This window comes from Gouania willdenowi, chromosome 4 (genome assembly GCF_900634775.1).
Source record: "Gouania willdenowi chromosome 4, fGouWil2.1, whole genome shotgun sequence".
Classification (NCBI taxonomy): domain Eukaryota; kingdom Metazoa; phylum Chordata; class Actinopteri; order Blenniiformes; family Gobiesocidae; genus Gouania; species Gouania willdenowi.
The window spans coordinates 7,995,635-8,139,813 of NC_041047.1; the positions used below are offsets into that span (position 1 = coordinate 7,995,635).

At 37.0% G+C, this 144,179-nt stretch overlaps 4 protein-coding genes across 6 annotated transcripts; 1 reads left to right on the plus strand and 3 right to left on the minus strand.

The window, feature by feature from the left end:
* Positions 1 to 7,420: 7,420 nt before the first annotated feature.
* Positions 7,421 to 37,805, minus strand: dnai3 (dynein axonemal intermediate chain 3). Of its 3 annotated transcripts, none has more exons than XM_028444841.1 (23): positions 37,731 to 37,805; positions 36,451 to 36,513; positions 36,342 to 36,380; positions 32,907 to 33,103; positions 31,931 to 32,035; positions 30,673 to 30,801; positions 30,381 to 30,577; positions 29,346 to 29,462; positions 29,021 to 29,217; positions 28,698 to 28,816; positions 27,422 to 27,511; positions 27,247 to 27,330; positions 25,360 to 25,479; positions 24,288 to 24,361; positions 21,475 to 21,628; positions 21,159 to 21,258; positions 11,714 to 11,853; positions 11,056 to 11,116; positions 10,104 to 10,234; positions 9,690 to 9,897; positions 8,677 to 8,768; positions 8,318 to 8,434; positions 7,421 to 7,732 (listed from the first exon to the last, which is right to left on the minus strand). In XM_028444841.1, exons 2-23 carry the CDS (start codon positions 36,509 to 36,511, stop codon positions 7,610 to 7,612), a joined length of 2,655 nt encoding a protein of 884 aa, XP_028300642.1. In that variant the 5' UTR covers positions 36,512 to 36,513; positions 37,731 to 37,805; the 3' UTR covers positions 7,421 to 7,609. The 3 variants fall into 3 exon arrangements, with proteins under 3 accessions (XP_028300642.1, XP_028300640.1, XP_028300641.1); XM_028444839.1 differs by having other exon boundaries at positions 11,714 to 11,868; XM_028444840.1 differs by having other exon boundaries at positions 11,714 to 11,868; positions 36,451 to 36,516; positions 37,731 to 37,775.
* A 117-nt stretch (positions 37,806 to 37,922) lies between these two features.
* Positions 37,923 to 51,137, plus strand: mcoln3b (mucolipin TRP cation channel 3b). The gene is made up of 14 exons (XM_028445205.1): positions 37,923 to 38,118; positions 39,135 to 39,376; positions 39,460 to 39,627; positions 40,923 to 41,079; positions 42,019 to 42,082; positions 42,187 to 42,283; positions 43,024 to 43,123; positions 43,211 to 43,323; positions 44,461 to 44,610; positions 44,687 to 44,788; positions 47,215 to 47,337; positions 47,422 to 47,628; positions 48,732 to 48,862; positions 50,087 to 51,137. The coding sequence occupies exons 1-14, from the start codon at positions 38,094 to 38,096 to the stop codon at positions 50,124 to 50,126; spliced, it is 1,719 nt and encodes a 572-aa protein (XP_028301006.1). The 5' UTR covers positions 37,923 to 38,093; the 3' UTR covers positions 50,127 to 51,137.
* A 153-nt stretch (positions 51,138 to 51,290) lies between these two features.
* Positions 51,291 to 77,166, minus strand: LOC114462520 (G-protein-signaling modulator 2-like). The gene is made up of 15 exons (XM_028445420.1): positions 77,050 to 77,166; positions 65,130 to 65,351; positions 64,836 to 64,971; positions 63,675 to 63,814; positions 62,330 to 62,453; positions 62,100 to 62,215; positions 59,051 to 59,206; positions 58,349 to 58,457; positions 57,467 to 57,620; positions 57,272 to 57,369; positions 56,242 to 56,427; positions 55,916 to 56,075; positions 54,255 to 54,440; positions 54,048 to 54,163; positions 51,291 to 52,050 (listed from the first exon to the last, which is right to left on the minus strand). The coding sequence occupies exons 1-15, from the start codon at positions 77,055 to 77,057 to the stop codon at positions 51,886 to 51,888; spliced, it is 2,076 nt and encodes a 691-aa protein (XP_028301221.1). The 5' UTR covers positions 77,058 to 77,166; the 3' UTR covers positions 51,291 to 51,885.
* Positions 77,167 to 79,602: 2,436 nt separating this feature from the next.
* LOC114461660 (uncharacterized) lies at positions 79,603 to 117,188 on the minus strand. Its single transcript, XM_028443906.1, has 11 exons — positions 117,089 to 117,188; positions 116,607 to 116,787; positions 92,757 to 92,908; positions 91,007 to 91,061; positions 90,385 to 90,622; positions 88,009 to 88,119; positions 86,393 to 86,480; positions 84,340 to 84,506; positions 82,968 to 83,075; positions 82,458 to 82,544; positions 79,603 to 80,097 (listed from the first exon to the last, which is right to left on the minus strand). The coding sequence occupies exons 1-11, from the start codon at positions 117,186 to 117,188 to the stop codon at positions 79,603 to 79,605; spliced, it is 1,782 nt and encodes a 593-aa protein (XP_028299707.1).
* Positions 117,189 to 144,179: the final 26,991 nt, after the last annotated feature.

Consider the following 144,179-nt stretch of genomic DNA (forward strand, 5'->3'; position numbering starts at 1 on the left):
TTGGATTCAAAAGTAAGAGAAAGTTTGAGAACCACATGAGACTATGTTCATACACACTGTGTCGACCTTGGGAGGGGCCGATAAAATGACAGGAATCCAAACTGTTGAGAGCTTTGAAATTAGAAAACGAGAAGGAGTCAAGAGGGAACATTCCATAGCAGTGCCCTGGTCACCTGATCCCTGATGAGGTCAAGGTTCAACTAATGAAACCTACGACCAGCCTCTCACAGGTTGAAAGCCAAACAGCTTCATGGTTTCCAGCAATGAAACCAAGACCAGTGAATGACCAAGAGATCATTTTGATAACTCTGTAGCTGCTCTGGAGGATTATTGAAAAGCTCAGCGTGTCTCGATCTGATGTTGATTTAGGAAATTGGTTCGATATCAGCAAATAGATAAATAACTAAATCTGATCAGACGGCTAAAAAAAAACTATAGTCTGGTAGACTCGGTGCAGTTCAGGCAGTGAATCTGCAACTTCTTTTACAAGAAGAAGAAGAAGAAGAAGAAGAAGAAGAAGAAGAAGAAGAAGAAGAAGAAGAAGAAGAAGTCCGTCTATGTCTGTCCTAGTTACTGTACACGCTCATTCCTGCACACGTCCAGTTTTGTTTGTGTTTCCTTGTCCCCATGATGTTTGCGTTTCAATGTCACGTCCTGTTTTTGGTCCGGGTTTGATTTCTCACATCATAAAACTGCACCAGGTTTCACTTGAGGCAAACCGAGACCAATTCATCACAGCAGACCAGACTTGTTTGTTTGGTCCACACCAGACTTCGAGTGTGGACCAGTGTGGTATGTGTGAAAGCACCCTAAAATGGAAAATTAGCTCTATCTTTAGGTAAGGCTGCGTGATAAATCAATATCAAAATCAAAATTGTATTATCTATTCAAGGCAATTTTGGAAACTTGATTTTCCAATTTACGAGGGTAATCACGGCTTGAGTCTCTCCCCCCGGGGCTGTCTTTGGGACCTTTATAAACTGGTGAAAAAACCTGTTTCAAACACATGTTTAATGTGATAGCCCCCCCCCCCCCGCTACAACCTCTCCTTTTTTTTAAATGTGGTTCTTTAATTTGGTTCTCTTAAAAATACCAAGAGATTCATTTTCAGTCGGGCAGGTTGTTATTCTATTAAACCCACAGTGGATTTAACAGTGTTTGTTAAAGCTTTATTCCCAATACAAACATTTGTTTTCACCTTTTCAATTGAAAGAAAATACTTGAAAAAATTAAAACTCATGGTCTAATTTTAAATAGAAAAATAAAAAATTAACGCCTATCTTCAGGACTTACTTGCTTTATATTGACCCAGCATTTGATTGAACACTCTTGGTGGTCTGGATCTGACCTTATTTGCCCCCGTTAAGTTTTTTTTTGCTATGGTCACATCAAAAAGCTTCTCGTCCTACACCTCTGTCCCTCTGCAGCTGGCGTCCAGCTTGGATGACCAAGTGTGAAATGTGTGCTGTGCCCCCATGTTGGGAGATTTGTGGAAGCAGCCCATCGTTCCACCCCCTTCCACTAAACACCCTCCCCAGCAGGAGCAGCAAAGAGGCCAGCCAGAACAATAGCACGGCAATGGCTTAATACGCCAGGCCAGATTTACGGCCCCTCCTGCGCAGCACCTGCCCCACATTGTTTCCCTGGATTTGGTTGAAAAACTTTGAAGAACTGGTGATAAAAATCAAACTGCAGGCGACCTATTCTGTGAAGACACTGTGTAAGTTCAAGATCTCCTTTTCTATAGGGCAAATCCCTCCAGTTTGAATGAAGAAGTCAACTGAAGAAAATCTGACATCATGAATAGCCTGCATACTTGTTGGGGTTCACCAGGTTTTTGTAGTGAAAAACATTGGAGTCTAACCCTTGGGCACAACAAATGCCACTGGTGGTCATAATTGCAGAGTCTTCTATGCTGAAAAGGTGGAAAATAACTAGTCAGAAAGTGTGAGAACTTGCTGGTCAGTTATTTTGGTTTGCAGGAACACATTCCAGCGTCAGCCTGGGTGAGAGGAACGGCAAAGCAGAATTCCTAGAAAGGTCTGAGAGGGACACCAGTGGCCACAGTTACATTAGATTTTTTAATTCAGAATTAATTATGCCAAATTAAATTATTTGGAATGTGTTCTGCTTCGTGTTTACGTGGAAATAGTCATTCCGAAAAAGCACACAACAAATCTTTTCTTTTTCCGCTACAACATAGAAGATCACATAATAACAACAATTTTCACTTTTATTTTGATTGTAGTTTTGAAGCAGCAGTTTGACAAAAACATACGGTTTCACTTTCTTTCACGGAGCAGGAGAAGGAGATACAGAAGATAGAGCAACGGAGAAGGGAGAGCCAGCGATTAATGTAACAGCTGCTTTATTTCTACTATACAGGACGATGAGTGAAAAATGAACTTCACATAGATGCACACGTCATTAGTGAAGCTCTGGTGCTTCATGCCCTGATGAATCCTGTTCCGTTTGCCCACGTCCATGTGTGTAATATGTCTATGTGTGTAATAAGTCTATGTGAATGTAAATGTCCACCTGTTTATGCTTCCGTCCATCTACTCTTTTCATCATATCCATGTGTTTTATTAAATAAATAGTCTCTGTGTAAGTACCATATGTGAACGGGCCCTGGGCTGCCGGACAGATTGATGTTCTGGAACAGTATCTGTAACAGTATTTTAGGGATTATTTTGCATCTCTTTTGATTGATTTTAACAGGTCTTGTGTGATTGTCACACCAAGATATTTAAAGCTGTCCACTCATGTGTGTTTTACCATGCTGAATGACTTTTATTGTTCTGAATCTGTTTTATTGTTTTGAACGTGTTGCTGTTGTGGCCGCGTAAAAAGAAACATTTCTGTCACTGTTTTAGGATAGACAATAAAGTCTATCTATCTATCTATCTATCTATCTACTGTATCTATCTATCTATCTACTGTATCTATCTATCTATCTACTGTATCTATCTATCTATCGATCTATCTATCTACTGTATCTATCTATCTATCTATCTATCTATCTATCTATCTATCTATCTACTGTATCTATCTATCTATCTATCTATCTATCTATCTATCTACTGTATCTATCTACTGTATCTATCTATCTATCGATCTACTGTATCTATCTATCTACTGTATCTATCTACTGTATCTATCTATCTACTGTATCTATCTATCTATCGATCTATCTATTTATCTATCTATCGATCTATCTACTGTATCTATCTACTGTATCTATCTACTGTATCTATCTATCTATCTATCTACTGTATCTATCTATCTATCTACTGTATCTATCTATCTATCGATCTATCTATCTATCTATCTATCTAGCTACTGTATCTATCTATCTATCTATCTATCTATCTATCTATCTATCTAGCTACTGTATCTATCTATCTATCTATCTATCTATCTATCTATCTAGCTACTGTATCTATCGATCTAGCTACTGTATCTATCGATCTATCTACTGTATCTATCGATCTATCTATCTACTGTATCTATCTATCTATCTACTGTATCTATCTATCTATCTACTGTATCTATCTATCTATCTATCTATCTAGCTACTGTATCTATCTATCTATCTATCTATCTATCTATCTATCTATCTATCTATCTAGCTACTGTATCTATCTATCTATCTATCTATCTATCTATCTATCTATCTATCTATCTAGCTACTGTATCTATCGATCTATCTACTGTATCTATCTATCTATCGATCTATCTATCTATCTATCTATCTAGCTACTGTATCTATCTATCTATCTATCTATCTATCTATCTATCTATCTAGCTACTGTATCTATCGATCTAGCTACTGTATCTATCGATCTATCTACTGTATCTATCGATCTATCTATCTACTGTATCTATCTATCTATCTATCTACGTATCGTCTATCTATCGTAGCTATATCTATCTATCTATCTACTGTATCTATCTATCTACTTATCTACTGTATCTATCCTATCTACTGTATCTATCTATCTATCTACTGTATCATATCTATCTATCTACTACTGTATCTATCTATCTATCTACTGTATCTATCTAGTCTATCTACTGTATCTATCTATCTATCTATCTATCTATCTACTGTATCTATCTATCTATCTATCTATCTATCTATCGTATCTACTGTATCTATCTATCTATCTATCTATCTATCTACTGTATCTATCTATCTATCTATCTATCTACTGTATCTATCTATCTATCTACTGTATCTATCTATCTATCTACTGTATCTATCTATCTATCTACTGTATCTATCTATCTATCTATCTATCTACTGTATCTATCTATCTATCTACTGTATCTATCTATCTATCTAACTGTATCTATCTATCTATCACTGTATTCTATCTATCTATATCTACTACTGTATCTATCTATCTATCTACTGTATCTATCTATCTATCTACGTGGTATCTATCTATCTATCTACTGTATCTATCTATCTATCTATCTACTGTATCTATCTATCTATCTACTGTATCTATCTATCTATCTATCTATCTACTGTATCTATCTATCTACTCTATCTATCTATCTACTGTATCTATCTATCTACTGTATCTATCTATCTATCTATCTATCTATCTATCTATCTACTCTATCTATCTATCTATCTACTGTATCTATCTATCTATCTACTGTATCTATCTATCTATCTACTGTATCTATCTATCTATCTATCTATCTATCTATCTATCTATTCCTGCTGAAATCCACAATCAGTTATTTAATTAGATTAAAAATATAACTAAATAAGGAACAATCTATCTTTCAAGACAAATAAATAATCATAACAAAAATAATATTTTGGCCACGATACGGTTTGTCCATGTGGAGTTGCCATTGTTGGTTTGGGCTGAGCTGCTACATCATCGGCAGTCGCAACAACTAGCCCGGACACATTTGATACTTACATCGGCTCCAATCCGGGCGGCTATCTTGGATTATGTCATCACCAGTGGCTAGTCGCACATATGCAGAACAACCGGAATGAACTTAAAGCGGAATTTAGTGTTTACAAGATCAAGGAATTATTTAAATTAGGAGTTAAAATAATAAACCAACCACCGAATTTGGATTTAAGTTTAATTTGGAATTACATCTGCATTAGGAATGAAGTGTTTACAAGTTGATTTTAAAGAGGAATGAACATTTATTCTGAATTAAAGAGGAATTAACGCTCCCATGTAAACTTGGCCACTGAGGAGCAGAGGCCTCTTTTGTCCCTGGGACCTCGTTGGTGCCTCAGGGGCCAAGTGGACGCCTGTCACCCTCACACCAGCCCATTCTTCACCCTCCTCTTCCTCTACCCTCTTCACACCATGACAGGACTGTCCATGCCAATGAGTCATGGCCGATAGTGATTTCACCTTGACTCGCTTCCACATCTGGCTGTCTTGTGTTTCTCCCTTCCCTCAAACATTTGTTAGTTTTCCTTGTGTTCCCTCTGCATTCAGGATTCTTTTTTCCTTTTCACAGATCTTGGACACAGTGTGAAAAGTTGGCAACAGACAGCTGCCCATATTATTATGCAGGACCCCACCCCCTGCCGTCTTTCTCTGGTCCTCCATTCACTTTTCTGGAAGGATACTGGCTGTCACTCCAGACTATAGGTTTGTTACTCTGCTCTTGACCCGAGGTGGACCAAGCGCTCCCAGGCGTCCTCATTTTATCCCCAAGATAGAGTGAAACGAATGACTGCAAAAAGCTGTCTCTCTCCTCGTTATTTTGTCCTTCAGATTAACAACATTTACATACGTGTTCAAACCAATGCAGGAAAATGAACCAACCAAAACTTTTTATCACATGTAGACATAGTGTAAGCCTCATAGCTCAATAAATCAAGGTTCATTTGCTTGAAAACAAAGGATGTGAAAGGTTGAAATTGCTGCTTGATGATCTTTTTTGATCTACTTTCTATTATTTTCAACCTTGTTTCTGTTTTATCTTAATGGGACATGTGACAGGGAAGGATATGAGTAGAGGTTTAATTGTTTGTCTGTATATTTGTGTTTATCTTGTTTATGTTGTTAAAAAAATTTATTTTTAAAAAAGAACATTTATTCTGTACGGAGTTTCTAAATGGAAATGCTATTAATATGTAAAAACAATAAATAAAGTTTTTTTGTTTTTTTTTTATGCTGTTCAAATAGTCTGTTTTAAACAATGTTGGAAAATGTTTGTTAATTGTACTGTGGGATGTTGAGTCCTGTAAATGGATTTGTTCACCAGACAAGGAGGACAGAGATTTGCTTGAATTCCATTTTTCTTCTAGTTTGTTCCCGGTATTTACCGTGATATTTCCGTGTAACCCCCAAAATAAACATCCCCCATTTGTTTACCGTAACTTTTATTCTGTGAAATCACCAGAAATGTATTGAGAAGTCACTTCGACCGAGGGTTAGGATGTGAGTTATAGATTACAGGGAAGAAAAAACCAGGAAGCAGGTCTTTGTGACTCATTGGTGTCCAAATATCGGCCTGAATAGATCCGATTGAATGATATATGAATCATCTTGCTAGCACTTAGCATCCCGAAGCTAGCTTAGTATAAGTGGCCATGTAGTGGGCAAAAAACAGCATGTCAAAATGTTCTCATTTTTCGCACTTAAAAACTTCAAAGTGCTGTAACTTTATACAGGAATGTCAAACGCAAGGCCCAGGGGCCAAATACGGCCCTTTGGAGCATCCAATTTGGCCCGCAGGAGAAAGTAAAAGTGACAGAGAAATGATGAATCATTGTGTAAATGAAAATCAACAATATCTGCAGGGGTTCATGGTTTCCTGCCGCTTATATCTCATGATTACAGTCATTTTTTATGTTAAAATGTTAAGAAAAAAACCTCAAAATTCTTACAAAATCTTTCCATTTTCCTCAAATGATTACACAACATTTACCTAAAAAAGAAATTGGTCACAAATCTAGGAAATGTAAAGTGAAGACCCTGTTGGGACTGATATCCATCACTTATTGCTTGGATATCATCAGTTTCTTACATATAATGTTGCATTTTATGTTTACGTACAAGTGCAAAATAGGGCACAATAATGTCGAAATTACCGGTACTCGTTTTCCCGCATAAAATATGTCCCTCTTGAGAACAAACTGCGTATTTGGCCCCTCAATTAAAATGAGTTTGACACCCCTGAACGACGAAACAAGTCTATGTACACACGGCCAGTATAGTGAAATTGCGAATGACTATATAAACTACTAGCTTTCCAACGTTCCCTCTCAATGATATGATGCATTCCCTATCTATGATATGAGGTGGCCTACACTATGTCTTTATCTGGTAAGAAATATATATTATATATATATAGTCATGAAGCATGAACCTAAAACTCAGTTTACCCAGAGATTAAAATATTTTAGTCAGGTTTAATGCAACAATAACTCCTACAGAATTCAAATAAAGAACATAAAAGAGGAGAACGCTTTAATTTAATAATGACGCAGTTGTACCATCTGGCTGTGATTTAAATAACTAAGATAAGGAAGAAAGGATAAAATAAAGAACATACATTTGCTCAGAATGAGATAACATTTGAGTGATATTATCTATTTATTGGGCAGTCAGGCTCTGACCGCAGACCCCAAACGTTTTAGGACATTTTCCTCCAACATCAGGTGATCGCTGTATTCCTTCATGTCTGCTTCCTCTTTGTTCTCTAGGAATTTCATCGGCTTGTCTGGCTCCTGCAGATAAAACACTGTTATATCAACAAATAGTAGCTTTTCACAGGATACTCTGATGTTAAATACAATGGTGGGGGGAAAAAAGAGCTCAAGTGGATTTTTTGAATCTACTTTGTATTTTGTTGTTTACATTGTCAGGGACTGCAGATGTAAATTAGCTATTTGCTAATTCTGGTGCAATTGACAATTGCACAATGTCCCTGTTAGATAAAGAAATAAATGAAATGAAAAAAAAAAAATAAGATTAAGAAGGAAGAAACTACAGAATGTACAATTTCTGTTATCCAATGAATCGTTAAAATTATTTTATAAAATAACTGATTTCTAAAATATGTTTTTACTGCAGCCCTATAGATACACTATGTCCTGTGTGCAGAATCAAAAAGCATTGAATGAAATAAAGATGAGGACAAATGGCTATTAATAAACAGCCTGGTCTAGATTCTAAGATAAATAAGATAGAATAACAAAATTATTTCATTGTGTATTGTTTTACCAACTAAAACAACAACTGAAATGTGTTAAGCACATATAAATTGAAGAACTATAGAGTAATTTTATGCATTAATGCCACTGTATCCAAACCTTTGTCATGTGACGATCTTCCATCTCCTTTTTCTCCTTCGCCCAACATTCCTTCTTCTTCAGACAATCCAGCAGCCTCTGTTTCTCCAGCTCAAAGCATTTCTCCACCTTCGATATCTTCATACAAAACAAATGTGTGTTTGCAGCCACAGTGTGGGAATGCAGTGTCAGCATTTGTAATCGCTAGTGATGGAATTACATTTTAGCTCTTGTGTAACAGAGGAAACAACAGAAGAATCAAGCTATTGTTTTATATAAAATACAACCTTGAATTTTTTTTTTTCTTTCTCTTCTTCTGCAGAAATACATTGTAAATAGATGATTAATTAGAGTTGTGAGTAAAAAATAGGTTATTTGACCTCTTTCCTGGAGGGAGTGTGGAGGGACTTTGGTATTTCGAAAACACGAAGCAGTCCAAGGTTGTCGGTCACGGACAGAAAGTGCTGCTTGGCTAAAACAACAAAACAGTAGAAGAGAAAAAAAAAAACAACTTATCTTTCAAGGGCAAAAAACATTCTTATCACCAAGGCTGTGGGAAAAACTGAGAAAAACACAGGCTTGTGTTTTGGTGGGATGAAAGTCAACAAAAACAGGTTATTTAGAGGTTTCCAGTTGAAAATGCAGACTTTGTGTCACAGACATGGGCACAAAATGTACAAAATGACAGGAAACTACACAAAACAAAGTGAGAATACATTCAAAATACAAAGAATTACAACATTGCAGAAAAATACAGTAAAAGCCAAGAAAAACACTGAAAATACTCCAAAAACACAGAAAAATACTAGAAAAAGAAACAAAATAAAATGCAAAATGACAACATAAATATGATATGACTCCAAAAAACATACAATTTACAGGAAAAATAGCTACATGGAGAGGCATAAGCAGAGAGAGCGGTCAGCAGGACCCCCTGGAACAGAAGCACAGACGTTAGATCCCAACAGAAGACTGTTTATTTAGACAGAAGAGGAGGAGCTGAGGTGGGGGTGGGTTGTGTACAAAGCGTGCGGAAGTAGGCATGTTGCCTGGATTTCAATGCAGTGAACCAATGGGAAACATGGAACGTGATCAGCTGGATGATTAACTGAATCAGGGGTTGGATGCTGTCAGTTGTTAACAGCTACTGACAGATGAAGGGGCTGCACTAGCTTGACTTCTGTGTCTGCCTGAACTAACGCGATGCTCATTTTCTCTCTCGATATGTGCATTTTTGTTGTCGTTTTGAGTGGTTTTAGAGTCATTTTGTGTGTTTTTGTTGTTGTTTCTGTTTTTTGTTGTTTTGTACATTTTTCTCATCATCTTGTGTATTTTTGTAGTATTTTTGGAGTCATTTTGTTCATGTTTTGCAAAACAAAGGTGAAGAACTCACAAGATCCCGTCCAGGGTTTGATGCATGTAATCCTGTCATTGGTCACATGAGCATTGACTCTCACTGGCTCGGTGGTGTTTTCCAGCAGGTTCCACACCTCAATGCTACCGTCCTCCTTTCCAATGAAGAACACGGCTGGCCTGGACAGTGACCAGCATCCTACTGTGCACTCCAGCTCAGAACTGGGCGACATGATGATGGGTCCATCCTGAATGGACACATGGAGGCTCAGACAGTTCTCTCACCTGAACATGAATCTGAAGACTAACGTCAAACCACTCTCATAATTATGGAATAAATTCAGCAGTGGAAACGTTTTTCAAGTTTGAATCAAGAAATCTTTACAGGAAACAGTGTGTGTGTGTGTATAAATGTTGCGTGCATGCATGTGTGTGTGTGTGAGACAGATGTTACCATCAATCCTTCCCTCCAGATGGCAAAGTGCCGACCTCCCGTGGTCAAAATAATATCTTTGAAGAAGGGCGATCGCTGTATGGTGTTCACCAACCAGTGATGGACGTTGATACAAAATAGAGGCTTGCTACCTGTGCAAGAAAATAAATAAGGTTTTCAGTAAATACTTTCCAATGAACACTTTGGGCCTGTACTATGAAGCTGATTTCCTCTTATGGTGCTAACTTCCGGGATTTATTCAGTGTGTCCTGTACTACGACGCTGGCTAACATTTTACCTGGCTAAATCACCATGGTAACTAAGGCTTAACAGCTAACCTGGTCAGGAGTAGGTTGTGTTCTGGCTAGGATATGAGCGAGTTCTAAAGTCTTGTCTCCTGACTGTCAGTTCTCTTGGAAAATGCCATTGTTAACAGATCCTGATTGTTCCAGATCTGACAGCTGCATTCAGGAAATAAAGAATATGGATAAATCTCACACTGCTTCCTGCCTGCATTCATTCATTTCTTCCTGCTTTTTTTGCAGCAACAGTGTTGTTTTTGGTCTGAATTATGGATTTTAATTCTTCATATTTTTAAAGAATTATTCCTCAGTTGGAACGTAAGTTGGTCTGATGCTGCAATATCCACCCATTTCACGAGAACGCGCACATAGCCAGACTGAAATCACCTGGCTTAAGTGAACATGCTGATATCCTGCTTCGTAGTACAGCTGCTCTGTGACAGAGAATGTTTGGTTAGATGCAACCTGCTAACAGAGAGATATCCAGGATATACTTATCCAGCTTTGTAGTACAGGCCCTTTGTGCGAGTTGTGCTGAATTTGTAGTAAAAGTGAGGCACAGCCTTATTTACTGAAGTAATATTTAAGCTGTTTGACGTGTGCTCTGACATCAGGATTCTTAAGATTTGTTGAAAATAATTTTCGAGGTTTGATCTCAGCAAGACACTCACTGTGCAATCGTCCAGAGTCGTCTTTCACCATTTTCCAGTCAGTGTAGACGATCTCACCATCCTTAGGGTTGGGGTTAAACAATGTGAAACATGAGGAGATCCACAACAAACAAACAACTTTATTTTTAGAAAAAAAAAAAAAAAAAAAACAAGAAATAGAGAAGTGTCCTGATACAGATTTATGATACCGATATCGCAGCCTTCCGTAATTGCACCATTGATCCGATACCAGCATAAATCATACATACACATCATTAGTTGTTTTGTAGTGTGTAATGTTAAAAAAAGGTTTGATCACGTAATATTATTTAAAGAGTGAACAATAGTCAGAGAAACTGATCCATTTATTAATAACCAATGGGTTACTGACATTTCAACCGTAAACATAAGAATATTCTACAATTTAAAAATAAATACATTTGAACACCCTGAAAAATAATATGAATGAATCCAATTTTAAAAAAAAGAAGGAAAAAAATGTATGCAGGCCAATAAAATCCAATGTACAATATATATGTTTGCTGATATCGGACCAATATCCCATATCAATATCACATCAGGACACTCGTATTAATAAAGATACAGAGCTATAATGAAAAATCCAATTCTATTGATCTGTGGCCTCATGTATTTGTTGCAAAGCTTGGTAAATGATCACCTCTGTTCCAATGAAGAGCTTGGTATTGAGATCTTCCAGAGCTCTGTGCGTTCTTGCTGAGGGAGCTCTGAGCTGGCTGTAGTCTGAGATCACCTCCACACTATTGTTTTCATTTGGTGCTTGACCTGGAGCATGGTCCTCTGTTGGGACCAAAACTTTGCAATATATAGTTATACAATCACTTGAAATATTTTAAATACAATTGTAGCAAGAGCAAAAAAAAAAACATAACGAACCATTAGTTCCATTTATGATTTAATAAAGAAAAGAGGTAAAATGGGCTACTAAGAGTATAGTAATGCATAGAAATGGAAAAACTTTGTAGTCGTAGTGAGGCATGAAAAATTGTAAAAAAAAAAAAAAAATGACAAGCACCCATAATCAGAGGTTACAAAGGCATAAAAATGGAAAGAACTTTTGAATTTTTTTTTCTGATATAAAGCTATCACAAGACCCTAAAAAAATAGTACAAATAAAATGTACAAACTTAAACTGGAATGAAAATGCAGTAATGCATGAAAAATGAGTAAAAACACCCATAATCAGAGGTAAGGCTATAATAAGGCATAAAAATTGAAAACATTTTTTTTCTGAGATAAGGCTATTGAAGGAACCTTAAAACCAGTGCAAGTATGCCAAACACATTAAATATGTTTGCATACAGCAGAGTTTAGCTCACCCTGTGATAACTACTCCTCTAACTAACGAAGTATGGGTTCAATAATCACTATTGGTAACATTTTTCAACTCAAATACCCTAAAAGTAAAAGTAAAATATGCCATGAGAAGTGTTCTCAGTAAGAAGAGCTTTAGTGTAATACATAAAGCTCTGTCTCTTCATCAGGAGTTCAAAGTTTGTCATTAAAAAGTACATTTGTCAAAACAGTAAATCTGTAACATTTTTAAACTCAAATGACGTAAAAGTCAAATATGCTACGAGCACTATTCTCAATATGTAGATAACAAATGGTGTAGAGGATAAGTCTGTGGTAACATGTAGCATTGGGTCAATGTCCACAGATGAGCAGTGTTCAAATCCTCCAGTTACCAAAAACATAAGGACGAGAAGTTAGAAGAAGAAATAAATGACAAACACCACACATTGTTTGTATGATAAATATTGGCAAATTATGGATTTTTTTTCTGAAATAAGGCTATCATAAAAGTCTAAAAACTAGTGCAAATATGATGTACACACTTAAACTACTATAAAAACGCATTAAGACATGAAATATTTGAAAAAGTGAAAAACACCTTAAATCAGAGGTGAGGCATGAAAATGGAAAATCTTTGGAATTTTTTTTTCTGAGATAAGGCTACCACAAGGCCCTAAAAATGAGTGCAAATATGATGTACACACTTATATTGGGATAAAAACAGACTAAGACATGAAACTTTTGAAGTGAAAAACACCTTTAATCAGAGGTAAGGCTATATATAGTAAAGCATAAACTTCTGAATTTTTTTTTTTTCTTTTCTGAGATAAGGCTACCACAAGACTCTAAAAACTAGTGCAAATATGATGTACACATTTAAACTGGGATGAAAATTCAGTATAGCATTAAAAATGAGAAAAAAGTGGAAAGTTAGAACAAAAATGAAAAACACCTTAAATCAGAGGTATGGCTATAGGAAGGCATGAAAATTGAAAACATTTGGATTTTTTTTTTTTTTTTTTTGAGATATGGTTATTACAAGACTCTAAAAAGAAGTGCTAATATGACTTACACACTTAAACCGGGATAAAAACGCATTAAGACATGAAACATTTGAAAAAGTGACAAAAACCTTAAATCAGAGGGAAGGCTATAGTAAGACATAAAAACGGAAAAACTTTGGATTTTTTTTTCTGAGATAAGGCTACCACAAGACCCTAAAAACTAGTGCAAATATTATGTACACATTTAAACTGGTATAAAAACGTATTAAGATATGACATTTTTGAAAAAGTGAAAAACACCTTAAATCAGAGGTAAGGCTATAGTAAGGCATAAAAATGGAAAAACTTCAAAGTTTGTATACAGCAGAGTTCAGCTCACCCTGTGATAACTGCTCCTCTATAACAAAGTGGTTCAATACTCACTATTGGTAACATTTTTCAACTCAAATACCCTAAAAGTAAAAGTCAAATACGCCATGAGAAGTCTTCTCAGTAAGAAGAGTTTTAGTGTAATACATAAAGCTCTGTCTATTCATCAGGAGTTCAAAGTTTGTCATTAAAAAGTACATTTGTCAAAACAGTAAATCTGTAACATTTTTAAACTCAAATGACGTAAAAGTCAAATATACTACGAGCACTATTCTCAATATGTAGATAACAAATGGTGTAGAGGATAAGTCTGTGGTAACATGTAGCATTGGGTCAATGTCCACAGATGAGCAGTGTTCAAATCCTCCAGTTACCAAAAACATAAGGACGAGAAGTTAGAAGAAGAAATAAATGACAAACACCACACATTGTTTGTATGATAAATACTATAGATTTTTTTCTGAAATAAGGCTATCATATAAGTCTAAAAACTAGTGCAAATATGATGTACACACTTATATTGGGATAAAAACGGACTAAGACATGAAACATTTGAAGTGAAAAACACCTTAAATCAGAGGTAAGGCTATATATACAGTAGTAAGGCATAAACTTCTGAATTTTTTTATTTATTTTTTTGAGATATGTTTATTACAAAACCCTAAAAACTAGTGCAAATATGATGTACGCACTTAAACTGGGATAAAAACGGACTAAGACATGAAACTTTTGAAGTGAAAAAACACCTTAAATCAGAGGTAAGGCTATAGTAAGGCATAAAAATTGAAAAACTTCGGAATTTTTTTTTTTTTAATCTGAGATAATGCTACCACAAGACCCTAAAAACTAGTGCAAGTATGCCAAACACATTAAATATGTTTGCATACAGCAGAGTTTAGCTCACCCTGTGATAACTGCTCCTCTAACTAACAAAGTATGGGTTCAATACTCACTATTGGTAACATTTTTCAACTCAAATACCCTAAAAGTAAAAGTCAAATACACCATTGTTATGGTCTCCTCAAGGAAAGTACAAAAAGAACAAATGGCTTGAAATAAGAAGACCAGAACATAATTGAGGACATCACACAAAGATTAATTTAAGTGTTTTTAATTAATTAAATGAAAACTCACCAAAAGTGAAAAACTAAAAGGGCCTGGAAGCTCCAGCTGAAACCAACAATATGCAGGGGGAGGCAGGCCAACCCCTAAAGGGCCGTTGAAGCTGCTCCCCCTCCCTAAATTAGAAAACTGGGATTAAACTACATATATAAATGAAAACATTGACTACCGGTCACTCCCAGGCCAAGCTAAAATAATAAACTAAATAAATACAACAAAATGAAGCATGTGCCCAGCCCTGCATCCTCTCCAGTCTGTCCCAGCTCCCCTCACAGAATGAAGTGCAGGCCTTAAATAACCTGCAGACTCCCTCCTGCAGCCAATCAAGCAGGTGCTCTTGATGAGGTACCTGCTCAAAGAGAAAAGATTTAGGGGAGAATGTCATGACCCCACGCAACACCCCCACCCCAAGATGGTGAATACCGGGAGCGCCACGTGAGGCTGTTCACCCGTCTGACAAACAGCGTGACAATGTGTCAGCCAGGACATTATCCCTGCCACGGATATGCCTGACCTCCAGATTGACCCCCTGCAAAAATATGGACCACCTCATCAACCTGCGGTTTGTGTTCCGCATCTGCCGCAGGAAAACAAGGGGATTGTGGTCAGTATACACGATGGTTGGTTTACTAGAGGAACTCACATAAACCTCAAAATGCTTAAGGGCCAGAACAAGCGCCAACGCCTCCTTCTCCACTGTCGAATAAGCCAGTTGGTGCCGATTGAGTTTCTTCGAGTAATATGAGACTGGGTGCTCAATCCCATCATCCCCATCCTGCATCAGGGCAGCACCCGCCCCTACATCACTCGCATCCACAGAAAGCTTAAACGGCCGCTTAAATACCGGTGCAGCGAGCACTGGTGCATTCGTCAACAATGCTTTAATACTATCAAAAGAGTGTTGACAGCTCGGAGACCATTTGTAGGGCACATTTGGGCTCAACAGGTCAGTTAGGGGGGGCTGCGACAGCAGAAAAGTTCCTACAAAAACTCCGGTAATAACCTGCCATTCCCAAAAATCGCATTAAGCCACGGCGAGTGGAAGGCTGAGGAAACAAAAGGACTGCTTCCACTTTAGCGTGCACAGGCTTAACTTGACCTCGACCCACAACTTTGCCAAGGTATACAATTATAGCCTGCCCAAACTCGCATTTGGCAAGGTTTAACGTGAGATTAGCCTCACTCAACCGGCCAAACACTGCTCGGAGTTGCTGAATGTGTTCGTCCCATGTGGTTGAATAAATGACGATATCATCCAGTTAAGCGTCGCAGCCCAATAAACCTAACAAAATCATATTGACCAAACGCTGAAATGTAGCCGGCGCATTTCTGACTCCAAATGGCATTACAGTGTACTCAAGAAAAGAGTCAGGGGTCACAAAGGCAGATATTACTTGGGCCCTCGGTGTTAACGGTACCTGCCAGTAGCCTTTTAGCAGATCAAGTTTAGTGACATACTTGGCACAGCCAACTTTGTCCACACAGTCATCCACTCTGGGCAAAGGCTAACAGTCCGGTTTAGTGACTCCATTTACTCGTCGATAATCAGTACAAAACCGATCTGAGCCATCGCACTTGGCAGCTAAGAGACAAGGTGAACTCCAAGCACTTGTGCTAGGTACAGCTATGCAGTTTTCAAGCATGTAATTCACCTGTTTTTGGAGACGAAGCCGTTTTTCAGGGTTAACACGATAAGCATGCTGTTTTATCGGTGGGGAATCACCAACATCAATATCATGTTGCAACAAATGTGTTCTGGTAGGCACGTCTGAAAAGAGCGCTGTATTAGAGCCAATCAAATTGATAACATCCTCCCGCTGGGATTGAACCAAATTTAGAAGGTAACCGTCAAGATTATCAAGCACTTCGGAGTTTTTAAGTCGCCCATGAGCAACATCAGGGGAGATGCCAACCACGTCGTCGTCATCATCCTGAGATTCAGGAGAGATGTCAGTGGTGTTCGAAAGTGTCAGAGTTACCTTGTTCAGATCACCACTCCCACTAGACAACTCCAATGTTACACTGCTCTCTGTGCTCTCAGAAGAATTGGTAACGAATGGGGAGTCTCTGTCAAAATAAGGTTTTAACATGTTAATATGACAGAGCCTACTCCGTCGTCGTCGGTCAGGGGTGTCAATGATGTAATCTCGATCACCAACCTTCTTTTTAACCAAATATGGTCCACTGTAACGTGCCTGCAAAGCAGAGCCAAGAATGGGCAGCAAAACCAGTACTTTCTCACCAGGAGAAAAACTCCTGCTTTTGGCATCTTTATCAAACCATGACTTCATTTTCTTCTGTGCAACAGTCATGTTCTCTTTAGCTAGTTCACAAGCACGGTGAAGTTTGAAATGGAACTTAGACACAGTCAAGCAAATTTTGAGGCTTGCTATCACCTAGCCACTTCTCTTGCACAAGCTTTAGGGGCCCTCTGACCGTGTGTGCAAACACCAGTTCAGCAGGACTAAAGCCGAGGGATTCCTGTACTACCTCACGAACAGCAAAGAGGAGGAGATGGACACCTTCATCCCAGTCCTTTTCAAACGCGAGGCAGTAAGTGCGCAACATAGACTAAAGTTCTATGAAAACGTTCAATTGCCCCCTGACTTTCTGGGTGATACGCGCTTGAGCACAGATGTCTAATGTTAAGCTGTTTCATTGCTTGGGAAAACACGCGTGACAAAGTTAGTACCCTGGTCAGACTGAGCTACCCTAGGTATGCCAAAAACAGATAAAACTTCACCATTTATTGCATTTATTAATAGCAAAACCGGAATCTTCACGACCGCCATTAAAAGTATCTTGTTTAAGCTCTAGTTCTTTCAAACGTATTTCCCGTTTAGTCTCCTCTTCTAACTGTTTTATTTGGATATTAGCTTTTAACTCTTGGTCTTTAAGTCTGGCTGCTCTTTCATCTGCCTTGTCTTGTAACTCTATGCGGCACAACTCCAGCTCCAACTCTAACTTCTTAATATTAGAATCAGAACCATCTGATTGAACTGGTGACATGGCCACACAAGGGTCAGGCAACACACCCTTTTCAAACCATTCAGCCCACAACTCGAGTTTTATTCTCTTCTTTGCTTTTATATTTGAGACTTTAATATGGTACCAATCAGCAATATTAATCAGGTTATCCTTCGTGCATTTATTAATAACCTCAAGGGTAGGCTGCTTAACAAAATCTTCTAGATTAAATTCCATTTTTACAAGAATTTAACCACCTACCTTAAACTTTAATCGCAAACTGCAAAACAAGTTAGCGCAATTAATTCTGCTATCAAATTGTATAAGGCAGAAAGTGGTTGCACGGGCAATTCATCGCAAAGCGACAAGAGTGCAAAAAAATAAATTGCAAAAGCAATTTAGGCTGAAAGCTACAAAATGCTCGTATGTAAAACTAACTGATGAGAGACTGAAGAGCAAATGCAAAAATAACTGCTCAAAGTGATGTCCTAAATAGGGGTGTACACAAATTTAAGCTTACCAATAGAAATAACCAACTTGAAAACTACATTCAAGTTAAATTACTCTATACTGCTCCATTAATTTTGAATACAGTTTCACAAGTAGCCTATCAAAAAAAAAAAAAAAAAAAAAAAAAAAAATCAATTGAGGTGGACACAATAAGTCTAAACCCCAAAACTCTACTGTGCACACCAAAAAATGTCCAATTCATTTCCAATTCAGGAAAGAAAAAATAATCTACAATTTTAATATATATTATCAATTTATTTTTGGACAAGCCCCCATTATGTTATGGTCTCCTCAAGGAAAGTACAAAAAGAACAAATGGCTTGAAATAAGAAGACCAGAACATAATTGAGGACATCACACAAAGATTCATTGAAGTGTTTTTAATTAATTAAATCAAAACTCACCAAAAGTGAAAAACTAAAAGGGCCTGGAAGCTCCAGCTGAAACCAACAATATGCAGGGGGAGGCAGGCCAACCCCTAAAGGGCCGTTGAAGCTGCTCCCCCTCCCTAAATTAGAAAACTGGGATTAAGCTACATATATAAATGAAAACATTGACTACCGGTCACTCCCAGGCCAAGCTAAAATAAACTAAATAAATACAACAAAATGAAGCATGTGCCCAGCCCTGCATCATCTCCAGTCTGTCCCAGCTCCTCTAACAGAATGAAGTGCAGGCCTTAAATAACCTGCAGACTCCCTCCTGCAGCCAATCAAGCAGGTGCTCTTGATGAGGTACCTGCTCAAAGAGAAAAGATTTAGGGGAGAATGTCATGACCCCACGCAACACCATGAGAAGTGTTCTCAGTAAGAAGAGCTTTAGTGTAATACATAAAGCTCTGTCTATTCATCAGGAGTTCAAAGTTTGTCATTAAAAAGTACATTTGTCAAAACAGTAAATCTGTAACATTTTTAAACTCAAATTACGTAAAAGTCAAATATGCTACGAGCACTATTCTCAATATGTAGATAACAAATGGTGTAGAGGATAAGTCTGTGGTAACATGTACCATTGGGTCAATGTCCACAGATGAGCAGTGTTCAAATCCTCCAGTTACCAAAAACATAAGGATGAGAAGTTAGAAGAAGAAATAAATGACAAACATGAAACATTATTTGTATGATAAATATTAGCAAATTATGGATTTTTTTTCTGAAATAAGGCTATCATAAAAGTCTAAAAACTAGTGCAAATATGATGTACACACTTAAACTGGTATAAAAACGCATTAAGACATGAAACATTTGAAAAAGTGAAAAAAACCTTAAATCAGAGGTAAGGCTATATATAGTAAGGCATAAAAATTAAAAAACTTCGGAATTTTTTTTTTTTTTTTTTTTGAGATATGTTTATTATAACACCATAAAAACTAGTGCAAATATGATGTACACACTTAAACTGGGATAAAAATTCAGTATCGCATTAAAAATGAGAAAAAAAGTGGAAAGTTAGAAAAAAATGAAAAACATCTTAAATCAGAGGTAAGGCATAAAAATGGAAAAACTTTGGAATTTTTTTTTCAGAGATAAGGCTACCACAAGACTCTAAAAACTAGTGCAAATATGATGTACACACTTAAACTGGGATAAAAATGTAGGAAGACATGAAAAATTTTAAAAAGTGAAAAACACCCATAATCAGAGGTAAAACAATAGATATTTTTTTTTTATTAAGGCTATCACAAAACCCTAAAAACTTGTGCATACATGGTGCACACAGTTAAAATGGTAGAAAAACGTGAAAAATTTGAAAAAGTGACAAACACCCCAAATTGGAGGTAAGACTATAGTAAGGCATATAGTAAGGCATAAAAATGTAAAAACTTAAGATTTTTATTCATTTTTTTTAGATAAGGCTATCATTAGAGTCTAAAAACTAGTGCAAATATGATGTACACACTTAAACTGGGATGAAAATGCAGTAAAACATGAAACATTTGAAAAAGTGAAAAACACCTTAAATCAGAGGTAAGGCTATAGTAAGGCATGAAAATGGACAAACTTTAGATTTTTTTTTTTTTTTCTGAGATAAGGCTACCACAAGACTCTAAAAACTAGTGCAAATTTGATGTACACACTTAAACTGGGATGAAAATGCAGTATGGCATTAAAAATAAAACAATACAATATTCAAATATCTGAGGAGATTTATCACAAAGAATCATCAGGCTTCCATTTCACTGGAGTTTGTACACACCATGCCAAGGAAAGCTGAAACTGCAGCAGATTATTTGTTAATTAATTTTACAGCTACCAAACACCAAAGCTGTGTTATTAGAAGGACAAAGACAGGTCTCTTCTTTACAAACTTGATCATCCTCTGGCCCTAAGGAGCCCAAGCACTATATTACAAAGAGCTGACAGTCAGTGAGGACAACACCGTGCCACTAGAACAGCTTTGTATTGGAAGTATCAGGGAATAAAATGTCATGAAACCAAAGTAGAGCAAGGGGACACAGGGAGGAAGAGAAAGGAAGCATTTGAGGACTTATATTAACTTTTCTCCATGGATCGTTGCGTTAGACCATCAAACTTTAATTCTCCCTACCTTTCCGAAAATGATCTAATGTTCATAGATCTATGATAACTATCAGAGAGGAAATAGTGTATCATGTTAAAGTTTCTAATCCCATTCATCTTTCCCTTTGAAAATGAGGAAACACAACTCAAACTGCTGTAGGGGAAGCTTGGAAACACACAGCCCATCTAGAGGACAGAAAGGCAAAATCACATTGGATTTGCAAATTATTAATACATCTGCAAACACGAGTCATCCAAACTCTGACCCATAAGAAAAGCCTTGAGAATAACATTTTACCTTTATCGTCTTCACCTGCGCTTTCATTACAGGTGTAATTCTGTAGGCTGAATTTCAAAGGAGCGTAATCGCCCTTGGTGTCGATCTTGGGCAGTGAAACCTGAAAAGTGACAGAAAAGTAAAATGTGTCTGCTTGAAATTAATTAAATGAAACAAGCTGGAATCAGCAGTTTTTTCTGGTTATTTTATTTATTTTTTCCAAAAAAAATCTCTGCACATCTTATTGCATAGTTTCAAGAACTCAAACCTAACTTCAGTTATTCATATGACATAGAATTGCATGATACTGACTTTGCATCTGCAACCCCTGCTGTACCTTGAACAGAGGTTTCCATGTCCGGTCAAGGTGTTTGAAGGTTTCTGGGACAGCGTGAGGGTTAATGAGGGGCTTCTGCTCCATGTGCTGCTTCCTGTCTGGCTCTGCCTGGTTCAATAGTTTTGGCAATCTCACATCCCAGAATAATACAGTGCTTAAATAAAGTGAGGAAGAGGGATTTAAATAAAGACTAAAAAAAAAGACAAAAATAAAGAATATCAACTGCACCATCCCATAAATGCACTTTAGTTGATAGTACTGAACCTGAATATTATAACTTTGTGAGTAATTTGTTGGACAAATCAACTTTTAGCCTTAAAATACACAAAAAATTGCCATTTTGGAGATTACAGCCAATCAGTATTCACATATCATGCTGTTGTCAGGCGAGGACCGCTCTTAGTATTTCCAGAAGGTCTTTGGAGAGATAGTATTTGATTCCAATGATTTAGCACTTAGTTACGTGTCATCCAGCTCATTGGACGTTATGAAGTTTTCCCCAAAAGATCAGGAACACTATGGTGGATGGATTTTGACGTTGCACTTACCATGAAAGAGAAACATATTTGAAGGATATTGGTGAGTGCAGACACCTTAAAACGGGGAAGACTAGGCTACCATGGCAACCATCGGTTGCCTTTAACCTCATAAAACCAGTTGTCACAAGTCACAGCTGGATTTGTCATTTGGGTTGAGCTGTTCTTTAAAGGTGTTAGTTGTGATCTGTGTTTAGACAAGCTGTACCTAACGACCAACTACCCATTGTTATGGCAATTATTATATTAATCATCATATCATCAAATGTGTGTTCATGTGTACAATTTGTCATGTGTTAATACACGATGACTGCATTACTCTTTGTACTTTTGAACAGCTGAGTCATGTTAACACACGGATAAGACATCAGCCTCACCTTCAAGGCCAAAGACGAGCACACATGCAGACACACACACACACACACACACACACACACACACACACACCAACTGACGCACACATACTATCAAAGACAGATATCAGTGGCGCCAGTCTTCCTCAATACATCCAGCTCTTCATCATTCTCCAATGTCTCCACTGTTGGGGGCATGTGACTCCCTCCTTTCCTCTCATCAGGGTGGGACTTTTCTCTATCTCTATAAAGTTTAAGCTGTGGAACTTTCCCAGTTAGTTGCTGGCTGCTTGCCTTTCCTACAGGATGGGACACTCTTTTTGTACTCTTTTCCATTTAGTTAATAATAAATCCTTTTTTTTATAAAATCATCATGCTGTGACTGGACTTCATCATTCAACCAGGGCACAAATCATGTCTCCAAATGAGGTCAACTGGAAATTTGCCGTGACACCATCTTAGAACATGCTGAATTGTGATGTGGAAGCAATGGCATTCAGACGTATGGAAGCGGATTAGGAAAAATTTTGATGGAGAAAATACTTTTGGGCATGTCAAGAATAATGTCAAAATGTAAGCAATAAACTTGAGATGTTAAGAATAAAGTCAAAAGTTCGAGATTAAAGTCGAAATTTTGAAAATGAACTCAAAATACAATACCTTGATAAAAGTCGAAGCTTCGCTGATAAAGTCAAATTTACGGAAGTTGACGAGGGCCAATTTACCAGATGACAACAAACATCAGATTTTGGAAGTCTACAAAATGCTGTGTATTAATGAATGCGTTAAACTATTTTTCAAAGTTGGGTTTAATAAGAAAGAGATGCTTTCCTTTTTAATTCATAAACACGATGTTGTAATCTCCTTAAGGACTTTGTAGAGATATTGCCAAAAACTTACTCTGTTCAGAAGGAAAAACCTCTCAAGTTTAGAAGAGGTGGAGCATTCAGTCCATCTGTGGCTATTGAGAAGCTACGGAAACAGAATAGGGACAGTTTTGATGGAGGCTGTTGTTGTATATGGTGAATTGGCCCTAGTCAGCTTCCGTAGACTTGACTTTAATAGCAAACTTTCGACTTTTATCACAATATTGTATTTTGAGTTTATTTTTGATTTTCACTCTTTTTTTTTTAACTTTAATCTAGACATTTCAACTTTATTTTTGATTTGTCCCAAATTATTTTCTCCATCAAAATTGGCCCTAATCCACTTCGGAATGAATCAAACATGAACACCAAAAATGCACTTAAAAAGCTGATATCCGGAGTTTCTGAGATACATCTCGATGTCCCGCTCTCAACAGCTCCACTTCCCCCTCTGCCTCTGCCAATCTACCAGAAGCCACGCCTCTACTTTTCTACAAGCGCATCGCAGAACATAACAAGGGTGCATCGGGTCGCATCGATATAGGTCTATGGGTCAGGAAAGAGCCAAAATCATATTTACCTGTTTGCTGGTGTGACGCGTGGCCTTGTTTCCGCGCACAGTTCTGCATTCACTTTGATTGACAGTCTCAAAAACAGGAAGTCAAAGCCTATTGGCTGGGCGCACTATGCGATCGTTTCCATTTGTATAGGGGTCTATAGGATGAAGGAAATACTTATATACATTAATGTATATGAATGACCACTGGCACTAGACCATAGTAAAAGACTAGTTTAGTATTTTTTCACATTTCAAAAGAATCATAAATAAACATAGATTTCTCAGAAACTCCGGATATCACCTTTAAGTATGTCAGGTCCTGTTGATTTACAGCTGAAACGTATTTTTAATGATTGTCGTCTGATCCTCTACAAATCCAATTCATAAAAGCATTTAGTCCAAATGGTTGAATATGACTTGGCTTTTTTAAGGATGATTTATGCTGATGTCATGTTTTTTGACACAGCATTAAGGCTGAGCCGTTCTGAAGGAGACCTACCAGTCTGGGGAGCAGCTGACAATCTGAACTGAAAGGTGGTGCTTGTTCTCCACTGGTAATCCCGACCTGGTCACCTTGAGAGAATGAGAATAACTAATTCAGCAAAAGCCTTCATCTGAAGAAGTGATGCAGAGAGCTTCGCCCTGGGAGCACTTTGATTATTGCCTTATGCTTATCTGGATGAGAGCAAGCTGCTGTGGTAATTTATTACCACTGGTTAAATAAAAAGAGAGGAGGCAGGAACTGAGTGTAAGCAACCTTTGTTCAGTGTGCTGTAATGATAATGCACACTGATAGTTTTTCTGTGCAGGCTCATTACTCAGTTTCAAAACAAAAGTGATGATTTTTAAACGCCTAAAATATGTGAAAATGATTAAGAATTTGTAAGTTAAAAAAAATATATATATATATATTTTTGTGTTTGTAGGTGTGTATGTATGCATTTTTGTTGTTTAGTTTTTTTGTACATGCTATAATCACTTGTATTTCCAGTATGTGTTTTAAAAAGAGGCTCAAAATTCACAAAAATAAAAGTGACCCTTATAGTTTCTATACTTTTATTGTTCTCTAATGTTTTTAGATTTTACTAATATTCTCCTATGATAAGATATATGGTAATATATGACACAGAGCATCATGACACGCAAGAGAAATTCATTAAACATGCAATGTGATGTTGTCTTGTTTTTTGTGCTAAAAAATGGTAGTAACATGATATTTACTATTTGAGAGTGGTGTGGAGGCTGTGTCTAAAGATAAGGGAAACATTTAAATATTGGGATTATCAGTAGTGTTCCTTAGAATCAGGGGGTGTTTTAGCTGTTTTAACACTAGACACCCTCATCAACGGTGGCCAGCCACAGGGTGGTCAGGCCAGAGCTCGAGTCCGACAACAGTTTCCCACTTTCTTCTATCTACTTTACACTCATTCTGTGCCTTATGTTATTTTTCTCCCTAGAAAGTGTCAACTCTTTATAATTCTAATGTAAACCCTTATTAACAATTCCGCTTTAGTTTCTGGCCTGGATTTCGTAATTAAATTATCTTCTCTACGTCTCAGTCTCACACGTACCTCAAAAGTTGGTGGTAGCCACTGGATGTCAGTAATCGGGGCCTTGTGGCTGCTCTCTAAAGCAGACATTGCACAGTAGCGCACAACAGGAGTTTTATTTTCTTTGTTGTCGTTGTGGTCCTGGTGAGGGGACGAACATAAAAAAGCACTGTTCAGTAAGTTTTGACAACTTCCTTTGAATACAAGGTGTCAAATACAGCAGTAATTCTCAAACTTTTTTGGCTCAAGTACCCCCTTTCTCTTACTTTTGTATGTAAGTACCCCCTTATGTCAGACTACAACATTTTGCTCAGAATTCTATGAAAAAAACAACTATAGAGCTCAATGATGGAATGAATGAGATAAAACACAGTTTGTAGAATCTCATTTTGTAAATAAGTGGAATGAAACAGTATTTAGTGGCTCCTGGATGAATTTATTTCAATGGTTTTTATCATTTTTGGTCATTTTGTGTGTTTTTATTGTCGTTTTTGTGTGTTTCAATTATTCTCTCACAGTGTGTGTGTTTTTGGTGTCGGTTGGTTGTTTCTTATGTTGTTTTGTATTTTTCTTTGTTATTCTCTCTCTCTCTCTCTCTCTCTCTCTCTCTCTCTCTCTCTCTCTCTCTCTCTCTCTCTCTTTCAAGTACCCCCTGTAGTGCCATCTCATACCCCCATTTGAGAAACACTGAAATACAGGAATACAGGTGAGTGCATTGAGTCTGAAACAAGAAGCACAACTATCCTGATTCACAGCACTGGAAATATACGTAGGGTCATTTAGTTTGATTATGTGGTGCACCTGCAGCTGAAAACTAAACACAAGCAACACCAATCTATTGGCAACTTGAATTATTCAGTTATCAGATAAGGCGGCAGCAGCAGCAGCAGGTGCTTTTACAGCATTCAGCTATCAAACAAAGCTTTTCAGCTGATACAAGCGACGCTGTTGACACTGCAAACAGCAGAGAGGGCAGTGATCTGATTTGCTGCAGTGTTATCTCTGATGTAAAAACAAACTGGATGTGGATGAGGGCTTTTGTAACAGCTGGCGTATGCCGGCGGATGCTGATGCAGAGCAAACAAGAAGTAAGAGAATAGAAGGAGAAGCAGAGTGTGGGAGGGGAGAGAAGAGATGGATGTTCCAACGTAGAGGCAATATAAAGATACAAAGGAAATGTCAGCAAGATTGATGGCAAAGATGGGATTCTTATTTATACCTGGAAACCTGTTGATGAAGTTTTACCATATTTTGTTAAAAGCTTGCAACGTTGTGGTTTGGGTTATACTTCGTATTGGATGAAGTTTATAATTTGACAAAATCGCAAAACTCACATCAAATCCTTATAATAGAGACTGAAGTGAAAAATATGTCTGTTTCCACCAATAACAATTAAGTCACCACAGCAAACCATTAATAATAGTTAGTAAAGTCATAATTATTTATGAGTTAAAAAGTCATGGTTATGAGAAAGAAAGTCATATTTATGAGTTAATAAGTCATATTTATGAGTTAATAAGTCATAAATATGAGATAAGTCATGATTATGAGAAATAATGTCATAATTATGAGTTAGTAAAGTATGAGACAAAACTTTTTATCTCTTAATTATGGCTTTTTATTTTTTTCAAAAAGTCCTAATTATTAGTTTGAAAGCCATAATTATGAGAAAGAAAGTCATAATTATGAGAAAGAAAACCATAATTATGACATAAAAAGTCATAATTATGAGATAAAACGTCATTATGACTTGATAAAGTGCATTTTTATGAGTTCTAACCCCTCCCCTACATTTTCTACATTCTATGATTTACAAATAAATGACAGGTAATAAAATTATCACTTCAAACAATAACACTTTAAAAACAATGTGTTCACAAGGTGTGCAAACACTACACGCGTACTTACACATTTGCTAGTAGTGGAAGTCTTGCTATTACTTGGCATTCCCAGCAAGTGTGTCACATGGGCCGAAATGTCCCATAATATGACCTAAATCACCAAAAACAAAAGCAATGTTTAGGGCGTGTCATGAAAGTGATGAACAAGGTTAAACAGACATGGTAGTGATAGCAGGCAGCACCTGGCCATTCAAACAACCGCCGACAATAATGTTTGGATCCGAGGGGCAGAAGTCAAAGACACAAACGTCAACTGGACTCTCCAGAAGTAACTGCAGCAGAAGAAAGCACAGAAAATAAAACATGTCTATGCTATTCTCCTATAATACACAAAGTTTAAGTTTTATTCCACAACAATATGCAACGGCAGACATGTTTCATCAAGGGGAAGTAGAGAAAAACAGAGCGCTACTCATTACAGCCTGATGTTTGATGACATATTGATCCATGACATCACGGAAATCTTGAGTTACTTTGAAATGATCTATTATATTGATTGTGCTTCTCAGAGAGATCATTATACGTTTTCAGAATTTCCTGGACTTCATTATGATGCTACAATAATTGAAAGATATCCTTTACACAAGGGAATCTTGTTCTTTTTTCACTTAAAGCTGCAGTGTGTAGCATTCCACGCTCCCCAATCCCTTCCTGAACGACGTCTTGTGCACGTGCACACTGTTAAACTCTTTGCGACTGTTTTCTCCATCGAGACTAGAAACAAATGTAGGGACTTTATCTTGTGTTATTGGAGAGTTTTCCAATGTTTTAGAGACATGCAAGCATGTATCACTCACTGCTGTGAGGACAATAACAGCCTCACAGTCAGAGCTGCTCCTCAAACACAAGCAGCTGCAGCCGATCCCAGCTGAACAGCGCAGACACACTCCGTCCACACTGCAGATGAATTGGGTCTGTTCTTTCCACCTTAGATAAGGTTTATCAATCTATTTATTCCGTTTGTTAGCTCTCTCTCTCTCTGACTCGGGGTGTGCAGTCTGCCGCACACAATGACTCCGCAGAGTCCGTTCCTCCTGAACATGTTTGTGCCTTTATTCTGTTGCTTCTCCACCTTGGTCTTCTTTTTTCCTCTTGATTTGCCGTGTAATCGCTGTGCCAAAAGCTCACATTAGAGACTTCAGTTTGAATATAATGCCGTGGGACTGTCCCTACTCTCAGAACGAGAACGTGCATTGACTTTTGACGAGCAGCTCGCGCAGCCAATAGTAATGCTTAAAACAGCTCATGGGATCGCCCTGTTGGTAGAAACATCTCTGATTGGCTTAAGTCCAGCGTTGAGCTCCTGTATTTCTAAAGCTCATTTACAGGGCCAGGAGAAGGAGCCAAGATTCACTGTTCACTCATAACACCTTGGATTACAATGTGCACTATCAGAAGATGATTATGGATTTTTGACCAAATAAAACCAAAATCTTACAAACTGCAGCTTTAACTTACCTGAGCATTGGAAGGGTCTGAGAAACTATAAAACACAATGTAACCTGAGCGGGTGCCAAAAATAGGGAGTTCATCCAACTGTTCTGCATTCTTCTCTCTCAAAGCCACAGCTATCACCCCTGCAAACACACCACAAAATAAATACAATTAAAATGTTTATTAACATGTTAACAACTTCATGTTTTAAAAACGAAAAAAAAAATCTTTAACATCAATATAGCTTTTATGTTTAATTTGATTATTGCCAAGATTAGTGTCCTCCATAAAGTTAAGATGAAGTTATTTTTCATCTGATTTCACTAGAATACATTTAAACACATTACCGTAAATACTTGGGTGCCAGTGAGTGCAGCTGACTTTTTTGTCCTTGGTGTACTTTGTATGTGTGAAGGCCTGATGAAGGACCAAATCTTCAGAAATATTCCTGGACCAATCGGTAGTTTCATCTCCTGCTGCCAGAGCCTTCCAGTCATCCAGGAACACATTCATGATCTCTTCCTGTTGAAGAGCATGAAGAACTCTGCAAAACACAGGCCGAAAAATGTGCATTTCTTTAAAAACTCTGTCATTACATACTGTATCGCTATATTGGCAAAAAGTTTTTATGCTTTCATGAGGAGGTTTTTCCGACGTTTCGATATTGTTTACCTGGGGAGGATGGAATTACAGAAGTTTTTCAGACTCTCGCTCTTAAGGAGGCTTTCAGCGTCCTCTTTACTTAACTCTCTCGGCTGGTACTGAGTGTAATTATTTCTCTGAAACTTCCTGTAAAACATAATAAAGCACATTTTCCACAGGTTTTACTCATAATAAATCACATGGTGTTTAAAAGATGTATATGCTTATACCTAATGCACAATTACTACATACTGTATAATACCCTCTTATTATCCTTGGGGTCAATTTGACCCAATTCAATGTTTATCAATCAAAAAGAGTTGACGATTTTTTATTTATTTTTCTTGACTACAATTGATTGAGCATAAAATTATCATGATGATATTTTTTCAATGTGCTGAACACATACAGACCCTTTCCAAAAAAAATGACAATATCATGGATAAGTTGTTTAATTACCATAATTCCATTCAAAAAGTTAAACTTTCATCGATTTTAGATTCAGGACCCACAGTTTAAATGATTTCAAGTATTTATTTGTTTATTTTGACATAATTTGGGCTTCCAGCTCATAAAACCCACAAAAACAGGATTTCAAAAAATTAGAATACTGTGAAGAAATCACCATTTACTTCTCAGTCTTTGCAGAAAAAAAAAGAGGAGAAGAAGGACTGGACTGTTGGCCAGTGGTCCAAGGTCCTCGTTTCTGATGAAAGTAAAGTGTGCCTTTCATTCGGGAATCAAGGTCCAAGGGTTTGGAGGAAGACGGGTGAGGAACAAAACCCAAGCTGCTTGAGGACATTGCACCCCAAATCATGACTGACTGTAGATATGTCACACTGGACCTCAAGCAGCTTGGGTTTTGTTCCTCACCCGTCTTCCTTCATACTTAGTAAATTTGATAAGATTCGGATAAAAACTATTCAAGATAAATACATTCTGAATTAAAAGTTTGGTCTGATGGTGGCGCTAGAGAACAGATCAAGGTTTCATTATAGTAGTAATACTTGAGGATAATAGGAAGATCAAGAAAGTCACTGACAGGGTTGGACTTTCAGGGCCTACCACTGCGTCTGAGCACTGCTGCTCTGCAGGCTGGGAACCGCCTGCACTCCACAGTCCCTCTGCATCAGCTTAATGCTGAACCTGCTGTCTTCATTAGAAACAAACTCCACAAAATTATCCTTTGCATATGCAGTGTGGTCAGAAAAAATGGCTGATGAACCGAACTTCTTCCGAGCTCTGGAAAGCCGAAACTGTAGCTGCAGAGATGCCAAAAGGAAAAGTAAACGAAATAGATTAAATTAACCTGCAATGTGATCTGATATGAATATTTAATGCATGTGGAGTGCATTGCCTTTTCTCTGCTCTCCTTGACAGATTCTTCTTCTATTTCTTTCTCACTTCCAAGTGATATCCATTGCATTGGCTCGGGCGTTTTACTGACTATGTTTTCATCCTCCTCTGGTGTTTTGGACTCTGGGGGCTACAGAACATACTCAGAATTTAGAAAATAGTATGTCCTTGACAACATTCACATACAAAAACTGTAGTGTTAAAGCTGCTGGTGATGATAAATGTTTTTTTCTCAGATAAAGATAAGCCTCATAAACCAATAAATCAAAGACCATTTGTTAAAAAATAGGTTTAAATTGCCTCTTGAAAGTTTGTTTTTGTCTTCACTGTAAACTCTCTCTTATTGACAATGACATTCCCGAAACATTTCACGCATTGCATTGTGGGATGTGGAGTCCCTTAGACGAATACATAGAAGTGTTTTTACTTTATTCTTACTGTGATTTCTTGTGTTTGCCCCCCTAAAAAGTGACCTCCCAACACATTTCTGGTGTTTTCACCACGGAAAGTTGCAGCAAAACAATGGCAGATGTTTATTTAGGGGCTTACACACAAATATCTGAATCTGACTAAATCTGAACATTTAACGGATTGTGGTGACAACACGGGGATACCGGGAACATACTAGAGCAAAAATAGTGTCAAGCAAGTCACTGCCCTCCTTCTCTGGTGAAGAAACACAAGTTTATCACATTTATGATCTTTGAGTTATTTATCTATCAGATTTTCTGCAAATAAAGCAAGTTATAAACCTTTGTCTGTGCTGCAATCATAAATTCTGTGATGAAAAATAAATAAAATGTATGCATGCAAAAACAAGAACATTCTGGTGTCTGGATCAAAATCATTAAACACTTGTGCCAAAAGATGTCACATGAGGTTTATTATTTGAGAGTGGCATGGGAGCTGTGTCTCAGATATAGGGAAGGACGTAAATTTGGGATGCATCATCATCAGTAGTGTACCTTTGAATTAGGGGGTGTTTTGGCCTTTTTAACACTAGACACCATCATCAAAGGTGGTCAGCTACAGGGTGAACAAGCCTGAGCTTTCCCACTTTCTATTATCTGTAGCTTTGGGCCACCTCACACTTGGTATGTGCCCTTTGTTCTTATTTCTCCCTAGAAAGTGTCTGCTCTTTGATCTCTTCCTTTGAGAAAAAAAATAAATAAATAATAATAAAAAAAAATATATATATATATATATATATATGACCAAATTGGTAGAGAAAGCAATGTCAATAAACGGACTATACTTACACTGAATATTTTTTCTTTGGCTTCTGGCGTCAGAATCAAGAAGAAACACTGACCATAAAGAAAATCTCTGTCAAAAACTAGTAAGACTTCTTCTTCTGGGTAATCCTGTCAGAAAAAAACAAACAAAAAACCTTTAAATAATGATTAAATATGTATCGAAGCATTTAATAGTTTTTACAAAGAAGTTTATCTAGATCAGGGGTGTCAAACTCATTTTAGTTCACGGGCCAAATAAGGACCAGTTCGATCACAAATGGGCTGCAGCTTTTTGGCTGGAGAACAAACAATTTCAACATTAATGTGCCCATAAGTTTGCACTTCCAGTTATAAATTAGACATAAAGTATGGAAGGCATCAACAATATTTTATTTATTTATTTTTTGACCAATTTTTATTTGATTTGGGGAGATTTTGTGGAATAATTTGAGAAAATTTGCAGGATTTTGGAGAAATTTACTGTTCTTTCAACAACAATTTACATTGAATTATTTGATAATTTACACAATGATACTTGTTTTCTCTGTTATTTTTACTTCCTCCTGTGGGCCGAATCGGATGTCCTGAGGGCCAGATTTGGCCCCCGGGTCTTGAGTTTGACACATGTGCTCTAGATAGAAAACAACCCAGTACTGTGATTGTATATGTCAATGTGATGTGGTTTAGAAGCACTAATATGGAAGCAGACACACAAATATCACTAAAAGCAATGGACTGTGCTTAGCTGAATAACAAAAGATGGGATTTGTGAACAATGAACACTGGTGAAGTTGATCTGTGTTGCTAACTCGTTACGGTAATGTGTCACTGTTGAAGGCAAGAATGCATTGAGTAAGATGGTGGTCACTGACAAAAGGGAAATTAGGTTGAAGCGGCTCTCGTGTGTTTTCCCACAGCCTTTTTCCACATGGTCTGCACATCATCACAGTGTCTCTGGTGTATTGTATGTGAGATCTGTGCAACAATGGAGAAGCCATACCAGAACAATCTGCTTCACAGGGCTGAAATCAGACACTGCGCCTTTCGCCTTTATGTCTTCTATGATGTCTTGTTTTTTCAGAAGCTTGTACGGGTTCTCCTGTGTGACGTCCTCATCAGCGCGGCACCCAAACAGCTCCTGAGTGGCTGATGTCAGGACCAACGGGAAGATGTCTTCAGGGTGATCGGGTTGGGAAACTGTTCAGAAGCAATTAGAATGAAATACATTGAATAAAAGTCTGAAAGTGCCAATATAAAAACCAAATAAACCAGGACTCATCTTTCTTTCTGTGGTTTAACGTTGAACCAAAAAGAGTCCCCATGTGTTGGTAAGTAATAAAGTAGAGTTGGGACGATATGATGACGATAATGGGTTCACGAAGACGAAACCATACGATAATTTTTGATAAAAATAAAATAAAATGCCATAAACATGCTTTTATTTCACTTTAACTCTGGAAATACTTACACATTTACTCTGGATATGGCATTTTCAACTCAATAGGCCCTCTGATTTTCTGAGATTTCATAAAATGGACAAAATGGAATGACAGAAAAAATCATATCTGGCTCAGGAATGTTTTGGGACAATGTCACGTATTTATATCCTATTTTCCCGGTGATTCAATTCCTACAAAGTGTGACAAACTAACAAATTATGTTTAATTCTGCCGATAATTTTGCTAGGTGTAATGGATTGAGTAGCGAACCATGTTATCCTGTGATTAGAAAGGAATGCAGAGTGTTTTTAATGTGTTGTAAGGAACAAGCGGTTCAAATGATCAGAAGCCGATTAGGGCCATTTTTCATGGGGAAAATCATTTTGGGCAAATCAAGAATAAAGTGAGATAAAGTGAAAATGGAAAACGAGATTAAAGTTGACATTTTGAAAATAAACTCAAAATACAATATTGTGATAAAAGTTGAAGGTTTGCTATTAAAGTCAAATCTACAGAAGCTGACTAGGGCCAATTCACCATATGACAACAGTCTCCATCCAAACTGGCCCTAATCTCTTCCCGTAGCTCCTCAATAGCCACAGACGGGCTGAAAGCTCCACCTCTTCTAAACTTCACTGGTTTTTCCTTCTGAATATATTTGGCAATAACTCTTCAAAGTCCTTAAAGACATTACAACACTGTGTTTATGAGCTAAAAAAAGAAAGAATCTCTTTGTTATTAAACTCAACTATGAAGTATAGTTTAACGCATTCGTTGATACACGACATTTTGTAGATTTTCTCCTTCAAAATTGGCCCTAATCCGCTTCTGTAATTAATCCTATTTTTGCATGTTTGGTATAATTTCAGCAAATGTATAAGTTAGTAAAATCATCTAAACAACGAAACGGAAATTAATCGGAAAAGGTGACGTGGAAATGGATAAACCCTAAAATGGTTTTTGGGAATTTTTTTAAACAAAAAAATTGAATGCCAACAACAAACAAACTATGACAATTTGGTGTGTAGTAGATTGTGTAGATTTTTTAAAACGTTTTAATCTGACACCTGCTCCTTTCTCGCGATCCGACTCGTACCCTGAACGATACATTTTGTGACATTTGAATATCACAATATCTTGTCACACGATATATCGTCATAATAAAACCATCCACTACAGCTGTGTCTCCATTGTAGAGAAACATGACGCAGGTTGTTGCTCCTTCTTTTCTGATCAAACACGAAACAGAGCCTCTGATCCTCCACCGGCCCCTCCCGTGGGGGGGATGGGACCATCCTACAATATCACAGTATGAAACACTATCCGTGTCCAAAGTGCTTGAAAGAATACACTTCAGGTTCACTCAAACCAATGAGGAAGATCAATACTACTGCATCAGTCATTATTGCTCCAAAATCTCCTATTACTGCCTGAAGAAGAACTGCTGCTCCATCACCACATGCACAACCCTTTGAACATGCAGACAATCAGAGCAACAAATAGAAATCCTTAATCCAGGATATGCTACATTATAAAAGGCGCTGGGTGTAATGATAGCTCAGGTCCTAGTGTGTACTGTAGTCTTTCGCTTTAAAGTGGTTGCTGAGGGGATGTTGGGAATGCTGCTGCACAGCTTCAGTGTAAGCACCCCCCAGCTGGGTGTGTCAACCTTTCCACTCACACCAAATCATTGTAGTGGAAACTTATAAAACTCTCATTTCACTGAGCTGTATGTCAATTATATATATATAAATTTCACCAAAGAGACAAAGAGTGTTTGATTTGCTCCTTGTTCTGCAGAAATGGTTCTCAACCTTTTCCAAAATAAAGCTTCCAGAGACAGGGGACCCCCACTGTACCTGAAGGTGGTTGAACACAGACATGAACAGTCATGTGGAGACAGGACCATCGATAAGGGGGAATAAAGCGGAGAGCTTTTTGGGGTCCATCCATAAAGTCAGCAAAATGATGGTCCTTTGTTCTATGAATCTGTGATAACCACATTTATTTATTAACTGAATAATATCCACTGTTATCCAGGAATTGTATTATTATTTGCACCATAGTATATAGTCATCTTAAAGATGCAAATCCTTGTTTTAATCAGAAAACAATTGGGTTTAAAGTGACAAAAAATAGTGTAAAAGGTGGTGAAATGGGGTTCTAAAATCCACAGACATGGGTTAAGAGTAGCAAAAAACGGACAGAAAAAGTGGTAGAAAAGGTTCAAAATGTTAATATTGGAACAATTGATAGAAAAAAATAGTTTAAACTGGAAAATAACGGGCATCACAAATAGTGAATGTGGTTAAGTTGGCAAAAATAAGCATGGACTATGGTAAAAAGAGGTTAAAAGTGACAATAATAGGTCAACATATGCGACATTAGGTGGAAAAAGTGGTGGAAAAGGTTTATAAGTTCCAAAAATGTCTTGAAAGTGGATAAAATGTGCAGAAAAGGCATTGGAATTTGATGGAGAAGTGGCAGAAATGGGAGTAATGTAGCAAAAATGCGTTAAAAGGAGCAAAAATATGGCAATAAAAGGTGATGAAAATAGGTTAAAATATGGCAAGTTTGGTGTAGTTGCAGAAAATTGTAAAAATGAGCAAAAATGGGCTCAAATATAGGAAGTCAAATATTCTTATTCTTTATGAAAATCTTTTAAATGGTTGGTTTGAAAAATGTTTAAAGACAGAAACCTTCATCAGCCACCAAAACCAAATCAATATTGTTCAAATGTATTATAGATTTTCTGAATAGGGTTTGTTTAAAAGTTGCATTAAATACAAAGAATGCATTAGAATTCAAAAGTAATTACTTTCTTTCTTGGGATAAGTGTCAATGTTTGCCATCTTCCAATTTATTGTATCATTTTTTGCTCTTTTTTAAAAAATATATTCAGCAAAGCTGCTTAAGATTTATGTTAGTATACTATATAGTGTATAAATGAAACCGTACACATGTAAAAGCCTATTTATGTATGTTAATTGTTATACCTTTTTTTTCCAGAGATGTAGGTGGTTGTGTCTTCTTTCCTGAAATAAATAAGTAATATTATCAATATTTCATTGAGCATTTTATTGACAGTGATAGTGAGTGATATACCTTTTCCTTTCTTCTTACTGTCTGCGCTGCTTGTTCCACTCTTTGGCCTGATGGATGTCATTCCTGCTTTTTGCATCAAAAACAAAAAGCAACACACCTATCATCACATTTCACATCAACAGCTTTTTACTGAACCACCACATTGTCATTTAGCTTCTGAGTCATAGAGGAGCTGCAGTTACTGTTAATACATTATGTGGTGACATCTGGTGGAGAGCAGGGGAATCAAACTCTCCTCAATAATTTACTTAAACTCATGAATATAACAATATTATTATTATTTTCTGTATTTTATTTGTCATTTTGTATAATTTTTTGTAGTCATGTTTTGTTTAGTTTTGTTATTTTATGCATTTCTGTAATTTTTCAGAGTAATTCTGTGTATTTTTGCTGTTGTTTTGTTTATTTTTTGTCATTTTGTACCTTTAAATTGGAGGGCCCCATGAAATTCATCAATTGGCCGCATGTGGACCCCGGGCCACCAGTTGCCAATAGTAATGGTTACATATCTGCCTCACAGCAAGAACGTCATGGGTTCAAGCTCTGAAGAGGACATTTACATTTAACATTTAAATTAGATTTAATATTAGAAATTTAGATTTAGATTTAACGTTGAAATTATATTTAATATTTAACATGTAAATTTAACATTTAGATTTAGATTTAAGATTTCAGCTTTTAGATTTAGATTTAGATTTAACATTTAGTATTTATGTTTAGATATAACGTTTACGGTTAAATGCAACACTTAGATTTAGATTGAATATTTAAATTAGATGTCATATTTAACATTTAATATTTAGATTTAACATTTATATTTAAACGTAACATTTACATTTAAACGTGACATTTACATTAAACATTTAAATTTAATTTAATATTTAACATATAGATATATATTTTAAGATTTACATTTAACATTCAGATTTAGGTTGGATATTTAAATTAGATCTCATATTTAACATTTAGATTCAACATTTAGATTTCACATTTACATTAAACAATTAGATTTTTCATTTAGCATTCACATTCAGAGTTAAGATTTATATTTAAATGTAACTTTTAGATTTACCATTGACATTACATCACACATTTTACAAATATTGCTGTAAATCTGGTTAATTTTAAAAATAAAATAAATCCACCTACGTTTTTTTAAACATGGTTTGTTGTATGCAAAAAAAAAAATTGGTGTTTATTTGCGCATGCGCAACTTTACAATCCGTGCCCCATCAACACCTCCAATAGTTTCATATTTTCAAAGTTAAATAAATGTTTACCGTCAGTTTTAATCACTTTAGTTGAATCGTCTGCAGTCTGCTCGCTCCTCGTGAGGACTGTTTGGTTGCTATAAGCAACAAGGGAGCGCGTGTTGTCAGTAAAGTGACTGACAGGCTATTCAGCCAATCAGTGGATGAAAATTATTGACGTCACTGGTCGTACCTGAGCCAATCAAATCGGCGTAAGAGTGTCTCGCGCTGACGCCTCTCAGGTGGATTCTCAGGAAGTTGTGTCGGGTTTATTATTTTTATTTGTTTATTATTATGTGACGCTCGCCGAACAATCGCAGATTTAAACATGATTTGTGACCATCACGAGGACTAAAACTAAAGAGATTTTATCACAAGGAATCTGTTTATCTAATGTCGGACTCTGGTAGTTCTTCAGGTAAGCTTCAATTATAATGTTAGAAAAAAGGACATTTTAAATGTTTGATTATTCACGAAAACTGTGTTGATTGACATGTTGAGTCCAACCACTGTGTATTATTCACTGCAATGTTTGGATAAAAATAAATGACATTTATTTCCGTATTCAATCAGGTGACTTTAGGTTGATTATAGCAACCTTATAGCTCAGTGGTGGCAAACATGAAGTGAAAACTTACAACATTGAATTGTGTGGGTTTTTTTTTTAATTTTTTTTAAACTTTTTGTGATTTTTGAGTTACATTTTTGTGCTAATGTTGTTCCAAATTTTTGCTGTTTTTAATTTTAATTTTCTGTATTTTTAATTTTTAAAATATTTTTTTGTGGGTTTTTCTTCTAGTTTTGTATGTTTTACTCTCATTTTGTTATCATTTATTTTTTCTCATATTTAGTACGTTTTTTTTTTTTTTGTTGTTTTTTTTCTTTAGATCGTTTTATGTTTTTATTGTCATTTTGTAATTTCTGTGTAATATTTATCTGTCATTATATTGTCCCATATTTTTTGTTGTAGTCATTTTTGTGTGTTTTTCTTATTGTTTTGTATATTCCACTCAATTTGTTTATTTTTGTTGTCAATTTATTTATTTATTGTTCGTATTTTGTAAATTTTTGTTGTTTTTCTGTGTGGTTTTAGAGTCAATTTGGGAGCCGCAGAAAATTAGGCTGAGTTGCAATGCAATGTTTGGATAAAAATGTCAGCAAAAAACATTTATTTCCGTATTAAATCAGGTGACTTTAGCCTTTTTAGCAATAACCTTCTAGCTCAGTGGTGGCAAACATGAGGTCCGTGGGCTGAAGTGAAATCTAAATTACCGGTCGATTACGCTAGAAATTTGGTTGACGGTTGTTTAAAATCTGCTCATTTAAGCCTGTAGAGACTGAGTCTGAATTTTGGTCCAACATTTTCTATAAACGTTGTGATTTGTAGAGCTCTGGAAGTAAAATCATTGGTCATGTCTATGTGTAAACCTTTAGAAATGGAGGATGTTAGCAGCATCTATGATCCGTTCAGCACATGTGACCACCCTGCCCATGCTAGTGACCATCAGCAAGAAAAGGAAGAAGATGAAGAAGAAGATGATCAGAACAAGGTGGAGTTCCTCCGAAGGAAGATCAAATACTTCTTCATGAACCCCTGTGAGAAATACCACGCACGAGGCCGAAAACCATGGAAACTCATTCTGCAGATTGTTAAAATTGGAATAATCACCATCCAGGCAAGTTAAACATGACATTAAACGTCTCCAATTTCATCCAGTCATATTTATATTTATCTTTAAATGGGTTTTTCCTTTTGTAGTTGGTGTTGTTTGGACTCAGCAACCAGATGGTTGTTACGTTTAAGGAGCAAAGTCTGACAACGTTCCGTCACCTGTTTCTGAAAGACTACGTAGACGGAGGCATGGATACATACGCCGTCTACAGACAGGCAGATGTTTACGACCACATATATTACATTATAGAACAGGTGAGCTTAATTCACACTAATATCTATATAAGAGATTAAAGGTGGGACGATACCTGTTTTTATTTAGTTTTGTGTATTTTACTCTCATTTTGTCGTTACTGTATATATTTATTTTATTTTTTACATTTTTTAGATTGTTTTGTGTGTTTTTGTTGTCACTTTGGAGTAATATTTTTGTGTTAAAGTTGTCCCATATTTTTTCTTTTTTTTTTATTTTCATTTTGTGTGTTATCTTAATAATTTTTGTGTGCTTTTCTTATAGCTTTGTATGTTTTTTCTCTCATTTTGTCATCACTGTATATTTTTCTCTTATTTTGTGTGTGTGTGTGTGTTTTTTTAGATGGTTTTGTGTATTTTTGTTGTAGATAGTGAGTAATACTTGTGTGTTATTGTTGTCCCATATTTTTGCAGGGTTTTTTTTTAATTGTTTTTTGAGTTTTTTCTTATAGTTTTTTATATTTTACTCTGATTTTCTCGTCACAGTTAATTTTTCGCTTATTTTGTAAATTTTTTAGATCGTTTTGTGTGTTATTGCTGTCCCATATTTTTTCAGTTTTTTTAATTTTCATTTTGTGTATTTTATTAATAATTTTTCTGTGCTTTTTTTTATAGTTTTGTATGTTTTTCTCTCATTTTGTCATCACTGTATATTTTTCTCTTATTTTGTAAATTTTTTAGATTGTTTTGTGTGTTTTTGTTGTAATTCTGGAGTAATATTTGTGTGTTATTGTTGTCCCATATTTTTGCAGTTTTTTATTGTCATTTTGTGTTTTTTGCACTAATTTGTGTGTTTTTCTTATAGTTTTGCATATACTTTCATTTTGTCATCACTGTACATTTTTTCGATTGTTTTGTGTGTTTTTGAGATTTTGGAGTAATATTTGTGTTTTTTTATTGTTTTGTATATTCCACTTTCATTTTGTTTATTTTAGTCGGCAATTCATTTTTAATTTTTGTGTGTTTTGTTGTCATTTTGCGTGTATTTCGAGTCATTTTGTGTTTTTACTTTGGGGACTGCACACAATGATTTGCCCATGTTTGGTCAACCCAGTAATGCATTAGCATTAGCATTTAGCCTTTGTGTTTCTGCAGTTTCTGTAAATGATTGCCTGAATTTTACAAGAACTGCCTGACAGGATACAGTCATCCATGCTGTTGGACTCTGTTTGTGTGTGTGTTATATTTATATTTATGTTTTTTATGACTGGATGACATCACCCACTTCATCTGTTTTTGGTTTGACAGTTAACATTTCCCCCACCAACATTCATCTGTGTGTCATTGTTCACGTGCAGTTTGAACTTTTGCACAACATCACCGTGGGTAACCATGCATATGACAAAGACGACGCCGGCATCTCCACTCCTCTGATGTTATGTCAGGAGTTCTACAGGAACGGGACCATCTACCCTGGAAATGAAACCTTTGATATTGATATTCATGTAGAAAATAGTGAGTAGGTTGTATTTTATTTTCAATCAAAGGTTGTTGCTGTATTTTTTAAAATCATAGATGTGAAGCAAAACTTATGGAGGTACATTTGTGTTTTTATTATTCAATATTAATAAAAACATTTCAATAAAGAATACATATTTTTAAAGAAAAAAAGTGTTAAAGTGCAAAAAAAATATATATATATATATACTGCATATATGTGTGTGTGTTACCCAAATAATTGCTTTTGAACATATTTTTCTTCGATTGAAAAGTTTTTTTTTGACTGAATAATAAATGTACAAAAAAAATACAAAAAAAACGATCTAAAAAATTTACAAAATAAGAGAAAAATATACTTTGATGTCAAAATAAGAGTAAAATATACAAAACTGTAAGAAAAACACAATTGCTAAAAAAAAAAAAAAACACTAAACACAAATTGACTCAAAAACTGCTAAAATATGGGACAACAATGCCACACAAATATTACTCCAATATTACTCCAAAATAACACACAAAACAATCTGAAAAATATACAAAATAACAGAAAATTATAGTGACTACAAAATGAGAGTAAAATGTACAAAACTATAAGAAAAACACATAACATTTATTTTTTTTAAAATTGACAATAAAAAACTGCAAATATATGGGACAATAACACACAGATATTACAATCTAAAAAATGCACAAAATAGGAGTAAATTATCATGACAAAAACTGTACAAAACTATAAGAAAAAAAAAACACTAAATGACATGCATTTGCAAATAATTGCATTAAAACACTTTTTCTTTGAATAAAAACATTTATTTTTGATTGCAACGTTTTTTTTTTTTGATTGAAAATATTCCTTTTAATTGAATAATAAAGACACAAATCTACCTCCATAAAAACTCATATTAAGTTTAAATACCAATAGAATTGTTTTAATCCTTGTGTTGCTTCTACCAGAATGCCTGGAGGTTTTTCCCATGGTGAACTCAGAAGCTCCACTTTTAGAACTCTATTTCAAAAGGTTTGCTGAAAATGAAAGTTCTTCTTCAAACGGTTTCAGTTTTTGTGCTGCTCTTCTGCGTCTGACATTTTTCTCTTCTGCGTCTGACATTTTTCTCCTTTCAGAATGTTGTCTGTCAAGATCACCTTCGTTCTTAAATCCATTAACTTGCAGACGGTGAGACACAGAGAGCTGCCAGACTGCTACGACTTCTTCATTGCCGTACGTTTTGTTTTAAACATTCATTCCTAAGTTGCTGACTTGAATTCTGAAACAGATTTGAAAGAATGTACAACCTTGAACTATTGGCACACCGATAATTTTTATACAAAGTACACCATTTCTCCCAGAAATAGCTGCAATTACAAATGTTTTTGGTATACATGTATTCATTTCCTTTATGTGTATTGAAAAAAAACAACAAAAAGGACAACATTTATGTAATTTTACACAAAATTTCAAAAATGGACTGGACAAAATTTTACTTTTTTTTAGATTGTTTTTTGTTTTTTTGTGATTTCGGAGTAATTTTTGTGTGTTATTGTTGTCTTGTATATTAGCTGGTTTTTATTGTCATTTTGTGTATTTTTGCTGTCATTTTGTGTATTTTTGGAGCCAAAATGTACATAATTTTACACAAAATTAAAAAAACGAAGCAGACAAAATTGTTGGCACTCTTTTAAAACTGTGAATAAATCCTTTTTTACCCAAGCGTTGTGTAAAATTATGAAAATTTTTGCGTTTTTTCAACACACGTAAAAGAAAAAATACATGTGTTTATCCAAAACAGTTGTAATTGCAACTATTTCTGGCAGAAATGGTGTAAATTTGTGGAAAAATTCTAGAGGTACTAATACTTTAGTCCATGACTGTACATGCAACAATGTCTGCTCAGCCTTTTACAAACCGGGGTTAAGATGTTCAATGATACATTCAGTAAGCGACGTCTCTTTGCCAAATAGATCACTTTCAACAACGAAGCGCACAGCGGTAGAATAAAAGTGGATTTGGAAAATGATGTTGACATAAACGAATGCAAAGAATGGAAGGTATCAGGTGTCAGTAAGTACTGTATTTACAGATACAGATCAATGATACAGATGTAGTATAAAAGGCCTCAGACTCTTTTTTTTCTACCTGCTTCTCTAGTTGCTAAAAACATTAACCTGACTGTGTTGTTCGACTGCGTCATCATCATAACGTGCCTCACCTCCTTCACGCTGTGCGTCCGCTCGGTCATCAAAGGGCTTCAGCTGCTGAACGTGAGTATCATTGACCCTCATTTATCAACTGTTCGTACGTTCAGATACCGAGCGTACGACGTGCGTTTGACCATATTCCCGCAAAGCTTCGGAATTTGATCAATTCTGACGTGATCGTACGCTACGATCAAATCTCACGTCTGGTCTGACTTCGTGTACACAAATCTGAGTGTGTGGATTTGTGGTTCAGTACAGGAAAATGTGAGACGGAAAATAAAGTATTAAACAAACCTCAGTTGTCATTTAAGCATAAGCAGACAATTAAATTCAATTCCACTTCATTTATATAGTGCAAATTACAACAATAGTTATCTCGAAGTGCTATCAAAAGATGAAATTCTTAATAAAAAATGAAAAACCCAACAAATCCACATGAACGTGTATCAGCTACAGTGGGGAGAAAAAACTCCCTTTTAACAAGAAGAAATCTTCAGCACACATTCAGAACAGATCTAAACAGATTATTTAATTATACAAAATGAAATTAATTTTAAATATTAAAAAATGCTCTGTCTGGGTGGATAAGGTCCTATAAAATAGGACCTCATTCATGCTTTTAAATGTAAATAGTTCCTTAAACTTTTACAAATGCGCTGCAGTATTTAATCAGTAATGTGATAAAGGCATAACAAACACAGATAAGGGACAACATTTAAGTAATTTTTAAGGCTTTTTTTAAAGTGTTTTGATTGTTCATTTCCTTTATTGTGACATTTATTGCCTAAAGCGTGCAAACTGAGGTCGATATAAACGTCATATATCAGTGTGTGTCTCCAGGATCTCTCAGCGCACACAGGGGGGCAGACGTCACCTGCTCAGTAGCTGATCCTCTTCAACAGAGCGTTTAATGCACTTCTTTGATTCCAGTTTTCACACTGTTAAAAAGCACAACTTAGTTTTACTTCCACTTAGATGTGAAGATGCCGATTTTCATCTTGGAAAAGTTACTTTTCTTGTTTGGCCTCAGTGGGCGGGGCCTCCAAAACAGGATGGTTAATGACGGTTGAATTCAGCCGTTGTATTTATCAACTCCCGATCATTTGTACGCTGGGATTGGACAAATACGAATGTTTCATAAATCACACGTTGGTCCTGTAGAAGTTTAAATGTATTTGTTCGCCCACTTTCCACAAACAGGAGTACACTGAATACCGCAGCAAGCACTGTAGTCAAGACATGTCCTGGTCAGAACAGTCGGAGTTCATCAACAGTTGGTACATCCTCATCATCATCAGTGACACCCTCACCATCATCGGCTCCATCCTCAAGATTGAGATCCAGACTAAGGTTGAGCAGAGTCAGTCACTCACTGAGTTGGTTTTAAGGAAAGTCCTCAGCATCTTTGGAAACTGATCTTTTTCAGGCTCTCACAAGCTACGACGTGTGCAGCATCTTCCTCGGCACGGGAACCATGTTCGTGTGGATTGGAGTGCTCCGCTACATGAGCTTCTTCAGGAAGTACAATGTAAAAAGAAAGACTATGACGGCGTATTAGGGCCACGCTAAAATATAAAGAAATCAGAGGACTACAAGATAAAAGTCGTAATATTTCAAGAATAAAGTCGCAATTTTATGAGAATAGTCAGAATTTTATTATATTATAGTCGTAATATTTCAAGATTAAAGTCATAATATTTTGAGAATAGAGTTGTCGTTTTATGAGAATAAAGTCAGAATTGTATTATATTAAAGTAGTAACTTTTTGAGATTAAAATTGTAATATTTCGAGATTAAAGTTGTAATACTTCAAGAATAAAGAGGGAATTTTATTACATTAAAGTCCTAATATTTCGAGAATAATCGTAATTGAATGAGAAGAAAGTCATAATTTTATTAGATGAAAGTTGAAATATTTTGAGATTAACGTCACAATTTTATGAGAATACAGTTGTAATTTTATTAAATTAAAGTCGTAATGTTTTGAGATTAAAGTTGTAATATTTCAAGAATTAAGTCGTAATTTTATGAGAATAGTCAATTTTATTAGATTGAGGTCGTAATAATTCAAGATTAAAGTTGTGATATTATGAGAATAGTTCTGTAACTTTATTAAATTAAGGTTGTAATGTTTCGAGATTAAAGCTGTAATATTTGCAAAACAAATTCGTAATTTTGTGAAATTCATAATTGTATTAAAGTTGTAATATTTCAAGATTAAAATTCTCAATATTTTGAGAATTGAGTCTTAAATTTATCCTCGAAAAATTACAACTTTAATCTCGTCGAGCCCAGATTTCTATTTTATTTCAATGTGGCCCTAATACGACTTCCCCTCTGTCTAATAATCTGACACATTTGCTGAGCAAAGCTAGAAGTGCTACAATGTAGGAAAACTCACATCACCTTTCACATTATTTTGGCAGAGGTTTAGCGCCAGTATATTTGTCCAACAAATTCATTTATTAAAGACAAATATTAAAAAAATCTCTGTTTATTTATGCACGGAAAATTCTCAAAAACCTGTTTTTTGTTTAGTCGCTCCAAGGTCTTCACTTTATTTGGTGCTTGGCGGAGGTTTACGTTCTTGTTTTGAAATGTGTTCACTAGGGGTGTGCATTGCCATGAATGACGATACGATTAGCATGTCAAAATATGATATATTACGATATATCCCTTTATCAATAGATGCAAATTTCTTCTTTACAAGTACAAAATGATGTGAAACACAATCCTTTTTTTTTTTTTTTTTTTACTTGTGAGAACAAGTAAACTAACAAGTTGTTTTATGTTTATCAAGCTGTCAAATTACATTTTTCAAAAAAGTAAAATTTTTGCTTCTACAACAGATTGTGATGCTGTTAAGTTCTTAAATTCTTTTTTAAAAAAGTAACCACATACATCTATAAAACTAAAAGTGCCCAGTATGTTTTATGAAAATAAACAACTTCCAGCTAAAATGCATTGAGGAGTGAGGTAGTTTAACAAGGTCTAATGTGGTTCACTGACACCTAGTGACTGGGCGTTTACGTGCTATGCATATGTTAGCACAATTAAATGCTTTTCGTTAAAAAAACATGATTAAAAAAAAAAAACGATTTGGACATTTTTTGATCGATACGATAATCCAGCTGTGAAATACCGCGATATATCGCCAAATTTTCTCTTACACCCCTATGATGCGTTCACACCAGACGCGCCACAAAATGTTTGCGCGACCAGATTACATACAAAGTCAATGGGATAGATGCGGTAAGAGGCAAATTCTTCTGCTGTTGGGCGGCGCGGTCTGATCTGCGCTGCAAGAGCGTTGGCCACGGCATGCGCACTCCCGATTTTCCGTGACATTTGTCATTTGCCTGAGTGGAAAATATTGAACTCCAGCGAATGTTTCGTGTGACGCGCAGGTGCTAAAGTCAATTAGCCGTCAACACGGACACCGGTCTAGTCACCCATTTCAGCATGTAGGAGAAAATAATCGTAGCTGTGCGTTACCACCTGGAGCTCTAAGACACGGCCAGTTTTTTTACCGGGACCAGGAAGGATTTGGTGCAGCTCCTGAAGAAATCAGTTTCACTGATTTCTTCAGGAGCCGAATCGGCCGAATGCGTCGCTGGTTAACCTGATGAATCCAGGTACGCCAGCGTCAAGTATATTGACGGCACTTCAGTCTCCATAGAAGGTAAAGAGCATTCATTTTACTGAGGTCCTCCATAGTTGATGGTGAAAAGAAAGAGAGTCTGGTTTGCCGCGCTTTTATATTTGCTTCAAACGCACATATGAAGCGAATATGAGGAAAATGATTTTTGATCCTGGGGAAGCTTTCGCGCGGCACACACGTCACAAAAATAGGCGCCACGTCCGGTGTGAACGCAGCATCAGTGTTCACCCAAGTTGAGCGTTAAATGAACGCTAAACACCTCCTTCACTTTATGTGTTCTCTGCTATTCCCAGATTCTCATCCTGACCCTGAGGGCAGCGTTCCCAAATGTTATCCGCTTCATCTGCTGTGCTGGGATCATCTATGTGAGCTACTGCTTCTGCGGCTGGATCGTTATCGGCCCGTATCACGAGAAGGTAACAACAGAAGAAAAGATGACGCCATTCAAAGGTAACTGAGCCGAGGGGAAAGAAAGCTGATGCTCTGCTCTTTTGTTGTAGTTTCGCACCTTGAACACGGTGTCGGAGTGCCTCTTCTCACTGATCAACGGAGACGACATGTACCCCACTTTTAAAAACATTAAGCAGAAAAGCAGCCTGGTGTGGTACTTCAGCAGGGTTTACCTTTACAGCTTCGTCTCACTCTTCATCTACATGATCCTCAGCCTCTTCATCACAATCATCACGGACACCTATGACACCATTAAGGTGATCCTCCTCTTTATAGCAAAGCTTTTTAAATAGGGGTGTCCCAATACGACTTTCTCACTTTCAATACAATACCGATATCAGTCCGATATATCAGCATGAATCGCAAAGGCTGTGTTCAAAATGGCACACTCTGTACTATACACTAAAACTCAATGAGTATATACTGTCTCCTATATACTATTAGTAGGATTAGGATGATGACCGTTCCCACTGAAGTATACTTCCAAGTTTCCCAAGATGCATTTCGAACCTACGACAAAAACCTGAATCACACTGAGGCTAAATATCGCCATTAATTCTCTATCTTTGAATGTTCTGAAAACATTTTAAGCGAGAAAGTGACCAAGTAGAATATCAACATGTGCTCATTTGATCCATAAATCTTGCAGAAACATATTTCAGAGATTTTTGGAGACCCTCCATTGTGCTACTGACAAAACTTTTGGTTAACTTCAAAAACAAGAGCCCTATTTACAAAAGTGTTAAAAAACTAAAGGAAGACAAGAAAAGATGCTTTTATTTTGAAAAGGGGATGTTTGATTTTTAGCTTGAAGCCGGTCCCTGGACTCGCAATGCATCATGGGGTGGTACAGTATGACTAGTGTGCCCACCGTGCATACTTATAAAATATCCCGATATAGTATACATTCAGGTATTTCACACTACATACTCATTTTGATGTCAGATTTAGTATGAGTAGTACGTTATTATGCCATTTTCAACACAGCCAAATACTTTTATTTCTTATTTTTTTATTGTGGAACACTACAAAGGCTTGATTAAGTGATATTACTCAAACAGGAAACAATAGTTATTTATTAAAATGTAGTAATTAATGAGCTACATACATTTCAACCTTAAACATAAGCATATTCTACAATTAAAAGATTAAATTGGAAAACTGTAAAAAATTACCTAAAAAAATCCAATAAAATCAATGTATGTTAGATTTTAGATGCAGGCAGATACTGTATAATCTCATACCCGTCTGCTATGCTATCAGTATGGATTGGGACACCCTTACATTGTAATGTTTAACATCATAATGTCAGGTTTGCTTACTGACTATTCATTTTTGCCTTGCAACTTGAATAATGCAGCAACAGCGACAGAGTGGACTCCCGACAACTGAGCTCGTGAAGTTCCTGTCGGCTTGTAACGACCTGCCAAACTCTGGACTTTACAGACTTGACGAGAGCAGCGACTGCTTTTCTGACTGTTGGTCCAACAGGTAACTACTGTACATGTCTGAGCAAACATGGACTGGAATGACACGTTACTGCAATCACTGTCATTGAGTTTTATTGTCCTTAAACAAGCAGAAAATGTGAAAAATAGCTATTGCTAGGTTAGTTTTAGAGTTAGTGCTAGGCTAATGTTAATGCTATTGCTGGGTTAATGCTAATGCTAGGTTAGATTTAGTGTTAATGCTAGGCTAATGTTAATGCTATTGCTAGGTTATTTTTAGTTTTAATGCTAGGCTAATGTTAATGCTAATGCTAGGTTAGTTTTAGTGTTAATGCTAGGCTAATGTTCATGTTATTGCTAGATTAATGCTAATGCTAGGCTAATATTGGTTAGCACCACTAATGGTAGACCTATACTATTGCTAGGCTAATGTTAATGCTAGGCTAACGCTATTGTTAGGTTATTGCTATTGCTAGGTAAATGTTAATGCTAGGCTCATGTTATTGCTAGGATAATGCTAATGCTAGGCCAATGCCAATGTTAGGTTAAAGTTAATGCTAGGCTAATGCTGTTAAGTTAATGATAATGCCAGGCTTATTCTACGTTAAAGCGAATGCTAGGTCATGGTAATAGAAGGCTAATGCTATGCTAGGTTAATACTAAGTTAAGGCACATGCTGATGTTATTGTTAGGTTAATGTTAATGCTATTGCTAGGTTAATGCTAATGCTAGGTTAGTGTTCATGCTAAGTACGTGTTAATGCTAGGTCAATGTTAGATTAATGCTATTGTTCGGTTATTGCTACTGTTATGCTAATGCTAAATTAATGCTAGGTTAATGATAGGCTAATGCTGATGTTTGGTTAATGCTATTGCTAGGTTATTGCTAATACAAGTTTAGTGTTCATGTTAAGCTAATGTGATTGCTAGGTTAATGTTAATGCTAGGTTTATGTTAATGCTAGGCTAATTTTAACTTAAAGCTAATGCTAGGACATCATTAATGGTCGGCTAATGCTATTGCTAGGTTAATGCGAGGCTAATGCTATTGTTAGGTTATTGCTATCATTATGCTAATGCTAAATTGATGCTAGGATAATGCTTAGTTAATGATAGGCTAAGGCTAATGCTAATGCAGTGTCCAACGATGCGACACAGGCCAGCACCTGCATCGTCACTCTGATTTTCTTCAGTAAATGCAAATATTCTAGTTAAAATTGTAATAACATTGTTAATACAAACTGAGTAAAACTGTTTTTCGTGTTTCAGATGCAGAAGGCATGGAGAAAGGTTAACGTCTGAGGCATAGCATGTCTGTGATGCATGTTTGGAATGTATTTGCACTTTATTGCCTCGTCTTCACTGTTAATTATTTTACATCCATTTTAATATTACTATATCTGGAATTTAATTTCTGTTTAAACTTTTACATCTCTAATAACAATATCTAAATCTATTAGTTTTGATGAAATAAGGACACACGAGAGCTAAATATGAGGTTGAGAAAGGCTTTGTATACACTTTTATAACCATGCTGTAAATCAGAAGTGTCCAAACTGGGTCCTCAAGGTCCGACATATTTTAGAGATTCTACCCTGATCCAGACAACATTAATCTCCTGTCTGCACTCGGATGTTTTAAATCTAAGGAAGTGCAGGGCCAGAGTTTGACACTCCTGCTGTAAATATACACATGAACAATAAATAAAATATAATAAATTAGATGAAACATCATGTTGTTTTGGAGATTTTATTTCCCCTGGTTTTTTTTGGGGTTTTTTTAGGAGAAACTATTAGTATAAAAAGTTGAAACATTTACAAACTAGTTATTCTCTGAAAAATATTCTTAAAACGTAAAAGAAGTTCCCACGTTGCGAGAATGAGATGCACATTGTTAAAAACAGGAAAAATATTCAAATCAAATAGCTCCATGAGTCTCTGATAGATATAAAAAAAAAAAAAAATTTAAATCATACCCGAGAGATTAATTAGTGCTCCGCTTTAAAAGTCTCCATTGCGATAGTATTTTCTGTTCTGTATGGAAGAGGATTAGGGCCAAAAAAAAATTAAAAAGAAAAAAACAGATCCAGCAGTGGAATAATTATAATAATAATTGTAGAAAACGTATGGTTATCTTTTTTTTTTTTGGTCTTAACTTTTTTCCCAGTCCTGTTTTATCTCAAAAAAACGCTGCCTAACTAAACCTGTGATGTGTGTAAGAGGAGTTTACAGGCGCTCTGAAAGAGTTACAGATGAAAACGACCAAAAAAATAAAATAATAAAATAAACTACTGGAAAAAAAAAATTAAAAGACCAAAATATTTTAAAATCTTAATCAAAAATCTATCTAAAAAAAAAAAAAAAAAAAAAAAATCAAGACAAAATAAAGAATAAAAATAAAAAAAAAAAAAAAGAAAATCAAGACTAAGAAAGATTCATTAAATAATAATAATCTAGCCAAAAAAAAACCCCATAAAAAAAAAAAATCAAGAGAAAAAAAAGATTGACTAAAAAATAACAGACAAAAAATAACTAACCACATGATTTTAAAAGTGTTCTACAACTGTGATTTTATTTTTTTTCCGGATCCTGGATAGTTATTTTTTCTTCTACTGGATCTGTTTTTGTTTTTTTAATCCAATGGCCCTAATCCTAGTAATAATGTTCCGTCTCAGATGTAACGTGGTGCATTCTTACGTGAAACCAAAATGTCTTCATACTTTGCGAGCGTTGGTCCAACAGGGGAATGAGACACAATTCCACTCTTCTTCATTTCTAAACTTTTGGCTCATAATGTCTTTTTTTCCCTCCCCACCACCAAAAAAAAAGGAGAATTCCCCCATGGACTTACAGCTGATGTAGGGATCAGGAATCCTTCCCGTCCAACAAACATCATCAACCAAACCCTGATAATAAAGATGCGTTCAGCATTGAGATCAAATATGTCCAGAGATGATGCACCTCCCAACCGTACACAGTTTGTATTCATTAAAAAAAAAAACAACAACATTGTCGAGTCTTGTTTACTTCATTGGGTGTGAGATGAGATGAGATTGCTCTCGCTGCTCCTCAGTCTGGTTTGGACTGGGCCAGAACAGGCGGAGGCGGGACTCTCTGCTCCTCCATCCTGTTCGACTGGGAACGCAGGATGAGGCTGAAGAAGTCCTCGTCTGGAACAGTGGGTCCCTTTGTGGACGACGGAGCTGCACATCTTTGGTCGTTGAGTCTGGAACCCTGAAACAGTTCACATGGTGGAACTATGAAGCACTGGGAGCAAACGCATTCTTTCAAATATTCAAAATGGTGGAATGGGGGAAATGTTCAGCATAAAAAGGTTCTGTAAAACAACAAAAACTGACACGAAAAACAAGTTTAATTAATAATTCAAAATTAAATATATTCGAAAAGAGGTAACTCGAACAAATTCTACAATAAATGGCAACTGTTAACAGATTTATTTGCAACAATGTAACTGGGGTGTAACGATTCGTATTAGCAACGATTCGATTCAAATCACGATTCGTTGTTGCCGATTCAATTCAGATTCAATTTGAAATCGATTCAGTGACTTGAAATCGATTCAGTAATTTTTTTGCAAAAATAATAATTCAACCACTTCGACTGTGATTTAAAGACCTCAAATCCTGGGACAGCTAGGGATGTCCCAATTTTTTTTCACTTCCGATATGATACCGATATTGCAGCCTTGAGTACTGGCCGATATTGATATCGATTAGATACAATATCGGCACAAATCATACATACTTATATTACTTATTTTGTATTGTGTGGAATGTTAGAAAAGGCTTGATCAAGTGATGTTACTTAAACAGAGAACATTAGTCTTCAATTCAAGTTCACTTCAGTTATTTTTTACTACAAACAACTGAGGGCGGGGACAAAAACAACAAAAACCTATCGGAGCGCTTATATCAGAGATTTTAGAGGCAGTCCGATAAAATCCAATATTCCTTTTCTGGCTGATATCGAACCAATATCCGATATCAATAATGAATCGGGACACCTCATAAACAACATTTACTGGAAAATGTATTCACATGTTATTTGAATAAAGTTCAACCAACACCTCAGTTTAAATAAACAGGATGTTAATTTCTGCTCTCATTTTCAATAAAAATACATATTAAGTTTACCTGACTCCTCTGCTTTGTTGTTTCAAAAAGAAAATAATACAATATTAATATAAAAAATGAAGTCTAACCAAGATCTGTTTAAGTTAAATGACCAGTGGTTGAATCTGATACTTTTTCTTTTAAACTCGATAGTCATGATGAGGCTTCACCAGAGCTAATGCTAACGAGCTAACGCTACATGTGATGCTGCACATTCTTAAACAATTTTAGATCGATTAATGTCATCTGGAAGGCCAACTAGCCGAGCACAGAACGATGTAGTTGGATCGTAGAAATATAAATCGATTCATCGATCTAATGGAGGAATCGTAACACCCTTAAATGGAACCCTTTCGCTCTTGCTTTTCTCCAAATATTCACATCTAAATGAATAAGGGGTGTGAAAAAAAATCAATTTTCACGATATATCGCGATTTTTTTGGGTGTCGATTTTATATTGTTTTTTTCTTTAAAAAATAGATTTTCTTTTTTGATAAAAAATAAATAAATATATATATATATTTTTTTTTATCAATATTTTTGTGTATTTCTGCAATATTTCAGTGGTTGCAATGCTTTCAATGTGTTGCGATGGTTACGTGATGCACTTGATTTTTTTTTTTTTTTTTTTGATTTTATGATGGCAGTGTGTAACACTGGAATTTTTTTTTTTTTCAGTGAAAATGTGCAAAAACACTAATAATAAATAATAAATAGGATGTTTTGAAGCAAATAGTTTTGACTCAATTTGCCCTGTGAATGATCAATATCTTCTGATGAACATATGCAGCAACTTGATTTTTCATCTCTACGTTTATTTTTGATATAAACTGGGTAGAATCGTATCGTATCGCGACCCAAGTATCATGATACGTATTGTATTGTAACATCCTTGCCAATACTTACCCCTAAAATGAATAGTGTCTTGTTTCTTCTTATTTACACGTCAATGAAAATATTAAACCCAAGTTTCAGTATTCAAACAAACATGCTACACGTTGCTTTATCGCTAGCACAGATGTGTAAAAGTCCAATGGCTTGACACAAGGTCAATAATTGTAAGTATTGAAAACATTTCCTGCCCTGCTGCTCTCTCACCTGGCACTTCACCAGCATGTCAAAGAACACATCGTCCCCCTCAGGCTGCTCAGTGCTGGCCTCGAGGCACGCGTACAGGGAGGGTGTGTGAGGCACATCGGTGCTGGAGGTGGGGGCTGTAAAAAAAAAAAAAACTAAACTTTGTCAAAACTTTGAGTAGAGAACATAAAAAGCCCTGAGTGTGTGCAGTGTGGTAGGACTTCTCACCTTGTGACGGGGCTTGATCTGTGCTTGAGGTGGAGGGTGTAAGCGGCGGGTTGGAGGTGCTGAGACGTAAGCCAGGAAAATGGCTGAGGCTGACTCGCTGGTCGTCCAGACGTCGGGCCTGGGAGCTGGCCAGTAGCTCCAGGAAATGACCAGGATCCTGTAATGGAGTTTCTGGTTCCAAAAATGCTGAGGACGGGAAACGAGGACAAAGTTAGACAAGGAGGACAGAGGATGGAACCGTGTGTTGTAGCTTTGACTCCTACATCATTTATCTATTCATTTATTTATTTAAAGTAACGTTTTAAAGTGTGATTTAAATATGTGATAAATGGTTGTTAAGAAATGTCAGATACACAGTGGAGAGGAAATATAAAGTTACCACCAAAATACAAACTTAAATAACAAGCACATGTTTGCTTTCTTTCTGAAACTCCCAAAACTAAGAAATAAGAAGCAACTCATGTGATCACTTTAAATCAGAAAAGATGTGTTAATTGTTCCTTTGCCGTCACAGAAACTATAGGCTGTTCTTCATTCTGCCAGTTCCATTCAAACTAAAGCTTCTGGGATCAGGACTGAAATCAGGGTTTGGGCTCATCTTTATCAACACAGGAGATAATATGGTGCTTTTTATTCATTTATTTATTATCTTCATACCTTCATTCTTTTTGCCTTATTATTTCTCTTTTTACAATTGGGTGAACGTGAAGCATTTAAACTCAGAGACTGAATCTTAGCACCAAAATGTTGTCCAATTTCTAATCTACATATCTATGTACATTGTACATAGATCAAACTCTGACAAAATACATTTAAATTAATTTTCAAATTGACCCCCGTTATGCTGCATGAAAATCTTAACCGAGTTACACCATTCAAAGTTTCAAATGTTAAAATGACAATGATGATTATTTAACTTGTAAAATGCTAACTCTCTTACTTTTAATGTAATTTAAGGGTTTAATTAGGCTCCTTTTGCAAGCCTTAGAGTGCTTGATGAGGTCTTTTAGAGTGTAACAGCTGCTGCTCATGAACTTCGAGGGAAAACTGCTGTTAAAGCTTTAATCCTGCAGCTACAGCTACAGTTTGTATATTAAAATGTTGCTACAATCTTCCTTTTTCTTAAAATGATCATTTTAGTGGGAATGCTTAGCATCAACGTAATGCTATTCATTCTCTGTGAGAACTGCCTACAAATATCTAAGCTTTTGGTAATGTGTGCAAACTTGTGTTCATTGCTAATTAACAACACACATTGTTTTTCGCATTTCTACTTACATTGTTGTGGCTTTGCAATTTTTTCTAGTTACCTTTTTTTGCAACAATTGAATGCAATATAATTTTGTTTCTGGGAGTGTAGAAAGTACGGTAGTGGAAAAGCTTGATTTACTAAAAAAAAAGGGGTGGGATTAAATAAGCTTAATTTTTTTAATAACAAAAACATCATTTGTGCCTCTATAATAAATGCAATTCCTGTAATTTTTCATTACATATTGGAAAATAAACTGAAAAACTGAACCAAACGGGGAAACATTTACCGACATGCAGCATTCACACCATATCTGGGTTAAACAAAGCCGACTTCACCGTCTACACAAAGTTAATTTGGAGCAAATGGTGTGAATGCTGATGTTGATCTTGATGCTAACGCTAACACTCACATTGACTTTCAGCTACAGGTGAGGATGAGGAGGGGGAGGGGAGGGTGGGGAAATGGCCGTGGCCATCCAGTGTACACCTTTGGTCGTCCATCCTGTTGCCCTGGAAACGAGACAGGAGGTCGAAAAAGCCGTCCTCCCCAATTGTGTCTCGGGATCCTGTCTGTGGTTTGGAGAAACGGAGACGAGCCGGAAATTACACAAAAAGAACATTTTAGGAAAAAAAGGGAAACAAAGTAGGAATGAAACTTTCACGTGGAGGACTCGTTCAGTGAGTGTCACATGGTTTATTTTTTATATTTTACTGCTGATATTTTTTGTCGTCGTACCTTTGGAGAAGCCGGAACATCCAGCTCAGGATCTGTGTTTTCTGTGGAGTCTTCGTGCTCTTCTTTAGCAGATGACTTGTTGTTTTTAGACTTTCTGCTTTTCAGCCGATGGAAGAGGAAAAGTTTGGTCGAGGCCTTTAATGTGTTGCTTTTGGAAGATCCAGGAAAAACCTCCTCCTCCCAGTCCTTGTACGGGAAAGGCCGTTTAAATACAGTAAATACATGCAGACAGTCAAACAATCAGGCACGTGCACAGTGGCATCACTTAAAAGAATTTGTCACATGAAAAACACTTATAAATACAAATAATTAAGTATAATAGCATCACTTTAACAATTTTCTTGATATAATTCAGCATTTTTTTTTCCTCATTTTGTGTTTTTGTTCTCATTTTGTGTGTTTTTCTAGTCGTTTTGTGTTCTTGTTATCATTTAGTAAATATTTCTGTCATTCTGTGTATTTTTGTTGTCGTTTTGTGTGTTTCTGATGTTAGTTTAAATGCTTTTATCTTATTTTGTGTGTTTTTCCTGTCGTTTAGTAAATTATTCTGTCATTCTGTGTATTTTTGTAGTTTTTTGTGTGATTCTGGTGTTATTTTGAATACTTGTATCTTACTTTTTAAATGTGTTTCTGTCTTATGTGTATGCATTCTTGTTATCATTTCATAAATTATGTTGTGCTTTTGTGAGTTGCTGGTGTTATTTTGTGTATTTTTGTTGTTTATCGTGTGTGCTTGGTATCATTGAGTCAGTTATTTCTCTCATGTTGTGTCCCTACGACATTGAAAAGGAGCCAGCGGGTCGGTAAATAGATGGATGTGTGTTTATGTTGTTTTGTGTGTTCATTTTTCCTTCATTTAATATGTTTCCAGTCTCTTTTTGGTCGTTGTTGTCATTTTGTACATTTTCCAACTCGTTTTTTTTGTATTTGTATGGCCATCTTGTGTATTTTTCTGTCATTTTGTATGTTTTTGGGAGTCTTTTTGTGCATCCACTTTTTGGGGGCCCGGGCAGTGAGGTTTTGTACGTACTGGATGTGCAGGAGAACCTTCACTTTGGCTTTTTTCCGAACTTGAATTCCTCTCCAGGTTCTCTGCACTCCTTCTGTTTGCAGATGGAGACGACGCCCCTGAAATAACAAACAAATTCCAGTTTGCGGCATTTAAACCTCACTGACGATGAAGCAAAAATGATCAGGACATCTATTAGTGAAGTGTGCAGCAGACCTGACAGGTTGGGGAAGCCCTGGTATGTTACACCCAGAGCGGAGCTGTTGGGGTTGATGTTGCGGAAAAAGCTGGAGTTGGACTTTAAACCAACAACGAGACGCAGGTCAGATAGATTCATCCTGGCAGTGACTTCTCCACTTTTATCTCCAGTCTGCAAAAACAACACTAAAGTTTAAACAATGTATAACAATGTAATTACCAATAATAAACATATGTTTACTTTTGAAAAAATAAAAAACACACTTTTTAGAACAATTTTATACCTTTGGGCATAAACTCTGTAGAGCTGAGTTAAAAAAAAAATCGATTTAATCAATCTTGAATCGATTTCATTGAAATTTTACAAAATCGATTGACCGATTTTTTTTTTTCTTTTCTTCTAACCACAGTAGTCTGGCACTATCGTCTGGTGTTAGCAACGTCGACTAATGCGCAAACAGCAGACAAAGCTCCGCTTGGTGAGACACCCCAACTTAAGTTAGAAGTTTGGAACCATCTAATTAATATCCATGTAAAATTAGAAAAATCAACACTGAATCGAAATTGAATCGTAATTAATCAATTCAAGACCTTAGTAATAAAAATCTAATCGATTCAGGAAATTGGCCATGATATTCAGGTCTAAAACTATGGTATAAAATTGTTCTAAAAATACCTTTTAATTTAAAAAAGTTGCACATATTGTGTTTATTGGTAATACATTAAACACATTTGTTGTTATATACTGTACATTTCCACTACAGGTACTCTTTAATGTGAGAATCAAGGTGTGTGTCCTTATCCAGCCAGCAGAGGACAGTGTTTGACCTACTAATCAAGCTTGGAGGAATAGGGCAGTTTACACACGCTGCACACACACACACACATGCACACACACACCTCTTTGGCTATTTCCAGATGTTTCTCCGCAAAGTACATGGCCTGCTCATGACTCCCCAGGGCAGTGTGGGCATTTCCTAGACTCCAGTACGCTCTTCCTTCACCGACGCTGCAGGGCGGACACAAAGTGAAACAGGCTGAGCAACTTTACCGTCACAACAGCCTGATCCAGAATTGAGCCTAAACTACATCTTTAATCTACAGTTTTTCATTTGTGGTGTTTGTTTGTAGCTCTTATTCCAACACAGATGTTTCTGATGATCACAGGATTCAGAGAACAATCTCACTGATTATTTTTATAGCTTTTATATGCGTTTTCCAAAGACAATAAAACAGAGCTAAGCCATAACACAGTGAATTGAAAGATGAGCGAATAGATGGCACTTATTGAATTTCTCCTTTAAAGCTTAAAAGCAATCACACACACTGTAACTTTGCTCGAGTTAAGGGCGTGTTTGTGTGTGTGTGAGTTTGCACATCTACACTCATCCATTAAATCCTGTAATTGCTACTTCCCAGAGAGTTTCTCTGCCTTTTGTGCACGATAAGCACTGGTAACACTGACACTATTCAGCTAATCCCCCCCACCACTGTTTAAAGCCCCGCCCCTCCCCACATTGAACGAGCCAACGCTGCCGCGTGCATTTTAAACACAGTTTGGCCAGAGAGCGGTGAGTGAGGAAATGTGCTGCCACAGCATACCGGTCGTTGAGGTCCTGGGCGATGACCAAATGTTTGAGGTGATAATCAATGGCTCTCTCAAAGTCCTGCAGGAGCGTGTAGGTGTTGCCCAGACTGTAACAGGCCTGAGCCTCCACTGCTCGGTCCTTTAACAGCCTGGCCAGCTGCAGAGTCCTCCTGAGGGCACAACACACGAAAGGAAACACTTTAAAGAATGTGGCGATGAGAGATAGCGGCTGCTTTCTTTTCCCTTTGTTCTCTCTTTCTTTCCTTTTAAACTAATGCTTCGAGTGCTTTTAATTTGAATTGGTTCCACTTCATTGGTTTGCTACCAAAAAGTGACAATAAGATGTTGGAAAGTGGGAATCAGTTAATTTATTCTTGGTGTTAATAAATAAGAATGTGTTCGCACCAAGGTTGGGGTCAATTACATTTTTAAATTACAATTCCACCTTTAATTGTGACCGTACCGTCATTGCCCGATCTCGTTAGATCTCTGAAGCTAAGCAGGTCTGGGCCTGGATAGTAGTTGGATGGAGACCACTGGGAATTCCAGGTGCCACAGTGGGGGACAGTCGCTCCACTGTTATCTGTCATTGTGTCCTTGGGCAAGGCACTTCATGTCGAGTGAGAGTGAGTGGTGGTGGTCGGAAGGGCCGATGGTGCACTATGGCATTATTCGCCTAGCATTAACCTAACAATAATAATAACAATAGAATTAGCCTAGCATTAGCCTAGCATTAATATTCGCCTAGCATTAACCTAACAATAATAATAACAATAGAATTAGCCTAGCATTAGCCTAGCATTAGTATTCGCCTAGCATTAACCTAACAATAATAATAACAATAGAATTAGCCTAGAATTAGCCTAGCATTTGCCTAGCATTAACCTAACAATAACAGCTAGAATTAGCCTAACATTATCATTAACCTAGCATTAGTATTCGTCTAGCATTAACCTAATTAGCCTAGCATTATCATTAGCCTAGCATTAGTCACCAGACAGCTGAATATTTTAAATTTTGAATGGTTGAACTGCGTTGAAGAACGGCTGAACAGCTGAAGTTAAAAGTTGAAGCCGTTAAATCTCAAAACGCTGCAATTCCCAATCAAAATGAATGGGGAATTTTTTCAACACAAACAATTTTATAAAAAAAAAAAATTGCGAAAACTTACAAATCACATAAGTACAAGAACCCCTGTGTTGAATTTTTGACATGTTTTGATATCTTAAATGTCCAAATTGGTCAAACGTTGAAAGAGTTGAAATTGTAATTAACTATCAATCACAAAATTACAATTATAATGTAATTAATTAGCAATTACAAGTATAATTGACCCAAACCCTGGTTCACACTTCAAGCATTGCTTTCCACAAGTATTCCTATAACTGTACTGTATTCACCCTCATTCTGTGTCCAAATAAGTGTCTAAAGGGACGGATTCACTAAGATCTGAAATAAAGGGTAATAAACCAGGAGCTTCCCTAAATCCTTTGGTGATGTTGTTTCTTCACCTGCTGTGGAGAATTCACTAACATTGCGACACTTATTGGTGCACGTATAGACGTGGTTGAGACCGCTCTTTTTAAATGAACATTTTGCTCATTTAACGTGGAGAGGTGAGTGCTCAGAAGCACAAAATTACATTTGAAGAAGTGAAATTGGACACAGGTGGACTTCTCTGTCTGCTGCACAAACATCTAATAATGTAGAAAACAAAATAAACAAAACAAAATGTTGTTTAATAAACTTTAAAACCTAATGTTATTTTCCCCCCCTAATTTAAGGTGGCTGCTCCGTCAGTTCCTGTAACTTTGCACTTATCAGTCCATGGGAAACATCATCCAGCTGGTCTGAACTCCTGAGCAGCGCTGTGTCACCACCATAGACTGTAAAAAGAATGGACACACTCCCCCTGCGGACTGGCTGCAGTATAGGTCATAAACCTTTGCTGTGATCATTAGTTATTATCATATACATTGTGTTCAAGTGCTCATTTTTCTGTGAAGTTTGTTCTAAATAAGTTATTTGAGGTTGGAAAATGGGAATTGACGTCATATATTACAATGATTGACAGCCTCGGGTCTTGCGTAGCAGTCGTTGTGAATAGCATAAGCAGTTACGTCGTGAAGGAAAGGTGAGACGCCATCAAACTTTTTCGTTCAGTTTTTTCATCTTTTTTGAGCTACTAGTACTAGTAGTAACTTCTATGATCTGATCATCTGAACAAGATGGTAGAATTTCCAGTGCGCTGAATGGGCGGGACGTGTTACCAGGGCTCCTCCCACCGGACCGTACTGCGCAGACTCTGGCTCCAAATTACATCAAATTTGCAAGATGGAAGCACCCCTAGCACTGTATTTTGGCTTCAAGAACGTTGAATGGGAACAGCTACAGTGCACGCCCACTGATCACCACACACTCAGATGTGAACATTGTTCCATCGCTGCATAAATTACGCAGCTGTTCAGCTGATTCGGGCCTGACTCTCCTTGCATCAACGCAACACGAGAGTTTGACGGTCAAAACATGGAGACAAAGACACAGGAGCTCACTGGAGCGTCTCTTCCTCACAAACACTCTACTCTGCATTTTCTTTCAGTGGCTGTTAATATTGACTATCGTTTTATTTAAAATATTGTCTTACACAAGAAAGGTTAAATGGAGCATTTTTTTGCCATCTCCACTGTGTTTTGCATCAACATTGCAGTGATGATCTCTGTGTGTGAGTTTGCACCTGAATGTGGGTCGTACTATTTAAGGCGCAGAAAACAGTCAAGGAAAACAGTTCCAGATTTGATGAATTACATTGCGCCCACTGCATTAATTTATTTACATTTCCTCCTCCCATGTTTCAGAGGGAAACACACTAAATGAATTGTGGGCACATTGTGACGCGCAGTCTTGATTCCCTGGGGTTTGTACCCCTTATCAGTACGTGGAGTGACGTTTGCACACATTTTAATACCTAAACTAATACTAATACACTAAACCTTCAGTGAATCCACCCCTAAAAGTGTTGATGAGAGAATGTAAAACGTCCTCCTCCACCTCAGAATGACTCACTTATAATGACCAGCTGCTACTTCAAATTGGCCCAGGAAGATGTGTGCGTTGCCAAGGTTGCAGTGGGCCCGTCTTTCAGCCGACCGATCTCCGAATTCTTTGGCAATGAGAAGCCGCTGCCAAACAAGTGAAACAATATGGTCCGTTTTGGAGTTTTTCAAAGCAGTATTAGGATGAAGGACAGTCTAAATATGAAAGTACTGAAGCGAGGCTGTTTTTTTGTCTCCTACCTGTTCGTGTGCAACGACTGCGGCTTCAAAATCCCCCAGAAGATAATAGGTGTTCCCCAAGTTTCCATAGGTTCGACCCAGGCCTGCGTGATCCCCGATCTCCTTTACCAGGGCCAGGTTAGCTCTGTTTAAAGGAAATAAGGGTGTTTAATTACACGTTGCATAAGTATTGGCACAAAAGCTTATTTTCATTCACTTCTGTTACTTCAACTTAAACACTTTTTCATAGAATGTCGATTATCAAACTGATGCTTTTAAGACTGATTTTTTTCTTCACAACAGTTGGGAAAAGTTTTTAAATATGACAAAGGAAACTAAATGGGTATGAACCCATATAGTACAGTTATATGTACGGTTATATAATGCAAAATTGGGCAACTTTGATCACAAGGGGGGGCCGCAAAAATAGAATTGTTTGATTTGAGGGCCACATTATGAGAGATCAAGTCAGCATTTAGAATAATGACCAATCTGAACATTATTATTGTAATTTATGTATATTTTTCTTGTCGTGTGTGTGATGTTACTGTCATTTTGGGTATTTTTGGTGTTGGTTGTGTGTTCTGGATATCGTGTTTCTCATTTTGTGTGTTTTGTTGTCGTCATGTGTTTTTCCAGTGTTATTTTTCTTTCCTTTTGTGTTGTTAATGTATTTTAGCTTTTTTTCCCCTCATTTTGTGTGCTTTTGTTTATTTTTCTTGTTGTTTTTGTGCTTTTGTTATAATTTAGTACATTTTTCTGTCATTCTGTGTATTTTTGTTGTTGTTTATGTGTTTCTGGTGTTATTTTATGTATTTTAGTTGTCTGTTCTTGGTAACATTAACTAAATTTGTCTCTTATTCTGTGTGTTTCTATTCTTATTTTGTGTGTCTTTCTTGTTATTTTGTGTATTTGTGTCTCTGCAACCCTGAAAAGGAGCTTGCGGCTCAGTAAATGGATGGATGCGTGTTTGTGCTGTTTTGTGTGTTCATTTTTCTCTCATTTTATGTCTTTTCGGTCTCTGTTTTTGTTGTTGTTTTTGGAGTCTGTTTGTGCATCGGGAGCCCCCCGGGCCATCTATTGCCCATGTTTGCAGTAATGGATCAACAGTTGAACCTTATTTTGAAAAGTCCAACAGTGAATGATTGAAACGTCTTCAGAAACTTTACAGGATGTATTGAAAACAAATAACAGTTTGAACAATGAATATGTCAGTTTTAATTTAAATCTTTAAGTCCAGCACACACGATCATTCATCTTGAGCACGTGAGAGATTGACTAGAATAATCTTTTAAACAAAAAAACCCATCTCCTGTAGTTTTCCAACAACAGAACACTTTGGGATGAACTGACTCACTCAACTCACTCGTAGTAGTGTGCCGCCTTCCTCAGGGCGATCCGTGCCTCCTCTGGAAAATCTCCTGGCTCCACTCCACTCCAACAGATGCCCTTCGCCTTGGCGTGGTAAACATTTCCAAAATTATACAGCGCTCGAGCCTGCCCAACCTACAGCACACACACAGCAGACGGAAACCAACGTGACCAGAGCTGTTATTACATACTCCAAAATACACCAACTTCGTGCTTCCTTGTTAGCGTGCAGACTGACAAAACATCCCACGGGGAATGAAGTAAAACTGAATATTACATGATTTTAGCCTATGTTCTCTAAACCAGTTGTTCTCAAACTTTTTAGCCTGCAACTGCCAAAATAAAGGTGCCATAGACCATAAAGTCAGCACAAATAATGGTCCATTGTTCTATGAATTTATGATAACCACATTTATTTGTTGATCTGTATAATATCCACTGTTATCCATTAAGTTTATTATTATTTGCACCATAGTATATATTCATCTTAAAGATGTAAATCCATGTTTTAATCAGAAATAAAAGTAGTTAAAAGTGATTAAAAAAAAAAATGTGGGAAAAGGTGGTGAAAAGGGGTTTTAAAATCCACAGAAATTGGTTTGAAAGTAATAAAGGTTTAAAGTGTCAATATTGGCTGAAAAGTGGCAGAAATGGTGGGGGTGAGGGTGGATTTGTGTAATGTAATTTAAAAAGTAGGAACAATTAGTTTAAACTTGTGAATGTGGTTAAATTGGCAAAAACAAGCATGAAATATGGTTAAAAGAGGTTAAAAGTGACAATAATGGGTCAACATATGGGATATAGGTGGGAAAAGTGGTGGAAAGATTTTTTATAAGTAGGGAATGTCTCAAAAGTGGAAAAATGTGCAGAAAAAATGTTGAAATTTGATGGAGAAGTGGCAGAAATGGGAGTAATGAAGCAAAAAAGCATTAATAGAAGCAAAAATACGGAAAGAAAAAGTGATGAAAATACATTAAAATATGGTAAGTTTGGTGTAGTTGTAGAAAAAGGGTCAAATTAAGCAAAAATTGGCTCAAATTGTTCAAAACATATTCTTAGTTTCTTGAACAAATCTGGCGACACTCCACTTTTTAATTTGCTGGACTTTTATTTTTCCTCCTGTAAAAGAAAGTAAAAGAGGAACAGCAAATCTAACCTTGTCGTATATGGCTCTGGTGATTTCCAAATGTCTTTGGCAGCAAACCACAGCTTCACTGTATCGACCCAGCAGCTTTAATGTGTTTCCCAGGTTTCCACTGGCTTTGGCCTCACCAACCTCATCACCGATAGTTCTGAGACAACAATAGGGGAACGAGCATTAAAGAACCTCCAGAGCAGACAATTGGGGGTTCAAGACTCATTAAGTTTATTAGTCTTAAAGCCCAGAAGGGAGAAAGCCTGTTTACAGCAGAGCTTTAGATGTTTAATTACGGTGAATGAAAATATTCACCTGGTGAGTGTGAGGTCATGCCGATGATACTCCAAGGCTTTGTTGTAGTCTTGCAGGTGAAAATAAGCGTTTCCCAGCTGGCTGTAGATGGCACTGAGGATCTGGAGGTCCTCCGTTCCTACCTGGATGGCCGACTCGAAGAAAGATACACCCGCGCGATAGTTTCCCGCCTTGCAGAGCCGCTCGCCCTCCAGAGCCAGGTCCAAACACGACGACTCCATCCTGTGGACGAAGCAGCAAATCATCAAACAAATGACACATTTAGGACCCCTGATTTTCTGATTCAAAATGTTCAACATTCTTTTCTAGGATTTAACAATTTCCGTGTCATGTTATACATTTCCATTTTCTTTCCAGCAAAGGAAAAAGATTCAATTCCGTTCTTTGGACCATTTTCAAAATCACAGAAAAATCAGAGGCCTTACATATTGTACCATGATTTGTATTAGTTTTTCCAACCTGACCTCATTTATGCAATGACACACACAGGGAAACTGTGGATATTTCTTTTCTCACAAAACTTTTAGGTCAGTTCAGGTTTAAGCACTGGACAGCGAACAAAGACAATTCCTTGAGTCCTGTTGTTCTTAACGGAGCAGATTTTGGTCTAATGTGCATCATTTTCAAACAGGCGGTAGGACGATATACCGAAGAATGCAGCCATTTATCATAGTAATAACGGTAATTTTACTCACACGTGATGGAATCATTAAAGTTGCTGCTTTGTTTTGACGAAATCGTTACACACGAGGAAAAGAGAAGAGCGACTAAAGTCCAAGATGGATTGAAAGAGACCAAATACCGGTGGATTTATTGAAAAAGAAAATTAGCAAGGAGATTCACCTAGATGATAAAACCTCCATGGAGGTTCAGAAAGGGAAAACACAGGAGACATTTGGAAAAACTTAGAATGTAGGAAGTTATGGTACATTTTTATTGCTAGGAGATGTTTCTCATTGTTTCAATGATTGAGAGATTTTAAGGTTTATATGAGATTTTTCCAGGACAGATTGTTCTAATGCATAATAAAAGTGATTGACTTAAGTCATTTTTTTTTAAGTTTTTGTTAAATAAGGGAGAAATGAACTTTAAACCTTATGGACAATAACAACTTACTGTTAGAAGGTAGATTAAAGAAAACAACGAGTACTTTGAGTATGCCGAGGTCGGCTCAAGTGTCCTCTTTTTTGAAAGTCAAATGTGGTCACCCTATATTCTTGTTGAATAGTTTTGAGACAAATTATTTTTATTAGAGTCTATTTATAAGCCCAGGTTTTTCAAATATGTTTATATGTCCAAAATGTATGTCTGTTGGCCTGAAGTTTCCTTAATTTACAGTTTCTTTTACACACTTGTGTGACTACATAATAACATCTTAGTGTAAAGGACAGAAAAAAAAACATTCCAAGCTTGACATCTGAAAGCTTTCTTCAGGATGAAGTGCAATAAGAATGCTAAGTCCTTTGACCAGCTAATATATCCTTAAGCTAAACATTACACTAGCTTTGGACTAAGGACTATGCCCCACAACATGCCACATTTCCTTCCTGTGTCTAGATTAGCATGTTTTAGATCTACTTTGTCCGTTTGAAGCTCACATACCTGTTGTCTGGTCTCGTTTTTATGCATTCAAGGCAGTTTGTCAGGATGGACATTTTAAGCTTCTTGATCACTTTCTGGAGCAAACGCACCTCGCCTTTCTTCATGTACATACACATAACGCGTGAAGCCACAAGGTCCAAAAGAAAGCCCTCTAGATCTACCTGTTAGCTTGTAGCACTAACAGCAAATCAAACAGGGTTTAATCCCATCAGCTTTAACAGGGACCAGTGCGCTCATGAACCAAGAGTGAGAAAGCCGTTGTTTACAGTAAACTGAATTAACATTAAGTTGTCACAAAGCGGAAATAATAGTGATTGTGATCAGCTATGCTGCTAGGTTTCCGTTATTGTTGTGGCTCTCAGTCACTTAGCCACGAGAAGGCTGTAGATCTAAGCCTCCTGATGGTGTGTGTCACTTTCAATTAGTCCAGATACCGTGAACCTTAAGGCTATTTGCTCAACTCTCCTCATTGGGTGCCATGTAGCTTGGATGGGCAGAGGTACCACCGCTGGCCTCTAGGAAATATGACCTTTTTTTTTTTCTAAAGGCTAAAATAAAAAAGTTAAAAAGGCAGGAATCCATTTAATAGCACATTCAATCCTATTTTCAGGAACTCAGCTACCAAGTCCCCCAGCCTGATAAAGAATTCATAACAGTGCACCCTCGAGGGAGAAGAAGACACTACCAACGTAAGGTTTTTGAGTAAGAAATGTGCAGTTATAGCAGTTGTGATCAATAAAACCACCACAGTAATAACAAAGTGACTGTAAGCAAATTGGAAACACTTGTTTTAAACCAAAACACTGTACGAGCTCTACATAGGCTTACTGGATATGAATAGGGATGGTTAACGTTCACATTTGAACCGATACTTGGGACATGTGAATCGGTATCGGTACTCACTGGTTACAATTTTCGGTACTTTTGTGTGTTAACAAATGGCAAATAAAAAAATCTCAAAATATTCCAATTTACCATATCTATTTTGTGCAATAATAATGATAAACTTTTTTTATTTTTTTTAAATAATGCACAAATTAAAAAGCAGTTCTATTTGACAGGGCTCTAAATTGTGAGTATTTCACATAGGTTGAAAACAGAGGTGTCTACGGCTCTAGAAGAGGAGTCAGCGTCTCTCGGTTACCACTTTTTGATTCAAAGAACCAAGTTTCTTCTACTCCTTACAGTCACAAGGATGCGTTTAGGTACTGAAACATGGTACCGTTTGATTTTATGTGAATAGGTAACAGGTGGATACGGTACCCATCCCTAGATATGAAACTTCCTGAAATCATACCAAACATGCTAAATAGGGTTAATAGAGTCAACTACTGTTATCAATTTGACATTTTATATGCTTCAGATGATTTACAAATTAGGTCGCAAGAGTGACGTTAGCCACTCTGCTACACTCTCAGCCACCAGTTTAACAGCAAAAATCCCATTGAAATGTGTGATGTGGTCCCAAAAAAATCTCTCCTTTGTGCAGGACAAGCCACTATGCATCTATTTGTGATGCTTTGTTCAATGTAAATATATTTTGGTAAATATCAACATTCAAGTGGGGTCCATAACACCAGTCTTGTTTCCATAATAGCACAGTTGTTATGCATATGCAGGAATATATTTATGCATGTGGGTCACTCTGTTAGTGTTTTTGTATGCACTTCATTTATTTCCTCACTTAAAATAAAACTATTTTCTACAACAAAAAAAGCCCATAAAAAGCAAAAATAACTCCAAAAGTGTTTTTACTGTTGCTGAATTCTTTATTTTACATCTGATAATGAGTTACATAAAGTTAGGGTTGATAAATATCTCTATCTATAAATAAACCAGATCAAGCTGACGATTTAATCATTCAGGATATTTTAATGTAATAATCACAGTAATTACATTACTGTCTAATGGGGCCAGCTTTGTCTTGTGAACACGTGAAATATAATTACAAAATATTGTGATGTTGTGATGGATAAATAGTGCTATTCGTTTTATGCTAACATTTATTTCACATGACGTGTGATATGTTAGCTTTTATCCTTATATTATTATATTATCCATACAAGTGTTGAATCTTACATAAACAAATCAGTGGCTTTTTTTATTTGGTCTATTCCTTTTAATGAAGAGGTTAGCGTTAGCGCTTAGCCCAGTCTTCTGTGTCGGTGGGTTAGCTTAGCTTAGTTAGCTTTAGTTGAGTTTCCAGTTCCAGTTCCAAAGCCTTCCAATCATCCATTTCTGCACGTCCCACTTTGTCATAGAAATAGACCAGGTCATCCAGTGATTTGAAATTAATTTGATTTTTGGCCCAGTTCTGAGCTTCTATTCTATGCATAATTGAGTATTCTTTTTGTGTCAGCAGCCTCCATCTTAAGCTACATATATACATCTCCTCGCTGAACCAATGTTTCCGGAGCTGGTGATCTGATGGCATGCCCAGGATCTCCACCATGCACCTCAAAATTGGATGTTTACAATGATCAGGAAAGAGGGGAAACCTGAGATAGAGAAATGCCAGCAAACAGCCTAATCCCCACATATCAATGGCCTCATTGTAAGGAGGTCCAAGTATAGCCTCTGGGGCCCAGTACCCAATGGCTGATGCATGCCCCCGAGTCTGGCGTTATAGCAGTGTAAAGTCCTTCCAAAGTCTATCAGTTTAACTTGGTAAGGAAGGTCATCCATGTTGACCAGCATGACATTGTCAGGCTTGATATCAGTATGCATGATTCCAAGATATTGTAGAGCCTATAATTTCTCCTACAGCTGTTTTGCAATGAAGCGGATAGAATTTACATCCAGTGAACCTTCCTTCAGACATTGTTGAGATAATTCAATGTCCAGCATCTCAAAAACCAAACAGGTGTGGCCACAGTGCTGACATCTCTAATACAATTTGACCACATGTACTTGGTCTGCATTCAGTCGGCCGATGGCCTCCAATGGACAGCTCTTGTTTTACGTCCTGCTCAGTCTCTTGCTTCGGGATCTTCACAGCCACTCATTTGTTGCTGCCATATACCTGGCACTTAGCCAATCTTCCAAAACGACCTTCACCAATAAACTCCAGAATGGTATAGGCATTAGAGCTGCTCTGCAGAAGCTGCCCTGGCACAAGTTGAAAATCTTCAGCGATCATTCTTCACTACTTTCTAAATTCACAAAAAATTTTCCTTTATAAGTTCATACTCACAAATGAGTGTTTTACTATATGTTAAAAGCCAGACCGACTCCAACTCTAAAAGTAATACGATGAGCAGATTACGGAGTTCAGCTACTTTTCATGTTGCAGCCCCATTCAACCTTGATGTGTGACTATATGCATCCGTGTTCTATGAATGATATCATCTAGATGTTTCCTGAATTATACATGCACACATTACACTTCAATAAAGAGCATGTGAAGTTAGTCACTCAGACCAGCACTCAGACAGAAATCAGGATCAGCAGCTTTAATCGTCTGAAATGCAGCGAGAGAGACACACGTGACGTATCACACACAGGCACCAACAGGCAGAGATGAAAATAATGGACTACAAGTAGGCACATAACTGTAATTGAGTTGCTTTTATGGGTACTTGTACTTTTTTTGAGTGTATTTCTAAATCAGTAATTTTACTTGTACTTGAGTTCGTTTTAAAAGAAGTAATTTGTTACATTTCTACACCCAACTGTTAGTGAGTAGATTCTTTTTTTGTTTTAAAATGATCAACAGACAATGTGAAACTACAAAAAATTAAATTACCAGAGAACAATAATCATATCGGAGCCGACCAACCAGATTAAACGTAATGCATGGTGCCAAAACAGCATTGAATGTTGGTTATTTTACCACTTTCTAGGGTTCAGGCTGAGGTTTCTGTTACCCACATGGCACATTTGGCAATGCACTGTTTTAGAGTTCATAAATGTAGCTATACTTAGAGGCTGAGAATGTGTTTTTTTATTTTATTTTAAAAAGAATTGTACATTTTGACAAACCTTTTATTTTATACATTGAAAATGTTATTTGTTCGCTTCCTCCTTCAACATGCCAAAAGGATTATCCAAAACAATTTTATGTTGACTTAAAATGTTGCTTTTTTTGAATGACGGCCATTGGCCACTTTAAATTTGGTTCAGCCGTTTTACATTTATTCCAAAATGAAGAAATAAGACTTTATGAAAAGTTGAAATGGTTTGAAAAAGTTCTGGAAAAAAAGTGAAATGGGTTGCAAAAAGTTAAAAAGTTGAAATGGGTTGAAAGTAGTAGATTGGTCAAAATTGGTTGAGAACAAAAAAATAAAAAAAAAGGTGAATTTACTCAAAAAGTTTAAAACTTACAAATTATACGAGTACAAGCATAAATCTCGGAAACTTTGTGAACAGTTTGATATCTTAACTGTTAAAATCGGTCAAACGGTGTAGGAGGGTTAACGCAGACAGAAAAAGAATTAAAGATTAATAGAATATTTGCATTTCATGAAGAAAATGCAAGAGAGGATGCAGGTGCTGGCCCGTGTCGCACTGCATTAGCTTAGCATTAGTTAGCATTAGCTAACATTTGCATTAACATTGACATTAACTAGCATTAACATTAGCATTGGTTAGCATTAACATTGCCTAGCATTAGCATAAGCCTAACATTAAGCTAACGTTAGCATTAACCTAGTGTTAGCATCTTTGGTAAAGCTTTTAGTTAGGAACCAGCTCATAGCTCATAGTTAAGATGCAATGGGCATAGACTGCCGGTGGGGGGGGTCTGGCATGCTCGGTTGGAGAGAGGTTGGAGAGGGCATTAAGAGAGAGGTCATTTAGGTTACAGAGGGACCGGAGAGGGTCCCATTCCTCTCTCGAACACTCCCTCTATGTCTGCTTCTTCCCTTGTGTGTTTGCTCCTGTACTCCTTCTGGCTTTTGTCTTGCAGGTCCGTGGGATCCTTAGTGTGGAGTGACAGAGTCTCAGCGGCTCTGTCTCCACCCTTTCCTCTGCACACACCCAACACAGCATAACGTGGATGGCTGTTCATCATAGGAATGGGATCCACACAAGGTTCCTGCTGCTTAGCAGAAGGTTTTCCTTGCCGCCATGATGAATTCATGTTGGGTGTGGGATACATATGTATGTGCATACACGTATATATGCATATGTGTGTATCCATAAAATGAAGAGTCCGTCCTTAAGACTGCTCTACTGTAAAGTGTCTTGATATACCATTGGTTATGATTTGGCACTATACAAATAAAAGATTGATTGATTGATTGATTGATGCTGATATTTCAAGGCTATTGAGGAGCAGACATAAGAGAATTGCTGAAGCATGGTGTGTGTGTGTTTTTTTTGTGTTTTTATAGCTTTTAGACAAGATGCTACAGCTTCCTGAGGTTTAAAAAAAAAAAACTGTTGCTTGAAAAAGAAACCTGTTTAGCAACTACGTTTAAATAAGTCTGAGTGACATGATTGTATAGTGAGCTAAGAGTCAGGAATTTATTCCAGAGAAATATGCAAATAGCTCGCCGACTTGCGTGGGCTTGCTTGTTGTGTTTAAAATGACAAAAGAATGATGCAACGACTGCCTCAAAAACACCTTTAAAAAAGCCTATGTATATATATATATATATATATATATATATATAATACATTATATTTACAGTATATATATATATATATATACTGTAAATATAATGCATATTCACGCTTAGAAAGTGAAATGACACTCAAAAGAAGTAGTAACATATTTGAGAAGTGCACATCCGTTGCAGTCCCACCATGAAATATTTACATTGTGTTTAATGAGAGTGAGGACCCCCTGCAGCCAATACTCATCAGTTTGCCAATAAGGCATCATGTGACAGAAAAGCTATGTTTGAAAACACTATTACAACCCCAGAGGTTAGCGTTATGCAAAATTTTAAATACAGGTTCATCTTTTCATAATTTACACCATAACATAGAATTGTTTCTAAATATTGTACTGTAACATCCTACCTTTGACGCACATGAAATAAAAGCTCCAGGTCAAGCTCACATTGCAGTGAAATGCTGCCATACATGACTGTCAGGTGAGCAACAAAAGCATGAACCACATTATAGCAGCAACTCTTAGCTGCTAAACTCAAGCCTGATTTTAAAAAAATCAATTAAATTGAAAAAAATAAATCCACCCTCAGCACGTGAACTTCATCACGTAAAGACTACAGACTGCTTAGTCACACTACCCTTAACCTTACCCACCTCTCTACCTGAAACCCGAGCTGAGCAGTGAAAGTAAACATCCGCCGTCGTGAGCTCAGAACCATAAACTTCATTAGCAAAAACAAACGTATTCAGTCATGTACAGTATACATTTCAGAGCAGACAGATGGGAATGCACTTGAATCAGCAACGCTTTATAGCTTAATTACACTGATTTCATCACACACATTAATTCTGCAGCAGCAGCTGGGGACTTCATTGTTTGTTAAAAGGAACTGCACATTTCAAGCTGCGTGGGATGATCATTTAGGATTAGTTCCATAAATCACTGGTTCCCAACCGCTTTTGGATCGTGACCCCATTTTTATATCACAAACTTCTGTTGACCCAAAATAGCTTGTTTCCCTGAATTAGTTTTTGATCATGTTTGATATACTGTGTGTGTAAGAAATACAGCGTAAGCAGGATAAGTGCACAAAGTGAAAAGATGTGCCAGGTCAGATAATACAACACTTCTCCCAGAAAATTGTTGAAGTTATAAATGCATTGGTATTCACATGTTTATTTATTTTGTTTGCATTGGAACAACACAAAAAAGCAGAGAAAAAAAAAGCTAAATTTGATATGATTCTACACGGGAAAAAAAATGGACTGGACAAAATTATTGGCACCCTCAACTTAATATTTGGTAGCACACCCTTTGGAAAAAATAACTGAAATCAATCACTTTCTGTAACCATCAATGAGTTTCTTACACCTCTACTGGAATTTTGGACCACTCTTCTCTTGCTAACTGCTCCAGGTCCCTTAGATTTGAAGGGTGCCTTGTCCCAACTGCTGTTTTGAGATCTCTCCACAGGTGTTCCATGGGATTTGGATCTGGACTCATTGCTGGTCACTTCAGAACTCTACAGAGCTTTGTCTTAACATTGTAATTTCAACAATTTTCTGGGAGAAGTGATGCATTATTTGACAGAGGTGACAATATCTTTGGCCATGACTGTATATATTTTTATTTCTAGGCCTCATAGATCAATGAATTAAAGATCATTTGCTTGAAAAGAAAGATGTAAAAAACTGAAACTGCCACTCAATCCCCACTGTAAGCACTCCGTTTCATTGACATTGTCGAAGAAGTTTTTTGCACAGATACATGAAAGTATATTTCCTTCATTCTTACTATGATTTATTGTGTTTGCCCACAAAAAATCTCTACAACAGTGACTTCCCAACACATTTCTAGCATTTTCACTGAAAGTTGTGACAGATGCTTATTTTGGGGCTAAACAGAAAGGTCCAAATCTCAAATTAAATGTCCTGAAAAGTGAAGTAATATCACAGGGAATAACAGGAACAAACTAGAAGAAAATGGATAGGGAGGGAGATTTTTAATCATATTATTGTTAATTTTATGTTTTTACTGATGATTTTAATGTTCCTGTTGATTTTTAAACAGTTTTCTATTGCACTTTTTAATCATGTAAAGCACATTGAAATAGCCTTGTGTATGAAAAGTGCAATACAAATAAATTTGCTGTGCTTAACAGGACTCCAGTGAAACTTTTCAGACAATGGCTGTGTTGGAAATTGCATACTAACGTATTACTCATCTCATACTAAGTCTGACGTCAAAATGAGTATTCCTCAGTATGAACGGTGGGCACACTAGTCAAACTTAACCATCCCATGATGCATTGCGAACGGAATGTAAAATCGTCCTGGGACCGGCTTCAAGCTAAAAGTCAAACATCCCCTTTTCAAAACAAAAGCATCTCTTCTCGTCTTCCATTAGTTTTTAACACTTTTGTAAATAGGACTCTTGTTTTGAAGTTGACAGCAAGTTTTGTCAGTAGCACAATGGCGAGTCCCTGAAAACCTCCAAAATGTCGGCATGAAATGCGTTTTCAACTAGTTTTATGGATCACATGACCACATGTTGATATTCTACTTGGTCACTTTCTCACTTAAAATGTTTTCAGAACTTTCAAAGGTGGAGATTCAACAAAGATATTTAGCCTCAATGTGATTCAGGTTTTTGTCGTTGTATGTTCCAAATGCATCTTGGGAAACTTGGAAATATACTTCAGTGGGAACGGTCACCATACTAATACTCCTAACCATACTTATAGTAGACAGTATATATTCATTGAGTTTGTAGTGCATAGTATGCCATTTCCAATGCCGTTTACAGTTGAGATCAAAACAAACTTTCGAGTGGCAATTTCAGCATTCTCGTTCATTTTTTTCATTTTTGATTTATTGATCCATGAGGCCTAGACTGTGTCTGTATCTGATAACAAATAATTGTCTCCAGCAGCTTTATTTGCTGAAGTTTGCAATGTGTAATAAACGTGCAGGTTCTACTGAAAACGTTTAGTGGAAAGTGTTGGGTTATCTAGTGTATAATGAGAAGGGTGAGGTTTGTTTTTTTTTTTTGTTTTTTTTGCTGAATTTGCACACCCCAGGGCTCATTATATGCAATGCTGGGTTCACTGTCTTTACAGTAGTGATTATGTGCCCACACCCTTAAAACAAAGCAGGGGGATGGGGAGGAAATAAAAACTTCCCCAAAATAGAAGCTTATGATAGAGTTCCATCTACACCACCCATTCCTCTAGGGTTCACAGGCAGAGTTTTAGCTTCGTCATGTTTTCCTCCCTGTTTAGGCTTTTTCACCCCGTCAACTCATTCATTCACTGAAGTCTTTTCACCCACAGCTCTCCAGCTGACTGCATGGAATTTTACGATTGCATCATGATTCCTTGTGCAATACTTAGTGTCTCTGGAGTTTACAAACAGCCTGAATGGAAATAATTGGTACCATTTCCCCACTTTGTGTCACTTGGATCCTTGAAACCACTTTCTAAATCCACAGAATATTCTGTTGACACACATGATCCAACACTCATACTTAAGTTTTTATGCACAATGTATTGCTATTGGCCTGACCCGCCCTAGTGACGTCACTGCACAACATGAGCACATGACTAAGATGACAAGTCAAATCATCTGAATCACATTTAATGTCTTTGCTGGCCACCAGTCACCACCAAGTTTAAGTTAGTGTTTTTCTACTGTGCATAATACAGTGCTGTAGGCTTAATTCTTAATGTAAACAATACTATTTTTAATAATGCACCAACTTAGAGTTAGTTTTTACTATTTACAGCATTAGATCTCTGAGAAACTCTTCTATATTTAAGTAAAATTGGTATTGTGACTGAAATTACAAATAGTCAAATAGAACATAGAATGGAATCGCAATTTGAAATTTTATTAGAGATTATTCAAATTTAAACACTGAAGTGACAGGAAAAGTTTATTGAAAAATTAAAATTGAATAAGACTCCATATATATTGGTTAATATTGAAAAATATTGCACAAAAAAAAACAAAACAACTAATGTCTTCTTTTTAAGAACGAAACTTATTTTCTTTCAAATGGTGCGAAAACTTAATTTTTTTAGGCTTTTATTTAGAAAGAGTTGGAAGATTACTTCTAAAGTTTGCTATGAGCTTACTTTAGTACACATTTCTATAGTGGATATATTAGAATGACAGTTTGATTGATTCCATTAGTCCTGGTTTACAATATAAATATATATTTGTATTCCTTGATTAATTTTGTTTAATTCATTTTAATTAAATGCACATTAGAGTTCTCCCCTCCTCCACTTTCTTCCAATTTTTTTTTCTTAAACAATAACGTATTCAAAAGAGTGACTCTTAATAATGACATAATTCTCTTGTAATCCAGGTATTTTCCATTCAGTCTGATGATGACAGAAAACTCATGACACTTCACACCAAAGCTGAAATGAGTCAGTTTGATGTGAACAAGCTGTCACATGTTCCCTGTGTAAGTGTCGAGAAAAAACATCAACTGAGGATATTTAAATCAGACGATTTGGCGGAAAAAAGAAAAAGGGGAAACAAGCTTTAAGGTAAAAACACAGTATTTATTTTCCACCTTTCGCTGTTACCGAATGTTTTTACTACATGACCAAGAAGTACCGAGCACCAGCGAAACTTTTTATGTACTTTTAACAGTGGTTTTAAAGTTTTTTTTTTATATTTACACACAAGCAGGAGTCTGGTTAAGTAGTAGTTTACGCCCTTCACCTTGTTGTTATTTATCACTCACCCGTTCATCTGAAGAAAAGACGCCTTTAAATCCAGGGAAGAGAAAGTTTGGTAACCGCTCCTCCTTTAAGCCTCTGTTTCTTTACTGAGGATTCCTCTGCTGCTGCCTTCAGGAAACCTCGGAAAGCTCTGCATCAGCGCCCCAACGACCAATCAAATCAGCGAACAAAGGCGTCAAAACATGACGTATACGGAAGTATAAGAGGGTATAGTTTTTTTTAAAACTACAAAATGAGACATTGGTCTAGTTTTTATGTATGGAAGCCCATAAACCAAGTCATTCTGCTGAAAAGCGACATTATGAAATAAAAACGCCATTGTGGAAAAGGACATTATGAAATAAAATGTACATTTTCTGTTTTTTTTTAATTTAATTTTTTATTTTATAAAATATTGGAAAATAAAGACATTACCTTAAAAAGTACGAAATTGTTAAAAAAAAAATCATTATGAAATATTTAATTGTAATAAAATAATAATAATTCGATATTAAATAATAATATTACCTTATTTTACAATATAATGGCCATATTATATATTTGTGTGTTATTGATCAAAATAATATTTATTTCAAAAAGTTTTTATTTATGTAGGTAGATTTGTGTCTTTATTATTGAATCAAAAAATATATAGATTTTTTTTTTTAATCAAAAAGAAAATCACCTCAATAATGAAAAGAAAAGAAAAAAAAACAATTTAGTACAATAAAAGTTTACTTCAATCCAAAAGTAATACTTTCTATCAAAGAAAAAAAAAAAAAGATCTGAGACCCAAATAATTGCATTGAACACTTTTCTTTTAAATGGAAATTATATTTCTTGTATTTGGGCCATATTATGGGTAGTACATTTGTGTATTTATTTTTCAAAAAAAAAAAAAAACTTTTTTAATGATTACTAAAAAAAGTTGTTTATCAAAATGTATTCAAATGCAATTATTTAGGTCTCAAATATTTAGAAAAACACAAAAATGCCAACAAAAACATATAAAATAAGAGAAAATATACATGAAACATCGGAAACACAAAGTGAAATAAAAATATACCAAAAAACAGCAGAAACACATGAAACAACAATAAAAACACACAAAATGACAACAAAATGAGAGAAGAATACACAAAAATGACTCCACAAACACACATCATTACAAAAAATACACTTAAACTATAGAGAAATGTACAAAACAATAAAAAGAAAAATGACAGAAAAAAAACAAAATAAGAGAAAACATAAAAAAACACAGGAAACACATAAAGTGAAATAAAAATGTACCAAATTACAGCAAAAAACACAAAAAAAACCAATAAGAACACACAAAATAACAACAAAAAAGCAAAATGAGAGACGAGTACACAAAATGACTCCAAAAACAACACAAAAAAAAAAAAAAAACACCGAAATTACAATTACAAATGAAGCCAGAAAATAAACTCAAAATTCCTAATCTATTAAAAAAACACAGTGAAAAAGCCGCTGCTTATCTGCAAGATTATAGAAAGCAATGATAACCATTTAATTCATTCATTGTAAGCTGTAAGAAACGTATCTGCTGCAACATATCGCAATATTTCACCACACAGTTTTCATATCGATCCACAAAATATATATATATATATATATATATATATATATATATATATATATATATATATATATATACACATACACTGAGATCTGATATATATACACTTCAGATCTTGTTAAACTACCTCACTCCTCAATGCATTTTAGTTTGGAAGTTGAATGCACTTTATTTTCATAAAACATACTGAGCACTTTGATAGATGTGTGTGGTTACTTTAAAAACAATAACAATAATTCAAGAACTTAACAGAATATATTGTAGAAGCATGAGTTAAACTTTTTTGAAAAATCTATGTTGACAGTTTGATAAATATACCACTTGTTTTGATACGAGTTACTATTTACTTGTTCTCGCAAGTTTAAAAAAAATGAATTCAATTGTATTTCATACAATTTTGTATCTGTAAAAGTGAAATTTGTAAATATTGATATTGTGATATATCATGATGTATATCGTATTATTTAGTATCAGGATATACTTTTGATATAAAGCTTTGATTGTTGTTTTAAGTATATGCATTATATTTGCATATTTGTATTATTCTTATTTTACTTTTTACTACTGTAATATGTATTTGATCTTTTTAATTAACAGGCGTTTTCTTTTCTTTCTTTCTTTATTTTGGTTAACGTTTGTTCTTTTTTTTAGTAATATTCTTAAGTGGCTGTAACGCAAGTAATTTCTCCCTGGGATAAAAAAAGGACTTCTGATTCTGATTCTGATCTATCGTTTTGTGACATGCAAATCGTGTATCGTATCGTATCGTATCGTCAGATTCATGGCAATGCACACCCCTAATTCATTGTGGCACAAAATTAGCACAACATTCAAGCCACCTTTATTTTAATAAGTTTTCCACTGAAACGTTGTGTTTACATGTCACTTGTATGCAAGAGTTATTCATTAAACAGCATCAGCAATCAGTGAGAATAAGTGGATCTCCGTTTAAGTCTTATGTGAACATTTATGATTAAACTGTGGTGTATCGAGCTGGACCAGGACAAGATCGGAAAGGAGAAGTCCCATTGGGAAAATCAGCCAGGAAAACGGGATTGTATGATGGGGACGTCTCCTGTAACGCCTGACGCTTTCTACGCTCTCGTCTCTGGTAGCGGAAGTTCAAGGGTGGACGGCGAGCTACGAGGCCAACGATTTCCTCTGAGGACGAAAACAGAGACTCAGCAAGGGATGGCCGTCTTTGCTGGGTTAGGAAGCTTTCTTCAGACTCGCTGGAGGAGGAAGGCAGAGGTGTAGAGGGGTTCACTGCAGGAGAAGGGTCAATGGGTGCAGGGTCAATGAGCACATGGTCAATGGGCGCAGGTGCTGATGGCTCAGGCTGGACAACCGTGGGCAGAGGAGATTCAGAGGGAATAGGATTGGGATCATTTCCATGGTCATCAGTCTGCGGTGGGAATGTTGGAAAGTCGTGACCCTGCGGCTCCACCGGCCGGAGAACATCCACGTTCTGTATACAAACAGTTCACATTATACCAGTTTCAGTCATAGATGACACAAAACCATCTGATTCCAAAGATAAATAATGACTGGATGTTGGTGATGTGACGAAATAGACCAGTAGTTCCCAACCAAGGGTACGTGTACCCCTAGGGGTACTCTAACACATTGTAGGGGGTACTTGGAAACATTGATGAATCTATTTCCAACATGCTGAGTCATTTTTAAGCCTATTTCAGACACTGTACATGCTCATCCAACAGCTTTTCCACCTCTTGACAATGAACTGCATTAATGAAATAAACATTATTGTGGCCCTAATATCCTACTAAATTGTTACTAACATGTCATGCACATTACTAAATTGAGGTAAATATATTCTCTGCTATGCAATAATTGTAATGCACAAAATTAATATTTAGTGTGCGTTAAAAGTACAGGTTGACATTTTCAAGCTATTAACAACATGTAAATACAGTAAAACAAGAAATGTTACTAAATTGGAGTGACGAAGGGATTCTCCTAATAAAAAAAGAGGTCTCCGGGGGTACATGAGACAAAAAAGGTTGAAATAGACAATCAGACATGGGATCACATGCAGTCTACGGCCTAAATGTGTGCGACCCCCCCCAAAAGTAGTGTAAATGAACAAAATGACTCCAAAAACAAACAAAAGACGTACAAAAAATAGACACGATATTAACCGTAAAAAACACAAAAAAAATTTACAAAATGACAACAAAAACAAATGACACCGAAAAAACACAAACAACATCAAAACCACACAGAATGAGAGAAAAAAATATATACCAAATGACACACAAAACAACGACAAAAACACACAAAATCTGAGAAAAATATACCAAATGACAGTAAAAACACACAAAACAACAGCAAAAGCAAACAAAATGAAATAAATGTACTAATGATATCAAGATCTTACAACCAACAACAAAAATACACAAAAGGACAACAGAAACAAACAAATAGAGGGAAAAATATACACCAAATGACAAACAAAACGATGACAAAAATGACAATAAGAATATTTAGATTGATAAAATTTCTGAATTCTGATGTGAATTCTCATAATGTGACCCTTGGATCAGACCGTTATATTATTGTAGCCCCAACTGTGATCAAAGTGGGGTAAATGTGCAAAAAAATGTATGTCTGCATTTAAAAGTTCAAACCAAGTCAAGTGTAAAGCATGGTATGTTTACTCCTAGTATTTGTCTTGTTTCTGACTTACGACAATGATTTAAAAGTCCTTAATGGTGGTCTAGTGGTGAGCACTTTTGCCACATGTTTGTCTGTGTTTTTGTGTCCAGGGAGACTTGTTTTTGTGGAGTTTGTTATCCTGTGTTTGTGTGGTTTCCTCTGTCTGTTTCCCCCACAACCCAAAGTAATGCATGTATTAACTGAGTTTTGGTTATTCAAATGTAAGAAAAGACACTCATCTGCAACTGTGTTGTTCGATCCCTTACAGTAACAACAAAAGACTTTAACTTTGCTTTTTGGGTTTCAAGTATCGTACGATATTGTTGTCTGTTGAGACTCAGCCTTCTTGTATAAATGATGTATCCAATGGGTAGATATAGTTTAAAAGCAGAAACTTGTGAGACGTCAACATTTATAATAATGACAAATCTGAACATCATTATTGTCATTTTGGTAAATGTATTTGTCCTTTAGTGTGTTTCTCTTTCATTTTGTGTGTTTTTGATGTTGGTTGAGTGTTTTTGATATAATTTAGTATATTATTCTCCCATTATGTTTGTTTTTGTTATCATTTCTTTGTTGCCGTCTGTTTTTGTTGTGATTTTGAAAATATTCTGTTATTTTTGTGTATATTTATGGTCATCTTATGTATTTTTCTGTCATGTTGTCTGTTTTTAGAGTCTTTATTTTGTCATTTTGATGGTTTTTCCCTCGTTTTGTGTGTTTTTGCTGTCATTTAGTGTATTTTTGTTGTTGGTTGAGTGTTCTTGATATAATTTAGTATATCATTCTCTCATTTTGTTGTTTTTTGTTGTCATTTTGTACATTTTCTGTTATTTTTGAGTATTCTTATAATCATCCTGTATATTTTTGTGTGCTTACTTTTAGACCGAGGGCCACATGTGGCCCCTGGGCTTCCAGTTGCCCATGTCTGGTTAAAGTATCACAGAGAATAGTTAATAATCCAGCTCGTAGATTTAAAGAACAAATGGAATGGATGTTTTTTTTTTACATCTAGTGGAAAAAGCCAACAAATTTCACCTTAATGTGACACATTTTCCACCAATTTTGCACATTTACTTGTGTTACTTTATCTGGTTGTGTTTGCTATTGCAAAATATAAAGAAATAATTATCAAACAACACTTACCTGTGCTTTAAACAACTCACAGGACACGTGAGCTTCTGGATGGTCGTATAAGTCCCCATGCAAAGACCCTGTGCAGAACCCAGCAGTCTGAGGAAAGATAATGTCACATTTAAACATTACATTTCATTAAATATACTATTTTTCAATCATGGAGCTGGAGGTGCCATGGTTAAAAAAAAAAAAAAAAAAAAAGCACAATTTATGGAGTTTGTCAGTATTTGTAAATAAAGTTCACAAGAAATGATCATAAATGTTTCCTGAAAAAAACACAAACAAAGCATAAACCTCCTGTTTGAAAAGTGAGTAATGATTGAGGTCATTTTTCTTTTTTATTATTTCAAACATACTGTATTTATTTCAGGTATTCTACAGAGCTCTTGTCTGTTTGTGTAAAATACAAGATACAAAATACTAAACCGTCATTTTATTTCTATAATAAGTCTGGATGTAAAGAGTTGAATACATCCCTTATTGATGCATATATGTGTGTCTGTATTTGGAATGGTGTACCTCTGTGTCAGAGTCGATTGTGATTCGCTGGCAGGTTGCCCTTTCAGTGATCCCCTCTGGACAATCTTGGACCGTGTACTCCACAAAGTAGGCTTTTACAGGTAATTTCTGATATTGAATAAGAATTGAGAAAGAAGAAACAAATACAACACATACATGAGCTGCATTTTATAAAAGCTAAGCAATAAGCTGAAAATTCAGCTGAAAATGAATCAAACAACAAGTATTCAAACACTCTCAGTAATCCTCTAGGGCCTGTACTACGAAGCTGGATTTCCTCTTATCGTGCTAAATCCTGGGATTATTTTGGTGTGTCCTGTACTGCGACGCTGGCTAACTTACAGGGCTAAATCACCGTGGTAACTAAGGCTGAACACCTAACCTGGTCGAGACCAGGTAATGAAGTGGATAAGATCTGAGCGAGCGCAAAAGTCCTGCCTCCTGACCAATCAGTTCTCTTGGAGAATGAGCTGCTCATGGCTGGAAGTTCCTGGTTGGTGCAGATCTGACAGCTGTGCTTAGGAAATGAAAACCTGTCATTTACCGATGACATCCTTCAGGAAAGATACAGCTGTCCGTTCATCATCCCATGGATTAATGTTGTATAATCTCACACTTTTAAACATAAACAGTGTAAGCAGCTTCCTTCTCCCATTCCTTCCTTCCTGCTTTTTCTGCCGCGACATTGTTGTTTTTGGTCTGAATTATGGATTTTAATTCTTCATATTTTTAAAGAATGGAGCTCTAAACAGCTTCTCTGTGATTGTGATTGGTCAGACGCTGCAATCTCTGCCTCTTTCACTTGAGCGCGTGCGTAGCCAGGCTGAAATGCTTAGGTGAACGTATGTATATCCTGCTTCGTAGTACAGGGGCTCATTGACAGACAATGTTTGGTTAGGTGAAGCTAACAGAAAGATATTCTGGATGTTTTTATCCATCTTTGTTGAACAGGCCCTTTGTGTATTTTGGTTATAATTTTTCATATTGTTTCTATTACTGTGTATTTTTGTTGTCTTTTTGTGTGTTCGTGGACTCATTTTGTGTATCTTTGCTGTTCTGTTTTGTATATTTTTCACTTGTTTATTTGTAGTCACCTTGGAGCCATTTTGTGTACTTTTGTTGTTTTTTTGTGTATTTTTCCTTTAATTTATGTATTTTTGCTCATGTCAGTTGCCCATGTCTGCTCAAGTATTCCACACACAGAAATGGCAATAGTCTTCTTCACACAAAGGCAAACAATTGCTCCATAAAGTATGGTTTTGTGTCACTGATAATCAAACTTCTATACATTTCATATCTCATAAAGAAACGAGAGAACAGAGATCTAAAACTGCCTCCCCAAGGCATCGTATGGTCTACTCTGCACATATACCTGCACTGCTGCTCTGGTGATCTTTTTCACCCCGAGTCCTACTCCCAGCGTAGACTTCCTCTTATAAGAAGCCAAAGTCATTCCAGATGCTCTCATGGCCTCTGGGCTGTCCACAGAAAGCAGCGTGGGGCAGGTGGGGCAGGTCTTTTGGAGGTTCTCCGGTGAGTCTGCATCAATCACAAGAAAAGGATGATGTGCACCTTTAAGCCACAAATTACACAAAGTACATCGCTTTTTTTTTCCCACGCTCATTCCAAAAAACAATGAGATTCAACTAAAGGGAATTTGCATTTAGCAAGCTAGCAGTGACAGTTCCTTGGAACATAACGTAGTAAGTAGTTTTCCTATTATTGTTGTTCATTCTTTATGCTTTATCATTAACACTAAACAAAACGCCGACGCACAAAGAAAGTAATAACGAGAAGCGCAAAATTTTTGCAGAAATTAATCATTTAAATTAAATTAAATTATTGTACTACTGTATTATGTGACAAAATGTAATGTGCAACTAAAGTTGAAAATAATTATTTACATTGGCATGTACTTCACAATACAAGGAGTGGAACAATAAACAACCTTGCAATAGCTGACTTAAAAAATGTATTTCCATTTTTTGTTTTCTTAAGCTTCTTGACATCGAACGCGTTTCGTTATTTCCTGTATTTGTGACTACTGCACTTTTACATTTGTTTTAATGCAGGTGATTAGTTTAGTTTTTGAGTTTTGATTTATTCACAAAATGTGGAACTTGCACTATTATTATTAATTTAATTATTATTAAACATGATGTTACTTGTTCCCTGTTAGTTCATGTCATACGTGCACTTACTGTAATTTCCTGTTTGGTTTTCTTAAGCATTTTGGCACATATTGAAAACAATGTTTCATTATTTCACTTTTACATTTGTTATTTATGCATGTGAATAGTAGAATTGGTTTTTGATTTATTAATTTTAAAATGTGTTATTTGTCAGGATTATTTGGGGGCAATGGACGCAGGTGGGGCTTAAAAGATAATCTTCGTTTAAATTGGGAAATACCTAAAAAAAAAAAAAATGTTTGAGAACCACTGTACTAGTAGCTGCACTTTTATTTGCATTGCTGAACTGTAAATCGCCTCATGTTAATGATTCATCTGATAGCAGTAGTAATGTGCTCTGCCAGAAATCCATACCAGGAAGCGTAAAGGTTTGATGTGTATTATTGTGAATTAGGTCGAGGCCTGAAAAACAAGCAGGTCAGCGGCTCTCCAGGAGAAGAAACGAGGAACTATGGTGTATGGCAGAGATGGACAACTTTTATCAGAGCGGGGCCCCCAAAAATGTGCTTGTTTGATCAAAGGGCCACATTATTATTCATGTCATGTCAGCATTCAGAATAATGACCAATCTGAGCATTAACACAGCAAAGAACAAAGAATTTTCTGTCATTTTGTGTGTTTTTTTTCTGTTATTTTGTGTTTGTTTGATTATGTATGTTGTGTTTATGTACTTTTCTGTTGCCCTTTGTATTTTTCTTGTAAAATGTATGTCTTTTGGAGTCACATTGTGTATTTGTGTTGTCATTTTGGGGTAATTTTCATTTTGTTTGTTTGTAGTACAGTGGGATTACTTTTTTTTGTTGGTGTTTTTCTTGTCTTTTTGTGTACTGTTGTTGTTATTTTCTGTAAATTTGAGTCATTTTGTGTAATTGTGTGTTATTTGGAGTTTTTTGTGTATTTATATTGTCGTTTTGTTAATTGCTGTAGTGGTAGCGTGTGTTTCTGGAGCATTTCTGTTTTTCTTGTATTTTTCTGTTATGTTGTAATTTCTTTGTATCTGTTGTTTTGTGAATTTTAATATAATTTTGTGCATTTCCTTTGGGGACTGCATACAATTAGACTGAGGCCCCCCCCGGGCTGATGTATGGTAAGGTGCAAAACCTTCCTGATTCTATTCAGAATGAGCAGCTTGAGGATTCTCGTCACACTCACACACAGGCGATACACCAACCACTCTTCAATGCTCTGGGACCATCGCCATGAGAATGATGAAACAGATGAACTGATACATACCTGGCACCAGAGCGCAGTCGTAGCTGTAGAGGTAGGAGTAGCCCTCAGGCGTGTGCAGAATGGTGGTGTTACAGTTTCCAGACACTTGCTTTATAGAGAAAACAATGACCACAATGTTCAGATTATTCTCATTTACACAAAAGGCTACTTCAATGCCTTTTTCTACATTTAACCCTCCTATTATCCACAAATATTACAGTCATTTTACCCTTTGGGTCAATCTGACCACAGGGATATTTGCCTCCAGAAAAAGATTTTCCGAAAATGGTTGAGTTTTTGTGTCAGGCACTTTGTTTATTTGTTGAATACATAAATGACACCTTGATAATAAAACCTTGACCTGTTCTCTAGCGCCACCATCAGGACAAACTTTTAAATTAGAATTAATTCATCTTGAAGTTTTCATCCAAATCTTCTTAAATTTACTGACAACATTAACGCTGATTTTCTGAGAAATCTGTTTATGTATGATTCTTTTGAAATGCAAAAAACTATTCTTTTACTATGGTCTACTGCCGGTGGTCATTCATATACATTAATGTATATAAGTCCCTCCTTCGTCCTATAGATCCCTATACAAATGGAAACGATCGCATAGTGCGCCCAGCCAATAGGCTTTGACTTCCTGTTTTTGAGACTGTCAATCAAAGTGAATGGGGAACTGTGCACGGAAACAAGGCCGCGCGTCACAACAGCAAACAGGTGAATATGATTTTGGTTCATACTTGACCTCTAGACCTATATCAATGCGACCCGATGCAACCGTGTTATGTACCGCAATGCGTATGCAGAAAAGTAGAGGCGTGGCTTCTGGTAGATTGCAGAGGCAAGGGGAGGAACTGGAGCTGTTGAGGGCGGGACATCAAGACATCCTATCAAACTCTGGATATCAGCTTTAATGACCACAGGAGTATGAACCCTAGATAGTGTATGTTAAAAATATCTCATCTCATCCAAATCTTTGCTAGTTTGGGGTGCACCATTAATGACTCTCATAGAATTAACCATATTGATCGATGTTGTTACCGTTTTTAGTCTCCTTTTTGCAACATATTTGGGGTTATTCACTTTACAGTTTCAGGCACATTGTCCTCTTCGTCACTTTCACTGTGAAAGAGCTGTTCCAAAACCTCACTGATAGCTAACCTTTTTCTTTTCCTTGAGGACATTTTAGAGAGAGAGAGAGAAAGAGAAAGAGAGAGAGAGAGAGAGAGAGCGAGAGAGAGAGAGAGAGCGAGAGAGAGAAAGAGAGAGAGAGAGAGAGAGAGAGGTTGCAATTTGCAATACACAGACAGACACATTTTACACAGCTTAAACAGCTTGGGGTCAAATTGACTCCCAGGAACACCAATGCAAAATTATAAAATTATATCATTATGATAATGTTATGATTAATCAAATGTACCCATCAAATTAGGAAAAGTCAACTATGAACTGAATGACCGAATTCATTGGGGTCAAATTGACCCCAAGGATAATAGGAGAGTTAAAAAAGTGTTGCCTGAGGCTTCAGCCTTTGTTTTGGTTTTCAGTGAGTTTTCTTTAGCAGCATCCGAATAAATGAATGCATGAGCAACAATTTATTTTTACTGTGTGTGTGTGTGTGTGTGTCCTACTGTTTCCATAAATGGTCTGACGTCACAGCGTTTCCATGGTTTCGGGCTGCCTGTGTGACACTTTGTCTCCAGGACATCCAGGTCCAGGTAGTACACGTTGCCTGCTGGTCCCTGACGTTCCCAGTGCAAACACAAGTAACAGTGGACATGTAAACAGAGCTGGGTTAACAACAGATATACATACAAATCAAGGTTAGTTTACGACCAAGTTGGCATGAATACACAGAGTTTATCTCAGGCCTTTTGTTATTTATTATCATCCTTTATTTAACCAGGTAAGTCAACCAGGTAGCTGTATAACTAAAGCGCTATTTCAGCCTTTAGACCAGGGGTGTCAGACTAATTTTAGTTTAGGGGCCGAATACAAACCAGTCTGATCACAAGGGGGCCACAGATTTTAGGTGGGAAAACAAGTAAATTCAACATTAATGTGTCCTTGTTTGCACTTCTCACATAGAAATTATATATAAAGTTTGTAAGGCACCAACAATATCCAAGCAATAAGTGACAGATTTGAGTCCTTACAGGATCTTCAAATCAAGTTTCCTTGATTTTGTGATACATTTTAGTTTAATTTGGTGAAATTTAGTTAAATAATTTGAGCATCGAGCAGGAGTTCTTTTCAGATTAGAAATAACTGCCATCATATGATACAAGCATGGGACAACTGTGAGATCTGTAAATACTGTGGAGTTTCATTGAATCTATGCATTTGGAGGGAGTGAGATATCTATCACCAAATTAGTAGTTATTCACAGTTATTCGCAGGTTGAATTTTCTGCTACAAAGGGCCACATTTGGCCCCCGGGTCTTAGGTTTGACACGTGTGCTTTAGGGTAAAACAATTACCAAAACATTTGCTAAAAAAAAGTTACTACTTCCTGATTATAGATGCTACTTCCTGTGTTTAAAATGGTTAAAGCACATGCACAAAGAAAGTTAAACAGACAGCTACGCTACAAAAAACGTTGCACAAACGGCAAACAAGATAACAAAATATCTGACATTAATTTAAAACCCTTGATATACATTAGTTCATAAAACCGTAGACAAAAATTTCCCATTGATTTGTTTCTCACCAACTGATATGGTAATGTATCTAGTTAATACTACATCTCCATCTCCTTATTAAATATGATCAGGATATCTGGGCTCTGAAGGTTTTTATTCTGCACAAGCTACATCGACTCTCTATTAGATGCAACTCATCAGTAATTGCATCATAATGAGAGACAAACAGCTGCTGTCCTCTTGACTAGAGATTCCAAAGATGCTCCGTGTGTCTGTATAATGCACTTCCCTCAATTCTAAACTGAGCCGCAGCACTAAAACCAAATGTTAACGGCCCTTTCAGGTGTAATATTACCCATTTTTGGTCATAGACGTTGAACAGAGCTTTATTTCAGTGGCCTTTAGCAGTGCCGTGTTTGTCCAAGGATTGCTGAAATATCCAGGAATGCATTCATAAATTGCAGCAGTTGCATTGTTGTATTTGGAGTTTATTTGAGAAAATTCGACTTTAATCTTGTTTTTTCAACTTTAATCTCTACATTATATTTCAACTTTATTCTCCAAATTTCAACTTTATTCTCAACAGTTTTACTTTAATCTCTACATTACATTTCAACTTTAAACTCAACATTTCAACTTTAATCTTGAAATTTAAACTTTAGTCTTGACATTTCAACTTTTCTTTACTTTATTCTTGAAATTTCAATTTTATTCTCAAAATTTCAACTTTAATCTTGACATTCTGACTTTAATCTTGATATTTTATTTCATTTGAAATTCATTCTTGAAATTTCAACTTTATTCTCAAAATTTTGACTTTAATCTCAACATTTTATTTGAACTTTATTCTTAAAATTTCAACTTTAATCTTGACCTTTCGACTTTAATCTTGACCTTTCGACTTTAAACTTGAAATTTTGACTTTAATCTTGATATTTTATTTCAACTTTAATCTTGACATTTCAAATTTTTTCCACTTTAATCTTGACATTTCAGCTTTATTCTCAAAATTTCTACCTTAATCTTGACATTTTGACTTTACATTTCTACTTTATTCTTGACATTTTGACTTTAATCTCGACATTTCGACTTTATCCTCGACATTTTGACTTTAATCTCAACATTTTATTTCAACTTTAATCTCTACATTTCAACTTTATCTTTAAATGTCAACTTTAATGGTGATTTTTCAACTTTAATCTTGACATTTTGACTTTAATCTTTATTCTCAAAATTTCAACATTAATCTCCACATTTCGACTTTATTCATGATTTGCCTAAAATCATTTTCTCTATCAAAGTTGGCTCCAATCCTCTACTGTACGTTTACACCCAGGTTAAACATAAATAAAAAAAGGCACTGACCTGAGCGTGCAGGTGGACGTTTGCCACACGGTTGAGGGCAAACTTGTAGCCTTCGGTGCGATCCTCGTTGATGTAGGTGACGGCCAGGCGAGACAGCTTGCCCACAGCTTTGTCATTGCATGGCACAGGGGCGAGTTCAACAGGCATCAGTACAAATCCATCCCCACACACACTCAGAGTGTGGAAGGACAGAAGCACAAATGAAATTAGGATGGCTTTATAATCCATGGAGACACAGCTTCAGACAGGAGAGCAAAGACAGCTTTGGCCTAAAAGGTTTGTACACTCGTGTTTACCTTTGATGGAGGCAGTGACTTTTGGAATGAAAACAGGACAGAGATGTTGACATGAAGTCAAGGACAAAGTTTATTTGATGGCAGAGATAGGATACTTGTGAATGAACGATCTGGAAGCCTTTCTAACCTCAGAAACACTCACACAAAGCAAACATCAAATCTAATGGCCTGTCATTTTAGGGGTTTAATACTCTACCCCTAAACTTTCAGTGTGTCATCCATTTATCTTGACAAATGTAAAGACACTAATAATCTGTGCAGATTAGCAGAGAGAGAGATCTGTTCATTTTAAATAGGTCAAATCTATTGCAACACCTCTATCTCACCAGTTGAGGTCGCTGTGATTCTTTAAGGCAAATGTAGGAATAAAACTTGTTGGGCCTAAAGAGGAAAATAACAGAAGTAGGAAGTCATGCAAATCTAACACTATCACTTTCAGAATCACACACAGAGGCTGAACTATTTACATTTTTATTTATTAAAGGTTTTTCACATTTTCACTTTAAAGCAAACACAGGAACTGAACAAACTTTTGATTGTATTTTTTAATATTCTCATGGGGATACATATTTATATTTCGGTTGTATTTACTTTTGATTAAGCATTACTAAAGCCCTGCACACATTCTATTGTAAATGAGAAGTATCAAATAACAATAACATTTGGATACACACTAGGGGGTGAAAAAAAAAAAAAATCGATTTTACGATATATTTTGATTTTTTTTGGGCGCCGATTTTTTGAATCAATTTTTTTTATTTAAAAAGAAATAATTATTTTTATTTTTTATTTTTATCAACATTTTTGTGTATTTGTGCAATATTTCATGGATGCTTTCAATGTGTTGCAATGGCTGCTTGATGCACTTTATTTTATGATGGCAGTGTGTAACACTGCATTTTCTTTTTTTCAGTGAAGCAAATAAATTTGACTCAATTAGTCCTCTGAATGACCATTATCTTCTGATGAACATATACAGCAACTGATTTTTCATGTTTATTTTGATATTAACAGGGTAGAATATTGTGATATATTGCGATAATACCGTATTGTGACCCAAGTATCGTGTTACGTATCGTATTGCAACATCCTTGCCAATACTCACCCCTAATACACACCAATAAAACAGTGTGTAGATCAGTGGTTCTCAACTTTTTTTGGGTCATCATCACCCCATTTTCATTTATATACATTCTTTATATCAGTTTTATTTTTAAATTTTATTTCAAGATGCCTGATATTCTTTTATTGATTTTTTTTTTAATGCAGTAAAAAAAAAATCAAATAAATTAATGAGAAATATAATTTTTTTCTCAAATAATTGATGTTGAGCAAAGGTCAAGGTCACACATTGAAAGGAAATGTTGTTCAATGGTACCAGTCTGAGCTCTGTATCTCAATTTGTGGCCAAGTTATAAGAATTATTTTTTTTTTTTTTGTGAGGTCGTGACCTTTGACCCCTTCTGATCTTTTACTGATAGGTCGTACAGCTTTGATCCAAAGAAATAAAATTCTCCACTTGAGATGAGCTTTTCATAAATATAAGCATCAAACTTATCAAAAGAATGGTTTTTGACAGTGTGAACACACTACATAGTAATTTTGAGTAGTATGTTAGTATGTAGCCTATAACTGCTGATATGATTCTCCACAAATATTAAGTAATCAGTCGAGAAAGCCCTTATCCTTTTTTGTTAACATCTTATCTAAAAATTGAAGGATTTTTTTTTTTTTTCAAGCATCTGCAGATAGTCGTTTACTCTCATCATTGAATCAGATTCATGTGATCAACAGCTGCAGGAGGAGGTGTAAACCAGGCCTGCCTCTTTCAGATGAACAAATTCTCCTAATATCAGAGTGAAAAAGGGAGTGCTCCAGTGTTGAGTCTTTATGTGTGGAGCTTTGGAGCTGCTGTTTTGTCTGTGTAAACATCCTGACCCGTGCAGAGCCATGCATTCATGTGTCAGTGTTGAGCCAGTTGTGCAGCAGAAAGTCTGTGGGGGAGAGATAAGAGTGTCAGGCTCGCTCCGAGGACTCGCTCTAGCAGCACCAACGCCAAACCCAAGTAAGACAAACCTCCTTTGATGTGAGCACAGAGTAATCTCCCCTTCTGCTCGTCGATGCTGCTGCTGCAGAGAGATGCCACGCTGCAGTGATGCCCAGACGCAGATAGGACGGATGCCTCCTCCTCCTCCTCCTCCTTCTGCTCACATTGTCCTTTGGCATGGCTGAGGTTGCAGAAGAGGAGAGGAGAAACGCTTCATCTGAGACACTTACTTTAAAAAGTTTTACTCTGACATGGTAAATGTCATTGAATACATTTTGAATTAAATTGGAACATTTAATTGAGCAGAACGTTTCCAGCAGCTCCCTTCTTAGTTGTATATGCTTATTATCTGTAATTTGCGAGATAACGTCCAACAGTTTCTGGTTGCTTTGTGCTCATTTGTCAAAGGAGGGCAGCCTGGTTTAAAAGGAAGGTGGGATTATTATTATTTTTTTTTAGTAGAGGGGAAATAGAAAAAGGCAATTCCAGGAAAAGTGGTGAGAAGACACAAAAGTCGAGGCATCCAGAAAATGGTATATTTACCATGAATTCTCTGACGTAAGCCCACAAATAGCAGATGAGAGAGAATAGTAACAGCTAACCATGTATGAATTTTAAGGAAGAAAATAATATTGGGCAGATCAAGAATAAAGTAGAAATGTCGAGAATAAAGTAAAAATTTTGAGATTAAAGTTGACATTTCGATAATAAAGTTGAAATATAATGTCAAGATTAAAGTTAAAATTTTGAAAATTAAGTCAAAATACAATATTGTGATAAAAGTCGAAGATTTTTCTAGTGAAGTTGCTAATAATTTTGCTACATATTTGGGGTTATTCATTATAAAGTTACAGAAACATTCTCCTCTACATCACTTTCACTGTGAAAGAGCTCTTCCAAAACGTCATTGATATTAAACCTTTGGTATCACTTTATTGTAAGCTTTATACAAAAGGCTCATTATCATGAATAAGGTGTCTTGAAAGCTGTCATTATTAAGTGTCATTGACTAAATTATGACACCTTTGGAGCTATGCTGGCATTCTTTGGGTTAGGTGGAGGGATCTAGTGAGGTTAGGTAGGTTTAGCGTAACGAACGGCACTTCATGACAGCCTTCTTGACACCTTATTCATGCTAATGACAGCGTAATGTCAGCCTCATGTATAAAATTTCAAGTGTTACCAAGTGAAGTTTGTGGTTTGTGAACAATGCAATCATATTATTACTTATCCATATTGCACATTATGTTAGCATTTGATGAGGAAAATAATAAAAACAATTTTGTTGTTTAAGCTCATCAATTGTTTTCATTGATTCAGTCACATACCAAAATTAATCAAATTAAATTGGAAAGACGCTTCTTCTCTTGTCAATTATTGTTATGCAATTAGTTTAGATTAATTGGAATTAATTAATTACAAAGTCTCTAATTAGTTTTGATTATTTTTTTAAATCAAATCCACCAACTAAAACAAACGCATCTCCTTCAAGGCACAAGTTGTAAAGATATCATACAAATGAAATTAACAGAAATGAATGAAATACAAATGAAATTAACAGAAATGGACAGAAACCATTTTAAAAATTAAGGAAAGAGGTACTAAAGCTATATTGATCTAGTCTCAAATCTGGTTCCTGGTCAGCAGTGGGTGTACGTTACACAGAGAAAGACTGTGGTGGTGTAGCCTACAGTGGGACAGCAGAGCTGAGATGATGACGCGCTGTGTGAAAGAACGGCTCAATCACTGGATGTGATTGGATCACCATGTGAGCTACTTCAGGCCCCAGCTCCCATGATGCTCTCTGGCCATCGTATTACTCCTCCTTAGACAGCTTTCAGATATCTTACAGTAAAGACAGATATCCACTATAAGCACTGGAATAAAAATAAGTTTTTGACAAAATAAAAAACGAGGGTCAGAACATGCGTCGAGTTTAATTTCTTGTGGCCCCAAAAGAGAGTGCACAAACTGACTCCAAATACACACAGAATGACAGAAAATTACACAAGATGATCATTAAAACACACAAAAATTAAAAAAGTACCAAAAAATTTACAAAACACAACAACAAATGATGCCAAAAGCACACAAAATGACAATAAAAATCACTAAATGAGAGAAAAATACACTAAATGATACCAAAAACACACAAAATGAGAGTAAAATATACTAAAGGACACAAAATTAGATAAAAAAAATATATAATGAAAAATTCTATACAAACGACAACAAAGAACACACAAAATGAGACTGAAAACACAAAAAAATAATTAAAGTCATCTAAAATGAGTGTAAAAATATACTCAATGATACTAAGAACACACAAATACACAAAAAATGACAACAAAAACACAAAATAAGAGGAAAATGTACAAAGTAATATCAGAAATGTACAAAACAACAACACACACTCACAAAACTAGAGCAAAATATACTAAATGACATGCAAAACACACAAAACAACTGCTGAATTTGCAGAAAACGAGAGAAAAATCTATTAAATAAACACTATATAAAGACAACAAAGAACACATAAAAGACCAAATATAATTAAAATCACATAAAATGAGAGAAAAAAAATATATTCAATGCTGTGGCGGCTTCGAAAGAAATGAGACAAAGTCAAGTTGTAGGGTTGCTGGTCAGATGCGGACACAGGATTTTTTTTGGTCAAAGGGTTTTTCGAGGCAGACTGGTTTGGGATTCAGAGGTTTCCATGTACAGTATGTGTGTTCCAATGACTCTGTCATTGTTCTGTGCTCTCAGGGTTTTGTATGTTGCTGATAGTGCTAAGCATAACAATGACAGAGTCTCTGAGAAGAGACCTTGGCAAATGTTATTAGTGTACGATAGTATCTGGCCTGCTTAGGGCAGTGTGGCCAGAACTGGGAGAGATTTTGTTATCACATATCACTCAATGATACTAAGATCACACAAAATAAGAGGAAAAAGTACAAAATAATATCAGAAATGCACAGAGCAACAACGAAAACTTACACAATTAGAGTGTGACAGGACAAGGAACTCTAATGTAACAAAGACCTGTTACTCTGCCTTTAAAAAGTCCACCTCTACTCCACTTAACAATCTTCATTAGTAGCACCTGTTTGAGCTTGTTAAAGACACCAGTCCACCCCACAGTCAGTCAGACGATTTATAGTAAAAAAAATACAGACTACGTGTTCCAGCAACAAGACAATCATTTCAATCATTTAACCCGCCAGACACAGATTTCCATTTGAAATGTTATGAAGGAAACTTCTGCACCTACCTCAGTATTTGATGTATTTAAATCTCGAGACGAGCCCCCAACTGTTGTGGCGGTTGTGAATGAAATGAGACAGAGTCAAGTTGAAGGGTTACAGGTCAGATGCGGACACAGAGTTTATTTGGTCAAAGGGTTTTTGGGGTAGACCGGTCTGGGATTCAAAGGTTTCAGTGTGTGAGTCCAATGAATCTGTAGTTGTTCCGTGCTCTCAGGGTTTTGTATGCTAGCCATAACAATGACGGAGCCTCTGAGAAGAGGTCTCGGTAAATGTTATCAGTACAATAGCATCTGGCCTGCTTAAGGCAGTTTGACCAGAACTGACCAGGAAAGATTCTGTAATCACATATCACCAAATACTACAATGGGCAAGACCAAAGAGGTGTCAAAAGACACCAAAGACAAAATTGTTGACCTCCACAAGGCTGGAGGTCAACTGTTGGAGCAATTGTTAGAAAATGAAAGAGGATAAAGATGACTGTCAGTCTCCCTCAGACTGGGGCTCCATGCAAGAACTCACCTCATGGGGTATCACTGATGATAAGAAAGGTGAGGAATCAGCCCAGAACTACATGGGAGGAGCTGGTCAATCATAATAATAAGAATAATAATGATAATAATAAAGTATATTTGTGGGCGCCTTTCAAAAAACCCAAGGACACCTTACAAATATAAAAATTAGAGATTTAAAAAGGAGGTAGGAAACATTTTTACTAAAAACCAATTATAAAAAAAACAGAAGTTTTGCAGTGTGGTGGATGGAAATCAGAGTGAGTGGGTTTTGAGACGTGATTTGAAGATGGTCAGAGTGTCAATGTTTTGGATGTCAGGTGGGAGGGAGTTCCAGAGGTGGGAGGGCTGAAGAAAGCTGGGACCACAGTTTCTCAGGTTACTGTCGGTATAACACTACGCCATCATGGTTTAAAATCATGCATTGCACGGAAGGTCCCCCTGCTCAAGCCGGCACATGTCCAGGCCCGTCTGAAGTTTGCCAATGACCATCTGGATGATCCATAGGAGGCATGGGAGAAAGTTATGTGGTCAGATGATACCAAAATAGAACTTTTTGGTCTAAAATCCACTTGCTGTGTTTGGAGGAAAAAGAAGGATGAGAACCATCTCAAGAACATCATCCCTACTATGAAGCATGGGGGTGGAAACATCATGCTTTGGGGGTGCTTTTCTGCAAAGGGGACAGAATGACTGCACTGTAATAAGGAGAGGATGAATGGGGCCATGTATTGTGAAATTTTGAGCAACAACCTCCTTCCCTCAGTCAGAGCATTGATGATAGGTCGTGGCTGGGTCTTCCAACATGACTTGCAAAATTGCAGGGTGTTTGAATATGTATGTTCCTCACTGTTTGTATGTACATATTGATACATGTAAAATTCTGTACATAACCTTTTCCCCTTTTATAACTTAATTTTACATTTTATTCTACATATATATACATAGTGAAAACCTATTTTATTTCATTTTATTTTATCTTCTTATTTTGCACATCACAAATGTAGCAATTTTTTTTACATTTAATCTTTTCGTGTGTACATTGTTCTATGTCACACTTGCTTTGGCAATGTAAACCTAATTCCAATGCCAATGAAGCTAAACTGTTTTGAATTGAACTGAATTGAGAGAGAGAGAGAGAGAGAGAGTGAGAGAGAGAGAGAGAGAGAGAGAGAGAGGGGTCAGGGAAAAGTCAATGCATGGCCTCATCTAACCGACTGGATATCAAACTCATGACAAGTAAAAGTTTTCCAACCCCAAAAATCTATTTATACTTCCATGCAGCCCTCTTTGATGTTAGCACTTAAAAGCACCACAAACTCACCCTGGAGGAAGAGCCTGGAACACTGGGGATGCTGCACTAGCTCCATCCCCTGTGTGTGTGTGCATGTGTGTGTGGGTGCATGACAAATTATGGGTGACGATTAACACATGCATTCAGGCCCCATGTGTGTTGGGACCGTGTGTGTGTGTGTGTGTGTGTGTTATTTGTGTATCAGTTCAATATCAGTGTTTTATTCCCGATGAGTAAGCACTTTTCTTAAATTCTCCTTTATCTGCTCTATAATCGGAGTTGCACGCTCTATTCCTGGTGAGACATTTTAATGAGGACATCTCTCTGTAATTCTACCCTTAAAATATCCAAGTCTCTCCACGCCTGTACAGAATGGCTCATATTTTTCACAGGTTTCACTCTTCTGATAGCGACTCATCACTCTACTCCTAGCACATGATTTTCTTTCTGATCCCGCGTTCTTTACCCCAGACTTTCTTTCTGTTCTTAGCAACTCACATTTTCAATTATCTCTCCCTCACACTTTGGTCTGAGTAATCTTTTAATCTGGCTGCTTTCTCTGTTTTCTCAGCCCAGCTTTTGAACATCACTTAACAGTTTTCCATCTCAGTAATAATGAATTTAGTTGAAAAATCTGTTTGTGCGTCTCGATAATTTTAATCTTTTTTGTATCTGTTTTTATTTTAACACATATTTTCACACATAATGGCGTCCTTATCGAACAGGATATTCTTGACTAAAATCTACAAAATAAAAGCCAAATTTTTTTTTTCAACTTTTCTCAGTTTTTTTTTTTTTTTTTTTTTTTTTTTTAAAGATTGTTTTAGATCCTTCAACCGGTGCATGTCTACTGTTATCATTCAATCACACAAAAAATAGATAGTTTCACAAAAAAACAGGAGAATTTCTTCACAAACATTGTTTTGACTCACAAACCATCGTTTCTTGACAAATGGTCATGTGATGTAAACGTGAGAAAAGTATCAAACATTGTGGGATTGGGAATTGTATAGAACAGTGGTTCTCAAACTCTATTGGCTCTAGTAACCCTCTTTCTCTTATTTCTGAATTCAAGTACCCCTTTTGTCCAACTACAACATTTTTCTTACAAAGCAATTTAAAAACAACTATAGGGCATAATGATGGAATCAACGAGTGATAACACACTATTTAAAAAATTTCATTTTGTAAATAAGTGGAAAGAAACAGTATTTAGTGCAGTGGTTCCCAACATTTTTTGGATCTTGACCCCATTTTGATATCAAGAGTTTCTGGTGATTTTAGTTGAATTAGATTTATTTCTCACCAATTAAAAGTATAGAAATACAGGTCTTCAAAATGGTTTTAGTTTTTTTTTAAGAAGAATAATTGAAAAAATTCAAAGATCTATTTAAATTTTTCAGACATTTCAGGCAACCCCATTTAAGCTCCAAGTGACCCGGCCCCAAGGTTGAAAAACACTGATTTCGTGGCTCCTGAATAGATTTATTTCCATAGTTTGTATCATTTCCAGTCATCTCACGCCTGGGGTGGGACCAAGACTGACCCTTTTTTTGTTAATTTTCCACACTCTCTCTCTCTCTCTCTCTCTCTCTCTCTCTCAAGTACCCCCTGTAGTGTCATCGCGTACCCCATTTGAGAAACACTACCATAGAATGTTCAAGGTTCCATTTCTAATAAATAAAAAGTAACTACATCCCCAAACAACTTGTTATTTATCATCCCTAACAGCTTTAATTGGAAACTTTAAATCCTCAGTAGGAATGAATGGCAATGTTTGAGTGTCTGTCTACAGTATCTCTGTTTGTGATTGACTGGTGCCCAAACTTCAGGACAACTTCTTTTCATCTGAACTATTCTATCACTGTACTTGAACTATTTCAGCATTTCTTCAGCATTTAAAATGTGTTTGTGTTGGACACGTGCATAGTTTGTCTGTTGCAGTCTTTTCCTCTCCTTGGGTCAGAATAGCATCAGTTCAGCAGGTATCACAGGTTTTTACTCAGGGTTAGGGCACGTCTACTGCTATCTTTCAATCATGGAAAAAATAGATAGCTTCACAGCTGAGTAACAGAAACCATCTAAAATGTCATCAGTGTTGGAGAATACTTGCTTTTCTTTCTTTCTATTTTCTTTTCTTCTGTCGCTGCATCGATTCCTGCTTTAATGCCTGGATAAAGTTTGGCTGCTTCAGGTAGATTAAAAATTCAGGTCTAGCCACCACTCCCACTCAGTCTGTCTGTCTCTTTGTCTGACGACCAATTTTTTCCTCTTCTTCTTCTTCTTCTTCTTCTTCTCCTGGCCTGCTATCTTCCTGATTGCACCTTCTCTCGCTCGCTCTCTCAGATCAGTGTTACTCAAAGCCGGAGAGAAAGAAAGTGTGAGAAGCTCATGCAGAGACAACAACCCCAGGAATCACCAGCCAGAGTGTGTGCACGCTCACACTTATTTGCATTGAGTTTGTGTGTGTGTGTGTGTGTGTGTGTGTGTGTGTGTGTTGTCATGTCATCTCCCCGTCTCTGTTTTTTTTTCACCCTGTCTGGTTGTTCTTGCTTGAATGAACATGCCACGTATGCTCACACTGTTAAAATGCATGGCAGGAATATTAAAAACCTTGTTTCAGTCAAAGTGGGCGAGATCGGAAATCTGACACAACGATTTTTAAGATCATGCATGTATATCTGTTAAAATGTCTAATAAAGTTGTTGTGCCAAGTCACGATTCACATAATGAACGCACTCATTTTGATGTAATCTCAGATGTTTTCCTATCCGTGCACTGTAAGGAGAAGATGAGACGAAACACTCGTCAAACACACCTCGGTGAACCCGGCAAAACACAAAAGCTGCAGCTTTATCAAGCTTGAAATGAGAAGTGGTTTTCTGATATAAAAGAGGCAAACGAGGCCGTGGCGAGCAGAGTGGAGGCAGAGAAATTGCCAGTCATGAGGCAGCGAGGGGAGGACGGTCCATTGGGTAAACAAAGGCTGAGGATTTCTAATTAACGCTCCTGTGTAACGTAACACTGTTCCAGGCAGAGAAGATGTTCTTCCCTCAGGTCTGCGTCAAAAGAAGGAGGAATAAACGGATTGTTCACGGCTGTGGAGCCTATGGCACTAGATATATGAACAAATACAATAATAGAATATATGTTTACTGTGATCTCATTGCAGATATGAACAAAACTCACAACACATTTCTGTTTAGAAGGAAGTGATACTTCTTCTAAGAGCGTCTGATTCGCTCTCTTTAATATGGCCTCATAAACACTGCAATTAGGATCAAATAACTGAGGTGTGATTCGAGGCGACTCCTTCATAAAACACATTTAAGACGTCACCTCCACATTTACTCACTCTGTCTAAGGATGTGAGAGAGTAAAAAAGATAATTTGTATCAGGATACACACAATGCTAAACAGGATTAACCCTTTACGAGCCAGGACTCAAACTAACCCATGACACACTATGATGGAACTCTTCCTACAATGAGGAAACATAAATGATTAGAGTTATGCTTCTCGGGCTTTTATCAGGGAGCATTCACACTAGGCAGTCCATGCCATTCCTAAGCAGATCTGTTACCCAAAATGCAATGCAATATATGCAATGTCTAAAAATGTGGTGGTTACATACGCAACGTGCAAGCATCCCTCCACAACTAATTTGGACATTTGCAAGTGCTGACTTAGGGTCTCCGATTTTCTGTGATTGCGGAAAATGAACGGAAAAATAGAATGAAACAATTCATCTATTAGATTAATGAAACAATTTATATTCCTATGATCCAACTACATCAATCTGTGCTCGGCAAGTTGGCCTCCCGGATGACATTAATTGATTTAAAATAGTTTTAAAAGGTGTTCAATCGATTGTGTCGATAAAAGGAAATAACACATTGGATTTAGGCACAGCAGACTTAAAATGGATGTGTGTTATAATCACTTTTAACATTAAAGACACTACGGCCGACTCTGTCAGCTGTCTGTGACGTCACGCGGCGTGCATCATGCAGGCAACAAACAAAACGGAGAAGCCGGCGAGCAAGAAATGGATCAATCCACCTTTGGGGTCCAGTGTGGAAACACTTTGGCTTTAGCACAGATGGGGATATACTAAAGGAGTCACTTACTGCGTCCACCGACGACCACCAGACCCTTCTGGCAGCGTTCACTGCAGCAGAAGCAGCACATGTAGCGTTAGCTTGTTGGAATTAGCTCTGCAGAAAGCCTCAGGCTCACCATCAGTTAAAATGCCAAAAAATGCTCTGCTATAAAGCAGATGGTGTATTACTGAACTGGTAGTGAGTTTACCTGGTGGCCCGTCACGACAGAAGCATCTACTATCACACAACGTGAGGGTGCTTTGCAGGTTGGTGATAATTAATGGTTTTATAAATAATGATTTGGGATCATATCAAATATTTCCACAAGATTTTTCCCAATAAACGGGTGGCTGAGGGTAGCAGTGTGGATAATAATATTGCGTGATTTCAGCATAACCATCCCATTTAAGTATTAAGCTCTAATTTTTTTTTTTAAATAAAAAATAATACAAAAATACAAACTGTTGTCTGGATGTCAATGAACTTAGCCCTTGTTCACCCATTCTAATTTGTAAAGTTGATACTAAACAAACAATCTCCTGTTCTCATTATTATCTCCTAGCTTCAACCTCCCATTGTTGTTCCTACATGATGGAGCTCTATCAGGAATGGTCACGTTCACACACTGCAATTGACTCTTGATTAGTTTTCCGTGCAGTAAGCTATGAACGTCAGGGCTCTGTCGGACTATACTTTATATAATGCAGTAATTACATAGACTAATTGATTGCCCGGGATGGTAAATATGGTGTGCAATTTTATGAGCAGCCTCAAAATAAATTGAGTCTATTTATTTGGCACCATTCAGAGGCATTCCCTGCACTATTGAATATAACGATATGGAAAAACATTAAAATTGTTCATTCTAAGTCTCTGCTTTAATTTGTAGTCATGGATTTTGTGCTCTGACTGAGTAAATGAGATCTTGGATACTTTAAGTACAGCCATTGTTCAATTCAGCTTCATCCACATCATGCTATAAACAACACAATCATTTCCTCAATGGTGTTTCTGGCTATAGACAGACTATGGGATTGCATAGGGCACAACAAGCCAATAGGGGAGTCCTCAGCTTCATCTAAGGAGAATAAAACTCAGGCTGTGTTCGAAATGGCACACTCTGTGCTATGCACTACACACTCAATGAGTATATACTGTCTCATATATACTATAAGTATGGTTAGGATGATGATCGATGATGAGCATTCCCACTGAAGTATACGTCCAAGTTTCCCAAGGTGCATTTGGAACCTTCAACGACAAAAACCTGAATCACACTGCGGCTATAATATCTCAGTTGATTCTCAGCCTTTGAAAGTTCTGAAAACATTTTAAGTGAGAAAGTGACCAAGTAGAATATCAACATGTGCTCATTTGATACATAAAAGTCACGGAAACACATTTCATGACGACATTTTGGAGATTTCCGGAGATCTGCCATTGTGCAACTCACCCAACTTCTGGTTAACTTCAAAACAAGAGCCCTATTTACAAAACTATTAAAAACTAAAGGAAGACCAGAAGAGATGCTTTTAGTTTGAAAAGGAAATTATTTTTAGCTTGAAGCCGGTCCCAGGACGATTTTACATTCCGCTCGCAATGCATCATAGGGCGGTTGAGAATGACTATAGTGTGCTCATCGTGCATACTTCGGATATAGTATACATCCGGGTATTTCTTGCATACCCAATCTTTCCATAGTATCTAATTGGAATGCACTACATACTCATTTTGACATCAGACTTGTATGAGTAGTATGTTAGTATGCAATTTTGAACATTACAATTTTGAGCTCTTTATTCTCTCTGTATTTGCATTTAATGTACTTTTGGAGATATTGAGCCAAAATGTATAGTTGGCTTATTAAAAATGTGTTGGATTTACATGTGCCTTGTTTAAAAAGAGTTTAGAAATGACTAGAAATAATCGTGTTTGTATTGAATCGAATCAACAACAAATAAATACTATGTGTATTTGCCCCTATACCCATACGGGGTCAGCACTATGTTCCCACAACCCATTGGTCCACAGCCCTATGTTCCCACATTTTTTAGGATTACTTTTTTTGCTGAAAATTTTGAAAATTAGGCCCTAGGTTCCCACAGCCCTATGTTCCCACAACCTATTGGTCCCACAGCCCTATGTCCCACATATCTCTCATTTCTACGACTATGGAAAATGTTTCCACATTTGCCCTCTCATTTACACAAAGCTATAGCAGACAGGACCGACCCCCTGGTCCACAGTGTTTGCTCAAATGTTCAGAACTTCAATTTCCACCACCATGAAACAAGAGGAGAAAAGATTCATTGGCGTTGCTGGCACCAGAAATGCAGAGCAAAGGTGTACACAAATCTGCTGAATGGAGAGGATGACGATCCAGTTATCAGAGTGGTTGGGTTCCATGAGGAGGACCATACCCACGCCCAGGATGAAGCCATGGTCAGCAGAGCTCAATTCCGAGAAGATGTTGTGGCAGGTGAGGCAGGATCTAACGGTGTTAGTGAGACGAGTTTACAATGCAGAATTTGTGAGACATCGTCCACCGGACGATGAATGATACAGTGCAGGGGCGCGCCATCCCTCTCTGTGGCTATTCATTCATCACCTGGCAGAGAGAGGCAATGCACCCCCACAACGGCAACCCAAGTGGAGGATCTTAGAGACCCCCCCCCCCGCGCTGGTCCGACTGAAGGGAGAGTATAATGATGGCAATCAAAATATTGAGTCCTACTGGATCAGTCACTGTGTTGAGAAGCTGTTTAGAGTTTTCCTGGCTTGTGGACATGTGCTGTTCCCTGGCATCATTTTGACACATCCTTTGCTAAAGTGAAGCTCCTTATCATTAATAGAGCTTCGTATTTTTTTATTTCTTGAAATAGTCTTCAAAGGACGTCACTTGCAGATTGCCACTTCCTGGCACATAAAAAGTGAAATACCCTTTTACAGTTTTGAGAGAATAGTGCAGCTTTTTTTGCCAACATTTTTTGCTTATTATTATTATTATTATTATTATTATTATTATTATTATTATTATTATTATTATTATTTAGTCTTCCAAGGACAGCAGTCACAGCACTTACATTTTCAGTTTTAAGTGAACTGCATAAATAGTGAAACTTATTACTTATTTAGATTGTTTGAATGTGTACTGTTCATTAAAGAATGATAGAAAGTTAAATGTGCGCTGTGTCTAAATTGCACTAACTTATGGAAGTGAGTTTAATTTTGGTACGAGGGTTCGCCACTATACAGCAACCCCATGTTGGAGTAGCGGTGTTGAGCTCAAAATACTTTGGAAGCTAGCTTTCTCCTTCAAATCGCCAGAGTGGTGAAAACCGAACTACCAGGGGTAGTGATGTGGAAATTGTGGGAAAATAGGGCCTAATTTCGAAAAATATCTTAGAAATGTGGGAACATAGAGCTGTGGGAACATAGGGGCTACTTTTGAAAAATATCTTAGAAATGTGGGAACATAGGGCTTAATATTGAAAAATATCTTGGAAATGTGGGAACATAGAGTTGTGGGAACATAGGGGCTACTTTTGAAAAATATCTTAGAAATGTGGGAACATAGAGCTGTGGGAACATAGGGGCTACTTTTGAAAAATATCTTAGAAATGTGGGAACATAGGGCTTAATATTGAAAAATATCTTGGAAATGTGGGAACATAGGGCATACAAACCCTACAAATGTAAATTGTGTATGAATCTACACACTCTATCCTGAACTTCTCAGGAATATGTATACACTAAGGAGCGCTGAGGCATCACCATTCCCATAAAAGGGAAGATTTGAGTTTGCAGAGGAATAAAGGTTGGATTGATCTCAGGCTGATGGCAGTTGAAGGTGTTGAGGCTGATGCATGATATACAGCATGGTGACGATCTGCTGCTATTGTGACTGCTGCATGAACTGTGTGGGTACCTCCCAGTGGGGCTGGGTGATGCCAGCCCTTTGTGCTCACATCTGACTCTCAATCTTTAAAGTGGCAGGTCTACCATGTTGCGCTACACACAAACAAACACACAACACTCCCAAAACTGTGTAGAGAGTTTTGGTGCAACTACAAAGAAATTCCACGTTGCCATTTCTGAGTTCAAGGACCGTCTTTGAAGCAGCCGTCAGAGTCACATAAGTCAGAGGATTTTCATTATTTTTTTTTATTTTTCTATTTTTTTGAATATGGCTTTGAAAACCCACATAGTTGTCAAGCAAAAATCTTCTGGGATGAGCGATGAATTGACTTGATCTGACGCACTTTCCTCTCCTGGGAATTCATCAGAACCTCATTTCATATGAAACAAGACATGGTTTTTACACACACACGCACGCGCGCACACACACACACACAGTGTAAAAGGACATGAAATCTGCTACAAGTGAATGACAGTCAGAAAAATACCGAACGTCAGATGAATTTCACTAAGACTCTTGTGTATCAGCGTGTAATTTTGCTTTAAAAGCTACAAAAAGCTGCAAAGTTTGACAAAAAAAAACTACTCCACTCTCTATAGAGTCCAACATGTGACGGCTCGTTTTCCCTTCACTATTACAAATATTATACATTCACTTTTTTAGACATTAGTGGCCTTGGGATTTTAATTAACAAATAAATGACTGGGATCTTAAAGGTTACATTCCTGAAAGTCCCTTCACCGTAATCAGCTCAGTCATAATATAGTGCAGAAATGAGTAACTGTGATCAAAGCAGGGCCCCAAAAATGTGATTTTTATGAAAATTCAAATCTAACTATTGTGAACATAATTATTGTAATTTTTGTTGTCATTTTGAGTGATTTTTAGTGTCATATTGGGTCTTTACTACGAAGCTGATTTCCTCTCTTATTTGGTGTGTCCTGTACAACGCTGGCTAACTTTACGGGGCAAAATCCGTCACACAGAGATATACAGGATATACTTATCTAGCTTAGTAGTACCTTAGTAGGCCCTTTGTGTATTTTTGTTGTTTGTGTATGTGCTTTTGGTATCATTTAGTGTGTTTTTATCTCATTACATGTGTTTTTATTGTGGTTTTGTGTGTTGTTCTCTCATTTTGTGTGTTTTTATTGTCATTCGTGTGTTCTTGGTGTCATTTAGTTTATTTATTTTCTAATTTTTTGTGTTTGTATTTTCATTGTATGTTTTTGATGTAATTTGGTGTATTTTTGGTATCATTTAGTGTATTTTTCTTTCATTATGTGCATATTTCTTGTTGCTTTAAAAGTTTTTTTGGAGTAATTTTGTTCGTCATGTGTTTTTAGTTTTTGTATATTGATCTGTTATTTTTGTCTATCTTTCTGTAATTTTCAGTGTTTTTCAAGTAATTTTGCGCATTTACTTTGGGGGCCAAACAACCCATGTGGCCCATGCGCCGACAGTTACCCAGTGTGCACCACATGCAGTGTTTACTGTGTAAAAATCATATAGTGCCTCCTTCAATGTGTGACTGTCTAGGTCAAACTAGAGCCCAGACAGGATTACATTCATGCAGTTAGTGCAACAGTGAGTGAATGTTATATTAATTTAAACTAATGCATAAAGAAGCCCTCTTTGAAACAGCGATCCCCATTTAAAAATAGCTACAATCTTATTAGTTTTCTGTGTGTGTGTGTGTGTGTGTGTGTGTGTGTGTGTGTGTGTGTGTGTGCGTGTGAACAGGATGTGGCTGCAGCGACATAGTAATTAAGCCAAACAAGTCTTTGATCATAATGAGGTGTTTTTTCTTCTTTTGTCAGGGAGCAAGTGTGTGTGCGTGCGTGCCTGTGTGTGTGTGTGCGTACGTGCCTGTGTGTGTGTGTGCGTACGTTCCTGTGTGTGTGTGTATTTATATACTAGGAAACCCAATCAAACTTGGTAAAAGTGTTTACATTTCTATTCTGCTTTTAAACACCAGTACCAGTAGCAGTTCATGTGTTTGTGCTCTGGTGACTATACGGTCATTTAGTTTTTTTGTCAAAAAATAATGAAACAGAAACACACATTTGGGTGTTTTCATGCTTGAATTGTTAATACGACTTCTTCACAAGTTCACAACTAATTACCTTGAAGATCATTTGAATGCCTGAACGCTACCAGCAGGAGTCCACTCTATTCTGCGATGAAATTGATGAATCTCAGTAACAGCAACAAACATGGGCCTGCAATCTCTCCTGAGGGGGCGCTCCGCTGAGAACATCATTACAGACCCAGTGATGTCTGCTGAATCAAAGCCGCTTCCCTGGCTTTGATTAAAATATGTCTGCTGTTGGAATTTTTCCCTCGAAGAGAGTCAGAGAGCCAGAGAAAGATAGAGACGCTGCTACGCAAATAAAGAAATGCAGGATGGAAAGACTGACTGAAGTCACAGCAATGAGGGTCAGGAAAAGTCATGAAAGTGGCCAAAAAACTCAAAAGAGAAACTGCAAAAAGTTTAGTTAGGATTTAGCAGTGTTAAATATAGTTTAAAAAAAGCCTTAACATCATAAGCATTAGCCCCTCAGAGGACGTCCCTTTTAAGATAAAGAGCAAGCCTCCTCCGAGAATAAATTGGAATTTTGGTAAAAAAAATAATTTGATGCTAATGTGAAACTGTAAAATGCAGCAGATTATCCAATATTTAAAAGTTTTACATTTTCTCCAACTTACTGTTTTTTTCACTACTGCACTGTTAATTTGGTAACCCTCATTGGGGCTCTTATTTTCCACAAGTCCCAACATTTTCAAACCTGCCTCACAGGTAAAAATAAAGCCTCACACTGTAAATTTAAGAATTTAAAGTCAAACCTGTGGAATTTTGGTTTTGCTTTGGTAAGGCTTCATTTTTCTTCATAAGGCACTTATTCTTTAGTACCGGTTAGTGTGATTGTACATTCACGTCTGGCTAAAAACAGATAAACTTTGCTTCATTCAAAATGAAGTCTGTGTCACGGGCGCGGTCATAATCAGATCACGGGTTTTACAATTCCTCCGTTTACCTGACTTTACTTCTCCTTTGTATGAACAACAGCCTCTCAGAGAGTTTTGAGTTAACGCAGACAGGGCATTTGTGTGTTCTGATTCAGTGCAAAGATTCAATTCTTTAATCTGGAACTTTATGAAGTGAGCAGCTGTGTTTGGAGCTTCTGTGGATTTGAACTGTGAGATGATCTGAGACAATCAAACTGCAGACCATCGCACTTTTACAGAGTTTTGGTTCTGCCAGGATGAAATGGAAATGCTACCTTTTTACTCTGTATATTTTACTCTACCTTTTAGTGCTATCTCATTTATTGTTTATTGATTGTATTGTTATTTGAAGGAATTGTTGTGAAGGATGCAGAGAACCTCGATCGAGTTTGTAGCTTTACAGGTATCAGGGTTATTGATTATGTTGAAGTCCATGTAAAGCAGAGATAAATTTGTGTTCTGAGTTTGTCACACCACAAAAACATGTGTCATTGACCACTGAGCCAAATTTGAAAGATGAAAAAAAATACTAAGTGTATAAAATGAGGTCTCAAAATGATGGAAAAACAAGCACTTCTCTCTGCGCTGAAATGCTGGGGGCGCTGGAACTGGCGCCACCTCGGTGTACTGTGTCAATGGGAGAGATAGTGCTTCTCCCATTGGTTTTTCAAAAGTGCTCGGATCGGGCCAAGCAAGGCGTCAGCGGAAAGGTATGCTCCGCTCAGTTCCGAATATGTGCATCTCTCCCGGTTAGAGTCAGAACTGCGCCCCGCTAGAGGCAAAACACCCAATCGTGGTGCAAATGTAACATATTTTATTCCCCCGAGTCCGAATATGTGGTTTGTTTTTGGCTAGGGGCCAAATTGCGCCCGCTGGTGGCCGTGGAAGTTTGGTGTGCTTCAGCAGCAGGGTGGGGTTTATGCTAATGATGGCTCCGCTACATAACGCAACTATGATTTCTGACCCGCCTATTATATCCTGAACACAGAAATTTCAAACAGTTTGTGAAGCCTAGCACCAAAATTAAATTCTAAATGGTTGAATAGCTTTTCACATGTTTTAAGGAATATGTTTATGACCTATTTAATGTGTTTAGAAGAAAATGTCAGAATTTGCTTTGCAGTGACTTTAATAAATCTCGTCATCTCTGTGAGGTGAGGAAAGAAAGAAATTCACTGATGTCCAGGTCATTTGAAAGCACAGCACTAAAAAAAAAATCTACGCTGACAGCATTTACATTTTTAAAATACATTTCGATCTAACTCAGTTTTGAAGTGTTCCTGCTTGAATATTATCATTGTATTTTAATATCTCGCGAGCTAAAAAAGGTTGGGCACCCCAGCCTTAAACCTTTGCTTTTGTCAGATCCAAAGGGCAACAAACGAGGTTGTGGTTTGACCAGAATGGTTTGGGTGTTCCAACAAACTTCATTAGACTTCATTAGAGGTGATAAAGTTTGTTAAAACACAGAACACTAAATCTTACATTAAACATAACAAAGACGTCAGTGGGTAAAGAAACATATTTCTAATTTTTTTACAAAATTTGACCTTTTTCTTGCTGCGTCTGCGTTCTGCGGCTGAGACAGCGGCAATAATTGTAATCATAGCAGAGCGTTTGGTCTTTTTGACAGCTTCAGACGGCTTCTCATTACAGACGTGACATTTAGCATTTTGTCATTTCAACATTCTGTTCCACTCCCTCATGATGACTCACGACACAGTCTACAAAACATCCCCAGACATAGGGTTAAAAATCCTCAGTGAAAAAGTTACAAATGATCCCATATCACATTTGATAAGACACCAAATATGGAGGATTTTGCTCCTTTTTTTTGGCGCATTTTTTCCGATTTAAATTCATCTGAGGAGCTATTTTTGATTGTGTTGTGGCAGCTTCAGTTTTTAGTTTTAATACACACACACAGGCACACACGACCCTGCAGTCACGCTGCAAGCAACTCAATCAACACATAATGCAAAATCTCTTCATTCCCAGGAGAGCCGTGACTCCAAACTTAGCCACTGTGTGCATAATAGAAAAACTTTTGAAAAGGAATTCAAAAAGTTGAACGTCAGTGAACGGGTCATCTTTGACAAACATTTTTTTGTGTGTTACGCCATCACTCCGGCAGCTTTTTTTGAACAATAGACCCATTTCATGTGACGTATGCATATTAAATTAGGTGCATGCACGCGCAGACTCGGTGCAAGACAACCAGAGAACTGCATTGCACTAGCATCGGCACACGATTGAAACACTTTTCTTTTCTTCTAAAAGCAACACAATGTCATCGTGTTGCGTTGCTGATTGTACACACACACACACACACACACACAGACACGCAGAGAGAGAAGATTATGATAAAAATAAACAGCATAAAGTTGCCAAATAACCACGTTACGTTTGTTCAGAAGCGATCGTGTCAACGTAATCGCTGCTGAGGCGATGATGCTCGGGGAGCGGACTGAGCGCTACTTCAGTCTGGATCCAGTAAAAAGTGACCATGAAAAGCTGTAAATGGACTGATATGCAGACGTGAGACAGTGACGAGATGACTTAATGTAGAGATGGAAACTCATCCCTTGAAACTGTTAAGAATACGCGGAAATACACGCAAACCTTTGTTAACAGCAGCCCGCCTACCTGCCCGTTCATAACAAGTAGTTATAAGCATCTAGAGACTTAATGCTTATAGGTTTTCTTTCGTATATATATTGGGTTTTTCTATCAGATATGTATAAATGTCTGGCCATTGAACATCGGGCCAGGAGTGCGCATCAGATGACCACTCGTTTTCGGGAATGCTGCATTGGTCCTGAAATCGTTCACCTGTACTTAAAGTGAGTTTCCTTAAATAAGCGTCCGCGTCCTCAGGTGACAAGCTTTCTACGTACTTCAAAATATTTTCGGGCTTTAACAGCTTTTCATTCATTGCCATTTTTTTATTTTTCAAGCGTCACACATCGAAACAACGTGGTTTCTTCACTGAGTATGCACGCGCACATGTCAGTCACGCGTCTCATGTTAGTACACATTGAAATCCATCTATTGTTGGTGCAGAAAAAACTCCAAAGTGATTACAGACATTCCTCTGGACTTGATTCCAGAGGCAGATTTATGCTCGGAGAACAGCTGCATCAATCATCAAGGTCAACGGTGAAGGACGACACGAGCTGAATGCATCCCCATCATTGCTTTTGTGTCATTTTATTACTTCTGTAATCAAATCATATTTTTATATCCTAACATCAAAGTCCTTTACATGTATTTCGAGGTTTTGTTTTTTTAAAGTTGTTCTCTACTATTTTAATTCTTGCGCTTTTCACAAAAAGATGATTGTTTTGGAAACATCTTGTTAGAGCCCGATATGTAACAACAACATAAAATGTAACAATGTCCGAACTGTTATAAATATATATATATATAAACCCAAAATTCAATAACTGGTCAAGATTGTAACAAGATGCCGAGCACAAAACGTAAAAATGTTTAGCCTTTTTTTTTAAAACTTTTTTATTGCACTTCTTATAACGTTGATCTGCAACATGTGCAGACAAAGTGAAAAAAAACCAAAAACATATTATTATTGTTTTAAAAAAAATGTTTACGCTAATATTAAATGCAAATACAACACGGTTGGTAACTTTTTTTTTAATCTTACCCTCATATATATATTTATATATACATTTATTTAAAAAAATTATATATATATATATAAATAAAAGGCAAATAAGTGTTTACATTTTGGGCACAGCACCTTGTTACATTATTCATCATTTTTTTTCATTACATTTTGAATTCAGCACTTTGGTTACATTATTGACCAGTTCTCACATTTCAGGTTTTATTAAATTTTTTTTGGGTCTTGTTACATATCAGGCTTTAACATCATCTGACGTTGATGTTACAACCGGTCATTATTGACATTGTGGGTTTTATAAAAAAAAACATTGTAACATTTCATGTCTTTGATACATATCGGGCTCTAGCACAGGGGTTCTCAACTGGTCTCACCCCTGTCAATAAATCGCAACCCACTTTTTTTTTAAGAATTCAACTAACCAAATTCAGTTTTTCAAAAATAGCTGTTGAAAACACACATATTTTTTAAAACATAAATCTATATATTTTCTTGTGCAACATGCATTTCACAGCATGCCTGTCAAAAGAAAATGTTTCTTTAAAAATACAAGACAAGTCCAACACAAGAGACATTAAGTATTTATTTACTGTTGACCAGCTGGACCCACTTTTGGTCCCGAACCACCAGTTGAGAATCCCTGTTATAGCACATAAGAGGCCTTGAAATTTTTTAGTTTCCACCTTGTTCCTAAGTTGCCTTTGTGATTTCTTTCAAAACTCTGCAGTGACTTTAGGTAACTGTCTTGGAACAAAATACCGGATCATCACTTTTTATACCTTATGCAGGACTAAAAAATATAGCTTCAATCCTCAGAGAATGGGAAGAAACTATGACAGAAGTGGCTAAAGGGGATGTAGCTACTGTATGTTATTTGCTGTTCAACGGTAAATAATTTATAGTTATCATCCACTTTGTGCCCTGAAGGACAAAGGAATAAAACTCTGACACTACCTATTAATTAATAAGACTTTTCTAGGTCATTTTAATCAATGTTAAAGTAAATAAGTAAGTCAGCAGCCCACGTAATGGCACAAATCATTGAGCTGGTTATCACAGGGATGACACACACACACACACACACACACACACACACACACACACACACACACACACACACACACACACACACACACACACACACACACACACACACACACACACACACACACACAACCATTGATTTTGATTGTGGTGGTGAAACTGAAACAGCTAAAGAAAATATGACATCTTGATTTACTGCCAGTAATAGCAATGTTAAATAGACTTCACTTACTTCACTCACTAAAAAGTCTCCAGTTAATCCAGAATGCAGCATCCAGAATACTAACAGGTACAAGCAGGAGAGAGCATATTTCTCCATTATTGGCTTCCTTTCATTGGTTTCCTGTAAAATCTAGAATAGAGCATAAAATCCTCCTGTTAGCATACAAAGCTCTGTATATCTTAAAGGAGGGGGGGTCATTTAAAAATCACTTTTTCAAGCTTTATATCATGTTAGTGTCATTCCCTCCTGAAAAAACATACCTTCAGTATTTTTCAGATTGATTCACGTATTTTTAAGTCATCTTTAAATCTCCTGCCAGCAGTCATTTTCCTGCTGCTTTGCTCAAGGGGTTATTCGAGTGTCATGAACTGTGTGCTACTGAGGGAAATTTGCTGCATTTTCCCAAAAAATGTGGGTAGCATACTTATTTGAGTATGCTATAGAATGGTACTATGTGCCTGAAACTCCGCTCTCAGTTTCCTGGTCTTCTGGAAGTTCCTAAAATGTCTAGAATTAGAACAGGAGGCAGAGCATTCAGCTACCAGGCTCCTCGCCTTTGGAACCAGCTCCTAGTCATAGTACGAGTGCCTGCTACTCTCACCACCTTAAAGGCTAAACTCAAAACCTACTTATTCGTTCAAGCATATACCACATAATAGCATTAACCTAACGACTATAGGAACAAACCTAAACCTAAAAATAGATTTTACACGTGTAGAGGATGGTCTTACATGTGTGGGACCATCTTGTGCATCTGAATCCTTGGTGAACGGCAATTGGCGAACAAGATGGCGGCATCTACAGACCGTGGAAACACCGCTCCTTTGCTACCATCAGAAATAGACATTTTATTACTGAGCGCCAACAAGGAAATTAGCAATCTACAGGAAGAGATTTTTCGCCTTTCTAACGAGACAAAAAATAAAATGAGATACTTTTTTTTTTCTTTTATTAGTTTACAGGGACAGTACACATTAATGAACATTTCTGTAAATGTGACAGTATTAGCTGCAAAGCTAATTTTCAACTGTTGTCCCTTTAACAGAATAGAGATTAGAGAATAGAATCGAGAAAATAGAGATTTTAGTGCAAGGGCAGGTCATACAGTTCAAACAGAGGACATTATGAGGATAAATATGTACAGTTATAATTATTTACAAAGCAACACCTGTTTAGAGGATCCTGACACTTGGCTCAGTCATGCACCAGAAGATCTGTAGGGTCTAATGAGCACATTGTTGATTTGATTTTAACCAGTTTTTAAATTGAGTCCTGAATGTGTTAAATGTGGGGCATTCTCTTATAGTGACAGGGATGCTTTTTCAGATGTTACAACCCCTGACTGAAAGAAAAGTCTGGCCAAATGTGGTACATTTGTAGGACACTTCACAGTCTCCTCTACCCATGGACCGAAGGGCTCTGCCAGAAGATGATTTCAGTTTAATGAATTCCCTTAATGTTGATGGTGCAAGTCCATTGAGTATTTTGTAAACCGTGCAAGCAAATTTAAGGGATTTAAAATTTTCAAAGTTCAGAAGATTGTATGTCTCAAGAATGTGACAGTGGTGGTACAAAACAGGTTTTCTGGCAAAACAAATGTAAAGCTTTTTTATACAATGGTTGTATTTGTCTAAAAGTGGTTTCATTTGTAAGAGACAAATATTCTATGTACGAGAACACCATAGCATGCAGAAACATCCTAGCTGCCCGAAATGTCATTGATGAACGAATATGTCTGAAGTTATGAAGATTGAATTGAATTGTTTTAGAAATTTTCTTGACAAGACTTTTGAACGAGAGAGTAGAGACAAGAACTACTCCAAGGTATTTGGCTGTCAATTATCTGTATGCATTCAAACACTCTTTTCTTTGATTGAAGTGTTATTTTAATTGAAGTGATTTTTTTAAATTGAAAATATTTTTTGACGGAAGCAAGCAATTGTTTTGGATTTGACAATGAACACACGACTCTTAATCTACCTGCATTATATAGACGTAGATTTGTGTCTATCATAGAGATTATAGGTAGGGGCCATAAATTATGGTGACTTACAAGAAGGGACGACATCTTCACCTCATTCCCCCCAAAAACTGCTAACTGACCAAGATTGATCTCTCTCTCTCTCTCTCTCTGCTCCTTAATCCCATCGTGACTCACTCTTGGAAGCAGAACCCTCACTGTGCTATTGTTGGTAACCCCCTGCCTTCCTCGGGTGCGATATTTTGGAAATTCCCACAGCACTGACGCTGTCTATTTGCCAGGTAATGGGACTTTTAAATGACTTCCGCACGCTACCTGTGCAGCACGCCCCTGCTGCTGCAAACACATTATCAGGAGATTATCCTGAAACATACGGTGAATAATACTTATCTTGGTGGTGCAGTTGGGATTACTCATTGTGCCATTTTTGAGGGACCAGTGGGAGACCTGGTGAAGTAATGAATGTACAACCCAACAAAGTGGAAGGACTGGACACCAGCTGGGACCCCATATTATCAAATCATTCTCTGCTGAGTGCATTTTGGCTATATTAATACACACTTTAATTTATTTTTAGTGAGTGAAATTCATTTGATATGGTGGACCATGCAGCGTATCCTGGCACAGGACTGCAATGCAGCGGCTATGGAAGCAGATTTAGGAGCACAGGTAATGCCAACACTTCCTGTTCATTTCCACAAGCACAAAAAAGCCTCTTCACACTCTGGAACTGAGCATGCGCAACCTGCGGGGTCATAGGCCGAGAGGGATAAAAACGTCAACAAGCTCGGTCGGTCTGTTGATATGGCCAACCTAACAGTGTTTGTAATTTTAGTCCAGAGATCTTCTTCGTTTTTATATTATTCAAATTAAACACATTCGGACTTGGGGGGACCAGGGCTTTTTCCGCTGATACCACTTTCGGCCCGACCCGAGCACTTTTGAAAACCGACGGGAGCAGCAGTATCAAAGCAAGGGCAGTCCGCTCGCTTCCACACCTTCTCCCATTGACTGAGGTAGACGAAAACATCATCTTTTTGGGTCTCCAGCGGGCACAATTCGGACTCTACCAGGGAATGATGAACATATCCGAGCACTTTTGAAATCCAATGGGAGAATCAATATCAAAGCAAGAGACCTCCCATGCTTCCACACTCCTTCTCCCATTGATCGGAGTCTCTGAGCATCAAGCCCCGACTTCCAGGGCCCCCAGTGAGCCTGTTTTGGAGTCCACCCTAGGAATGATGCACATATTGGACTCAGGGGGACCGGGGCTTTCATAATCCCACTCTTTAAATAAAAGAAACACTTTTTTTTGGCCCAAAAATTGTGCTTTTCTCCTCCAGCGGGCGAAATTCAGACTTTACCTGGAACTACAGTACATACATATTCGGACCCGGGAGGATGGGAGTTGCTGCTGATACCGCTTTCAGGAAAAGGCTTATAAGCCATGTAGGCCGTCACCATCATGGGTCTATTAATTCCTCGGTTTCCTCCTTACTGAATTATTTGATTCCTAAGTGTTTTCCTTTGTTTAATTCAGCTTTTGGTGAGTTTTCCTGATTTTACTTCTCCGTTGTATGAACAGCAGCCTCTCAGAGAACTCACAAGATTTGGGTTAATTTCAGACAAGGCATTTATGTGTTCTGATTCAGTACAAGGGCCAACTTCCAGTGTTTAGTGTTTCCAATGTTTTTTGAGTTTACACCTCTTAAACTCAATCGCAAGATTTCCGCGAGTGTGGAAAGGCTTATTCTCCCGCAGCCAAACGGACCATTCGAATCAGCTCAAACTAGTGGCAGGACCACTGTGAGCTCACATGCTTTGTGGGATAACGACTCCCAATAGAAGTCATTATTTTCCACTTGCAAGCTCTCATCTCAGTATGAAAGCTAAAGTATTTTTTATTATTCTCTCTGTAATATTCTGCGCGACTGTCAAATAAAGGGTGTGGTAGACGGAGGGGAAAGAAGGAGTGTTTTTGCGCAATTGCGTGGATGGATGTGTGAGTAACTGAAAAAACCCCATTTCTCCAAAAATTCAGAGCGGCAGAGAAATGTTTGCAGCTGAGGAGCATCAAGTGTCATATCATCAAGGGATTCGGTTCAAGTCGGGGGCAAAAATACAATCTTTCATCTCATTGAGGAGAAAGCATTTGAATTAACTCTGCGACTGTCTTTCAGGCAAGGACGGGGCTCATGTGTTAAAGAGAATGAAATCCACCTTGAGAAGAAAGAGCCGTCACACACAGTTACAATCAGTGGAAAGTGAGCAGAAGGTGCTGGAAAGCTCTTTGGCTGTTCTCAGTAGCAGTGCAAGATTTCAGCAGAGCTTCATTCATATACCGTGATATGATCTTATTTGTATGGCTTTAGTCAGACGAGGTCCTTGTAAGGTCTTTGTGATGAATATTGTGATTCCTTCTTCTTGATAAGATCCTCAGAATCAGAGTTGTGTCTCCCATAAAAGTACAAACACATTTCAACCATAGGAATAGGATGAGGGATCATCTTAAATCAAACTCTGCAAAAACACCTGAGTTTGGGCAAAACAAGACAGCAACTGTTAGCATTTAAAGACAAATTTCAAATGGCTTACAAAAATGTTGCTGTTACAAATACACATATTGCATATACAGCATGAAGATCTTGTTAAATTTTTTTTGTAACAATAATTTATTGGGTCCATTAGTGAAAACATTTAAACACGCCATTTTTGCATTGACTCCAATTGTTTGCATGAGAGAAAAATTTGATGCTGTAAAAAAATTTGCATTTTTTAGATAAAATTCACATCATTTCCAAACATCATCTATTCTACAAAGACTCCTACATTTTTGTCAACTTTTTATCGAACATTGAGAATGTATTCTTAAGTATAGGTTTTTAATACAGTTTTCAGTCAAACATTTTGATGCACTGTTGATAAATTAAAAATCTGTAAATCTCAAAAAAGGAAAACTAAATGAAAAAAATAAGAAAAAAATGGGAAAAATTAAAAGTGAAAAAAAATGGAGAAAAAAGGGGGGAAAAAAGAGAAAAAAAATCTATAAATAAATTAAAAATCTGTATGGCAACAAAAAAATGCATTTATTTGTGTTATTATTTACCCATTTTTTAAATATTGTATTTGCTTCTGTTCCTTTAAATTTAAATTATTTTTTTTTTTTCAAAGCAACAGTAGCTTTTATCTACACATAGTTGAGCTAAAATATTTTGTAGAGCAATGGGAGGAAATTGGAGTTAAACTTCTGAATATTTCCAGGTACTGAAATGTGCTCACTTTCCCCTTTAAGTATGCATAACCATGTACACAAATGGCCGACACAGTCTAAGTCTTAAAATGCATCGCATGAGATCTCAATAACACAATCCACACATCAGTGCATGCTAGTAGTGAAATCTTAGACAATTTGATTACACTTGTCATGACTAATAAAGAGGTTGTGGTTGGTAAATTAGCATAACATAGAAGAGTTGATTTTAGAATAAAAAATCTCAATACAAGTGGCTTCCTCCTTCAAACTGTCATTCTCTCTTTGGCAGAGTGCTTGTCAGATCTCTAAGGATTGGCCCCACATTCACGGCACACAACAACAAAGGATACGCAGCAGCTGAGACATGAAATCAAATGTATTGAGAACGACTCCTTGAGATGGAACATCTTATTTTCCAGACGCCCCTACAGGGAAGGGCACATGGAGACGATGTTTATGCTGCTTATGTGACCACACTGCAAATAACCCAACGCAGACGACACAAAGTCAAACCCTAAAAGACTCCATCCATCCAACACATTCCAGTCAAACAAATATTACAAATGCAGTTATCCACTTGTTTCTAGAACAAGTACTCAAATTTGCGCAGTGACCAATACAGGGTACTTGTAAGAACCTTTTTTTCTGAACTTCCTCTCAACAATTTTGCGGTTCACAAGCTGCAGTCCACCTTAGATTTGTCATTCTCACACCAAGCCGGGCTCCTGGAGCAGTTAGAACATGCCCAGTCTATACTATAAAATCTCCAAAGAATAATCTATGCTAGTGTTTTGCTCACGACCACAGTATCTGACACCAAGACTTGCCCAAGACCAGAATGGACCAAGACAAGACCAAGACTTTTGGGAGTCAAGACCTAGTCCAGACCAAGATAAGACAGAGGCCATAAAAATACATTTCCAAAACCATGACAAGGGTGAACAGTTAAAGAACATTCTCTCTTTAGTTTTAGTTCCTTTAAAATACATTTGACAGACAAAAAGAATAGGTAACGCATGAATCAATGATATGTATCCTTTTACAAAATTCTTATCATCATTATCACATCAGTTCTAGTATTAACAAAAAAAAAAAATCCAGAGTTCAGGCACTCCGAGACAAGACCAAGTAAAGATGCTTTCAAGTCCAAGACAAGACCAAGACCTTTAGAATGTGGTCTCGAGTACTGCAACACTAGTCTATGCTATGCACTACTATAGCTCTCTATTGACAATTCTCTCAATCCAACTTATTCACCACAGATAGCAAAGTCGAAATACGGGTCGGGCTCTGCACTCTGAAATAATGTATTTATTCAGTCGGCCTTTGGTACATTTAAATTCAGTTTTTAGAATAATTCTTGTTTAAAGCTTAATTTTGCACTGAAAACTGTACACATGTCGTTTTTCTAAAAGTAGTGTAATATAAACAGATTTTTCCCCCCACATGATAAATAATTGCGATTATATTGATGACTACAATATTGATCAAAATAATCATGATTATCATGTTGGCCCTAATCGTGCAACCCTAGTCAACAGCTGTTAGTTTTTATAGGAGAGGCGGGGCCAACAGTGCTGGGTCGTGATGTAAGCTGCCTTCAAAACGTGATCAGCCTGAATTCTCAGCCAATAAAAAAATTAAACTGTAATAGCCTGGTTTCAACCCATAGTGGGCAGTCACTCTTACATTTTCACAACAAAAAAGTCCAAATTTAAATACTATGAATAAACCGGTTTGGGTGTTTATTTATCCTTTAAATTATTTTTGTATATTTTTCTGTATTTTTGTTGTGTTCTTTGTTTCTGAAGTCATTTCTTGTATTTTGCTGTCATTCTTTCTACTTTTCTGTGGCCCCTGGGCTGCCAGTTGTCCATTTACTGCTTCAGGTACAGAATTGAGAGTAATTTCCACCACAGGCAGAAATGAGTGATGTGTGGTGTCAATATGATGCTATTTTTGGGATTCATTAGGCTTAAACTTAAAAGAGGTTGAAAAACAGTGAGTGACGTCTCCTAGCTGAGGTTATCCAGTTTAAGTCCATGTCTGAATCCACATTATTTACACACTTTTGGTGCCGTCTGTGACATCACAAAACCCAAAATAGAGAGCCTTTGTTTTATTATTCAAATAAGACATGATCTGAACCATGAGATAACAAAGAGCATACAAATGACTCCAGTCCCGGTGGTGCTGTTTTGTTCAGAAATCTGTGACCAATCGGAGGTGGAGTAACTCCAGGCAGCATCATGGGAGACAGAAGAAGAAGAGAGAGATGTTCAAAGATTAAAAGATGGAGAGAGCATAGTTAACAAAAGGAAGAGGGCTCGCTTAATGAGGACAGACAAAACATTTGAAACATCACATAATGTTTCATTCAGATAGTCAGATTCATGCAAGGACTCAGATATCTACCCGCGGCGGACACATTGACAGACGATTCTCCAGCACTCGTGCGTTTTCTTCGCGGCTGCTACGACTGTAAATCTCTCTCTAAATGACTGCCATAAATCCTCCACAGATCTTGATGTATTTCTGCCATATTTCTGTTGACAGCTGATCACTTTTCCAACGGTTAATGTGTGTGTTCACATCTACAAAGTATTAATGTGAAATCAATAGGCTGGTCTTTACACAGTGGGTGAGTGAGTGTGCAGCAATAAGCAGAAGAGGCAAACTTCACCAAATCACAACATTTTTTTAGGCCGAGCTACCAGACTCAAAATGTCTTTCTTCTTCTTCTTCTTCTTCTTCTTCTTCTTCTTCTTCTTCTTCTTCTTCTTCTTCTTCTTCTTCTTCTTCTTCTTCTTCTTCTTCTTCTTCTTCTTCTTCTTCTTCTTCTTCTTCTTCTTCTTCTTCTTCTTCGCTACTCCTCAATTATTCGTGAACGAATCGGGCTGAAATTTGGTAGGTATAATCTATGGATGTGTACGCATCGAAGCCCGATTTTTGAATTGGGGCCTAGGGTGGCCCCAAGGGGACCCAAAAGAAAGGAAGTCAATTTTTTATTTATTTGCAGGCCAAATATTACGACAGTTGGTGGTACCGAATTATTGGCACTTACCAATATATAAAAGGGGCCCATTACCCCATACGTGTCACAGGGGGGCCCTGGCGGCCCCATTTTTTAAGTAACTACTTCTCCGTTAGTTGTTGTTAGATCGGAATGCAGTTTGGTATGAATATTCTATGAATTAATATGATGAGACTCTCGGAGCCCTTTTTTTAAAAAATGGGGCCCGGGGCCCCACCCCCCATTTCCAGTAATTTCCAAATTTATGGGACCTCAGTCGTGTGATATATCGTTTCAAAGGTAATTCAATGTACATTACAATTATGCCTCGCACAATTCCTTTAGGGGCTCGAGGGGTCCGGGAGCCCAGACCCCTTTTTTGCGACAGTTGGTGGTACCGAATCATTGACACATACCAATGTATGAATGGGGCCCATTATCCGTATGTGCCACGGCCACGGGGGCCCCAAAGGCAAGTAGATTACCATTTTACGTCGCACAATTTAATTTGTTTTACTCTGTAGAACCGAGTAATTTCACGTAGTTCATCAGAACTTGTTAAATCAGTCGAGGACATCATGATCTTACTTCATACATATTCATTTGACCTTTGTGCTTATGTTTCATACTTTAAATGCAATATAGTCTCTTGTGAAACAAGATAGTGCTCCACACACTTTGAGGATGAATGTAATTACCAATAGTAATGGAGTATTGGAAATCAAACCAGTTAAGTACATCACAAGTAGTCAGCAGATTTTTGGCGGGAATACAAGTAATTTCAAACTTAATGTGCCCTTGCTTGCATTTCACGTGTAAATGATGTGTAAATATTATTTAAGGCATCGACAATATTCAAACAATAAGTGGCAGTTTGGATATTTATGGAGTTCTGGATATTTATGGAGTTCTTTCAGCAATTTGAGAATAAGAATGACAAGCGTGGGAAAACTGAGGCAGAGTGCAAATATTGGGATTTATTGAATTTGTGTTTTGGTGTGGCTGACGTGACTACAGCTGCTTAAGTATTTGGTAATTTAAAACTTTCTCCTGTTGACTGAACTGGATGCTCTCTTTCTTAACTGGTGGGTTGGGATCCAAAAGTGGGTCATAGACCTGTACTGTGTGGGTCACGCACAGCTGATAAAAAATTAAATACCTAATGTATGTCTCATGTTGGACTTGCCTTTTCTTTTAAAATAAACTTATTTTGACAGGCTGGCTGTGAAATGTATGTTGCACAAGATAGAAAGAAGCTGTTTTTGCCAATACTGCCAGTAAGAACTGGGGACTTTTCACATTACACGCTGTCTTCTTTTACAGCCATATCTGAGATTTTTTTTTTCAAAATCCATCGTATTCACAAGAAATTAACATTTCTCAAAGGAATAGTGTGATACAGTGTGAATGATCTACTGCAAGTATGAAAGGTGAAGTACAATGATCATCATCACACTCATTGCTATTCTGTGTGACCTTTGAACTCTACTCCGCGGTCGGGGTCACAGTATCTCTGGAGTCTTCATTATGTGTTTTGAAAGCAGAGTCCTTGACTGAATAATGGGAGATGTGGATTTATTAATGCACAACTGTTTTGTCCAATAGAAGGCACGTTCCTGTAGTGTCTGAACTCAATGAAGCAGCTCATATCTAGATTAACACGGAACCCAATAGAAACTATTATTTAGTTCTTATGTTTCCGCAATAACTGCCGATATTTCATGATGTCTAATCTGAGCCATGAACTAAGTCATTACTACATTTTTTCTTCCATGAGCTAAGTTAAATATGCTAAAGCAATTTCCAAAAAAAACACCTAATGATGGGATACACAAATCAAATTTTTTAAACTGTACCTGTATTTCATCCAAAAATCGTTCTGATTCACTAGTGATGCCAGTGTTCTCCCCAAAACTCTGCCCAAGTAACATTTCTGATGTTTTCCTGATTTGAAAGTTGTTGACAAAGCGTTGGCGGATTCTGACATGGTGGCTTCCACAGAAATACTGAATATAGCCGAAATTAGAGTAATGTCAAGTGAATCACTGTCTTGTTCGGCAAAGAAAAACAAGAAATCATTGTAAGAATTAAGTAAAAACACTTAAAGAAACTTTTCCGCAATATGCAAAACTTTTCGGAAGTTAGCTTTTTTATTGGGGAGTCAATAACGAACTTTCGAGCGGCAATTTCTGCCTTCAACATTTGTATCTACATTAATCCCTATTAGAGAATTTTATAAGAACAGCTTTTGAATGACGTACAGGAACCTTTTGTTTCTTTTTAAAAAAGTGAGTAATGTGACTTATCAGCTTTAAGTTCAAGCAGAGTCTACCTGAAATGACCTCGATGATATATGCTTCTCCATCAGGACCTCTGCCGTGGGCACGTGACACAGAAGTTGGCCAACTGTACTTCTGCGTCGAGGGAACGCATCACTTTATGCGATTGGTTGTTGCTGTGTGTTATTACAGAGGAGCTTTAAAAAGCCCTCGTTTATCTTCTGGACACAGTAAACAATGTTTTGTGTTTTTTGAGTATCTTAAAATGCAATTTATTTTAGGATTATTGCTTACCTACCTAACATGTGTGTAAAGACATGAAAACAATGTATGAAGCTGTAGACTTTAAACATAACGTCATGTTTGCTCCTCTGCAGCCTCCGCAGCATGTCGCTCATTGTTTGCCGTTAATGAAACACACACACAAACACACTGTAGGTACAGAGATGAGGCAGAGTAGTGATAATAACAGAAAACGCACCTTTGTCTCTGATTTGACAGGAAATAATAAAACTGGCAATTTTTGTCCGTTGGGTTCTCTCTTTGACTCAACCCGTGAACTCTCGTATTGCTCTGCTAAAAAGTTCAAACAAGGCGATGTTGACTGGAAAAGGCAGTGACCGGGGCACGTCAGGTTACAGCATGAGGGTCCACGTCAACGTAGAGAACTACGTCCAGCTACGGCGTCAACCTGATGCAGAAGCATATATCAGGCCTAAGGTAGTGATGTATGTCACTTCTTTCACCTTCCAACTGATGGTCATCATTTGCTTTTGTCTCAGCTTCCATCACAAGCTTACAAGTAGCTGATGTGTAGAAATAGCATCAGTATGTTTGGGGACAGTACAAAAGAAGATTAAACCTCTGAGTTTCAGCAATTTTCCCACAAAAATTGAAGCATCCAGCCATTTGGACCTACTGTATGGTTATTAATGGGGATAGTAATGAATTCCAAGCCTTTAAAGTGTAAATAATCATGGTAACATGATTAGGATCACTGATCCAGATAAATGCCAATATCTGACAAAAAGGTGATTAAGTGCTTGGTGGAGATTTGAGCTCTATGGGTGCTTTTGTTTAGTCAGAAAATGTACAGCAACACAAGAGTTTGTGGCAAAAACAATAAAAGTGTTTATTACTTTATAGTGATTGCTCTCAGCCTGAGATGGACTAGCTGTGTTAGAGTGTTGGTGCACTCACAGAGGACCAAGGTTCATTGAACAGCAGTCATATTTGGCAAGAAGCCAACCAGGTCATACTTGGAACGGTACCAAAAGACGTGGACATCTGGTTTCTCTTCATACTCGCAACCAGCGGTTTTTCAGTGGGTTTGAAACCTGATGAAATACCATTGAATTTAAGCAAAATGCATTCAAAATGTAATTTTTTTTCTCTGTTTCTTTTGGACAAGTGTATTTTCTTTTCTTGCACCATTATTGCAGTTTTACAACATTACACGGCTTTTTGTGAAGAACAAGCTTGATGGGTTCTGGGTTTTTATGTTGCACAGTAATGAGGTGCAGCGAAGGACTGAAAAGGAAAAGTGAACACTGGGAAACCACAATGAAACAAGCACTGTGTCTCTAGTCAAGCCCTTTGCACTGCTGGTTAGTATGGAGATTGAGTGCCGGAGGTTAAGTAAGGAGAGCTTTTCTTTTGGGAGAAAACCATGGCTGCTCCGACTTCGAACCATGTGAAATATTAACAAGGCTTGGGACTGGATGGTGACGGCACGGCTCTGAGTTCACGATTCAATCAAGACACAAAGAAAGACATGAGGAAGCTATGTTGTTATTATTTAAATTTCTACTTATGATTAAGGCTTGGAAATCAGTTTTTCTTTACATGGAAAATCTATTTTTCTTTAACTTTTTGAAGCATGCAAATGGCTTGGCCTCTTACCGGTCGTCCAAAAGCAAAAGAAGTTTTTCTTTTGTCGTATTTGATTGAATATTTGGCCTTTTGAGCTTCAGTTTATGCTTTACCATTTTCCCTGTCTGCTCATTCTCTCATAAAAAAAGCATAACAAATGTTGAGCTTTAGGAAAGTTCCTATGTTGCAGATGTTCACAACTACAGCTCAAGAAGATAAAGGTCAAACCAAACCTCCACCTACAAAAAAGACCCTGATTCTTCTATGCTAGTGTTTGTAGACTAATGTGTGTCAGTCTCAAAGTTCATAAAACTGTCACAAAAAGGACTTCCTGCAGTGTTTTGTGCATGGCAACACGTTTTCTCATGTTTTTTGTGCTGTAGGGAACAACATTTTTTGCACTGCTTGGCACAAAATGTTTTTGTTCTGTGTGAGACTCGTGAATTCATGCGAAACTGATGGGAACGGCTTGTAAGCCAATGTATGTCAATGTAATTTATCACCTTATCCTAAACCCTAACTCAAACCCGGAATTAAACCTTCTTTTAAAATGTAATCTCAGGAAATAACGTCCAATCGAAAGACAGGAGTTTGAAAGTCGTGTCTCGCAGCACAAAAATAATGTGGAAATTGTGTCGTCACCAGTGTTGTACTAGTTACTGAACAAAAGTAACTAGTATCCGTTACTAGTTGCTTCATCCACAAAGTAACTCAGTTAAATTCTAAGTAACTTTTGAGTTACTTAGAATTAAAAAATGTGTTATTTATTTTGGGTCATTTGTGTCTGTACAGCTTCATATCAGTGCTGTAATAATATAATAATCCGCTGTTGATCAACTGCTATAAAACAACCATAAATGATGTGCAGATAAAGCACAAAACAGCTACTCCAAAATTAAAACAATTTTTCAGCCTTAGCACAGTAATGTAAAGTAAGCTGTGCATATTCCAGGTGCACATTCTGCTGTTGAAAATGCTTATGAAAATAAATGTGAAAAAACAAATTCACTTTTTTCTCAGCTACACAATGCTAAACATATCAGGCTAATGAGCTGCTGATAGCAGTGACTCAGCAGCAGCGACAGGCTTCTTATTTATAACAACATACCGTGCAATAGTTTGGCTGACCTGTCCCTGGATAACAGTCACAGTCTGTTAAAATCCAGCCACAGCGTTAGCTTAGCTTCACAGATGCATCTTTTGGAGACAAAAATAATACGCGTATTTCCACTCTGAGAAGCTCGTCCTGCTCTCGCATTGACTCGCCATGATTGGCGAACATGATGTAAACAGAGACACGCTGACAATGCTTCTTCTTCTACTGTTTTACCTTGTTTGGCACGTTGCAGTACAGTTACAGTATTGCGTTACAGTACAAGTTACTGTAAAAAGTAACATTAGGGCGGTAACACTGGTCGTCACACACAAAAATGTCACAATTTCCTGTGAGAGTTCAGGAAAGAAGAGTCCCCATTAAAAAATGATCGCCACGTCATCTGTGCCATCAGTTAATAATAAAGATGTTGCCTCAGTTCTCAGTGATTTTATGGAGGCTTGCGTTTGCCAGTTGATAGGACGTCTATCTGCAATGTCTGAGGTATCCACACCAGCACCATTCAAGTTTTCAGGATTTCCAAACAAAAACACCAAGGCTGTGTTTTAAATGGCGGAGTACATACTGTATACTATATGTATGGTTAGGAGTATTAGGATTTATTTATTTATCAGGGACGATGCAATCAACATAGTTACAATTAAGGTTTGTAGCTGATGCGATGCATAAAGAGCTTCTAGCTAGTGCTATTTCGCAGCTCATGTCCCTGGTTGGGCCTTTCTACCCAATTTACAATAATAAAATAATATAACATTTGTTTAAAACTTTTCCAATCACACACATTGGCAAGGCAAGGCAAATTTATTTGTATAGCGCATTTCATACAGAAGGCAACTCAATGTGCTTTACATGATAAAACATTCAACAGTTTAAAATCAATAAGAACATTTAAAAATCATCAGTAAAATCAATTAAAATCATCAACAAACACATTACATCAACAACATGACCATAAATCTCCCTCTCAATCATACGCAGTAGAGAAAAAAAGTGCCTTTAACTTTGATTTAAAAATGTTGACATTGGATGCTGACTTCAGCTCTGCTGCATAAGTAGATGATCACACACACATTCACACAGATTCAGTGCTATTTACAAATGGGCACAGCTTTGGTTTGTTTTCAGCCAAGACTTTACCCGAGAAGAACATCTTAAACTCAGATATGGTTTAATGTTGATGTTCCCACTGAAGTATACTTCCAAGTTTCCCAAGATGTATTTGGAACCTGAAGCACGCTGAGGCTAAATATTGCCGTTGATTCTCCACCTTTGAAAGATCTGAAAGCATTGTAAGTGAAAAAGTGCATTTAGTCTTACAGGGCTCGCACTGGCGCGAAATTTTAACTGGTCGCATCCGTGCGAGTTCGCATGGATGACCTTATTTTGGACGTCGCTTCATCACGTCCCACACAGTGCACTTATCTCTCTCTCGCTCCGCGCTGCAGCTGAGGAGACGGTGTTCACTCACGTAACTTGGATGCTGGTAATGCAACGGTGAATACACAGAGTATAAACACCAATGTGCTCCTTTGGAGTGCGTGCACGGTCTGCGAACAGAGCCAGGCATAACGATCTCTTCACTGAGTGCGCGCTCACATTTCTGAGCGCAGTGATAGAACATACACGCTCATCAGAATCAGCATGGAAGGACCAGAACTGATGGACTATGATGCCAGGCCAGATGTTCAGCTGTGGTTCTCTCAGAGCAGGGGTCTGCAACCTGCGGTTCTGGGGCCTAATGTGGCTCTTTGACTCTTTTGCAATGGCTCTCTATAGCTTTAAAAAAAACCGATTGAAATAAATAGTTATTTTTTTACAGAGGCTATTAATGAATAATGACAAATAAAATAATGATATAACAATTTGTTAACCTAAAATAAATCACACTGTCCACCTTCCTACTTCACCTCCTGCAACATCTACAGACCATCAACTTTCCTGCACCTGTAGCTAACCTTAACTTTTAAATCCCTGGTAAGATAATTAAACCAACAAAAACACTATTCTGGAAGAAAGTAGAGATTTTAATTGTGTGGGAACAGATTCATTTAACCACCAATGTGCTGGTTAAATATGCATGTTTTATGTGTGGCAAGAAATTAGGAATTAGTATGTGTTGATCACATGATCATGTGTTATCAAATTCAAGTTACTTTTTGTAGCCTTTTAAATACATTAACTAAAAATCCAGGTGAGATGAGGCAAAATGGTTCCATGTACTGGTTACAGACCCCTGACCAGGGGAAGAGGGTTAGGAGACCCCACTATAGGAGCTGGACCCTCAGAATTTAATTATATGGGGTGAAGCAATGCAGGTGCTACTGTAAGTTATGCTACAGTTAAGGTAATTCAAGTACAGCCTTTCTGCAAAATAAAAAAACAGAATACATGTAACCTGTTGTTATGCTTTGCTGTTATTTAATTTTTTTTTGTTACGTCTTCTTTTAAAATTATGTAAAAGAAATGACCTGTTATTGCAGCCACTGCTTGCTGCAGAAAAACTTAACAATGTCACTAAAATCTGAAAACATTTTGCAAATATCTCAAGTCAATGTCAATCTTCACTTCATACAAAACTACAGTACGCCCCCCCCAGTTCCAAAAAAGGGTGCGACCAAATTCTGTGCTGGTGCGACCAACTGAAACAGTTAGTGTCTTATTTGAATTATATACTGTATGTATCTGGGTTAGTCAAATTATTGACATATCTATGATAAAAGAAGGTTTATCGGTGAGTCTAAAGTAGATGCAACTACAAGGACTGTCCTTTTATGTCATTGTGCTAGGAATTGCATGTACTATTGTAATATTATTAATAATATCAATTAATATTATTATTTATCCCTCATCCTTTATATTTATCATTATTATTATTATTGGTGCTGGCACCAACTACCAAGTCAAATTCCTTGTTCTGTCCTAAAACTGTACTTGGCCAATAAAACATTTCTGATTCCTGAATATAATTTTGCACTATTGTAGGCGCTACATGCATGTGTAGCCTGCCCGTTTAGCTGAGATTGAATGCAGGTAGAAGGTGTAGAGTATCTATTACTCTTGATATTTCTTGCAAAAAGAAGGCCTAATTTCTAAGCCTACCGACATAACTTCTTTGAAGCCTCTTAGTTTTATTACATCTGTTTATTTGTGAATGCAGCTCCAGTGGCTTCATCAGGCTAAGTACATTACCTCTTGTGCATTGAGTCCTCTACGTTTGCTTCCTCCTTATCCTTCCTTCTTTTATTTACTGCTCTTTCCAGCTAGGTTATGGAATAAATCAAGTTTTTGCTCGCAGCGACTGAAAACTCCTCATTTTGCTGACACGAGCATGGCTGTAACTTCTCCAGGGGCTTCATCACTTGAGGAGTGAGGCAGCTCCTGCCTCCAGTTCATTATCTAGACTGTAAAACGAATATAGTGGTTTAATAAAGATTTTTAAAAAGGGGGAAAAAAATGCTTAGTTTAGCAAAGTTTTGTGCACGTTTTAAGGGTTGTGTCTTCATTGCAGCCTAGTTGCATCACACCAGAATGATTTTAAGTGTTCAGCCCAGGCTTTCTCTAGCAGCGGGGCACAGAAGGTTACTTAGAGTGATGATATTTAAATCAGAGACTGATGAGCTGCTAAACACATCAGTGAGCACAGGATTGAAGGCATTATCAGGTTAATTGGGTACCAGTGCTTCTTGGACTGTGTTCGAAATGGCAAACCAATGTACTGCTCATACTAAGTCTGATGTCAAAATCAGTATTTAGTGCATTCACATTAGATAGCATGCAAAGATTGAGTATGCAAGAAATACCCCGATATACACTATATTGGGACATTTTCCAAGTATGCACAGTGGGCACACTCATCATACTCAACTTCCCCATGATGCATTGCGAGCGGAACATAAAATCATCCGAGGATGCTTCAAGCTAAAAATCAAACATCCACTTTTAAAAACAAAAGTATCTCTTCTTGTCTTCCATTAGTTTTTTAACACTTTTGTCAATAGGGCGCTCTTGTTTTGAAGTTAACCAGAAGTTTTGTCAGTAGCACAATGGCAGGTCTCCAAAAATCTCCAAAATGTCTGCAGAAGATGTGTGTCCACAAGTTATATTAATCAAATGACCACATGTTGATATTCTACTTCAGGGATGTCAGACTCATTTTAGATCAGGGGCTAAAAACAGACCAGTTTGATCACAAGTTGGCTGCAGGTTTTACACAGAAAATCTAACAATTTCAACATTAATGTGCCCAAGTTTGCACTTCCAGTTATAAATTTGACATAAAGTATGAAAGGCATCAACAGTATCTAAGCAATAAGTGACACGTCCTTTGATTTATGATTATTTTTGACCAATTTTTATTTAATTTGATATGCTTTTGTGGAATAATTTGAGGAAAATTGCATGATTTTCGTAAAAGAGTTCTTTCAACAACAATTTACAACTGAATTATTTGGTAGTTTACACAATGATTCATATTTTCTCTGGCATTTTCACATCCTCCTGCCGGCCGAATTGGATGCTCTGAAAAGCCAGATTTGGCCCCCGGGCCTTGAGTTTGACAAGTTGACACTTTCTTGCTTAAAATGCTTTCAGAACTTTCAAAGGTTACGAATCAACAGAGATTTTTAGCCTCAGTGTGATTCAGGTTTTTGTCGTTGTAGGTTCGAAATGCATCTTGGGAAACTTGGAAGTATACTTCAGTGGGAACAGTCATCATACTAATAGTATATAAAAGACTGTATATACTCATTGAGTTTGTAGTGTATAGTACAAAGTGTGCCATTTCAAACACCTCCTATGTCAACTTTAACCCCCATCAAAGACATTACCAAGCCTGCATATTTCCACCTTAGTACCATCCCCCTCTGCTTTACTGTCCATCTAGAATATTCCTCCATGAACTCCTGTTTCCAGCAGCTCACCCTGGCTTTCTGTTAAATCCAGCATTGTCTAAAGAAATCATCCGACTGCCAATAAAGTCCATCCACAACTTCTCCCCTTCATATCTGACAGTACTCATTCTCATCCAACTGCCTAAGGCCCGCAGGCCACGCCCGTCTCATCGCCAAAGGCAACAGAGCTTTTATTTGCTCTGCTCCCCATCTTTGAAACTCACATTATTCAAAGCAAAACCCAAAACTCAGCACTGCGTTGTCTCTTTGATCACAATTGCCTAATCGGAAAATGTCTTAAATGTATTATTAGGTTGTCTTGGCTCACTGAAGCTTTTTTTTTTTTTTAAAACACTGTCTCCTCAATTACTTTACAATGTCTACTTCTTCTTCATTATGATTTATTTGTCATAAATTAGGGTTTTTGAGATGTGTTTCTTTTAAGTGTCAACTTTCACCAGCCCCCCAAACCCTTCAGATCAAAGATTTAATATCTAACGTCCTTTTGATGAAAGAAGCTCAGGAGCAGTTAGAACGCCACATTTGACAGGAATATTCTTCCATCACGATGAGACATGGGGCGAATACGACAGGCTGCATTGCTATTCAGAAAAGTGAAGCTCTGCAGGAAGAAGGACAAGACCAGCACAGAGGGAAAATACATAGGCTGACAAGAGAGAAGAAGAAGAAGAAGTGTGAGATGTGTATTTGAGGACACGCACACGTGCACATGTGATTGCTGTCATTGAGCTGCCCCGCCTTTTCAAAAATGATTCAGAGAAGATTAAAGATGAGAACGGGATTTCTGCACGTTATCCTGTTGCCAAGACAATGAGAACCTCCCTTTGTTCTTTATTTTACCTTTATATCCAAGAAGTACAAGTGACAGGCTGACAGTCAGCGATGTTTTTCATTTTTATCTTCCATAATTCGGTTTCTGAAAAGTCACAAAACTGTCAGAAGAATTTGACAGAATATTTACAAATCAGAGGTTGTTAGGATTTGCTCCCAGCTGCTAGGGAAGATAACCCACTACTATTAGTTTTCTCCTAAACTGGACCTGAATTTCATAGTATGAATGAAGTAAAAACACTTCTTAAGGGTGGGTATTATGTAAAATTGACTTTTTCAAGATTTATATCATGTTACTATGTCATTCCCTCATTAAAAACATTCCTGGGATCTTTAAAAACATCCATTTTAGGTGGAAATACGCCTGAGTCCTCCTAGGAACGCCCCCACCTCCTGGAGACGCCTCGGACCTTTTGTCACCACCCACCGCTCCACAGCAGAGCCCCTCCCCCTCCTGTGTTCTCTTCCTTAGTTCAGCCCACAGCACCAGCCTCCGCAGATTTAGCTTTTCATTTACTTATTTTAAATACTTTTGTAAGAAACCCCTGGGTTATGTTGTCTGTACTCATTAATGTACACATTAAAATAAAATAAAAATGTAAATAAAACTTATACCCCTCCCTGGTTTCCAGCTCCGTGAAATCAGCTGCAGTCACAGCAAACAGCTGAGAAATAACTGCGCGTCGATCGGTTTACTCTGCTCATCGTAGTAGCTGCGGCCTTTTCAGATGACTGCTTTAAAACTAGAGCCTATAGAGCCCACAGCAGCAGCACAGGTAAGCGTGTGAGTCTGTGTGTGTGTCGGTGATCTCCGTCCGTACGTTAGCTTTCCTCACTGTGTTAATCATTCTAATGCATTGTAGCGGTGTAAAAATGTAGAAAGTAGACAAACACAGCACACAGAAAAACAGAAGTAAATAACATCCATGCGTGTTCGTGTGAGTACTGAAGGGGGCGTGTTCATGGGCGCGTCAAACAAGCTTGGAATTTCTTAAAGAGACAAACGCAAAATTGAGGCGTCACGTGCTATAGAGTGAAAGTTTTTTGTAATATTTGCTGCATTTTCAAAAAAAATGTCGGTCGCATAGTTATTTGAGATAAAATGGTGCTATGTGCCTGAAAAAAACATGATACCCCCCTTTAAAGAAACTGTTTCGCTTTGATACAGTCTTTTCATTTTTCTAAAGAATTCCCAATCCCACAATGCAATGCGCAAAACTTTTCTGACGTTCAGGTCACATGAGTATTTGTCAGCAAAAGTATTGTTTATGGTTGAGTTAAAAAATGAATGTCTATTTTAACCTTCAACATTTGTTTGTAAGTAAATGTTCCCATTTCAGAAGAAATACCTTTGATTTCTTTCATTTATAAGGCCTACACATTCTATGCCCTACAATCTCATTAAGTATATACTGTCTACTATATACTATTAGTATGGTTAGGAGGATTAGGATGACGACCGTTCCCACTGAAGTATACTTCCAAGTTTCCCAAGATGCATTTGGAACCTACGACAAAAACCTGAATCACACTGAGGCTAAATATCTCTGTTGATTCTCTACCTTTGAAAGTTCTGAAAACATTTTAAGTGAGAAAGTGACCAAGTAGAATATCAACATTTGCTCATTTTATCCATAAAACTAGTGGAAACTTTTCATGCCGACATTCAGAGATTTACGGAGACCAGCATTGCAGTGCTGACAAAACTTCCTGTTAACTTCAAAATAAGAGCCCAAGCCCTGGGAGTGGTGACTGATAATAAACTGGACTGGGGGAAGAACACTGACTTCCTCTACAGGAACTCAGCCTTCTCAGAAAATAGAGGCGCTGTTGTTTGCTCAGGGAGCAGACTGAGGGTCGCAGACGCCAACAGACTCATCCGCAAGACCGGAGACATTGTGGGGGTAAAACTGGACTCTCTGACAGTGGTGGCAGAGAGGAGGAGCCTGTCCAAGGTGAAGGCCATCTTGGTCAATGAGTCCCACCCACTCCATGATGTGCTGGTCAGTGACAGGAGCACCTTCAGCACCAGGCTGATCCAACCACGGTGCTCCACAGAACGCCATTATTCCTACCTGTGGTGATCAAACTGTACAATTCACCACTGTAACCTCACAGCTTTGATTGTTGTATATATCTGTATTATATTTGTATAATTATTACTATTCATCTTATTAAATTTTGTACTACTGTAATGTGTGTGTATTTAATCCTTATTTAATTAACAGTCTTCTAGTTAATTAGGTTAGTTTTTTTCTTCTCTTTGTTTATTATTATTATAATATATATTATATATTTCTTGAGCGGCTGTAATGCAAGTGATTTCTCCCTGGTATAAATAAAGGACTTCTGATTCTGATTTTCAAAAGGGTTAAAAAAAAAAAAAACATATGGAAAACAAGAAGAGATGCTTTATTTTGAAAAGGGGATGTTTGATTTTTAGCTTGAAACCATTTTACGTTCCACTCGAAATGCATCATGGAGCAGTTGAGTATGGCTAGTGTGCCAACCGTGCATATTTAAAAAACGTCCAGATATAGTATGCATCTGGGTATTTCTCGCATACTCAATCTTTTCATACTATCTAATGTGAACGCACTACATACTCATTTTGACGTCAGACTGAGAATGAGTATACGTTAGTATGCCATTTCAAACACAGCCCATGTCTTTATTGTTGTTTCTTTAAAAAATAAAATTACCTATAGTTATCAGCAGCTGCAGGTTGGCATATTTAAGATCTAATTTCTCTGTGTCAGAATGTGTCTATTTGTGTAGAAACTGTGACCTCCAGGACCCCGTCTGTGGAGTAGATGATCTCAGAGTGACGGAATCAGACTCTGCTTATATCTTGACTCACTCATCTCCAACCACCTGCTGTTAGTGGTTGCTTCTATGCAGTGACAGTGTGGGTTAGTCAGACTGCTGTGATCTCATGCCATCTCCCACTGCTGCTGCTGCCACCATCAGAAAAACTCTAATTTCTTGCTTTTTTTTTGGCAGTAATAAGAAAACTGAAAATATTTTCAAATAATGACATTTAGTTTATTTTTTCATGATGGTTTCCTCCTGTTTTACATGCTTAGTGTTTTTCCCATAAGCTAAGTTTTTTAACATAGAATGTAAAGAAAAATAGTATTTTTAAGACGCATTTTGAAGATTTCTTCTAATTTTCTAAATATTGCTCTTAAGAGGAGCTTTCTTGCCTCACCCTTTCTGCACGCTCTTACATACGGGCGTGTAACAGGATCAGTTTGATTTTAAATTGCCTCTAAATTTCCTGTCATTGGTGGTTACGATACAGGACAAAGATCAGAGTTTCCCACGCTTTGTCTCCATTCCTGGTCCAGCTGCTGTATTTTCCTACAACTCACACAAACGACAAGATCTAGAAAAAAAACTAACCTGAATTGTAAACTTCAAGTTGCAAAAAACATTAAACTTAAAAAAACAAAAGGGGGAGAAAATACCTTGCTTCACCGTAATAATGACCCACAAATGATAGGACTACAGTCCAGCAACAATATATAACAATAATAATAACCTTGTTTACTTTTTCCCCCAACTTTGTTCACTTTAAGTACGAAACAATATTAATTTTATTTACATACTGTAAAACTAACACGACCTGATGTCCGTTCTTGCTAAAGGCTTTTTCAACTCCAAGATTAAAACAAGAAAAGCATAAAATGATACACCTCACAGCTCAAAGCTGCCTCTAAACACTTGTGCAGATTAAAATAATATACAGTCTGTGACGTGCACCTCGTAAATATAATCCATAGTTTTGCGTTGGAGTTTTATTTTTTTTGTCCTTATGTTTTTAGTGTCTATTTCTCTTTTCAAGTCACAGTTGAGCTCTTGTCCCCACACGCACTACATTTTAATCCAAACATTTGCCAAAAAAAGCAGAATGAAGCCTGCTCACTGCAGTCTGTGGATTATCCCTGGCAGTCAGATTCCTGAAAGGAGAAGAAATCTTTATTTGCTGCTTTGAGCCGCTAAAGCTGAATAAAGTTTACACCCACAGCCATGAAGAGGTTAGGAGGTCATGTCCCATATCAGGTATAGCTGATGTGCGTGTGAACACTTGTCTCTGCTCTTCTTTTCTTATTTGTTCCCATAATGTCATTCTTGTGTTTACACTGCTCCCTCCGCTGTTCTGTTATTTACTACTTTCATCTTACACAATCCTGACTGCTCTAAAAAAAAAAAAAAAAAAAAAAAAAAAAGCTTTATCAGCATTGATGTTTCTCAGGGAAAAATGTTGTGTTTTATTGATAGATCATTACCATATTATGGAAAAAAAGATTGCCTCACTTTACGAGATCACTGCAGGTCTTCTCAAAGTTAACTGATGCTCATTGAAATAGCTTGAAAGCTCATTTGTAAAAAAAAAAAATCACATAAATGACCATGTTCCAAAGCTGGGAAAAAAAACAGTCTTTGGAGTCATTTATATCAACTTTTAGCCTTTAAATACACATAATATCCCTTTAAATGTGGGCAACGCCATTTTAGAGATTTCAGCCAATCAGCATTTGTGCATCATGTTCTTGTCACGTCACATGTATTTCTAGTATTTTTAGGCTGGGCTACCGGACTCAAAACATCACTCACTTTGTTCTTGTTCTTCTTCCTGTTGTGTACACTAGTTAAAAATGCTACTCCTCTGTTATTCGTGAATGGATTGGGCTGAAATAGGTATAATCTATGGATGTGTACGCATCGATGCTCGAAGATTGATTTTGGATTTGGGGCCCAGGGGGGCCCCAAAAGAAAAAAAAAAAAAAGAAAGTCGATTTCTCATCAGATTATGATTATGCTGGCACAATTTGGTTAGGGGCCCAGGGGCCCACCCCCCCTTTTTAGGCAATTTCGATTAAAGTTGTTTTCTCATTTATTTGCGAGTCAAATATTGCGACAGTTGGTGGTACCGAATCATTGACACATATCAATATATGAATGGGGCCCATTACTCCGTAACTCCTCTGTTAATGCTCGTTGAATCGGGCTGTAATTTGACATGGATATTCTATGAGCGGATGTCAAGAGCCTCTCTGAGACCTTTTTTTTGGGGGGGACACCCATCCCCTTTTCCGGTCATTTTTAAATTTATCGGAACATAGTCGTGTGATATATCGTTTCAAAGGCAATTCAACGTAGATTACGATTTTACGTTGCACAATTTCATTTGTTTTACTTGGTGGAACCAAGTCATTTCATTGAATTCTCGGGAACGTGGTTCGTGCTAATCATTCCGCGGACCCGGCCGAACTTGTTGGTCCAATACATCTGTATGGTGAAATAGCATTTCATTCTGATGTTTTAGGGGTTAGTTTGAGGTCATTCAGTACCTTCGCCATTATTCACCAAGAAGATCAAGAACATTACAGTGGACGGCTTTGTACATTGCACTTACCGGTAAATAGGAGGCAGTGGGTGCAGTATTTGGATGCCACTATCAGCCAACTCATTACAGATCCACACATGCCTTCAGCTAAACAATGAAGACATCTTAAAGAGTAACTAAACACAGAAGCCTTGGCTAGAAATTCAGAATATGCCTTGATTATGGGCGGGGCTCTTGGAGCAGTCAAGTCTATACTATAACATCTCCAAAGAACAATCTATGCTATGTTAACTACCAAAACAATTCCTATACTATACCAGTCTATTTATTTATTTATTTTTCTTATTCCAACCTACTTACCACAGATTGCAAAGTCCACAGGTTCTAGTTTTTTAGGAGGCGCAGCAAAATGTCACTGATCATAATTCACAAATGCAATTGTAATAGCTGGGTTTCAACTTACAGTATATAGGGCAGTCACTCTTACATTTTTACAACAAAATATGTCAAATTGAAAGTTTTTAACTAAACAGTCAAGAAATTAACAAGAATCAATCAACAGCCCTTCTTCATACCCAAATATATTTGTTTTCAGCAGAAAGCACTGGGTTTTAGTTACTTTTTAAAACAGGGAAGTTTACGCTACCATGGAACGCCTTTGACCTCATCAAACCAGTGTGAGTTACGGGAATGTTGCACTTCCTTGAGTAATCACTACAACACACTTTGTCCATTAAGTGTGCTTTTAAATAATCTTTCAGTTCAGCTGTCTGTCACTTGGGTTGAGTGTCCCTTTAACATTGAAGCCACATTTGAGTTATTAATGTCACCTTCATTGGGATTATTCTTTTTAGTGTCGTCTTTTTCTTTTATTTCGGGTGAACACTCAAAAGAAGCCTGTTGGAGAAATAAAAAGAAAGAAAAATAAAGATTAGACCTCAACTACTTCCTACAAACAGTGAGCGTGTCCTCACAAAGCATCACAAACAAGAAGAAATAGCGTCTAAATTTAGTCTCCACAGACTGCAGGGCGCAGAAGAAACAATGCGAAGCAGGAAAGAGAAGTGGAGGAGGAAGGTGAAACGGGAAGTAGACATGAAGGAGGAGGAAGAGAGAAGCGTGAAAATGCATTTGACTTTAGATAATGATCTAAAGTTTCACAAACTAAAATACATCAAGTCTGCGAGGGTTTGTGTTTGAAGGACACGGAATAAACTTTGCTGACTCAGTTTCCTCTAAAGAAGAATAGATTAAGTTTATATTTAAGGTTACGTTGATTGTTTCTAGCTAAAGGATTCCTAAGCTTGAGCTGGTTGGTCATTTTTAACGAGCCGACCCAAAAACAAAGACGTTTAAGAGTCAAACCTTGGAATTTCTCTCAAATAGTAACTTTTGAGGGGGGAATTAAGTTCAAACGAGCTTGAAGGACTTGAACATTAAAGTTAGATTTGACCTAAATGTCTCCTTAATATGCTACGAGTGCAGCTCAGAAGAAGCTGTTTTATCGAGTTCAAAACACAGTGGCTGTGTTTGAAATGGTATACCAACGTACTACTCGTCTCGTACTAAATCTGACATCAAAATTAGTACATAATGCGTTCACATTAAATAGTATGAAAAAAATGAGTATGCGAGGAATACCCGGATGTATACTATTTCTGGACATTTTTGAAGTATGCACGGTGGGCACACTAGTCATACTCAACCGCCCCATGATGCACTGCGAGCGGAACGTAAAATCGGTTTCAAACTAAACTTTAAAACATCCGCTTTTCAAAACAAAAGCATCTCTTCTTGTCTTCCATTACTTTACTTTTGTAAATAGGGCTCTTGTTTTAAAGTTTACCGAATGTTTTGTCAGTAGCATAATGGCTGGTCTCCGAAGATCTCAGAAATATCGGAATGAAATGAATTTCTCTGAATTTGTTGGATCAAATGTCCTCATGTTGATATTCTACTTGGTCACTTTCTCGTTTTCAGAACCTTCAAAGGTGGAGAATTAATAGAGATATTTAGCTTCGAAATGCATCTAGTGAAAGTATACTTCAGTGGGACATAGAGAGACAGGTTTCTTCCTCTGGCCACCTGTGTGTGTATTTTTACTTGAAACTGTAACGAGACTAAACCTTACTGAAATTATACTACTCTTGCCATCTGTCTTTGGAGGAGTTCAATTAAAAGATCCAGGAAGAAGGTAGAGAAAATCCTTACATCTTCCAATCGTTTTTAACACTTTTGTAAATAGGGCTCTTGTTTTGAAGTTAACCAGAGGTTTAGTCAGTAGCACAATGGAGGGTCTCTGAAATGTCAGCATGAAATGTGTTTCCATGAGTTTTATGGATCAAATGACCACATGTTGATATTCTACTTGGTCACTTTCTCACTTAAAATGTTTTCAGAACTTTGAAAGGTTGAGAATCAACAGAGATATTTAGCCTCAGTGTGATTCAGGTTTTTGTCGTTGTAGGTTTGAAATGGATCTTGGGAAACTTAGAAGTATACTTCAGTGGGAACCGTCATCATACTAATCATACTGATATAGTATATAGTAGACAGTATATACTCCTTTAGTTTGTACTGTGTAGTACAGAGTGTGCCATTTTGAACACAGCCATTGTGTATGGACAGAAATGAGGGAACAATACTAATGCTTTGGTCAAAGTCATGTTCTTTAAGATATCACAATGTCTTTAATGGAAGTGCTGTATTCTCAATAGACAAAAAATGTCATCCGAGCACGATTAGTCATGTTTTTCACAGTGCATGTGTTGCTTGCACTGTGAAAAAGCTAGGGACACAGTTCAAAGAACCAGAAATGCCATGAACCTTGCTTGTTTTTGTCATCATTTAAAAAAAAAAAAAAAAAAGTGAGTATTCTCTTCCTGTTGTTTGTCGCGTGTGACACTGAACTGATAATTTACGATACTGTTGTTAACTGAGGAATTTCCTGGAGGTGCTTTAATTGTTCCTGCTTCCACAGATTCCCACAACAGTTTGAACACATGACATCATAGCTGTGCATTGGTCACAGCCGACAGTTACTGTATTGAAACAAACATCTGCATTTTATGTTCAAGATACCAAATCTAGTCAACAACATATATAGATGTTATAGCCAGAAGTTTTCACTGCAAATTTTCCAAAAGGTAAAGTTATTTATCAAGACCTTAACCTTATCCTGCACTTTACCTTAGTTGAATAGATTTTTTTTTGCACAGATTGACTCATCTTTCCTGTCAGTCGTTGTTGTTTCATCGTTAGTTTTTTGCATTTTTCCCACGCTTTGTTGTTTCAAAATAAAAGCTTTTTGTTGTGATACTACGTTCAATATGCTTGTAATTTTTGTGAAACTTTATAGCTGGCTACAACTATGAAATGAATGAATGAATGAATTGGTGATCGACGTTCATTTGAATAATCCTTTATAACCACTAATTAGGAGTAAAGGTAAAGTTAATAAAACCTACAGGGATAAAAGGCAAGAAAAATGAGCAACTCGAAAAAAAAATCAATCAAGAATAAAATGTCACATGTCATGAGGTCCATGTCTTACAACCATGTGGTCGAGACGTCATGTGGGGTCACCGGGTATTTAAATGGGGTCACCTGAAATGTCTAGTTACTGCATATTTTAATTTTTTCAAAATAAAACACAATCTTAACGAACTGTTCTATACTTTCACTTTCTCTCACTTTTCTTTTTTATATTATCAATTAAATGAATTTAGTTCAAATTAAATGCAACATAAAAATAACTAAGTTGGCGCAACTTGTCAGTAGTCCTGGAAACTCTGTAGAACAAAAATGATCAAAAACTAATTCTAGAAAGAAAGAAAAAAAAAAAAAGTCTCTTTGGGGTCGCCAGAAATCGGTGATATCAAAATGGGGTCACGATCCAACAAAGGTTGGGAACCACTACATTAGGTAATGCAAGTTCGCCTGAATAAATGTCTGTATAGGTCAGTAGTGAAGGGCAAGTAAAAAAAAAAACTGGTTCAGCAGACTCAGAAAAGGCCTGATTCGCCCATGTTTGTGTTTACATCTTGGCCCTCCAGTAAAACTACATTTGATGACTGTATAGATCTATTGTGGACATTCGTGAGTGTTGTTTATTTTGAGAATTGATCAAAAAAAAACCTTAAAAATCATTAAAGTGTGAGTCACGTTCTTCTCCAGCTGCAACCACATACAAACAAAAGTGAATGAGGAGGTTGCGTGTGACATGCATATATATATATATAAAGATAATGATGTATATAAAGGTGATGATGCATGTGTTGCAGTGAACCAGGTTGGTTCTGAGTGGTGTGTGAGTGTGGGCCAGCGGGAATGGAGAAGATGAAAAGAATAAGTGTAAATTGAAAGGCGAGGAGCTATTATCTGCATGAGGTGGAGGTGGTTGAGCCTGGATTTTTAAACCTGAACATGACGTGCATTGGATGGATGGTTGATCGTAGCTTAGGGGTCCTCCTGTGTTACAATCATTGTCTAAACGCAGAGATGGGCAACTTTTGTCATCGCAGGGGGCTACATTATCAACATTCATGCCAACATTTAGAATTAAGACTAATCTGAGCATTAACACAGGAACTTTGTTTGTTGTCTTTTTGTGTGTTCACTGTGGTTCTTTTAGTTATTAGCCATCGTGTGTGTTCTTGTTATTCTATGTTCCTGTCATTTTCTAAACTTTTCTTGTTGATTTGTGTGTTTTTGGAGTCATTTTCTGTATATATATATATATTTTTGTTGTTGTTTTGTTAATTTGTTTTTAAATTTCTCTAAATGTGTTGGCATTTTGTCTTCATGGTCATATTGTAAAAGTGTTAGTGCTTTGTGTGTTTTTGGTGTCATTTTGTTTGTTTAAGTGGTTGTTTTGTGTGGTTTACTTGGAATTTTTTATGTTTTTTGAGTCATTTTGTAAATTTTTTGTTGTTTTTGTGTATTTTTTGTAATTTCCTCTAAATTTGTATACATTTTGTTCCTCTTCATGGTCATTTTGTAGAAGTGTTCTTTTTTGTGTGTTTTTTTTAATCTTTTCATTTAAGTGGTTGTTTTATGTGTTTTTGTTGGCATTTTTTGTGTTTTATAAGGCCTTTTCAGTATTTTTGGAAACTTTTGTGCATTTTTGTTGTCCCTTTGTCAACGTTTGTGAGAAACAGTATGTGCATTGTTCTGTCATTTTATTTGTCTTTGGAGCTATAATATGTATCATGTTGGGCTTCATATTCGTTCCAACTTCTTGAAACACAATTTTTTGGGGGATTTGTTTTGGGGGGCCGCACAAAAGTAGACTGAAGCCCGCATGTGGCCCCCGGGCCACCAGTTACCCATGTCTGCCTAAACATGTGTATGTTGTGGTTTCAAAATATTGTGTTTTTAGATACTACAGAACTTAGGATTATTATAGCATTAACAACTTGTTCCCCTTTCCAGTTACCGGTATTTGTCAGACTCAGAAGTGGGTTTTTTTCTCTATTTGCTGTGTTATTACACAGAAATACAGCCTGTTATTTATTGGTCACATCCAGTGGCTGGATTTGACTTTGCTCCAACTGATAAATGCAAAGCCGGGCGCATGAGTGGGCTCAGTGTAGATCAGTGTAAATCTCCCTGGTGCCCGGTCATGTTTTTTTTAAAGCAGCAGAGATAGAGATAGCTGCTGCAAACCGCTGCTTAATAATAGATAACCATTCGTTCCTTTTAAGAAGATCTGTATTCATCGATTCCTGTGAAGTATGGCAAAGGAAGGAGTAAAAGAGGAAGAAAGACGAAGAAAAAGCAGAAGTGAATAAAAAATAAGAGGATTGAAGTACAAGGGGCAAAATACCTC

Bases quoted from the DNA above. Each gene is read 5' to 3' on its own strand.
- LOC114461660 (XM_028443906.1), bottom strand. From the start codon at position 117,188: ATGGTGACGGCCTACATGGCTTATAAGCCTTTTCCTGAAAGCGGTATC. The intron at 83,076-84,339 runs GTATATGTGCAG...ATTCAATATCAG, and splicing joins TCACCAGAGCAGCAGTGCAG to AAATTACCTGTAAAAGCCTA. The intron at 82,545-82,967 runs GTACACCATTCC...ATCTTTCCTCAG, and splicing joins CAATCGACTCTGACACAGAG to ACTGCTGGGTTCTGCACAGG.
- LOC114462520 (XM_028445420.1), bottom strand. The intron at 63,815-64,835 runs GTTAGATTTGCT...TGTGTGCTGTAG, and splicing joins CCAGAGCCATATACGACAAG to GTTGGGCAGGCTCGAGCGCT. The intron at 56,428-57,271 runs GTACGTACAAAA...TTCCCGTACAAG, and splicing joins AAGGTTCTCCTGCACATCCA to GACTGGGAGGAGGAGGTTTT.
- mcoln3b (XM_028445205.1), top strand. From the start codon at position 38,094: ATGTCGGACTCTGGTAGTTCTTCAG. The intron at 39,628-40,922 runs GTGAGCTTAATT...GTTCACGTGCAG, and splicing joins TATATTACATTATAGAACAG to TTTGAACTTTTGCACAACAT. The intron at 43,324-44,460 runs GTGAGTATCATT...TTCCACAAACAG, and splicing joins AAGGGCTTCAGCTGCTGAAC to GAGTACACTGAATACCGCAG.
- dnai3 (XM_028444839.1), bottom strand. From the start codon at position 36,511: ATGACATCCATCAGGCCAAAGAGTGGAACAAGCAGCGCAGACAGTAAG. The intron at 32,036-32,906 runs GTATGGCTTCTC...TTTTTCTGACAG, and splicing joins CTGTGAAGCAGATTGTTCTG to GATTACCCAGAAGAAGAAGT. The intron at 27,512-28,697 runs GTAAGTTAAAGC...CTTCTGCTGCAG, and splicing joins CAGACCCTTCCAATGCTCAG to TTACTTCTGGAGAGTCCAGT.